Source organism: Eublepharis macularius, chromosome 1, assembly GCF_028583425.1.
Source record: "Eublepharis macularius isolate TG4126 chromosome 1, MPM_Emac_v1.0, whole genome shotgun sequence".
NCBI lineage: Eukaryota > Metazoa > Chordata > Lepidosauria > Squamata > Eublepharidae > Eublepharis > Eublepharis macularius.
In genome coordinates, this window is record NC_072790.1 from 122,562,000 (window position 1) to 122,706,178 (window position 144,179).

The following is a 144,179-nucleotide window of genomic DNA, read 5'->3' on the forward strand; positions in this document are numbered from 1 at the left end:
GGCCGCTACAGAGGCCACCGCCCCCGCTCCCCTCACTGACCCCCCTAACTCACCAGGAGGTAATCCAGGTGAGTGGTCTCTTGCTGCTGCTACTACTGCTGCTGCCAGAATGAAAAGGAATCATGTGGGCATGTGGGTGGGGCCGCCCCCCATGTGGTGGCTACCACCCACATGATTTCTTTTCAGAGCTACCGGAATGGCATTCCGGTGCGTTCCACCCCAAACGGAGCCCTGGAGAAAGGTAACATGCTACTCAGAGGAAAAAGAGGGAGTGAGGGTGTCATATACCCACCCACCCCCAGGGCTGGATTTAGATGAAGAGAGGCCCTAGGCTACTCCACTTGTGAGGCCCCTCCCAATCCCCCACCCTCACGAATAGAAGAAAATGGAAGAGTGTTATAAACAAAATTGAGTGAAGCCAAATCTGCAATTCACAATTTCTCCTCTAAAGGACATAAGATGTTGTTGTTAAATACCATAGTGATTGTAAAAAAAAATGCATAAATGTTAAAATTAACACTGAAAAACTTTTGCAATAACTGAACTTTGTAAACCTTTTGTGGAATAAGCATTAATTTTTAGGAAAATGAAGTTGTAATGTTATTATTTTAAAAAAAACCCTTGACTTTACAAATTATATTGCCTGGGAAGTGTAAATAATATTATCATGATTACCTGACAGTGTGGCACTTTTAGAATCAACTTTATGTTGTCATTAAACAGTTTTAAAATACATATTAAGAAGTAAACTACAACCATCAAATACAGTAAGACTAAAAATGATTTTTTCTAGCCTTCCTCATAGCAAAATCATCCAAAACGTCATCAAAATTTGTTTGTCTAAGTTTGTCACTTTCAATGTACAGACTGCTCAGTGCGGACAACCTCTCTTGAGACATCGTGGCCCTTAATTCATTTTTAATTCTTTTGAGTCTTGAAAAACTCCTCTCCCAAACAGTTAGTAACCATAAAGCTAAGAAATAGCCGCAAGATTGCTTCCACATTAGGAAAGGCCATCTGAATTTTTTCCTTGTATATAATTTGATAAAGGTCTGTATGAGACAGAGTGCTCTTCTGCAAGTCTATGGCTTTGTCTCACGTGCAGGTGAAAGTGCAAAAGTTTCAGGTCAATATCTTCTGGGTATGCTTTCATCAACAGTTCAACACCTTGCTGCATTTCTTGCTTAGATGCTGTCAGATTAGCAAGAATGGAAAACAATTGTGCAACATCACTGTACACAGCACTTCTTCTTTTTAAATTGGCTTCAAGTGCATCTAATATAGGAATAAAGGATTTTATCCTAAACTTATCTCTTGAAGAAAGTGCATCTAAGGCATCAGGTGCACTTACGTCATTTCTTTGCTGTTCCCTTACTCTTTGTCTCCTTGTTTTGTAGTTAACATTTGGCAAGGTGGCTTTTGCTTGTTTCTCAAGCTCATCAAAATCTTCTCTAATTTTCTTTTAAAAATCCAGAAGTGAACTGTACAAACTTGCACAAGAACTCAATAACAGGTCTGATTTCTGAAGGGCTTTGCTGACCTTGTGAAAATGACCTAGCACATGGGTCCAAAAATGCTGCATAAACACAAATTCCAGTTCTTCCATTTTCTGCAAAAGATTGTTAGCTTGAAGCCTGGTCTCCCCCTTCCCATTAATGTCAGAGTGCAAATGACTGAGGGCATCAGTGATAGCACTAACTTTCCAAAACAGCTTCTGTGGCTTTTGCATGTGCGTCCCACCTAGTGTCTGACAAATATTTAGGCACTTTAGACTGAGGTGGCAAAAATAATTTTAGAACTGCCCATCTCTTTGTGGAGGATGAAAAGAAGGTATAAATTTCATTGATAATGCCAAAACAGTTCACTGCATCAAGGTAGCAATCCACAGCTGAACGGCCCACCAGATTTAAAGAGTGACCTGTGCATGGAATAAATCTTGCAAATTGGTTTTTTTTGATGATTTTTTGCTGCATACCGTTGTACTTACCAGCCATGTTGGCAGCGTTGTCATAAGACTGCCCACGGCATTTTCTAAAGTTAATTTCAAGCTCAGTAGTGAAATAGTTGAACAATAAACCAGCCATGCTTTCTCCTGAGTGGTCTTTTAGCTCAAAGAAAGTTAAAAATCTCGCAGTTGGCAAACCATCTTCAGGTGATACATATCTGATAATTAAAGTCAACTGATCAGTATGTGAAATGTCAGGAGTGGACTCTACTGAAAAGCTGAAACATCCAGCCTTTCTCACATCAGCCAGAATTGCATCCTTAACTTTTTTTGCCATGAGTTGAATAATTTCCTCACATATAGTTTTTGACAAATAAGAGGGATTGCCTGATCCAGAATGTCCATACCAATTGATATGAGCAAGTAAAAATGGATCAAATTTTGCCACTAGTTCTAAAAGACCAAGATAATTGCCATTATTTGGAGATCCAAAGTGTTCATTGTCCCCTCTGAATGGTAAGCCTCATTCTACAAGAGTGTATATTACAGTAATAATTCTCTCCATGACATGCCACCAGTACTGCTGTTCTGCTTTTATTTGTTCCTCTAGCTTGGAAGTTAACGTTTTCCCTCGCTTCCTTGTTAGGTAGGCCAACATGGCATTCCTATGCTTCTCTGCATTTTCATGAGTTTGGGTAAGATGGGGGGTTTGCCAGTCACCAAACCCTTCAGTAGTTAAAGCTGTGGAAGAAGATGCAAGGTTTGGAAAGAGTTTACAAACAAAGCAATAAATCCGGCCTTTTGAGGGAGAATATACAAGCCACTCTCAGCTATATGTTTCCCCATTTGCTTTTGTTGAATAAAAAAGAGCTTTTGTGCAAAACCTGGGCTGCTTTTTGTACACTCGCTTGGAATTTGAAAATGGCCCACAATGATGCAGAACTTGAGAGGGACCCCTCTCTACCCAATAGGATACTTCCTCATGTGATAATTCTGACCACAAACCAATATCTGTTACAGTAGATCTATGTTTGGCATTATCTTTATCTGCATCTGGAACACCTTGGCCTATCTTACCAGGTGTGAACTGCAAAATCTGACTATTTACATTATTTTCTTGTGGTTCTTTTGCCTCTCCCTGTCCAGTAAGTGACTCTTGAATTAGTTCTATATTTTCAGTTTGAGCCAGCATCATGGCTGCTTCCTCATAATCAGCTTGCTGTTCCACATCCTGCTTCGCTGTTTCTCTTTCAGGGAGGTTTTTGTCTGGTTGCATGCTAATAGTTGGCTCAGGCTGGATAGCTTCACTGCTGGCTCTTGTTGCTTCAATGAGTGGTTGATGCACGAAAGCAGTGATTGGTCTTAACTTCATTACCATAGCATTTTCAAGTCTCTGTCTCTTGCGCTTGCTAGCACCACTTTCAAATCTTTTACTAATGCTCAGATTATAATCTAAAAATTAAAATGAATCTTCAACTGGATAAACACATGGATCCATCAGTGGCTATTGGCACAAGGTATAGATGGTTGCTGCTGAAGGTTGACAGAATTCAGTTTGGCACCTGCACATTTTGGGGCTTTTTCCCTCCCAGGACCCTTCTTAAGGCACTGGTAGTGGGCAGAGCGGGGGAGACTCTGTGGTCAGAGCACCAGACAGGGGTTTTAAACAAAGAACAAAGATTTTATCGACTATTTACAAGTAACAGGATTTTAAACACAAAAAGGCACTTTAAATCAAACACAGAAAGGAAAACACCACTGGGCACAAATAAAATAAGATAAAACACAGTTTCTCTGTCAGAGTGCCAGTTTGCTAGTCAGTTCTCAAGCCATAGCTACACCATGTTCTCATGTTATAATCTGTAGCTGTTTAGTTCTCTCCCTCCAGGCCCAGGTGTTGTCCAGGCCGCATATATCCATGGGAGCGAAGAATTCTTATCAACCCGTTCCGGCTGACCTTGACGTCCTCACCTTCCCAGGCCTTCTAGACAGGACTGAGGGGGGAGGCTGGGAATGGGTGTTTGAAGTGTTGTTACTTTCATTTTGTGTGTCATTCTCAACAAACCTTTCGTTCAGCCAAGGCTTTCCTAGTCGTTGGAATATGGCTACTTGTATCCTGAGCATTGTCTTTCATTAAACCTTTTGGAATCAAGAAACTTTGTGCTTCTTGCAGAACGGGGGAGACGAACTCTAGATAACTGGGATTCCATAGTCTGACATTCTCTTTCCCTGAACTGATCCCTATACTTATTTTCCCTCGGGATGAGGTTCAGTTACCAACCTGCAGTCTGGCCTCCTGCCTTCTACAGGTAGTTCTGGATCCCTCTGAGAATCCCTTCCCATTGCTGCCTTCCCTGATCCCCAAGGCCTCTCTCTGCCTGTAGGCAATCTGCAGCCAGAGCTTCCTGGCCTCTCTGAGGGTTGCAGGATGACTTCCCCCTCCCAGGCTGGCTGGAGCATTTATATCTTCTGATGTATTGTCGAAGGCTTTCACGGCCGGAGAACGATGGTTGTTGTGGGTTTTCCGGGCTGTATTGCCGTGGTCTTGGCATTGTAGTTCCTGACGTTTCGCCAGCAGCTGTGGCTGGCATCTTCAGAGGTGTAGCACCAAAAGACAGAGATCTCTCAGTGTCACAGTGTGGAAAAGATGTAGGTCATTCAGTTCTCTGAAACTCAATCCACAAGACATACTTGTCAGTTTTGATGTTGTATCCCTGTTTACCAAGGTTCCAGTAAAAGACACCATTGCACTTATTAATCAGATTTTCCCAGAGGATGTAACAGCCTTATTCCACCATTGCCTGACAACCAGTTACTTCCAATGGGACAACGAATTCTATGAACAGATGGATGGGGTGGCCATGGGGAGCCCACTCAGCCCAGTTATAGCAAACTTCTACATGGAACATTTTGAAAAAACAGCTCTAGAATCAGCACCCCACAAACCTAGTGTATGGTTCCGGTTTGTGGATGATACATTTATCATTTGGAGCCATGGGGAGGAAGAATTGGTGGGGTTTTTGAATCATCTCAACAACATCCACCTGAACATACAATTCACCATGGAGAAAGAAATCGAGGGAAAACTCCCATTCCTGGATACCTGGGTCATCCGCAAAGCAAACTTTCAGTTAGGTCACAAGGTCTACAGGAAACCAACTCACACTGATCGGTACCTACACAAAAACTCCAATCACCATCCCCGACAGAAAAGAGGCATAATGAAAACATTAGTGGATCGTGCAAGACGGATATGTGAGCCGCACTTGCTAAATGAGGAAATTAATCATCTAAACCACGCACTTCAGGCAAATGGCTACTCCAGAAATGAAATCCGAAGAGCAATCAAACCCAGGATGAAGCAAACAACCAAAGAAAAACAGTCTCCCACAGGAAAAGTGTTTTTGCCATATATCAAAGGAATTACTGATCAGATGGGAAAGCTTATGAAAAAGCATAACCTTCAAGCAGTATTCAGACCCACCCGAAAAATACAACAGTTGCTACGATCAGCAAAAGACAGCAGAGACCCCCTCACCTCTGCAGGAGTATACCGTATACCCTGCAGCTGTGGACAAGTTTACATCGGGACCACAAAGCGTAGCATCCAGACAAGAATAAAAGAACATGAAAGACACTGCAGACTTGGACAACCTGAAAAATCAGCAGTGGCTGAACATAGCCTAACTCAAACAGGGCACAGTATCTTATTCCAGGACACCAAAATACTGGACAACACTTCCAACTACTTTGTCAGACGGCACAGGGAAGCCATTGAAATTCACAAGCACAAGCAAAACTTCAACAGGAAAGAAGAAACCTTAAGAATGAACCGAGCATGGTTGCCAGTTCTGAAAAACACCAGGCTAACAAAACATTCTATCCTTGACAATAGCCCTGCAGAGAAGATTAGCACATCAAGTACCAATCCATATGCAAAAGAACCTCCTCAGGATACAGTGAAGCCTCCCGCCATTAGCATTCCACACCCTGGGAAACTCTTACAGGATGACTCAGCTCAACCCCACCCCTCCTGAGTAGATACAAATGACCTACATCTTTTCCACACTGTGACACTGAGAGATCTCTGTCTTTTGGTGCTACACCTCTGAAGATGCCAGCCACAGCTGCTGGCGAAACGTCAGGAACTACAATGCCAAGACCACGGCAATACAGCCCGGAAAACCCACAACAACCATATATCTTCTGACTCTGCCCCCTGGCTTTCCCACACTTTTTGGCCATAGAGGCATCTGGGATTTGTAGGCCTACCCTGGAGTTTTGCCCAACTTCCCAGGGTGGGTGGCCATTTTAACTTAACTAAACAACCTAAATTAAAGCATATACCAGATCGAGTCTATTCTGTCACATCCAACAAGCCAACCCTATAGCACAACATCATTTTCCATTCTAAACATTTTCAAAAGTTTATAAACTCCCAAAATTGCCAAAAGGATTCAAAATAATTTTCTCCATGACACATGCATTTAGGAGGCTTGAAAATGATGCAAAAACATAGGTTAATAATTAACTACAATTTCTCATCTAATAATTCCAGCAGCAGCAAACACCAGGCTCCCATCCAACAATCAATACTAGCCATTTAAAAGAGCCAACTGCCAAAAAATGTTATATAAAATATAAGTATGTAAAACTTTGATTAGATTCTGCAATGGCTTTAGAACAATTTATCTACTATTAATGTATGAAGCAGTATTGTTTGGATTTATTGGCATGACAATTAACACCATCAATATTTCTTTTCATATCCAAGAAGTTCTGAAAAAGGGGTTGCAAGTGCATGCTGCAGGCAGGGCTCTGTGAAGTGTGAAAGATAGATTTCCCTGCCTGGGAGGGGTGAGGCCAGTGCTGGTCACATGTGCTTGTCTTGCTCTGTTCAAGCCAAGGAGGAGGGAAGAAATGGAAGGGACTTGGGAGAGCTTGCTTGCCTGGTCTATCTGCCCCAGCTGGCCCCCCACTCGCACTCTCCCACTGATTAAAGTGCAGCACGTACCACTACTGACGTGACCTTTTTGCTGAGGAAGGCTGTGCTGCTGGTTGTTGACTCTGGGCTGCTGGCTCTGGAGTCCTGGAGTCTGTACTCTGGATAGTGGTACCAGGGACCTAGAGGGGGCAGGGCTTGTCAGTCCAACCCCTGCACAGTCTCATCAGGGCTGGCCTTAAGGCAATTGGAGCAATTTGGCCAAATTGGGCCCCGCGGGCCGCTCCTAAGGGGGGCCCTGCACCAGGGCAATCTAGATGGATTTTATTTATATCTCTAAGATTCTGCAGACTTTGGCTGTGAACTAGGCCCCACAAATATTTTTCAAGTTGGGCCCCAGAGTTTCAAATTGGGCCCCATTGGCTGGCCCTGAGTCTCATAGTTGCTGGGCCTGAGTTGCCGGCCCCTGCCCTCGCATGAAGTCTTGGGTTTGCAATTTTGGGAGAGGGGAGACTGCCCACTTGGGGGGGGCAGGACTGTGGAGGCCCCCTAGATTTAGAGGACCTAGGCTTCAGCCTACTTAGCCTATACATAAATCCGGCACTGCCCCCTCCTCTCCATTTTTGAAGCATGCTCAGCAGATGAACGGGCCATCCTGGAGGGTAAGCACCGCAAGGTCATACCCCCTCAGAAGAGCCTAACAACTATTCAGCACCTGTTGTATTTCAGATTGGAGTGTGAGGGACCATTTCCAATCGAATATCTGCTGTGATTTCATTTTGAGGTATTGACAGGATACCAGTTATCCTGCCATTCAAAATAATTTCAGAAATACAGATATGAAACATATGAGTGGCTGATGGTCACTTTCTGGGCAATATCCCACTGAAAACTGTGAGATATCATCCAAAACAGCCAGTGATACTAGTAAGTAATCAATCACCCTTGCACCCCTCTGGCTAAAATAAATGAATTCAACATACTTATCTCCTTCCATATTGCCATTTTACTAAGTCAAATTTATTAATCAACTGATAAAAAATTTACCCAATATTTTGTTCTCCTTTCCTCATTATAAAGATCCATGGCACAATTATCACCCTTACCTCTTGAAGTGCTATCACTGATGTGGTCGTTAAAAGCTCCCAGCAACATAATCTTTGCCTTAGAAAATTTAGCCTCAAGTTCAAAGAGATAATCTTCCAAGTCAAGCCAACAGTGTTCATGGTAAAAAGGAGAGGAATAGGGAGGAATATAAACATTAATTCCTAAAATTGTCAGGTTTGTAAACATCAGAGGGCAGGCCATTGCCAAGGACCCTAGAGGCAGCAACCAAGTTACAGTACGTTTAACAGATGGGGATATCAGACATGCCAATCCACCAGCTAGGGTGTTCTCTATTATTTGAAGGATGGTATTAAGAGTATAAGATAGATATCCATTTGTGATGGACTACACTTTTTAAAAACCTGGAAGTGCTTACAAATAGGTGAAGGATTGTTAAGGGTTAATCCCTTATAGATGCAGAGAGCTTAGAGTGACAGGCTACTACAAGGAATCCGCTTGGGTAGCATGAGCTGGAAAGAAGAGGGTCTGTCTTTCAGTCCTGGCTGAGAGGAATCAAGTGTGAACAGTGGGGAGACAGAGTCCTAACTGAAAGTAGTTTAACACCAACAGGACAACTGGGGAAAAGTTGGGAATGAAGTTTGGAAGTAGGTACAGACTCCCATTAGGGCCAAAGAAAGGGGATAGATAGATGATCTATCCCCTTTCTTTGGCCCTTTCCCTACCCAGTTAAACAGGGACGTAACTCTGGAGAGTGAAGAGATCCCTGGTCAAGTGGGGTTGGAAACTGCCTTTTAGGGATCTTAAGATTCAGTCAAAAAATGAAGGAAAGCACCGATGTTTGAAGAGAAGGGGTTTGGGGAATTAAAAAGTGGGTACCAACATTCTTAAACTTAAAAGAGAAAGAGAATCCTAACCATTGACACAGTCTGTGAACTGGAGTCCCCTTGGCTGACCTCAGAGTTGATGTTAGATCAGACGACTCTCCCCGGATGAGGCAGACAGGATCCTATGTGTTGTGAAGCCTACCACATGTCTGTTGGACCCATGCCCATCATGGCTGATGGACTACTGATGCCAGGATACAGGCCCCTTCAGCTGACATCATTAATCTGTCTTTGAGCTCTGGGATTTTCCTGGGCTCATTTAGGGAGGCAGTGGTGTGGTCCTTATTGAAGAAACCATTCCTGGATCCTACTGATCCAGCCAATTACTGCCCAGTTTTGAACCTTCCATTTCTGCGTAAGGTACTTGAGAGGGTCGTGGCAGAACAATTCCAGGTACTCTTGGAGTATTCCTCTATCCTGGACCCATTTCAGTCCAGCTTCCAACCGGGCCATGGGATAGAAACAGCATTGATCGCCCTCACAGATGATCTACATCAACACCTGGATCAGGGTGGCTCGGTGTTGCTCTTCTTTTTAGATCTTTTAGATCTTACAGCAGAGTGGGCTGGGTTGCCACCAGTATGCAGATGACACCCAATTCTACCTGATGATGGATGGCCAACTGGATGTTGCACCGGATATCTTGGCCAAAAGTTTGGATGCCATGGCAGGATGGTTGAGACAGAGTCACCTTAAGTTGAATCCATTGAAGACGGAGATCCTGCACCTCAGTCATGAGACATTGGATTTGGGGATCCGACTTCTAACCCTAGACAGAGTATAGTTGGTGCCTGCATCAACGGTGAAGAGCCTGTGTGTGGTCTTGGATGCCACACTTTCAATGGAGGCCCAGGTCACGACTGTTGCCCGATCTGCCATTTTTCATCTTTGGCCAGTCAGGCAATTGATGTCCTATCCCTCGTCCCAGGACCTGGCTTCAGTGATCCATGCAATCATCAACTTCAGGCTAAACTACTGTAACTACACAGGGTTGCCCTTGGGCTTGACCTGTAAATTGCAGCTGGTCCAGAATGCAGTGGCACATCCTTACAGGTACTCCAATTAGGGCACATATTCATCCAGTGCTGTTCCAGCTGCATTGGCTCCCAGTTGAGTTCTGGATATAGTTCAAGATGTTGTTTTTGGTATTTAAAGCCCTCAATGGACTAGGATCAGCATACCTGAGGGACCACCTCTCCCATTATGTCCCCTGCAGGCCTTGTGTTCTGCAGATAAGCAGTTACTGATGGTCCCTGGCCTGAGGGACATTTGCCTGGCCTTGACCTGGGCCAGGGCCTTTTCTACCCTGGCCCCAGCCTGGTGGAACATACTCCCATTGGAGATCCAGGCTCTGCGGGACTTGTTACAGTTCTGCTGGGCCTGTAACATGGAGCTGTTCCGCCAAGCCTTTGATTGAGGGGCCAGCAATCTGTCCCTTCTGACTGCCATGCTCTGTACCCTGCCACCCTGGATGCAGCATCATGGCCGCACCTGTAGTTTTATTGCAGTCTTATAGTACCCAATGATGGACACCTTTGCACTGTAGGTTTTGTAATTTTTAATCTTTAATTTTACTGTATCTTAACTTTGTATTTTTTATTGATATGAGCTGCCCTGAGCTTGTTCACAGGGAGAGTCGGATAAAAATTTGGTAAAAGAAAAGAAAAAGTGTATTATAGTGTTTGGGGAAAACATGGAAACAAATGCCTTTAAACATAAGTATCTGTGAAGAGCATAGAAACAAAAGTCTGTGCATGTACTGATTTTACCTCAGAAATTTCTATGTTGAATTACCTCAGAAAGTTTCAACCCCTGATTTCACTTGACCTTTCCCCTCTAAATAAATAAAATAGTTGCTTCTGAATTTTTAAAATGCTTACGATGCCATTTTTGCTGCTTAAGGACAAAGAAGAGGGGAAGAAGAAGAGGGAATGTCATACCATTTGACACCAAATCTGTTGTTAGCCAAGATTCCTGAATACAAGATTCCTGAATACAAATTATGCCTTAACATCTAATGATGAGTTGTATAAATGAGATATCCTGAATTTTATTTAGCCAACCAGTCACATTCCAAGCGATACATTTTAGGTGGTGGGTCCCTGTCAGTCAATCTGAAATGGAAACTTGAGATATATTCTGTAGAGATTCATAACATGTTGCCTCCATACTCCTCTCTTTTCCAGAGTTATGAATAATATTAATAACATCAGTTGTTACAGAAGGAGAGCATTCTTGGCCAAACTGTAAAACAAAGTTTGCTCTCATATCTGTTTCATTCGTATAAAGGGTTGATGTATCTCAGCATGAACCACTATATTTGATTTACCAGCAGTTAATTTAACAGGGGTAGTTACCTGGTTCAAAATGATCAGGTAAATTAAGTAAATCCTCAAGTTGAAGTAGGCTGTGACAATGTAGGGTTGTTAGTAAATTCAGAACAATCTGAATTTATAGTTGTTCTATCTACACAATTCTTTGTTCAGAGGCAACATCTACATTGTTCATTATCATTAAATCAGTACTCAACTCCTCCCCAGTTTGCTCATCAACCTGGTACTGTGTCCTATTCTTACCATGTACTATCTTACATTATTATCTACCTGTTTATCATTAAAGCTTTTGCTTTTTACACCAAACTTAAATGTGTGTAACCCATACATTATGTCTTGGCAATGAATTCCTGTATTTCAAAATAACTGAGGGCAATTCTGCTGAAACAAAAGTTACTAAATGTCTCATATTCAGTCTTGAAGCTAGTAGCACATTTATGTCAATGATTCTGACTGGCAAATTGATCAAGTGTTCTAAGTTGGCTCTAATTTGAAATGTTGATTTTCATCTAGGAGTTTAACCACTAGACAACGGGAATACTGAAAATGCTAAGGAGTTCTTAAGATTTTATCTATGGTATATCTTTGTAGTGCTTTCTGTTTTGAAGCAGTTGTAAGAATATACTTGTATATCAGCCATTCAAGATTTAATCTCATCCAAAATTACATTAATCTCTGATAGACTCCAAAATAACTTTGCAGCCAATTTACTAGTCAGCAAACACTGAGTAGCCACAAAATCAAGATCAAATAAGGTTTCCTCCTCAATACATCCAGGCAATCCAAAAGAGGAGTTTTGACCACTTTTACCAATGAGGAGTTCCTTTACAAAAGATGTTGCTGCTGCTTTGTTGTGGTGATTTTAAATTATCTTCCTCAATAAGAGGTGCATAATGGTTTGAAGTTACAAAGCCCTGTTAATTTATCCACTTTGTATGAAACATGCCAATGCAGGTAATTTTCCAACTTAGATTGCTTTAGAGGAGGAGGGGTGCCATTAGGGAGCTCTTTAAATGGTCTAGATATTTTTCTCTGTTTGTGAGGCATACTGTCACCAATTACACAAACATAAATGAATTACTAGATATCTTGTTAACAGAGTTTTATCTCGCACAACTCTCCAATCAGCTTCTTCTTTTCTACATAATGTTCAAGTATTGAATTCAGATATTCCAGTATGCGTCAGTTGCAATTTCAAAAACTCCTCAAAGATACTCTTGGGTTCATAAACAGCAAGACCAGCCCAAGAAATTTCTCCCTTATGAAGCTCCTGTCTACTTTCTCTTTTGAGTAAAGGAGTTAAGGACATAGCAAGTCATATACAGTTCAGTCAATACAACAATCCTTCAGAATGGAGCAAACTGCTAAACTTACTCTGTCCGGCTAAACCAACAGTTCTTTTCAATCGCTAACACTGAAGGGAGCTTCATAGTTTGACAACATTCCAACAGAGCAGATAAGATAAAGTCACTTTTTCAGCTGAGGCACCTCCAGCTGACACTTATCTTTTAGTTGATATCTCTTCCTCATCCAGCAACAGCAGCAGTAATGCTCTTCAGTTTATTCTGCAAAAATTCAGTAAAGGCTTCCTCACAGCAAGCAGGCTTGTAAAGTTCAGGCAAGTATCTTTATGCATTACCAGAGATATCCAAGCCATAACTCTCAGTTTAATTAAATTTCCACAGAAACTCCAGAGATAAGTTAAAAACAGAACATAACAGAGCATAACAAAGCAGAGCATGTTAAAAACAGAGCATAACAAAGCATAAAAACCCTCCTGACTCCCAGACACGTACTTGTTCAGGGAAGAAACCCATTGTTGAAACAGATTAAAGAGGAATAAATTAAAACAAATAAAAGGAACAAGGTTACAAAGCGTCTGCAGCAGTCACAATCTTGGACTCCTCCCCATCTACCCATCCATTTTAATCAAAACTCCACAGATATTCACTTACAATACACTTACTGCAATACAAAATTTAAAGCTGTAAGTTAAATGGCATCAAGCATACAAAACAAGCCCCATAGAAATTAAGTGGCAAAGTACAATGGTCAAGAACAGGAAGCATGTGTAATATGAGGTAATGATTAATGGTCACTCAGTTCATTGTGGGCTAACAGGTGATCAAGTCATTTTAACAAAATTAATGCCTGATTCACTTGTTGGCTACTGCAAGACCTTTTAGGCATGCCCATCATCTCAAAGGGAATTGACTTTTAACACATCAAATGCACACTGACATCAGCTTAGATCCTAAGCAGCCAGAGTTGAGCCATGCTAGTAGAAAGCAACTTCCTTACTTCTCCCCTCTTACTACAGCCTTCTGTGCTCCCTGAAATCATGCTCCTGAGAGTCAGTAGACCCAGCTGAACAGTGCAGGGAACAAATTGGGAGTCTGCAACAAGAGGAAGGAATTGGCAAAAATTGTTGTCTCATCATCCACAAATGGTAAATCCATTCTAAGGAGCTGCTGTTGCTGCACTAATGGAATGGCACCTTAGGACCCAAGCCAAATTTATGACAAAAAATCCTGATTTATGTTCCTAATTTGTCATTATACATGTTACAAGATACGTTGTTGTGTTGTTTGCATTTAGTGCCCCTGGATGGAAATGTGCATCCCCAGATACATCCATTAATTTCAATGCAGGCTGAGTAAGCACAGCTGTTTGAATGTATAATCAGATACACATGAATATTAGCAGCTTATATGGTTGTCATTTGCTGTATAGTCTTCAAATATTATAGAGTAACAACTTTTTAAAAACAAACAAAGACCACTGGCAAACTGTTAAATAAATCAGTATTTTCCTTCCTTAAATAGCAACAAACTATGTATTGTAAACCTCTTTTCATATGTATTTTTGTTATATGTTCATCAGTACCAACCAAAAGCAATAAACTGTATAGCTGCTAAATGCAGGAGGAAATAAAACCAATGTGAAAGTACACTAAAAGGAGTACATCTATGAGTTAAGGATGTTAGTACATTTTTAAGAAATTTGGATAAAGTATCCATATGGCAAATGAATAATTGTTGCATCTCATTCCAAGCTCAAACATTACACTGATTAAATCACAGAGATATTTCTTGTTTGGGGTGATGCCCATTAAGCAGAGTCGTCATGGTGACAGTGTTCCTGGCATGGCTTTCCAGAGAAGTCATTCGAATGGCTGAGGAGCCATTCAGGTAACTGGTAGATCTCTGTTGATGAGGCATTATACTACAGCAAAGCTGGCTGTTGAAATGCCTCCGGAAGCTTTCACTGAGGAAATAGAGTGCAAATGGATTGACACAAGAATTGCAAAAGCTGAGTACACGGGCTACCAAAGTAATGACCATATGGCCAAGTGATGGATCAATCTTACTGTAGTTAAAGGACCGGTACATGTACAGCACATGGGTGGGCAACCAGCATACAGCAAAGAGCCCGACAAAGACTAGGACGATTTTGGCCAGGCGCTTTCGTGTTTCCATCTGAAATTATAAAATGAGCAGAGCCATCAGTCACAGTAAATGGAGCTGGACCATGGTGAAGACTTACTCCAAACATATAACATTAGTTTTCACAACATATTTAAATACAGTCCAGAAAAATTAGCAGTGTTAGAAGCCAAGACTATGTTTCCAAGAAACCTCAGTCACTTTTGACAGTATTCACTATTTTCAGAAACAGATCCTTGCAGGCAGCACTAAATGATATAGTGCATGTCAGAATCATAGTTTGTGTGTTTAGTAAATAGTGAAGGTCATCATTATCATCTTTGAACACATCTATCACCTGTTGAAGAGGGAATAGGGGAAACTTTGATTAATTTTCCCAGTCATACCAAAGTAAATGATTGGCACTGTTAGAGTTCACCCCACCTGCCAACTATTAGGGAATGCATGCCAAGGCATAATCTAATAAGAACTAGTGCATCTGTGGCACCAGAAAATCCAGAAACTAATCTTATTAGCAAATGACTGAAGGAAATTCAGTTCAAAGATAGTGAAGAAATATCCCTCTTCTGGAGTCCTGCATCTCTTGCCAATGGCAGAACGGCTTCCCATTGGTCTGAGTGGCTCCTAAACCTCACAGGATCAATCATTTTTTCACACAGAAGCGATATTATTTTACAAGAATGTATTGTACTCTGGTGCAACACTTTCTAATGACTATAGCCTGATAGCCACTATATTTGTGAATATGAAAAGCAAATACTTTTGATCAGGAATGTACAGTTGCAACTTTACTAATCAAGATCCAACACAAACCGCCATTCTTAAATGTAGTAAATTTTCTGAATCCAAAAAGAAAATGTTTTGATTTTGAAGAGAGGTCAGAGACCATCTAATCTGTCAACTATTCTAGTACACTGTGATTTGATTTCATTTCCCCTGGCAATGGGCGACAGGGAACAGGGAATAGAGAGAATTATCCAGAGGACAGGGATGTCATCCAAGTAGAATGCATAACCCAAATTTCCATCAAACAGGATCATTCTGATTGGCATTTCTATGCATAACATTTCTATTTTCCAACAATTATTCTGTCTCATTGTTTTGGAAGGGGCCAGTTGATTCTCTAAAAGCATGATTTCTATGTATGCAAGAGCTACCTTGTTCTTTGATGCTGCACATGTTACACACAGGCAAATTATTTGCTTGCACATGCTGGCAGGCAAGGGGGCTGCTGAGACTGGGAGAGGAATAGACATAGGATTTGATCCTCAGTAGATTCTGTTCTGGATGGAACGGAATCAGAGGTTTAAGGCGACATGTATACCCATAATAGAAAAGAGAGAAAGAGATCAGTAATTATGAAGAATCATACCATCTTTTTTATGTTAGAGAGAATTGCTCCTTCAAGATCTGAGAACTCTTGGATGCCTTTATTGTATTTTAAAGCATTATTGTTGTTGTTGTTGTTGCTGTTGCTGCTGTTGTTTATTCAATTTACAGTCCACTCTCCCCGCAAGCAGGGTCAGAGCAGATAACAAGTAAAGCTATAGAGGAATCCACTAGACATAATTTCACCCACTCATGTGTAAAACAGAGAAAGTTGATTTTTATATACAGAACTGGAGTGAGTAGGTGATGACAGTTGACTCTGTTCTCCCCATCCCATGAATTATATCACTGTACTCCACTACTTGGAGCATATTTTCTCTTGGCCAGGTTCCAGTACAAGAAGTCATCTGGCTTGAAACAAAAACACTGTTTTAGTGTGTTTGAGTGTTGTGAACAGAAGGCCCATCACCTGCACATTTCATTTTCACAGCAATAGCCAAAATACAGGAGTGATAAATATGGAAACCTAACTCAGACCAGAAGTTTAACAATTCAGATGGCCTTCTGACACCTGGAGACCCATCTTAGACTTCACAGAGGGATCAGTTAGCACAGACCAATTATGTTACTAGCGTAAACCAGACCTCAGAGCCTTCTATAATGGCTTGCTGAAGCTTCTTTGTGCTATGGAAGCATCTAAAACTAGGCAGAATGTACAGTAGATTCTGGGAGACCCAAAGGAAAATATACAATTGGTTCAGCTCTAATTGCAAAATCCAGCCAAGTTCCTATCTTACACGCTATAGTTCTTTTTCTTCCTTGATGTGTTTCAAACATTTAGTATGTTGAATGCTGACTAAGTTGATTGGTAGTTGTTGGAAGAAAGGATTGATTTAACTTTTAATTCATTTATTTATTAAAATATCTATACCCTACCTTTTCTTGTGGTTTATAGTGGTTTATAATTCCAAATAAAGTGGTTTATAATTCCAAATGAAAAACATACAATGTATGATAAAATTCTTAGTAATTCCCTTCCCACTGCAAACTACCAGCAGCCTACACCCCATTAAAAACCCTGGTAACTAAAATGCAGTGACTCCTAAAAATTTATAAAAAATATGGCACCCCTTCACTTCCTCAGTGAGTGCATTCCACAGGCTGGGAGCCCCTATAGGAAAAGCATGGACTCCGGCAACCTGAAGAGAATAGTTGGTTGTTAGAGATGATCAGAAAATTTCTGATAATATAACTTTCAACAAAGATTTGAGTAGGTATAGTTTAGTAAAAATAGAGGCAGTAGCATATTATTTTTTTGAAATAACATCTGATCTAGATGAATGAGACATTTAAAACTCTTTTAAAGGAAAACTGTTAGAATATTTACCTGTTTTTTAGAATGTTCACTGTGTTCTCCAGGTAGGTTATGTGCACTCTTAATTAAACTCCTGGCAATGTGGTAGTAGTAAATACTAATAACAGTAAGAGGGATAAGGAGATATACCAAGAGAATCATCACCGAATGAATCCTGGGGTGCAAATCATCTTTTGGAGGATATCGTATGCATTCTGTGAAACTGACATTATCTGCATCATTGATATGGACCACTTCAGAGAAAACAGCTTCAGGAACTGCTAACAAGATGGAAATTATCCAGATGGCAATAGCTTTTATACAAGTCCACAGGACGGCATTGGGTGCTTGAATATCCATTGGATTTACAATTGCCTTGTACCTAAAATTGGAAGGGGAAAATGAACATTATTTTTCAGAGAATACATGATTTCCTTTATTGAAAAGAGACCATATCAGGGTACTTTGAGCAGGACAATATATATCAGCTAAGAGGCCATGCACTTCTGTTCCCCAAAATCCCTGCAGATACAGTGCCTGTATTTCTCTCTCCCCACTACCTCTCTCTCACAGACACAGACACAGACACAGACACAGACACAGACACAGACACAGACACAGACACAGACACAGACACAGACACAGACACAGACACACACACACACACACACACACACACACACACACACACACACACACACAGAGAGAGAGAGAGAGAGAGAGAGAGAGAGAGAGAGAGAGAGATTCTGTTCTATGAGTACAGATTTAATCCTTGCTATTGAATGTGTGAAATATTCTTCAGCTGGGACACAGTGCTACAGTACTATATATATCTCCTTTTGATGATAATGATGATTGATGATGAAAGTGCTGTCAATCACAATTGACTTACAGCAACCCCTCGTCGGGTTTTCAAGGTAAAAGATAAGACGGCCAATTCCCTTTCTCTGCATAGCAACCCTGGTCTTTCTTGGTTGTCTCCCATCCAAATACTAAGCATAGCCAACATTGCTCAGTTTACACACTGAGAAGTTCTTGCTAATCTGAGCTATTCAGGCTCCTGGAAAGGTCCATAGGCCAGAGTATCTGATGATGATCTAAGCATGCTGGTATATGTATATGGACATGGGGGCCTTTAAGACACTCAAGACCCAAAATAGTTAGATTAAAAACAGCTCATTACTGAAATGAATTGAAAACAGGTTGCTTTAAATTCATTCTTAGTAGTGTGCTGTTTTTAATCTAAATGGTTTAGGGTCCTGAATCTCTTAAAGACCACCATAGCCATATAAATCTACCCACATGCTTAGATTATCATCAGAGGCTCTAGTCTATGGACCTTCTCCATTATGTCAACCTGCCTTTAGAAATCCTTGCCCCAGGAAGTCTGAAAGAGGCCCTTTCCACACAGCACACTTTAAGCCGATGCCTCTGCATAGTCATGCCAATCAGCACTGAATCGGCTTGGGCTTCTGGCATTCTGCACTGCATGACCTCGAGGCGATTTGGTGTCTGCTGATAAGCTGAGATGTGTCTGTTTGAAACCACTGTTTATGGGGACTGAAGCTGACATCACTTTTTAAAAAAATTGCACATGCATCTTAATGTTGCAATGTTGGAGCCCATTTCCCCCCTCCCCCCTCCCAGTCCCTGTATTTGCTGAGTGGGCCCATGCCCACTGGAAAGGCAACTGGTGGCAGAGTTCTGGGGGAAAGCATGCACTTTTCATGCTTGTTCCACTCAGATTTTTTTTTTAAAGCCAGGAAAGAGTTGTAATGTTGCTACTTCATTCGTTTCCTACTTCCTGAAACACATCAGCATATGCATAGTCGGGAGGGAGGAAGTGAACACAGCATCAGCCTTTTAACCCTTTCTTGGCTTTTAAAGCCAGGAGGGAGGAAGTGAATGAAGCAGCAACGTTATGACTTTTTTCAGGATGTTAAAAAAATGAGAATGCGTAGCTGGGAGGAAGGAAGCAAATGGAGCATCGGCCTTATGAATCTTCCCTCACTTTTAAAGCCAGGGGTGGGAGGAAGCAAACGAAGCAGCGGCATTATGAATCTTACCTCACTTTAATGATAAAAATGGCAGAAAAGGAGTTCAGAGACCTGAGGAGGGTGGGAGTGGTTACCAGAGGGCAGTCAACCAATTAGTGCACAACCAATCAGAAAAGGAAGGGGAGGAGACGCAGTTAGGGACTAAGACTTTTGCATACACATAGGATGCATCAGCGGTGTCTCAAGAGGCAGCTTCAAGAAAAAGTCACAGTATGTCTGCAGGGGGAAAACTCGGGGGAAAGACAGGAAATATTTGATTCTGCATCCTATAACTCCCTTGCACATGCGGAACTCTGGAGATCATGGAAAGCAGAATGGAAACTGAATCACTGCAAAATGACCATGCAGAAAAGGCTATAGTCTCCTGAACTATAATCTGAAGTATGAATTTCCATATCTAAAACATGGCACAGATTCTTATTTCAATGCTCAGGTTGTATTTCTGTGCAATACAATTTGCAAAGGAAACATTAAGGCACAACCTCAGTACTTAATTTAAGACAATATTTACCAGGACTTAGACCCAGAGGTAAGGATTCAGACCTTGTGCAGGTAGAGATACTTACAAGCACGGGTAGAGTGCCACATCTACCATTATTTCTAAAATTTTCTTAATTCCACTTTAATTTCTCCTTGAAGCAATACAACAATCCCATTTATTTTCTTTCTTTTCTTTTTTTTGGAGTTTAGAGTCTGTCTCTAATCAAAACTATTTTGATCAAAGAGAAATTTGAAAAGAAGAGAAGCAAGAGAGGAAGTTCTGTAACATTTCAGAATTCTACTCTGTAGATGCTCAGAAGTAGCCAGGCACTGACTCCCTAAACCTTCCTATCCTCCTGCTGTGATGTGTAACATTAAAAAGATGCAAGGGCTGAAATTACAAAATGGTGGAATGATTTCTCTATAAAGAGAAGCAAAAAAGAAATGAAACCGAAATCCCTCTTTTTTAAAGAGGGATTTTCTTTCATAATAAATATAAGAAGAATCAATGCCTGTATCTAAATAAGCAAATTTTGGAAAAAGAAATTCTCCTCCCTGTAACAATGCCAGCCACATCCTCACCACTACTTCTGCCAGCCCTTCCACATCTGGGATGAAAGTAAATGACTTCCACACCATGAATATAATTTTCAAGCCCTTGCACTTAAAGTTTTAGACATTAATTCCCTTTTAAAGAGATTTAGATGCAAAAACTGTACTGCTTTAAAGTACAGCCAGTGTTATGCCTGTTGTCATTTGTCATGTATCAAGATCTTGAAAAGATGTCATGTACTCTATAGAAAAAATTTACTGCATGGTGGGCTAAACCCAGATGATACTTAAATTAGTCCCCAAGGATATCTATTTCAGCTTCACATCACTGAGACAAGCTCTGAGCACACAAATTCTTTCAACATCATCCTAGCAAGTATAATGAAAACTATCTGTCTTCAGACTTCAAGTGCCTTGCAGCTTTCTACAAACAGCCATGATTAACGATGTCCAGGGATTTGGAGATGGAGCTTTGTTCCTTTTATTAACAACCATGTTAAGCAATAACCATGCTGATTAGATTAGGAAATCCCCTTAATAAATTGAAATCCTCTAGTAAATCCAGACAGCTCTTTGCAAGGCAGTATGGAAGAGGGAATGCAGGCTCCAGAATTTCAGATAATGCTAGCAGGGCAGTTCTTTAGCTGCTACACAATCAAAATTGCTGACATTGGTGCAGGTGCCTGGGTACATCTCCTGAGATTATGGCCTGGTTTAAACATGATGCTGGCAAAGCAAAAGAATTTACCCAGCAAAAGGTCACGACACAAGCCTCTTCCTTACACTGCTTTGCTGCCAATGCTTATGCACAGTCAGATCTCCAGCTCCAAATAACCTGTATCTGCTTTATTAGTATGCCTTGCAACACCTGCTATGGATCTCTGGCATCCTAACTCAAGCATTAGCTGCCTTGCACAGGTAGAAACACTATTTAAACAAGATGCTGAGTGCATATAAAGTCATATGAGCATGTTATTTTGCCTCACCACACCAGTATCATGTTTAAATTAGGACTAAAACTGAGATTAACACAATGAATAGTAGATCCCAGGTAATTAATATGTTGGGGCTCATTAGAAATATGAAGTCTAATGGGCTAAAGTGCTTTTGGTTGGATATGGCAGTAGAATTCAATTGGGAGAAATCTGTATCCAGGAGCACCATTTGGATACATCTTGGGAACCGCCACACATACATGCCTGTTTCAGATCATAAGGATGCATCTTATCCAAACAATCAGTAATTACAAGGTACCTAAAAGTAACCACAATAAATATTGCACAGTTTTGCTTTTCAGTTTCAACATATCTTATGTTGCAAAGATATATGCCTCGATCACCTGAAAAGTTGTTTAAACTCCAAGAACCAGAAAAATCAAATAACAAATGATCCCTAGAATTAGAGTTCTTTTGATGTGACATAAACTAATTGAATGGCATGAAAAGCATCCAATTTTCTTTACGCTGCTGCAATAGCACACAGCAATGTGGTAATGATTCACCTAATCCAAAGGATAAATTACCTATACATGAAACGCTACCCCATAGAGTGATATGATGTGACTTCAACATAATTGCCTCAAGATGTTCATTCGTACTTAGCACGTCTAGGTGTGCAGAGTTTGGTCCAATCAGCATTTCCAATATAGTGCGGTGCATGCAAGCCAATACCCTTCAGACAGGGAAGGAAAGTATAATCAGGAAGTAAAGGTTTGACAGTGGTGATGTTTCTCCAAATATCATTAAAATCTCTCAATCGGATAGAATTGACTGAGAAATATATCAAGAAATTGTGTCTTGATGTAGTCATGCCAGCATCATAGGGCTGAATCAAAGAACAAATCAGAGATCGCAGAATGGATTTTTCCCACTTCCCTGTCTTCTACAGTCATCTCCCTCTATGTTCTTGAGAGATGAAATCTATGGAGATTGGAGTGTCACTGCTTCTTATTCTTAGATTTAATGATAGCTGGTACTTTGGGTCCAACCCAAAGCAGGCTCCTGTTCTCCCCAGTGCCATGGAGGCAATCTCATATTTCCTCCAAGAAACTCAAAGAAAAACTTGTGGTTCTGTGCATTTATCGATGGAGAATCCAATGAACATGATACATGCATCAAAATAAATATTATATCAAAATACTTATTATAGTATCTAAAAATAAACTGACCAGATGCATTTTGGTTGGAACCAGCCTTCCTCAGTGGTCATTAAAATGCTATGTACAACTACACACACCCAGGAATTAATTATTCCAATAATAATTACAATCCAATTAAAATGAATTTAAAACCAGGTGTTGCTGTTAAAATAGCTAAAAAATAAAACCAGAATTATTATATATGCATTATTGACACTTGTCAAAGTTTAACGTTCCAAATTTAACACTATTATTACCTTGCATAATGTGTAGTTGTTAAAATTTACACATAATACCATGGAAAGACTCTCATGGTTGTTTTCACTACACATCTGACAATGCCTTCGATGTTATTCTGAAAATAAATATATGTCAATTTAAATAGAGAGAGAGAGATTAATACAAAGAAATTTAAGTAAAATATTCAAATTGCAAACTACCTGGTATAAAATAATACCTATCCCTGGAGGTGTGAAATCTCCATCAAAGATAGTAATGAAATGGCACATTCCCCAAGCTGAATCATTAAATGGAAAAACTAGGGGGTGATGTAATCAATCCCCTACTTAGCTATTTTTGTTGTTCCACAAGGAAAGGATGTAATCACACCTGAATCCCATATACCTGAACAAGAAAGAAAGAGGAAGAGGTGGTATATTCCATCACAGACAACAGGTACAATATGCCTCTTCACTGAGTCCCAGAGGAGTGTTTGCAGATGATGTATCCAAAAAAGTTCTCTTTTAAACAGGTTGGAAGATGTATTCTGCACTGTTTCAATAACCCAGAACTTTAACTGTGTATCAGTATGTCCAGAAGCCAAATGGTGGTTTACAAGTGGAGCACACAATTTCTTTAATCTGATGCAGTTTTTATGTTCACAGATTCTCACTTTAACCAGTCTTGTAGTCATTCCCACATATAATAAATCGCAAGGGCATTTAACACAATAAATTACTCCTCTAGAGTTACAGTTACAAAATGAATCTATGGAGAAAGTTCTAGTATTGGCTGAGTTTTGAAAGGATCTCTTAGTCCCAGCCAAAGCACAGACAGCACAGTGGCCACATGCAAAAAAACCTTTAGGTATTCTATTTTTCTTATTCTCCCTTATCTCAGGTAGCCTACTCCTTATCAGGATATCTCTGAGGTTTTTGGCTCTTTTAACTGTGAATAAAGGGGGGTTATGGTATCTAGGAATGTTAGCTAAGAGGTACCAATATTTCTTTATAATGGCTTTAACTGGTCCATATGTGCTTAAAAGTTAAAGGTAAAATCATCCTATCCATTCCTTTTTCTTTAACTCTAGGGGTAAGAAGAGTTGCCCTGGATCTATTATAAGCCCTGTGAAAGGCTCTTTTTAGGATTCTAGAGGAATAACCTCTATTAGCAAGTTGGCTCATTAAAATGCCGGCGTGTCTCTTGAAATCATTATCTACACTGCAATTTCTCCTCAATCTTATTAACTGGGAATATGGTAAATTTCTCTTAATATGACCTGGATGGAAACTATTGTTAGGTAAGTGTTGGCATCTGTAGGTTTCCTGTATACCTCTTTGTATAGTATTGCCAACCCTTCTAATTTCAACATCCAGGAAATATACGTTATGGTGATCATACAAGCAGGGTATACGGTACACTCCTGCAGAGGTGAAGGGGTCTCTACTGTCTTTTGCTGAACATAGCATCTGTTGTATTTTTCTGGTGGGTCTGAATACTGTTTGTAAGCTGTACTTTTTCATAAGCTTTCCCATCTGATCAGTGATTCCTTTGATATATGGCAAAAACACTTTTCCTTTGGGAGACTGTTTTTCCTTAGTTGTTTGATTTATTCTATGTCTACAGCATTCCCGATCCAGAAAAGTAGTAACTTTCTCAAAAAAAGAGATAAGGTTGGTCTCACATGGTTCTTAGTAATCACAGCCATCCTTTCTAAATACTCAAGGACTATTTTAAAAAAAATATTTATTTTATTTTATCAAAATAAGAAAGGATACAGAAAGGAAAAAGGGGGAGGAGAGAAAATAATAAGATCAAGACAGTTTTACAACTGTTCGCTACAATAATTGTTAGAATACAGAGTGCACAAAAACTTAATCTTTTTCAATGTTTGTCAATATAGCAATGGAGATTACAACCTTTATTAAATCCAATTATTTTATTTTATCCCTCTATACTCCACATGCTTGATGCATACCCCTTCCTTCTCCACACTAAGTAGTAAAAATTAATGATCGAAAAGGAAGGACTCTTCATTTCATTATTACTACAATATTTCATCTTATCTCTTAACATAACTGATTAACATATCTATTAGTATAAAAATCATCTCTTCTTAAGTTTATACCAATATTTCCATATCCTACAAACTATTTCAGCAATTATATATCCAAACATTTCCCCCCTTGTCAAACTATGACCTCTTATGAGCTATGTACAATAAATCAGTATACAATCTTATTCGGATTTGTAAGACTACAACATCTTGTATATTCTATTCTTTATGAGCAAAATAATTTCCCCATTTTTCTCTTATTGGTCTTTTATTTATATAACTCGTCAATTTTGCCATCACTGCATATTCTGCCATCTTGTCTTTCCAGATTTCCCTGGCTGGGCAATCTTCTTTCCATTTACTTGCAAATGCCACTCTTGCCGCCATCAGCAGGTATCTGAATAATTCATGTAATGTTTTATCAATATTCTCTGGTATTATTCCCAGCAGCATAGTCTGGGGTTTCATAGCAAAACTGAATTTTAAGATTTTTTGCATCTCAGCATGTATGTCTTTCCAAATTTTTTTTACTTTTTTTGCATGTCCACCACATATGATAAAAGGAGCCATCTGCTTCTTTACATACTCAAGGACTATTTGATGTTTTGTTCTAAAACTTTTCCAGGTATAGACATCAAGCTGACAAGTTAATAGTTACCCAGATCCTCCTTTTTCCCCTTCTTGAAGATGAGAACAACGCCTGCCTCCAATCTTCTGGCACCCCGCCTGTTCTCCAAGAATTCTCAAAAATAATGGACAGAGGCTCAGAAATTATATCCATGAGTTCCTTTAGTACCCTTGGATACAGTTCATCTGGCCCTGAGGACTTAGTTTCATTTAAAGGAACTAAGTGTTTATGTACTGCCCCTATGCCAATTCTAGGCTGTAACTCCCTTCCCTCATCATGTGTTCTGTTTTTTGCCGTATTGAGCACCATTTCCTTCACAGGAAAAGACTGAGGAAAAGTAGGAATTGAGTAGTCTGGCCATCTCTTCATTACCTGTTACTATTTCACTTTCCTGTCCCTGCAATGGGCCTACCATGTCCTTGCTCTTTTTCTTACTTTGAACATAAGCATAGAACCCTTTTTTCTTGTTTTTAGCATCTCTAGCTAGCCTAAGCTTATACCGAGCTTTAGCTTTTCTAACACTCTCCTTACAAGCACTTGTTATTTGTTTACATTCTTCGTTGCTTATAAGACATTCCTTTCATTCCTAAATGAATCTTTTTATTTCCCAAATCTCTAGAAAGCTGTTTATGGAGCTATCTTTTTTTTATATATAAAAATTTTATTGGATTAGATATCATTAAATTGTACATTACAATCAGTTTCCTTTAATTTTTCCAATTCTAACCCCCTCCCTTTCCCCCCCTTTTGTTGACTTCCAACAGTTTTCCAACCCCTTGTCCCTTTTCCCTTACTCATTTTAAATTTATTCTATCTGTCAAACATAATCTTTCACTTTCTTCTAAGCTTTATCTATATAACACAGTGCTCCTTCTGTCTTCCTACTTACTTTAACAACTAAATAATACATAACTAAATAATACATTCTTGGCATATTTTCTTTTGATAATAATCATTTAGCTAATTTTGGTACTCTATACTCTATCTTATAATCTCATCTTCAATATGGGGCAAACAATTTATCCCTCATTTAGCATATTTTAAGTACTTCTATAAACAGTACATTCAATATAAGTCAACCAATTTAACTTATACTCTATATATTTCTTTTTCTACATATCTCATCTTCATACTGTTTTAATTATATAATTATATTATTCTTTCATTATGCATCTATCCACCAAAAACAGTCAACCAATTTGACCCATATATACCTCCAAACCAATTCAATCAATTTAATACATAATCTATACATTCATATATATTTTCCCACCTTACTTAAATTTCTTCATTGCAATTATAAAATCATCTCCATTATACAATTATTGCCAGAAATGAAATTAATTAGTTTCTATCCTTATAATTAGTTAATTTCTATCATTATATTTCTTGTAATAACACCTATGATACTTAATGCTATATATAATAGTCTAATAAAATAGTTGCTTAGAAATTCTCATTTACCTCTCCACCCCCCGGTAAAGTCACCTCCCTCTACTTCTATTGTATTTCAATAATTTTCAAACTGCCACAGTTCTCCTCCCACCTCCCATTTCTTCACTAAATATTGTTTCAGCTTCTCCCAATCCGTGTTGAACTGTCCTGGATCAAGGTCTCTCAGTTTCCTTGTCATTTTGTCCATTTCCGCCATGTACAGCAATTTATATATCCAGTCCTCAATAGTTGGCACTTCTTGCACTTTCCACTTTTGCGCATACAAAAGTCTAGCTGCTGCTGTCATGTAAAATAGCAATGTCCTATATTGTGCTGGAATATCCTCCATTCCCAAGTTCAGTAGCAGGAGTTCTGGGTTCTTATTAATTTGAAATTGTAAAATCTCACTTATTACTCTTATTATTTCCCCCCAGTACTGCCTAGCTACCTCACAAGTCCACCACATGTGATACAAAGATCCCTCATGCTTTTTACATTTCCAGCATTTGTTAGACATATTCAAATTCCCTAGCGCAATTTTCTTTGGTGTCAAATACCAACGATAAATCATTTTATAGACATTCTCTTTAATATTGGTGCATGTCGTGATCTTCAACGTATTTTTCCACAAGTGTTCCCACGCCGCCATTGTTATTTCTTTATTAAAGTTTATAGCCCACTTCACCATTTGCACTTTAACTGTTTCATCTTCAGTATACCATTTCAGCAGCACTTTATATACCTTAGAGATTTCCTTTTTATCCTCTTGTAAAAGTGCCTGTTCTAATTCCGAATTCTCCATTCTTATCCCTCCCTTCAAACAGTCCGAATTATAAAGATCTCTGATCTGTCTGTACTGAAACCAATCGTAACTTGGAGACAACTCGTCCTGCGTCTTTATTTTGGGTTTAGAAAATTCCATTCGGGTTATCTCCTTGTATGTTAAACACTGTTGTTTATTATTGACAGTTCTTGGATCTATTACTTCATATGGAACCACCCATGAGGGGATTCCATCTTGTAGGTAATTTCTGTACTTCTTCCAAGTTGTGAATAGGCTTCTCCGAATATAATGATGTAAGAACATAGAGTCCGCTTTTACTTTATCATACCATAAATATGCATGCCATCCGAATATTTTTTTATATCCTTCTAAGGCCAGTAATTTCCGGTTTTTCAGCATCATCCAGTCTTTCAACCACACTAAACAAATTGTGTCATAATAAAGTCTTAGGTTGGGCAGTTGCATTCCGCCTCTTTCGTTTGCATCTTGTAACACTTTCATTTTCACTCGAGGCTTTTTGCCTGCCCAAACAAAATCTGATATTTTCCTCTGCCATTTTTCAAACTGCTTAGAGTCTCGGATAATTGGTATTGTCTGTAACAGAAACATCACTCTTGGCAGCACATTCATCTTAATTACTGCAATTCTTCCCAACCATGACAAGTTCAGTCTGTTCCATTTAATCAAGTCTTGCTCTATCTGAGTCCATAGTTTCTCATAGTTGTTTTTAAATAAATCTATATTCTTTGCAGTCAGTTCAATTCCCAGATATTTCACCTTACTTGTTACTTCGCAGTCTGTTATTTCCATTAATAATTGTTGTTTTTGTTTAGTCATATTTTTACATAATATCTTTGACTTCTTTTTGTTTACATAAAATCCTGCCAAATCTCCAAACTCCTTAATCTTCTCTATTACTTTTGGCATATTCTCCGTTGGATCTTCCACAATTAGCATTATATCGTCCGCAAATGCTCTGACCTTATAGGAAAAGTCCGTTATTTTTATTCCACGGATTGCATTGTCTTCTCGTATCTGTATCATCAGTATTTCCAAAACCAAAATAAACAACAGTGGAGACAACGGGCAACCTTGTCTTGTTCCTTTACCTATAATCAATTTCTTGGTCACCTCGTCATTCACCACAATTGCTGCACTCTGGTCTCTGTAAATTTCCTTTACTGCTCTTATGAATCTTTCTCCCATTTGTAGCTTTTCCATGGTGGCAAACATAAAGTCCCAGTTCAAATTGTCAAACGCTTTTTCAGCGTCCACAAAGAAGAAGCCAACCTCCTTGTCACAACGTTTGTCATAGTATTCAATAGCATTTATAACTGTCCTTAAATTGTCTTTAATTTGTCTATTTGGCAAAAAACCAGCTTGCTCCTCCTCAATAACTTCAGAAAGCCATCCCTTCACTCTTTCCGCCAGTATCTTCGCAAAAATTTTATAGTCATTATTAAGTAACGATATAGGTCTATAATTTTTCACGTTAGTCAGATCTTGCCCCTCTTTGGGGATCAGTGATATATTAGCTTCACTCCAAGTGTCTGGGATCCATTGATCCTTTAAAACACCATTAATCACATCTTTTAGGAATGGTGCCAGTTCATTAGCCATTACCTTATAAAATTTAGCTGTAAGTCCATCCGGTCCTGGCGCCTTTCCCAAGTTTGTTGACTGTATTGCCTTTCTTATTTCTTCCTCCGTTACTTCATTGTTCAGTTTGTCTCTCCAAGCTTCCGAAATTACTGGGAGCTTCATTTTCTCCAAGTATGTCGCTATTGAATCTTTATTCACCTCTTTTTTATTATACAATTTGGCATAAAATTTATAAAAAGCTCTGCTAATAGCTGTCTGTTCCAGGTACACTTTATTGTCCTCACAGATTTTATTTATTATTTTCTTCTCCTTTCTCTTCTTCAATTGCCATGCCAAATATTTTCCAGGTTTATTTGCGCCTTCAAACGCCTTTTGATTCAGTCTCTTAAGATTCCATTCCAATTCTTTGTTGTTCATTGCTGTCAGCTGTTCTTGAAGAATTTTAATATCCTGATAGATTTTCTTTTTCCCTGGTCTTTTCTTTAACTGTATTTCTTTGGCTTTTATTTTCTCCGTGATCTCCTGTCTCTTCTCCTCTTTTTTTTTCCTGGCTCTTCCATTTAAGTCCATTAATATGCCCCTAATTACTGCCTTGTAGGTGTCCCATACCTTGTTGGTTGGTACTTCTCTATTCATGTTATATTGTATGAAAAACTTTGTTTCTCTTCTCAACATCTCCATATTTTCTCCCTCTTGCAGCAAATCCTCATTTATTCTCCATCCTTTCCTTTTACTCCTTTTCCCCAACTTCCACATAATTGGATTATGATCTGAGCCTACCATAGGCATTATTTCCACATCCTTAGTCCAAAGCGCTAAGTCTTTTGAGGCCCAGATCATATCGATTCTTGATAGCGTAGAGTGTCTCGCGGAGAAAAACGTATATTGTCTGCATTTGGGATTTTGTCTTCTCCATACATCTTCTAAAGTTTCCTGTTGCGTCAATACAAAAAACGTCTTTGGTAATAGTCCTCTTTTCTTTTGTGCAGTTGCTGACTTTTTATCTAGTTCCAAGTTTGTCACTCCATTGAAGTCTCCTGCAAGAATTATCTGGTCATAAGAAAGTTCATCTAATTGCTTCCTCAGGTCCTCAAAGAAGCTTTCTTTTGCTCCGTTAGGTGCATAGATTCCAATCACCAATACTCTCTTTAAATTCCATATACATTCCACTGCTAAAAATCTGGCTTCCGCATCTTTCATCCCTAACTTTGGCTGTAGCTCCTCTTTTATATACAATACCACTCCCCTTTTTTTCTTATTAGAGGCCGCTACAAAATCACTGCCCAATTTATTCAATTTTAAATACTTTGCATCCTGTTTTCTAATATGAGTCTCTTGCAAACATACAATATCACATTTTTGTTTTAATAGCCAGTGGAAAATACCTTTTCTCTTATTCGGTGAATTAAGTCCATTTACATTCCAAGATAAAACCTTGCACTCCATATTCATAATCTTGTTGCTGGTAAGTCCTTTTCATTGTCCCTTATAAACTGCTCCATCTCTGAATCAGATCTAATGCGCTTTTTCGCTCCTCCAAATTCAAAGGACACTCCTTCTGGTAGTTCCCATCTGTACCTTATTTTCATGTCCTTCAGAATCTGAATTAGAGCTTTATATTTTTTTCGATCTATCAACACCGATCTGGGTAATTCCTTCATGATAATAATCGTCTTGCCATCAATCTCCAATGGATCTTGTGACTGTTTAGTCACAATCTTCTCTTTTATATTTCTGGTCGTGAATTGCACAATCACATCTGGGTTTCCTCTGGGTCGCGATTCTTGAATTTACATGATATACCACATCTAGGATAGCCACAACTTCCTCCTCCTCCTTCCCCAGGTATTCAGCTAACACCTCAGTGATCTGTTCTTGAGCTGTCTTTCCTTCCACTTCCAGCAAGCCGCGAAACCTCAGCTGCTTCTCCATATGTTTACTTTCCGCAACCGCCATTCTCCCCCTCATCACCCTCATCTCTGTTCGTTGCGTATGCTAAGTTCTCCACCGCGCTTTCCACTACCTTGACTCTTTGCTGTGTTCCCTGCAGGTCATTTTGCATTGTTTCCATACCTTTCTTCACTTCTGCCAGCTCATTTTTCACTGTCTCTTTAACCTCTTTAACCTCTTTCACCAACTCCGGTTTCATGTCCTTGAGCTCTTTAATCACTTCTAAAAGTTTTTTATCCAAATTCTCTATCGCCGATTGCCACTCTTTTTTCGACATCGTGGGGCTTGCTTTGGCTCGCTCCCACGAGTCCGCTCTCTTGTTTATGGAGCTATCTTGGCTTCTTTAGGCTCCCCTCATTTTTCCATAGCAATTGTTTGTGATTGTGCCTTCAATATTTTGCTTTTAAGAAACTCCCTCCCCTCTTGAACTCCCTCCTCCTTAAGTATTTCTGACCATGTGATTCTACCCAACATAACATTAAGTTTGTTAAAATTTGCTTGCCTGAAGTGCAACCTATATGTCTGACTACGTACAGCTTTTCCCTTCCCCAAGACTGTAAATTCCAATGCTACACGGTCACTACTACCCAGGGTGCCCACTACTTTCACCTCATCAACCAGCTCTTCCCTGTTGGTGAGAATCAAGTCCAAGATAGCAGATGCCCTTGTTTTCTGCTGCACTTTCTGAAAATGAAGTTGTCAACAAGATAAGTCAGGATGGAACTTATTTGACCTTTCATTTTAGCAGAGTTAGACTTCTAACAAATATCCCGGTAACTGAAATCTCCGAGGACCACTGTGTCCCGTCTCTTTGAGAACTTTGTAATTTGTTCTAGGAGTGTCTCATCCAAGTCCTCTGCCTGACTTGGTGGTCTATAGCAGACCCCACCATAATATCACTATTATGTCTTACTCCTTTTATTTTTACCCAGAGACTCTCAACTGAACTTCCATCCTCAGATACATGTATTTCATCACAGGTATATATATACCTCCTTTACATGCAATGCCACTCCTCCCCCTTCCTTCTTTGTCTGTCTCTTTAAAACAAGCAGTATCCCTCAATCCTAGCATTCCCACTAAGTTTCAGAAATGCCTATTATGTCATAGTTCCCTTCCTGTATTAGGACTTCAATTTCCTCCTGCTTTTTTCCCATGGTCTCAGATGTGATGTTGAGGAATACACCTGCTTAGTGACTTAGAATTCCTTGATTACTATGCTTTGACAGGAGTTGCTCATTACTTCATGGGTACCATGAATAGATGAATACATGAACCTACCATATCCTGAGTCAGATCATTGCTCTACCAGGACCTAATATGATTGGCAGCAGCATTCCAGAGTCTTGAGGAGAAATCATTCAACCCACCTGATGCTTTAAACTGGAGATGCTGGGAACTGAACTTGGGATCTTCTACATAGAATTCTGGGGCTGCCTCAGAATATCTTAATCTCTATGATGTAGCTGATCTTACTTTGAGTGTGTTTTTTCTCTGTGAATAAAGTGTGTGGTCTAATAATTGGAGGGAAAGCAGAATTTCAACATCATCCTTGTCCATTACATAGACACTTGGGACTTCTGCAGGAGTGCAGGATTTTCAATATGCTTGCTTGACCCTTAAAGCTCCAAATAGCTAATGGTTGTCATGTATGCCAGCATCCATGCCATTGTTGTGTTATATGCCATCGCTGTGTTTTGACTTTTATACTAAGAATGATATAGACATTGCTACCATTGTGGTCTGCTGCATTTTACACTGCATTTTATATTTGTAATGCCAAAGTTAAATACAGTACCTTATACACTTCATGTAGGGTGTCCACTTCTCCTGAGGGTGTCCAAACTGCTAATATTAATTGCCAAAGGAGCTAGCAAGCTCTTCCTTATCTCTAAAAAATATGTGCTTTCATTTCCATGTGGCCTTGGCTGAGAGCTTGCAGCTGAGTGCAGAAATGTATCTGCTTCACAGGAGAGAAGATTCCACTGTGTACCTTATCTCAGACTAAACTGCTTTTTGTTCCCATGTAACTTTTTAGGCTTTCGCGCCTAAATGCAAAGGGGGGAGCTGGAGAATGTCTCTCTATATCAGTAGTCCTATTGTTTGACTAGTTACTTCTGTCACCTTCTACCTATGAATGAACACCTGAACTGTATGGATCACTGAATAAAGTTTCTTCAACCAATGCACCTGCCTGCTTGCTGTGAGGGACTTCGGGATCTAACTGCCAGGGATTGACACCCTAGGATTGACAATGGTCTTCTTCCATATCAACCTACCTACCCGTTAAGATTTGCTTCTCTGGCCTTACTCTGTGTGCTGCCTACCAATGGAGCTAAGTAGGGGGGGCAGCTTGACATAAGGCCTTGTTCTCCCCCGAGAAGTTCATCCTATTTTTGCAACAATTTGAAAGCTATTTTTTCTGTTTAGGTTTTCAGTTGATCCTTGTGTGTGTGTGTGTGTGTGTGTGTGTGTGTGTCCTGACCATGTAAATCTTATTGATTTGTTTTCACTTGGAGTATATCTGCCCTATTGCTTTTATCAGTAGCTACTTATTTAATTGGGCCCATTATTTTGATTTTATGTTTTCTGATGCTCTTATGTATAGTTTTTATCATTTTGTGCTGGTTTTGTTGGTCAATTGCTATTGTTTAGATGTGTTTTAATCATTTGGTGGTATGTGTTTTGTGCTTTTTATTGAATGTTTTGTGCTTTTTATTTTTAAGTCTGATTTCATTGTTTTTATTCTGAAATTTGTAAACTGCCTCAGTCAATTTTCTGGAGAAGGAGCTTAGAAATAAACTTTTTAAAAACCTAATAAGTATATAAGAATAGCACAGCTGTGGGAAAAAATGGCCCAACAGGTGTTCAGCATTTTCCAGAGATAATTTTGCACAGCAATTAGTTTCACTTGAGTCACTGCATGGAGCTGATGTGTTTCTCATCATATTGGCAAGCGACAATCAAATCATGTTCTAAACAGAAGGGAGTCTAAAATGCCTCTGTGGTTTGGTTAACTTTCAATTCAATTACATACGTAATTATTCCCCAATTAGTTTTTCCACAAGTTTTTTAACAATGAATTGGTACAAGCCTATGTTGTAGATTTTTGAGGGAAACATTCCTACTCTTTTAGTATGTTATTTAAAGTCTATAATCATAACCCACCAGAAGTGTGTCTGGAACTGAATGCATTTTTGAGCCAAAATGATTCCATAGAGACATCGCTTTGGCTCATTCTTAGAATCTTGCCACCCATTGCACCCAACTTGTTCTATCTGCACAGACTCTCAAATTTGTTTCTGGGCTCAATTCAAGGTGCTGGTATTGACCTTTAAAGCCATATATGGCTTGAGGCCAGCATACCTTAAGGACAATCTAGTCCCATATGAACTTGCCTGATCATCTTTGGAGGCCTGCTTTGGGTGCTAGACAGGTAACCCAAGAAACAGTTTTCTTAGTCATGGCACCAAAACTTTGGAACTTCCTCTCCAGGAAGATCATTAGTCTCCCTCCATTGGGAGTTGCTGTAGGATAGTGGTTAAGTGGCTGGGCTCTAAATCAGCACTCTGCTAGTTCAACGCCCACTATTGCCACAAAGTCTGCAGATGACCTTGGGTAAGCCACTCCTCTCAATCCCAACTCCTCAGCTATATTGTGGGGATAATAATAACACTGACTTTGTTTACTACTCTGAGCATGGCACTAATTTGTCCAGAAGGGCAGTATATAAGCATACTGTTATTAATTTTGTTTTCTGCCAGCAGATACTTTTTTGTTTCATTTGGCATATATAATTGTTATTGGCCCTCCTCCCTGATTTAGGTGTTGTGTGTTTGTGTGTTTATATGTTTTTATTGAATTATTTTATAAATTATTTGAAATGCCATTTTAATGTTAAAATGTTTACATGTTTTCATGTTCACTGCCTTGGAAATCCTACTTGAAATGTTGTACTCCGTCCTGAGGCCTGCCTGGCGGGGAGGGTGGACTAAAAATCTAATATAATAAATAATAATACTTTAGTGAACAGATGGCATAAAAATATTTTAAATTTTAAAAATTGTTTGGTGTGGCATTTCTTTTCCTTCTTCCATTGTCTCAGTATTGGAAAGGAAGGTATGTTATTGTGAGCTAAGAAAGGTAGACATAATAAATGAAAGAGAATATGCATCTTCCTTTGTGAAACTACTCACACAATAACACTAAGAGCCAGTTTGCCAGAGGTTTGGTACAAAAACTGGAGTACAGTATACCAGAGGTATCACATCAGTTAGGAAGGGAGCAGGAGTACAAATAATATGTTTATATATAAAATGCATATGAATTGAGAGACTATTGCTGCTTCTGAGATTTTTAATGGGAAGGTTGTGACATCTATATATCCCATCTTCATATCTGACGCTATAAATTTTTGAACTAGAAAACTGAAACACAAAGACAAAATATGATAAAAGAAACAGCCCCTTCCAAACAGCTGTTTCAAATCTGTCTGTACATTTCTGAGTACACATACAAGTTGCTAATGTACCTGGCAACTTCCATGTACCTGGAAAATTTCCAAGCTTATTTGCTAAACTAGAAGGTCGAGCATCCAGGAGAGCAGAGAGTCCAGGAAAGTGTATAATAGGTTTCAGTTACTGCAACCCAATTCTTGCCATGAAGACTGCAGGCTTTATGCTCAACTCTGGCTCTCTGCTGTGTTGATATAAGTGAGGATACATGAGGACTGGTTGGAATTTTACATGGGTCACAGTAGTTGCCATATGTATCCCTGAGTGAAAGACAGATGTGCACTGAGATACACATTTGTTTCCTTTTAGTCGCCAGCCAGATGGATCTTCCAAATGCCTGGGGGGAGGGTTTCACAAACAGCAACTTGTCCAAATTTCCCATCACACTGTAGCCTCTTTTGGTTAGACTTCAAGGCCAGTGCCTGTCAGAACGCAACTCTTATCTTCTTCAGGCAAAGAAATGATTTAGATAAATTAGATAATAGTTTTCAATGGCCTCAATGGCCTTTTTAATATATGTACCTGCTCAGCATCTTCTTCACCTCACTCAGTGCTGTTATTGTCCCTGAGAGCCCGCATAGTGTTTTTAAAGCATGAAAAGGGGCAACAGTTTCTCAGCTAACTTTTCTGCAGATTGCAAATAAAAACTATTAGCATCTGTACAGTACCTCTGAGAAAACTAGTTAAAGTGTAATAGTTAGAGTGTTGCACTAGGATCTGGGAAACCCTCTGTTTGTGTGTGTGTGTGTGTGTAGGAGAGAGGCAGCAAGGAAGAGGCAACCGGTCTTCCCACGCTTTTCCTCAAGAGGGGGTGCCTTACCTGTCGGCGCTGAGGGCGGTGAGGGTGAAGACAGACACCCCCACCGAGGTGAGCTGGATGGCAGGAAGGAGCTTGCAGCCCACCGCGCCAAAGAGCCAGTCCTCCAGGAAGAAGCGCGAGGCGTCGACGGGCACGCAGGTGAGCAGCAGCAGCAGGTCGCCGGCGGCCAGGCTGGAGATGAAGATGTTGGGCACGCTGCGCCCGGCGCTCCGGCCCGCGAAGATGCGCAGCAGGGTGACGTTGCCCAGCACGCCCACCGCCATGATCAACAGGTACAGCGAAGGGACCACGCAGCGGATGGTGAAGAGCGCGCGCGCCTGCGAGGACCACCCGTCTGCCGACGGCTCTGGCAACGATCCGCTGCCGTTGCCCGCCGCCGACAGGTTGCCCGGCGTCCAGCTCAGCGGCATGGCCCGCCCCCCGGCCTGGTCCGCCAAAAGGAAACTCTGCTCTTTCGCCTAAGCCCTCGGCCCGAAGGCGAAGCTGCCTTTTCCCGTCACCGAGACCTCGACATCTTGCCCGCGGGCAACTTGGCGGTTTCCTGCGGCGCTTTAGTGGAAATGAGCCCGACGCACGGCGGGGGGCAAAACCGCGCTCCCTGCCAGCCTGGCGCCAGAGAAGACGGGGAGCCCCTTGGCCAAGCTGGCTCCTGCCCGGGCTTTCCCGCGACGTGCCTTTCCTTTATACCCGCGGCGAGGTCCGCCTCCGCAAGGAGGAGTCGCGCAGAGGCGAGGAACTTGGGCTCCCTCCTGGGCGCCGAGGGAGAAGGGAGGGCGGAAGGGAGGGGCGCTTCACGTCGGCGAAAAGCCTTTTCGGACAACAAAGAGGGGGGTGGCATGGAAAGAACAACTCGCCCCGGTCCCCGAGGTGGTTGACTCGGGGGGCTGGCGAAGGGGTGTGAGAAGAAGCCCTCAGCGGACAGACGAAAGCAGTTCCCAGAACAGCGGAGCTCTGATCCTCGAGAGCCGGCGTGGTTGGGGGTGAGGTGGGTGAAGAGGAACTGTCCATCCTTTGGTTCTGAAAGCTTTCGGCAAGTCTATACCCTTTCAGCTGCAAGACAAACGCTGTAATCCCAAATATAGTCAAACGAAAATTAATCCGTTACAGCGGTTGTTACTCGAAAGTGAACTTGGCTACGAACAGGCGAAGTGACTCTTGCCAGCTCTGGGGGAATACTGTGGTGTTTCTGTCAATTTCTAAATCGCAGTCTTTGCAGCTCGGGTTGTTTGCGCCCATATTGGCAAGACGGTGAAGCAGGTGACCATTCCCCTGTAGACCTAATAGAGGCAGGGTGCTGAGGAGCAAGTCCTACTGAACTCAGGGAGACTGAATTCCGAGTAAAGTCTAGGAGTCCTGCCAGGAATACACCTCCAGTCTACTAGGATGGTTTCATTTCCTTGAACAGAAGCAAGTCTCATTGAAATCAAGAAGGGTTACTTCTGCCAAGTAAAATGCAAGATAATTTGAAAACTGTTTGAGAACATATGCAGGGGCCATGGCACCCCCTTCCTCCAGTCCTCTAAGGGCTGAGCCCCAACGAATTCAGCGGACTTCCGTGGATGGGATCTCCGTTGCAAACCTCCCGGACTGGTCCGAGTCTCTAGCTGCAGGACAACTCCGTACGAAGCTTAAAACCAATGCGCACAACCTCCTATAAAACTGGTAATGGAGGGAAAGACCTTTATTCAGTTGTACTGTGCACAAAGGACATCGTTCTACCTACTAGCTGACTTAGTGATATTATTCTTTCAAACAGCCATCTCGACTATCCTTTTTATTTTGGGAATAAAAAGGATAGTCGAGATAGCTGTTTGAAAGAAAGCTGTTTGAATGTCACCATCCGGCAGTGAATGGGGATTCGGGGAAGAATTTCATGTGTGAGTATTGAGGTTTGGGTGTCAGACTCCTCGGTCTTCTCTGTACTTAATGCACTGCGTGTAAGCTGCTTCAAGTGGGCAGTCGCGTTTGTTATTAAAACTTCCAGATATACGTTCGTTAGATAGATGGTGTGTGTGTGTAATCAGTACGTCTGTCATAAAATACATACGCATCATTTCTTTGTCTATCGGTCCCATCCATTCATCCATCGGGGGAAATCGCGACAGCGAAATTGCTTAGATCGCATCTCAATTCCAGCGCTCTTAAACTGATTTACTGTTTGATGGTTTTAAAATAGTAACTTCTGTGCGCTTTGGAACAATTGCTCTCAGAATGTTGGAACACCGAAAGGTTGTCCCGGGGTGGGGCTCCTTGTCCAGGGCAAACACAGACTGGACACCTGCGCGCTGTTTGGAAACAAGCTGCTTTGTGCAAAGACTTTACTGTGACCTAAACCTCTCAGGTGTCACAAGACCCTTTGTTGTTTGGTTTTACTGTAACAGACTGCCACCGTTTCCCCTCTAGATGCTATTTGAAAGCCTGCTTTCTGTTTTGGTCAGTGAAGAAAATGAACTGACGGAAGAAAAAAAATTAATTCAAATTGCCTCATCACCTCCGGGGTGAATCACAAATTTGACTTAGTGCAATTCACCCTCCTCCCACCCCGTGAGGTTAGATTCATAGGCAGAGAAGTAGCTACCCTCTCGCGCGCAACACCTGGTATTTTTCATTGAAATGCGCTTTACTATCCTTATCTGTGACCATCCACTGCAACAATATCCCGTGAAATCGTGCATTATTAATTTAAAAGAAATTAAGTCTGAATGCTTTCCCCAGTCTTCTCGTGTCCGAACCGGGTCTTTAGCAATCCCTCCTCTGCTCTTTATTTAGAAGAAGCACCCATTGACGTGACAGTGTTATTTGTTTATTACATTCATGAGGACCAAATATTTTTCTATCGCCAAGGAATTCCCGATAGCATTTTCCTATTTCATTCTTACAACAATCCTGTAAAGTAGGATTGGCTGATGGAGAGTGACTGGGTCAAAGGAACCCAGTGAGCTTCAGGGATGTGTATCGGGTTCAAGTTTAACACACTACCCTTATCACACCTAAATGGCTTCAGGTTAAGATGTGAGACAGGGTTTAGACCGATCTGAATTTCACCCTCTTTTACTTGGAATTCAATAGGTGTGTAGGTTGGCTGTGGTTGCACAGTGGGAAGGGAAAGCTACTCTGTGTCACTCTTTGTTTTTACTAAGGAGTATGTCTTCAGAGCTGAACCCTAACACGCGGATACTGCCTCTGGTACCAGGATCCAAGTGAAGCCTTATTTGAAAGCTTTCCAGTTCTTTAAACCCAACCATGTTGGTTAGTGGCCAAAACAGGTTGTCTCCTCATCAGAGTGCAGAATTTTTTTCTTGGTATTTCCTTAAAAGCTTTGCAAATGGAAAAGCCTTGGGAAAGAAGCCAAATCTGAAACAAGAATGATGCAGATTACACTGGCCACTGGGCAGTATGTTTATTACTCCCCTCCCCCCTCTCCCTTGTTTGGAGGAACATAGATTGCCTATAGGAGATCACCTGTCCTGTTCATCTGAGCAAAATAAAATAAAATAGGCAGTAAATGCTATATCATCTTTCTCAAATCTAAACACTTATCCCTGAACCCCCACCATCACATTTGAAGGTGAAGCAGGAGGTAGGCAGGATAACCTTTCAGTGTTCAGACTGGCTATTGAGGCTTTGTTCAACAACACTTCTTTTTTCTGCCATCTTATTGTCCTTCCTTTCTCCTTGAGGTCTTATATACCCATCCCCTCTACCAGGTATCCTTACCATATCTCTGGCCATGTGTTTTTCTTAACAAAAGACAGAGATTCCCCTACATAATATGTGGTTATTCTCTTGTTACCTAATGGACAATTACAGGGGCCTAGAAAATTCTATACCCCTCCAATGCTTACATGCACCTTTTGGTGTATCTGGACAGACACTTTTGTCTTTTTAGCCAGCACTATGGACATCCTACTGCTTTTCATAGACTGAAAGCAAGTAGAAAAAAATGGTATCTGCAACCTTTTGAGAACATGGCAAGCTGGTTTTATGTTTGCCTTTGAATGTTTATGGAGGGTAAATCCAGCGTTCCCTTGAAAAGTGGCAAATTTTCACACAGATATGTGGGGAGAAGTGTCATCTTGCTACACACGGTTCCCCTACTCATTATCACAATAACCCTGTGAGTTAGTTTAGGCTGATAACTAACCATCCTAAGGCAGGTCATGCCTGAGTGGAGATCTGAATCTGTATCTCTCCAGTTCTGCTCCTGTGTTCTAACTATTGCCTCACTGTAGCTTTCTAAACAGGATTGACCATGGTATCATTTATTAATGCACCTGAGAGACTACTTTCATCTCTGTGTTTCAGAACCATTTTCAGAAGGATCCAAAGCATGATCTTGAGCATTGATGGGAGAGTGGATGACGTGAAGTTCCTTTTCAGCATTCCTGTTTGTATACTGCAGCACTCAAGCATTCTGCTTTCTGGTCCAATGCTTGTAAGAGGGTCTTATATGTTATTATTGGAGCCATGGATAGATAAGACAGATCTTTCTACAAACCTGAGGAAGAAAATACATGGGGAGGGGGGAGAGATTAATTTAAGCAGATGCTGTAGCTTTAAGAAGCAAATTTTCTCTAACTTTAGTGGACCTTGCTAGGCAACCACAACAGTATTGCTAGACTTCAAGCCTTTGTTTCTGTTAGGAAAAGGCAGGGGGGGAGCGCTCTTTCCAGGCTGTTTTGGTCTTCAGTGGAGGACAGGTCTGGCAGCAACCACTGGGTGACTTGCTACTATGGGACTTGCCGAAGTCAGCCAGAATTGGTGAGTTTCAGATTAGGATCTGGGTGTCACAGATTGGGCCAATCACAAACTCTCAACCTAACCCTCCTCACAAGGCAGTTGTGAAGATGAAACAGACCAGAATAAGGAAGATGCTTTGGATCCCCATTATAGCAAAAGGTGAAATGAAATAAATGAAATGAAATAAAGAAATAAATATAGCTGAAAACAGGAAACCAAGAAAAGGTTGGTTGGAGAGACGGAAGCAGGGAAAGATGAGGATGCCAGGAGGAGGAAAAGAGGAACAAGGAGGGAAGGGGGTTACAGGGGGAAATGAGGTACTCCTCTCCCTCTAGTTTTTGCAGGTTCCTCGCCACACAGCTGGGCTTGGTGGCCAGCACTGTGCAACTGGGCCAGAATTTTCTCAGGATGAGGCTGCCAGGGGGGTGGAGGGAAGAGGGAACACTGAAGACAGGAGAGCAGATAAAGATAGGTTGGCTGATGAGTGGGAAGGAAAGTAGAAAGTAGGAAAAAGGGATAGACTGCGGGGCCTTTCAAGAAAGAGGAAAACGAGTTGACCCCTTCAAGTCTTTGTGGGTCCCCTGCTTGTATATAATAAAATCAGTTCTGTGAAGTATACCATGTTCAGACACCTTTTTGGAGATGGTATCCCAGTTGTGGCAGTTTCTGTACAAGGACATTTTCCTTTCCACCTCCTCACTCTCCCTAGAAGAGAGGCAAAATAGTTCTTTGCCTTGCTGCAAATCAGTGTGTACAGCTGCTCTTGTTTCTAGCTGGAGAACAGCTGTTTTAATTCTTGCCTTGATTTTACTGGTATTTTATAGCTGTTGTTATAGTGTTACATTACCATTTTATTAATGTCATCAAATTTGAAAGCAGATATACATTTGGGATATCAAAGTACATATGCATCTAACATTTTCATTTTTGCAGAGTGCTTGTCAGCCTTCTAACAATAGTGCTGCTGTGAGGCTTGCTGTGCTTTGCTGTTTTATTTTTATTTTATTACATTCATTTGTACCCTGCTTTTCTTCCCAATAGGGACCCAAAGTGGCTTATATTGCTCTTTTCTCACCCATTTTATCCTCACAACAATCCTCTGAGGTAGGTTTGCCTGATTGTAACTGGCCCAAGGTCACCCAATGAGATTCCATGGCACTCTAGATTCAAACCTGGGTGTTCCACACTCTAACCAAATTGATGTGACGGGAGGGGGGAGCTGAGCCAGTAAAGGGGTGACCAGGTCAAGACCTCACAATGAGTTTGTGGGACAGCAGGGAAGGAGAGAAGCAGCCAGTTGTTCATCCAAGGTTCTAACTAGCATGGCGCACTGGCTCATCTACTCTCCCCCTTTTTATTTCACCATTATTTCTTGTCACAAATATCCATAATAGTGTATAGGCAATTACTGAATCAATATTATGCTTTAAAAAGTGATAAAGGGGGACTTTGTTTCCTATATCTGCTTAAGCAACGAATGGTGTTAGTGACTGTGGGCAAGGCACTAGGCACGAGATGGAACCTGGGTTCCGTACGCCTCAGTTCCCAGAACTGGGTTGTCAGCGCTCAGCCCTGGAACCTGTCATGCAGGGTCCTTCCAGGATGTATCTCGCAGGCACTTAGCTAGAATCAGGGTGCTCATTTTCCAGGTCAGAAAGCTGACATCTAGGCAAGGTTTGATTTCCAGCAGCTTAGCTGGTCTAGGAAGGGAACAGGGAGTCCGGAGGTGCAATGCTCGATTTTAAAGGGGAGGCAGACACAGACGGACGGGAGAGCAAAAGCCACGTGTTGGGACCAGGAGTGGACTGCTGCCAGGGCTGTCTCTCCCGCCCCTTCGTGCCTGTGTGTGAGGGAGCGAGAGAGCGGTTTCTGGGCGGGGGATAGCAGCGAGTGATGCTCTTCAGCCTGGTCGGACAGCGCGGTCCCCTTCCAGGATGGTTGCAACTCCTCTCCCTAGACGGTGTCAGAGGCACGCTAGGCAGGCGGCTGAATGGGGCGCCCCAACAACGCGACGCCAGGGCTGCGGCTGGTACGTATCTTTGCTCTCCTGGGGGGCTTCCTCCGCTCTTTGCTTCCATGGGTAAGAAGCGAGGGTTCCTGGGAGGAAGGCAAGCCCGGGATGCCGCTGCGGATTACAGCACGAAGGCGGCTTTGGGTCCTTCGTTCCCTAGCGAGTTTTGCAAGGCGTGAGTGGGTCAGGTTAGGAGGAGGGAAGGAGAAAACCCAGTTGGACAATGTGGGAAAGTCTCAGAAAATAAGACAGGAGAGAAGAGGCTTGTGCTGCAAACGAAGTTGCTTAGGCAGCTTGAGAAAGGGTTGCTATGGATGGAGCTCAAGATCTTGAACAAGTTCAAATCAGGAGGAGTCAATGGACCGGTTGCTGAAAATGTTGAAAATGATGGCCGATTAGTCGATTTTTAGAGTAAACCTCTTAAAATCGGTTGTCTCTTGGCTGAAATCCATTGTCCTGGCTTCACTTGACTGTACATTAGAAATATTGCTGGACTTTGAACGAAGTGCTCCCTCAAAGATAGTTTTTATCTTTTTAGTTCATTTTATACCCTGCCTTTCTCCCCAGTGGGGACCCAAAGCAGCTTACATCATTCTCCTCTTCTCCATTTTTTTCTTCACAACAAACCCTGCGAGGTAGATTAGGCTGAGCATTTGTGACTGGTCCAAGGTTACCCAGTAAGCTTCCATGTAAGAGTGAGGAATCAATCCTGGGTTGCTCAGATCCTAGTTTGTCACTCTATCCACTACACTGTACTGTCTTTCTTCCAATTTTGCTTTGTCACAGAACTGACAGCTGATGAGTTCTGCCTCAGGAAAGTTTCTGTTGTATATTTTGTTAAATCTTTAAAGTTCTGTTAAGATGATGTTTTATTCCAAGGAATAGAATCTTAGGGAGGATGATCTGGGTTTTTCCCATTGATTCTATCTCACCCTGTGCAATAGCTGTAAACCACACAAGGTCTGTGCAGATCCCTGCTGGTCCCAGTGGAACTCTTTGGTATCTGTGCAGGTGACACAGGCCAAAAGACTCCCTTGCACCCAGCTCTCCTCTTTCCCATGCCAGTGGGTGCTTCTTGCTTGCACTACTGCTCCTCATCCCTCTGTTGCCGGTCCAAAGGGAAGCAGCCATCTAGACCAGCCCTAGGAGTGAAGCCAGAAGTGTCATGTGGTTGTAGCTGTTCAAGCACAACAAGGATATGGTGACTCCATAGGCAGTTGCAGGTTTGCCCTTCTATTGTGTTACTGGCTGCAGGGTGATAGGGTTGGGGTTTTTTGCTGACGATGTCCATTGGGGATTATTAGGCAGGCCACATGCATACAGCTTTTGTTTGGGCTTTTTTCCCTCTCCTCCCTGAAAGTGTAAGGTTAATTGGGGCCCCAGAGATAAAAAGCAAAATTGTGCAGTGACAAGAGTTTTCCCTAGCAAAGGTCAGGAGAGAGAGGAATAGCATTGGAATGAGCCTGATGACAGCAAATTGGCAATGAGGGTGAGGAATTATTCCACGATTGCGCTAGGAGAACATCTTACAAGACATGTCTTTAAATTACATCAAGAACTTCTATGAAGGATGTGTAAGTATTAACTAGAGGAGAAATGTTGGAAAAAAGAAGTATGCTCTACTTAGTGGGACAGATTGGCAGGGCTAAGGATGGTGATAGTCTGTAAATGATGGAATCTTTCTATTTCTATGCATGCTTGCATTTGCAGTGCAATCCTAAACAGAGTTGTACTCTTACATCCTTCTGAGCCCATTGACTTAAAGTTGCACTGCAAATTTTTAGGGGTGAGCATTTATTATTATATTGCCAGTGATTTAGCTGCATCAGTAGTCTGGAGAGTGATTGAAGATTTATTTGAATCATTATGTATATATGGAAAAAATAAGTTCAAAAGAAATTTTCAGTAACCTCTGGATCCTATTTCATAGCCTTTTCCTAAACTCACACTGGCTTGGACCCAAAAAGGCCTTCCACTGTAATATCTGATAACAGTCTAAGCAGCTGCAACTGGGAGAGAGAAATCATCAAGAATCCCTTAGTAGACATAGAAATGTGTTGTGCACATACATGGGACATTTAGATCTTGACCGTTGTTTGGAAATTTCTCACAGAAATCAAGATTGGTCTCAAGCAAGTAACTTGAGACAAGATATCATTATAGCAAACAGTCTTTAAATACTGTCTCCATTGTCCACTGCACAAGAAGCTACCATGTGACCATTTGGGGAAAAGGGTACAGAAAGTGTCTACCTAAATATTTTATAGAATTAAGAAAAACAGATCTTGAAGAATAATGTTTTTGTTTTTCAAATTCTTTCCAACTGAGCATTCCCATGATTCTTACAGCTTAGGCCTCCAACTGTGATTGGTCAATTCCACACGCTCTTCTTTGGTTCTGTACGGATGTTCTTCCTCGGTGTTTTGGGCTTTGCAGTTTATGGAAATGAAGCCTTACACTTCAGCTGTGAACCAGACAAGAGGGAGGTGAATCTGTTCTGTTACAATCAATTCAGGCCCATAACCCCACAGGTAAACCTTTTCGTTTGTTGTAAAAGAAATTCATCAGCCTATTTCAGTTATCGAGACATCTTCAAAAATTTAGAGCTGATCTTTATATTACACAGAAATAAGTAATAGACTATAGTGGTAGAATTTTGGTCCAAACCACTTCAGAATTCAGGTTCAGGTTTCATTTTTAAAGGTTCCCCATGCAAAGACAGCCCCACCCCCTGGCCCATCCCACATTTAGAAAACTAACACACCATGGAGAGTTAACATGGCCTTAAAGCCAATGTTCTACTTTACTATATGCACAAAACAGTTTGTATCAGCAAAATTTAAAAAGGAAGCCTCCTCACCCACAACTATAAGAGCTACTGTCTAGAATATTATCCCTGGGTCTCACCAAATGAGACAAAATACACTTGAATTGCATGGGTAATTAGAGTGTATTTTGTAATTCGAGTGAATTTGAGTGTAATTTGAGTGTATTTTGTCATGTGTGGTTTGACCCTCAGTCCACTCCGTCATCCAGAGTTTTTCTACATCACATAAAGAGAAGCCTCGAAACAGCCTGCAGGGTTGTTATGTTGATAGGACAGTCTTTGTTACAATTTATCAGATTAAAGAATGTAACTACAAAGTAACTACAATGTAATTGTAGAATGTAACAAAGTAACTACAAACTAAACAAAATTCAACTGAAAAATGATTAAATGTTCCTCAGAATGTAACACAATTATTTTGGAGTAAATCTCCATTTATACCTGATTACTGATTACCTTTTTTACCTATTGATTGGGTACAATCATCCATTACTGACCAATAGAGGGGCATTGCATCTCGTTTTCTTGGCAGACTTTTTCTTATGGGGTGGTTTGCCATTTCCTTCCCCAGTCATCTACAATTTAATCTATATAAATAAAAATAATCTTATTTTATGAAGCCAAATTCTTGCTTTTTCCTGCAGATTAAATACACAGGAGCCATTTGCTCTACAAATGTCTTTCTGCAGCACATCTTCTCATAAGGGGTGCACTTTACTTCTCCTGATATATGAGCCACTGCATTTTATTTTAGGGATATTTTAAACCCCTTAAAAGAATACCACTATCAATTCAAATCGCATTGGGTAATAGGTCAGAGATTTCCATGCAAAATCCTTCCAGCCTATAGGCTTGCGCCCCCAGGTTTTTTTGCCTGCATTGTATCGATTTATTATCCACAGTTGCAGTATACAGTTTCTGCATATAAGCAGAACAAATATCACCATTTGATTATGTCCAATTGATAAACTAAGAACAAGGTCTCTTAGTTCCTTCAAATGGGGGGGGGTATCTCCCTCTTTTTCTGAACTTAGTTTGATAGGGCAAACACCCCAATGCACATTTTGAGCACAAAAATTGCTTTCTCAGTCTATGGGGATATGAGTTGCAAATAGAACTTGGTTGGATGGGGATGGATTATACAACTATAGTACTCCAGGCTGTAAAGGTGGAAAAATAGAAAGGAGCACTCCTGTGTTATATCTGGAAGTATAATTATCCCAAAATATTGTTTTAATTATGCCCCTTTATTTATTTATTTCATTTATACACCGTATTTCTCCTGAACAGGGCCAAAGTTGCTTTCATAATTCTCCTTTCCTCCATTTAATCCATACAATAGCTCTGTAAGGTAAATTAGGCTGAAAGCGTGTGAATGGCCCAAGGTCATCAAGTTAGCTTCCACAGCAGATAATTAGAACCTGGGTCTCCCAGATCCTAGTCTGACATTCTAAACATTATATGACTAGCTCATTTATCAGATTTTTTATCAGTTGCTCACATATATTGTGCGTCCTAGAGATACATTGTTGTGCACAGGCATTCACAACGAAGACAATATACATATTAGAGGTTAGAGACAGTAAGATACCCACAGGTCTGAAGCAGTTCTAGACTTTCTGGGCCATATTTTTGGTAACTTCAACAGTGACTAGCTATAGTAATAAAAAAAATTAATTTACAATTAATCCATTGGATTTTTCAGATAAATGCTATTTTATATGACTATATAGTAAATAAACAGAAACGTGTCACAAGATGCTCAGATGGTTGTCTGTTATCAGGAGTGCAGTACCATCGCTTATGATCTGACAGCCAAGTTTCTGCTACACTTTAGGTATTCTGGGCTTTACAGCTAGTGACCGTACTGGTACCTGGAGCCATTTTCCATCTTTATGCTGCATGTAAAAGCATCGCTCAGGAAGATATCCTGCAAAGGCCTGCCTACACCGTTTTTTATATTCTCTCTGTTCTGTTAAGGATCATCCTTGAAGTTGTGGCTTTTTGGCTTCAGAGTCAGCTCTTTGGTTTCCAAGTGAACCCTCTCTACAGATGTGATGCAGGAGCTCTTGATAAAAAGTTTAATATTACCAGATGCATGGTACCAGAACATTTTGAAAAGACTATCTTCCTTATTGCTATGTACACATTTACGGTGATTACAATTATGTTGTGTATTGCAGAGATTTTTGAGATCTTGAGTAGAAGATTGGGTTTCTTGAACAATCAGTAACTTTACTGTCATAATGAATTGCTCCTATTCAACTAATCTTCATCCTGCATTTTTATACAATGGGTTTCTCTGTTTTGAACAGAGATAACTTCCTAAAATATCTGCAGATTTCTAAAGACAGTTCTCTTCTATTGTCTTGTTCTATGTTCTACAGTAAGAATCTGATCTATGTTCCGCAATAAGAACATAGTTCAGGCAACTTTATCTGAAACATGTTTACACCAAAGTCCCATAAGTTCAATGGGGCTTACCCTCTAGTAAGTTACTATAGGTTGTCATAATAAGAATGCTTATTTAGGATTAAGATCCAATGAACTCATTGGTATTTCCAAGTAAATGTGCATAGGATTAGTTATTAATATCATTGAATTCAGCAGAACTTAATTCTGAATGAAATAATAAAAAATAAACTATGTAACTTGATATAAGGCAAACAACAATCTAATCTTAAATAATTAAGGCAAGTTGGTTAGGAAAATCTATCACAAATGTATGCCTTAAGAACATAACGTAAGAGCCAAGGGCCCATCAAGGCCAGAGTTTTGTTCATACTGGCTGACCTTTTGTTCATGCTGGCCTTTAGGAAGTCCACAAGCAGGATGAGTGTATTAGCATCCTCCCACCCGTGCTCCCCAGCAACTGATATAAAAAGGCATACTGCCTTTGGTACTAGAGAGAGTTGATATCTATCATCATGACTAGTAACCATTGATAGCCTCATCCTCCATGAACTTGTCTACTTCCCTTTGTCTTCCAAGTTGGTGGCCATCACCACATCCTTTGGCAGCAACTTCTGTAAGTTCTATAATTTAGCTAAGCTTATCTTTAAAATCTGTGAATTCTGTTATCAAGGGGAAATCCAACATTTTCTCATAATTAGATAAATTAATTTTAATACTCAAATGAATAGAATGAGTGCTCAAATATTTCGCACCACAGAATAGTCAGACTAATAATAAGTAAGTACTGAGATTCTACATTATAATATTTATTTATTTATTCTATTTAACAAAATGTATATCCCACCCACCTACCCCTTTTTTGCTCCCATAAGGGACACCAGGCTGCTAACAAAATAAAACATGCATAATAAAATCACATTTTAAAACCACTGAAACAACAACAACAGCTACACATCATTGAAACACTTAAAGACCTGGGCCGATTCCAGACGACTAACCTTAAGCCGTTTCATGCCGCCCTCTTCCGGATCGCGACGGGGAAAATGCGAAATATCGCGTTTCCTCGCGCGAGTTTTGCGCGTCGTCGCGCAAAACTCGCGAGAGGAAACGCGATATTTCGCATTTTCCCCGTCGCGATCCGGAAGAGGGCGGCATGAAACGGCTTAAGGTTAGTCGTCTGGAATCGGCCCTTAACAAAAAAACATACAAAGGCATAAAAAACAAGTCACACATTTACAACAGTGACACTGGGCATGAAGGAGGGATATAGCTTTAAATTATGCAAAGAAGCTTCTGTTTAAAGACAAACCTCATTTTTACCACATGTAAAGTCAATTTAAAACAAAGGTGCTAAAAAAGTATTCAATTTTCCTTTGCTATCCTAATCATCTTTAATAAGAAAATTATAAATTATCTTCTCTCACTGTACTATTTTTTACTTGTTATGTAATTTGCCAGGGATATTGCATTTATAATATGCATTATCTATGGTAGGAAGAAAGAGATCTTCAACAGTATTTTCAATAACTTTTAGCACAATAATGACATATTTCCAGTTTCATAGTAACAAGATATAATCTGCAGTATATTCCAAGTTTGTAATAGTCTCGTTTCCTAAATAAGAGGAGCAGTTAAGGTCAAACTCCTCTGCCAGTCTTCTGATATCTGACCTTGGACAAATCTCACATTAATCTTTTATACTACTGAATTCTGTAAAGTCCTTCCATTAGTATCTGCCCTTCACAATAGTAAAGGTGTCCTGGCCATTATGCAGAATTTAGGCCTTACTTGAATACAGATGATTAATCATTAAGTACAATTTTAAATCTCATACATAGCATGTATAGCATAGACTCCTGTATGGCTACATTTTGAATATTCTTTAAATTTAAAGAACTTAAAGCACAATTCTCATGTCTGGGTGAAGTTGTGTCACTCATTACTAATAGTCTCTTAGGACTAATTTTATCACAATCATACCACAGACAAGAACAATAGCAATGGATACACTACCTAGGGACCAGTATCATGTTTAAGTAGGCTCAAAATGTTGCCCTTCAAGTGCCCAGCAAATATCTGCAAAAGAAGTGCAATTTCAAGATAAAGTGAATACTATGTGCAGGAAATGAGTAACGTGTGCACTTGTATCAAAAAAAAAACCCTGCAGAAAGGCCCTCAATGAATACAGAATACATTCTCTTGTACTCTTATTTCTATCATGTCTTGTCACTAAAAATTGTAACTGTTAATTGTTTAACATTTAGATGTAGTCTTAAGACACTGGAGCTATCCTGGTAAAAGGATACTAAACCTGTCACTGTATGCACTTACACCAGAAAGTAAGCCCCATTGGAGCTTACTTCACACACACACACATGCACGCATGCACACACACCTCTACAATGTTGAGGTCACTCACAGTGCCTTCCTAAACAGAATTTGGGGTTGCCAGCCTCCAGGTGGTGGCTGGTGATCTGAAACTGTAACAGATCTTCAGGCCATAGAGATCGGTTCCCCTGAAAAAAAATGGCTGCTTTGGAGGGTGGACTATATGGCATTATACCCTGATGAGGTCCCTCTCTTCCCCAAACCCTGCCCTGTCCAGGCTCAACCTCCAAAATCTCTAGAAATTTCCCAACCAAGAGCTGGCAATCCTACGTCCACTGAAATGGGCTTAGAAGGGGAACTCTACTTAGAATAGTTTCAGGTGGGTAGCCATGATGAAGGGAGCTTTGACTCTCGAAAGCTCACACCCTGGAAATCTAGTTGGTCTCTAAGGTGCTACCGAACCCAAATCTTGCACTGCTGAGGATGGCACTGCTATTATGGAGAAGTACACAGTAAATGGGCTGCATAGTTACAATTCTATATACCCTTACAATGGAGCTTGCTCTCAAACAGACAGTGGAACTTATTGCTAAGGCCACATAAATAAAAAAGGGCTAAACTGCTTCAGTCCTATGTACATTTATATGACAGTAAGTCTACTGGACAAAGTGGGACTTCTCAATAAACATGCACAGGTTTGAAGTGTGCATCACAGAAGAAATATTTACTCAGTAGGTATAAGATTTTGCTATCATCTCTTAAATTTACAAAAATTAGATGGAATTCCATTATCATGATTAACTACAGTTGCCAACCTCCAGGTAGGGCCAGAAGATGTCCTGAAACTACAACTGATTTCCAGACTACAAAGATTAGCTCCCCTGAAGAAAATGACTGCTTTGGAGGGTAAACTCTATGGCTCTTGGGGTCTCCCTTCCCCCAAACCCTGCCTTACCCAGAATCCACCCCAAATCAACACAGAGTAGGCATGGCAACCCTATGATGAATACATATTTGATTTTAATATTCCTGCTTATGGTGGAAAATAATTTATTTAATTGAAAACTTTACAATAAAGCCAACACTGAAAAATTATATAAGACTCAACAAAATTATCAATCAAGCCATTTAGAATATACCCATCAACAACTAGACTGGGAGGTCAGTAGTGATTTCAACGTGATCCCCAGCATCCAAACAATGTAATTTGATATCTTTGTGCTTAAATTAATTTAGGCCACAATCATATACACAATCAATATGAGAGCAATCCTCATATAACTCAGTAGGACATTTCTGAGTTTAATTCGATTCATAGTCACTTTATATTGATATAAACCACAACCTTAAATAGCAAACCTTATTTAATGACTCACAAATAATCACACTGTACAATATAACCTATAATTTTTTTCTTAACAACAAATAGTACATCATGGGAGAAATCTCAGGTTACAAAGCAATTGTTAGCTGAAACTACATGTCTGCAGCCTAGATACTGCAGGCTAGCTGTGCATCAGCTAGTCACTAACAATGATCAATTAACACACAGCATAACTTTGATCTCACAGATCTGATATGAAACTAATGCATAGCCTTCTGTAGGACTTTTGCATCCATGCTACAAGTATATAATTTTTGTCTTCCAGGCTCTGCTGCCCAGCCGCTTATACTGTTGATCAGAGGTGGGCACGGAACGAAAAAAACCTGAACCTCTCAGTTCATGGTTCATTAATTTCCAAGGAACATGAACTTAATGAACTCACCCAATTTCCCAACCAGTTCAAGGTTCGGGGGGGTGGTCCCCTTCATGCTTAGAGAGCCCAAACTTGCAGGGAGTTTTCAGTAGGGTCTCCTCCAGCCACCCTCCAAGTTTCATGAAGACTGCAATACGGATCTCCGAGTTATAGAGCCCCAAAGCTGGTGCCCCCAGGAAAGTCGGGGGAGGGGTGAAAAGCTAAGACTAGGATGGGGGGGGAGGAAAAAAGCACCCTTTCCCCAAACACCTCCCCAGTCCCCAGTCAATAAGAAAAACAAGAAAGCAAGAGGAAAAGGCTTTTCAGCCCCTTTTCCAGCAGCCAGAAGTGCAGGCCAAAGATCCAAGTTCCAATCCCAATCCCAACACCACAGCCAGCCACCATGCTCTCCTCCCTTCCCCATTCAAGAGAAACTGAAACCAGGAATCACATGGCTTCCCCTATTTATGGAAAAAGCCAAGAGACTGAACAACACAGGAGCACTCTGGTTGGAAGAAAAACCTGCCTAACATGGGGGATTCTGCATGATCGACTTTGATCAGACTTTCTGAGCAGTTGTGCTGCAGTGGAGTCGTATGAATCCACCACTCTCCGATTCCACATTAAGGCTTTTATTTCGCATTGACATTTCATTTCATCATGCTCAAAGTCCATCGTGCGGAATTTGCCAGTATAAAAATCGATTCCTCATCGCTTTTTCTGGGGGAAGTGTCGACAGACATGTGTCATCTTCATTTTTAATTTTTTTTTCAAAAAAACATTGCTACATATAAACGTTGCATCAAACAAACACTTCCGATAGGTCAGAGCATTTCCCACCGATATCGTGGAATGAGTATTGGTTATTGACATTTGGAGGGGAAATTGTTACGATGACCTCGCTTTCCCTCTGTCTCAGAAGCTCAGCGAGAAACAAGTAACAAATTTGGCCCGTTGAAAAATGGACCCATTATTGGGCAGCTGTTGTCACATGACACAGGATATGTTTCTGCATAGACATGTAGAAACGTTGCAACATTTTTTATAATTTTTTTTTTTAAAAGAGAAAGAGGAGAAGGGAAAGGGTAGTGGGTATGGCTTGGGAAACGTGATCAACCAACCAAATTTAGCTGATTCAAAGGGCAGGAGAAAAGGGCAAGGGTGGGGAGAACATCAGATAAAAAATTTTGCACGATTAAAATCCCTAATCTGCAGTGAATGGACAAATAATCCGGGGAAAAGCAGGAAGGAAAAAAAACAGACAAAACCTGCAGTGACTTCGAAGCGACTGCTAGGATTGCCTTCCCACATGTGGAAACACAAAAAAAAATCAAGGTCATTTGGAAGCTGAACCGCAGAAAACCATTAGTGGGGACTCACCCATGGTTTTGGAAGAGATTGGTGTTACCATGACTGCTGAATGCCCATCTCCTCAGTTGCCTTGGAGATTCTAACCCTCCCCCCCCCATTTTTCTGGCTGGATAGGCCAGAGTGGGAGCTCTCTAGTTGGCAGGGACAACTGCCAATCAAGCCTGGAGGCCTCAAATTGGGGGCAAGCTAAAGACTGCCACCGTTGCCTGGGCGAGGGAGTATTTGGCACTAAAAGTGTCCAAAACCAAAAGAGCACGCAGGCTCAAGGAAGTTCCAAAGCACACACGATAACTATGGTGTAATTATAATAATGATTCTCATGCAGTCCCAAATTCACTACACCACAACGCCCAATTTACGGACTAGTGAAATACAAAATCAAATGTTTTTCCGGTTCAAGTTAACATTCATTAGTACAATTTCGATCACCCAATGTCCAATAATAGTCAGGAGCAGCAATGCCACGATATAGTAATAGTGGCTGTTAACTTCACTGAAAGCAGTATCCATGGCACAGTATCCAGGGACAACTGCCAATCAAGCCTGGAGGCCTCAAATTGGGGGCAAGCTAAAGACTGCCACCGTTGCCTGGGCGAGGGAGTATTTGGCACTAAAAGTGTCCAAACCAGCAATGGAACAGTAAGAAAAGTTCGTTTGGTTCAGAAAAACACGGTCCAACAGAACGCATGGTTCTTTGACTATGAACCGGCCATTTCGTACAGAATTTTGTTCCGTAGTTCATTTTGTGCCCATCTCTACTGTTGATTCTATGTTCTCCATGTATAAATCTGTCTTTAACTGTAGTCCTTTACAGAACCCATGGACCCAGGAGACACAAACATACACTCTGAGCTTTTCCCACAATTTTTCAATCAGCATCTTCTACCATAATGTCTTCTCACAAGCCACAGATATGCTATTCTAAAATATATTTGGGGATCAAAAAGGGGTTATTGATTCATGGAAGCAAACCACGTGGAGAACTGTTGCCAAGGAGACAATGAAGCAAGATGCATTTAGCTGTGCAGCCAACTCCATTCTATATCTTGTAGTGGGCTCTGCTATCCACTTTATGATGCTATATGCATCATTTTTACATAAAAAGACACATCTGTAAAAATAGATCCCTGACTGCTATGTGATTTTTCAAAACCTTTGGAGAAATTCCAGTCCAGTTTTAACATGCAATTGGGATTATATTATTTAACACACTTGATCTTAGCCAAAAGGTTGAGAAACCAAAACAATCAGTTTATTAATTATTGTGAAATGGAGCAACTTAGCATAAGTCAAAATAAATCCAAAATACTGAGCATCTATTTTGCCGCTCTAATGACATGGAAAAGTCATCTAAAACGTATCATAGCAGCTTTCAGCTTCTGTCCAATTCCACGAAGAAATTTTATTTTACAAAAGGTAGAGTCTTTTCCAGCATTGCTCAAAATATGTAATTCTAAGATCTTGCGTGCAACCCTATATGGGGCACTATTATGGCAGTATGTAATTACTAAAGATCTTAAGACGCTACAAGCTAGCTTCTTCCAAACCATCTTGAGAATTCCCAGTTGTGTCTTCAACTCAGCAATTAGATTAGAAATTGGACTGCGCTCCTTACAATCAAACGCATGGAAATATGGCATTAATATGTAGTTAAAAATATTCTTATTAGAACCTACAAGTCAACTAATACCTCTAATGAGGCAAGACTTATTTTTATCAAGTGCAAATGCCTTCTTTGACAAATTGTGTGAACTAGAATTTTTGTTAGATGATAACCAATTTAATTACTATTCAGATCACCTATTGAAAATTATAACAGAAGCAATTTTATTACGTGACTGGTCTGGGTTACTTGCTGATTCACACAGAAGTGTTCTTCTTTGTATTATAGCTCTATTCCTACAACTTCCTTTACAGTTGCTAACTATTTGGTTACTATAAAAAATCCCAAACACAGACATTTAATTATTTTGGCAAGATGTAATTCCCAACAGCCAAATATACAGGAATGCTTAAAGATTTCTCCTAGATAGAAATTGTTTTTGTACGTCTTGAGCAATAGAGACCATCTCACCTGTGCTGTTACATTGTCCTCTGTTTATTGAAGGTAAATGTGGTATATTGGGATCTCTTGTCAACTCTGATGTTAAATGCTCTAGTTGTTTTCAAATGATGTGGGCTGGCTGGAAGCTGACATGGTTCATCTAAAGAACTTGGAGTGGTGCTTCATCTTCACAGTAATGTTAAGGTGGCTTAAATTTAAAAAAATGATTTGCTTAAAACCACCCAGTGAGCTTTAACTGGTGACTCAGAACTTGAACTGTTCCACACTGGCTTCCATTTGACATGTAGATAATCAACATTGGAGTGTCTGTATCAATTAACAAAAGCAGCTCCACTGTACTTGGTGGGTGAATAAAGTGTACAGGATTGGCCAATACTGCTCCCCATATCAGTTCAAGAGATGCATTCATGATTCTAAGTTCTAATCGTTTATTCTGACTTGAACATTTTTATATTTCTACATGGGCATGCATCACATTTTATGTGAATCTTTCAAGTACCAAATGCATGTGCACACATAAACCCCTGCTCTAAATTAGGCTTGTCATTGCATTTTGCAAAAGCCCTCCTTTTGTGTTCTTAACAGCAGGGTGTTCCACAGATATTAGCAAGTGAAAATGCTTATTTCTATGCAGATCAGTTGGCAACCCTGGTAGAGTGTTTAATGTCTTTTGTTGAGTTGATAAATTACAAATGTTCATGTTTTATCAAATATCCATCCATGTTTCTACTTATATTCAGGAGCTGTTTTTTAAAAAAAATGTAATGCATGATCTCAGGTACAATAAATTTTTATGCACAACTATCTGGCGTGTGTCTGAATATACTATGCAAAATGTACTCTTAAATTGCATATTACAGGGATGGAAATGCTTCCCAGAAATGGGAGTGTAAAATAAAGTTCTATCTACACTCATCCTGATTTCTGTGAATGATAGACAGAATCTCATGAGTATCACTATGTGTGCTCCCACAGAAACACAAACGGGATAGTTGTGACAGTACTCTGACAGGGAAAGGAGAAACTAAACGCTTGGAAGCAGTATTCTGACCAACTTATATAGGCCTATCATTTATTTTTTTTCTGGCAGTCCACGTGCCAGAAACAATTGCATGATAGACAGTATTCAACAAGTGTAACACTCATCATCAGTGTAGGCAAAAACCCCAAACAAACCATAACCTGTTGAATTACTGCGTGCTGCACAACTATGGTCATAAAGTAATTGGGAGCCGACGCAGAAGGAACTCAACCGTAAACGAAGCCAGTGCACCGACATTCTGTACCAACTGCAGTTTTGGGGCACTCTTGATACGCAGTCTCCAGTACAGCAAAATACAGCGATTGAATAGGGCTGTCATTAGGGCTGTGGGGCGCGTTCATACGCGGGATTTTGTGAGCCCGCAGAGTCCGCTGCAGCAAGGATGAGCAGTATTCCCCTCGCAGATTCTGGAGGCCTCTTTAGAGTACAACCGAGAGTCAAACTACGCCACGGTAGGCCAGCTGGTACTGGAGTCTATCCCTCCCACCATTCGATCACAAGATGGCGCTGCGACCGCGTTCTTCCCCAGACACAATCGCATTCCCAACCCGCATGCGCACGAAAGCTGAGCTGGACCGGGAGGCCGGAAGCGGAACTGTCGTGCTGACAACTCTGGCAAGAGAATCGTGGGGGGTGTTTGTTGTTCTTCCGCAGCTTTGGTTGAGTCTGTAGCATTATGGCGGCCTCGGGCCTTCCGCCGCTTCCCGCACAGTTCAAGGCTGTTCAGCATGTCCTGAGAACCGCGCAGGAGCTCGACAAGCGGGAGCCTGTGGTGGCCTATTATTGTAAGTGAGAGGCGTTAATAGCGCGGAGCCACGCGCTGCTCAGACTTCACAGTGCCCCCCATTTTCGAATGAGGAACTGGGCGGGGCCTCCTCTCCCCATTCAGCTACCCCCTTTCTTGACCCTTGTCAGTGCGCATGTTCAGGATCGCCTACTCCTGGCGATCTGTTGCTCAGCATGTGGTCCCGGGGAACGGGTGTTTTCAGTCAAGTTGCCTTAGGAGCCTTTAGGTCAGTCTCTCCGTAACCGGTCTCACAAGATTGTTGTGAGAATAAAATACAACAAAGCAGCCCCGAGCTACTTCGAGGAAGACTAAGATAAAAATAAGGGCCTGGAGAGCTGATGTGTGTGGTGCCCTCAAGTCATAGCTGACTTATGGCGACCCCTGCTGGGGTTTTCAAGGCAAGAGACTATCAGAGGTGGTTTGCCATTGCCTGCCTCTGCAGTCCTGGTCTTCGCTTAAGGTCTCCCACCCAGATATTAACCAAGGTCAGCCCTGCTTAGCTTCTGAGATCTGACGAGCTCAAGCTCACATGGGCTGTCCGGGTCAGAACTGTAATGTAGATAGCTATGTTAAATTCCTTGTTCGGATTTAGTCATCGTCACAGATTTGCAAGGTGGCTTTTAGCAAGTCAGTCTCTGTCACACCTATTCTCTTGGACCTCATCTGCATAAAGTTGCTCTAAGGATTATTGGGTGTGTGTGTGTGAAGTACTTTCAGCCCACTAAAGAACAGTAAATAAAAGCACAGTATAAATGAATTTTGTATTTCCAGTACATACACACTTGTTAGCAAAACTGGAGTCCAGAGTGTGGACAGATATATTTGTTATGTAAAAAGCATAATGTGATCTATATCCAGTGTAAGAGTTTTGATCCTTTTGCCCTGTTCTCTTGTACTTAAGCCATTCTGTTTGCTGAGTTTTATCAATTGTACTCTTAACCTCTGTGCTCTGTATAACACCACTTCTACTAGTTGAACATTAAATCTGATAATTTGCTTTTACCTTCTTCTATGCTGCTCCTGTTTGCTAATCATAAAACAAGTAAGAGTCGCATGTTAAATTACTTGCTGTAGGGAATGCCTTGCAACATGTGAAAGAAATAATCCATAACACTTATTTCCATCCATCAGTGTTTTTTATTTTCATGAGACAGATTTTACAATCATAGTACTACGGATGGTACCTCATACCACTAATCTTTCTCCTTTTGTGTATGAGTAAAGCCCCATCATTCTTATCCCTGTTACTCATAGTATTGTCTCATAGCTTCTGGTATCAGTTTTCTCCTCTTCTCCCTTCCCATGTTCTAATTTCACAAGATACTCTATAAGTTGCTCCATGCTGAGCAATGTGAAGGCCTAAGGTAAAAAAGGGGATCCATTTAGGCAATATTGGGGAGAAATACTTTTTTAAAGCCATGATTTAAAGTCATATTATTACAGCCAGTTCAGCTTGTTGCAGATCTTGTAGATTAACAGGTTTAGGACAATTTATGGAAAATGTATGTTGTTTTTGCTTTTGAATAGACACTAAAGTCTGCATAATTTGATTAGTAAAAAGTTGATGGCTTCTATTTTCAGCCTTTATTTTTCTTTTTACATGTTTTCCTGTTTCTTCAACCGACCAGCTGAGCTGTATATACTCACAATTCTTATGTGAACGCACAAAGCTGCATTATAAGGAGTCAGGTCATTGGTCCATCTAGCCCAGTACTGGTGGCTACATAGGTTCTCCTGTACAGAATGGTTTTTTTCCCACACTTGCTACCTGTGATCCATTAACTGAAAATGCAGGGACTTAAGCTGAAACTTTCTGCATAGAAAACCATATATATGAATGCATTTTTATCCTTATTTTCTCCTCATTGTGGACCCAAAGTGGGTTATAAAAATTGCAGTATGATTTAAACAAGTCAGGAAAACAATACTTATTTTTTTTAAAAAACTGTACACAGCACAACCTGCTGGTGTCTACTGCATTAGTCCATCAGACCAAAGTCAAAGGCCAAGGTCTTGAATCTCTTGACCTTCAGCTCACGTTTAAATAGCTATACCAAGAGAGAGAGAGAGAGAGCCTGTAAGTTACAAACCAGCAGAAAAATTCCCACAATTACCCCTTCAGGCTATACCCCTGAACTGGGGCCTCTCATGTTCTTAAAACAGTAAAGTAAGTTTAAGTTTCATAAGGAAGCAAGTCTTGCATATTTGGAAAAAAAATTCCCATTCCCCCCTCCATGAACATTATAAGCATCTGTGAGTTTTTCCATGGTTTAAATATTTCTTTAAACTGTATGACTGACCTGTGTTTCACTACCGTTTCTATGACTTGTATGTTCTTTATTCATTTTCTGTGCCACATTGATAACAAGGACTGGATATTTAAACTTAGCTTTAGTATCTTACAGAATATATATTTAGTGGTTGGGCTCAAAAAGAAGGGTGGGTTGCAGATGTTTTGTGATCTCATACTTTTTTCTTTTCTTTTTTCTGTTGCCAGGTAGTAATGTCAGCTCTCTGTACCAGGAGCTGTACAATTGTTTGTGAACTTTGATCAGCCTGAGAGATCAGATGATCTGCAAACTGGAAAGAAATCTATTAAATTAAATCAAACCCCATAATTTTCACAGCATTAAATGAACAAGATTGATTTATACATACACCCACACTCACAAGTATTGTCTGGAATTTATGAAGAGCCCTTCAAGATGATGAGCCAGGGGAGAAAGGAAGGTCCCTAACATGACATACCAACTGTAGCTAGAGTAAGAGCGAAGTGGGGCTAAGCCAGGAGAACCAAGCCCTTCACATTCATTCCATGGCATTACCGGCTTGGATAATTGTCTGAGAGAGGGAAAGCGGGACCATTGCAAGATGAGTAAGGGTTGGGGCAGGCCTGAGAAACTTGGCCCATACCACCATGTCTACAAAAGCCAACAACTGTTTTAGGAAAATTAAAGCCGCACTAGTTCTGGCAGAATAAAATAAAAACAATAAGGCAAATGAAACAAAAAAAATGTGAAGAGCATCACTAAAACATGTTTTAATCTTTAAATAAATGTAGAAAACTATTTAGCAAAAGTGTGAAAGGGTTACAGACTGACAGTAGTAACTGTGGAGAACCTGAATTTATTCTTTGCATAAGGCTTCTCTGCAGAAAATGGTCAGGTAGCTAAGCTGTTTAGGCCAGAAGACATCTGAAGAATCATGTTGAAACAAATTGCACGATAAAGTTCTGTGGCTAATAGATAAATTATAAAACAGATACATACTGGGACTTGCTGATATTTGCCTGAATGCTCAGCTTTGATAGGAATCTGCTTATCTTTCAACAAAAAACCATGCACTAAAATAGGTTTCCGTACCATGTTAGGTGATAGTACCATTTTTTAAAAAATGCAATCTAGGGGAATCCAGAAAACTAGAGGCTTGTGATCTATCTTGGATAAATTACTGGAAAGCTAGCATGATTAAGCCTTGCTAAGTATTAAAGGTTGAATTATTGGCTTCTGATAAAAAAACCCCATCTCACCAATATTTGGAATTCTTTGAGAGTGTCAACTAGCATATAGAGAAGCCTAATCCAGTAAACATGATGTGTTAAATTGCATATAACACCAGCAGCACAAGTGCTGATGTAAATAGATTCTCCTCCTGTCAGCAGCCATTTGTGATCCTCAAAAAGACAGTGATGTGGGTTGGCACACCTGTGTGAATAAAAGCCATGCAGTATGGGTAGCCACACTAAAGGGAATGTATAAAATTGGCTGTCCTGCCTTTTCCACCAGCGCAAGATGCTGTGCTAATAGAAGAGTCACAGAGGGGCACTTTTCCTTACTTCCTTGTTTTCAGTGCAGCCTCCAGTGTTCTGTGGCTTTCGTTTCACATAAGTATTCCAACCCTTAGCATCACCCTTTTCCAGTACACTGGAGGAAGGACCAGGCGAAAGTTGTCTGAACCAGCACCGCCTTCTGGTGCTGCATAGAAGCAGAGGCATGATGATACAGTTTTGTGCAAAAGATGGAAGAAGTCAATCTTTCACCTTCATGTCTGAAGGAAGGTTAAAGTCACAGGCACTAGAACTTTGTAAAGCACAGTGAAACACTATAGCTGATGCATCAGTGCTCATAGCTTTCTCACAGCCATGTGTTAAGTTACTCTTAATCTGGAAGTAATTTTTACCTGCTACAAATGATCAGGCAAGTATTTGGAAGCAGGACTTCAGAACTTCTGCCAGGGCTTGAGCATTGTCACTTTTGGAATAATTCCACTACTCATCTATGTCATATCAGTAAATCAGTTTTTTCTTTGTGTATTCTTTGTGCATGATAAACAGAGAAGTGATATGGAGACAGGACTGTTGCATTTTGAAATGTAATTGGATTCTATCATTCTAACCAATTACATGTTCAGAGTTGCATTTTGAAATAAGTGGGGCTTTTCCATATCGTGTGTCTGCAAAACAAGCAGTTTTTAAAAAAAGAGAACAGTGTGTTCTTCTGTAGTTCTTAATTCTCAAAGTAGGCCATTGGGCACAGGTTCCTTCTCTCTCAACAATAAGGTATTAATTGGGACAGTACAACAGGTAGTAGACTTGCATCTACAGCCATAGAATGTAAGGAATGAAAACTTGAGAACATTGTAGTCACTTGAAGAACCTTTTAGTAAGTGGACTGTAGTATAAAAATCCCAGTTTTACTCTGAGATCCTTACAATTCATGCCATTTCTGAATTGTGCCACTTTTCCTCTATATTCTTTACTATACATGTAGAGACAGAATTCAAAACAACTGTTTTGTGCTTAACTGCTAGATAAAGAAGATTGGAACCAGGATCTGGAAAAGACCATGCATATGAGGTAGAGGACATAAGGAGGTTTCTCCTTTCACCTTCCAGATGTAGGGTGTTACATATATGGAACATCACTCCAGAATGTTTTCTGATTCTTGGGAAGCTTATAGGAGGCTCTTGCTGCAGATGAGATTTGAAAAGCCCTTGTGCATAGTAGAACACTACCTGTGGTGGTTTGGATTGCAATATAAGTTGACGTTTTCACTTTGTTTTCCTACTTCTGTCAGCAGCTGCCAGGGATGTGGATCTGAGATGGGGGGATTAACATAATGATAGGATACTGGTAATGTATGTTATGAGCGAGTTGAGGGGAAACTCTGCGATACTGTCATTTTTTAAACAGGCCCATGTTCTTTGTAATGTGTAGTTCTGTTGTAAGTTAGTACAGAGGAGATAATGAGAAGATCTCAATAGGAATGTAGTTTGTTTAAATGCACACCTCAGACAAAGTGTCTTGTTTCTTCTTCCTGGAAGAATTGGAAATTTTCCAGGACAAACTGGTGTGGATCATATTTTAGACCTTGTGAATATTGATCAAACTCAGTTGAGATCATCACTTTTTTTCATTGTCCACTTATTCAGCATTCTTTCTAGAAGAACTTTGGTGTAGGTAAATAAATTGTTTAAAAATTGATGATTGCCATGAAATCTGCTCTAATTGTTGAAGTTTTTATTTCTCCATTTCACTGTGGTTGTTTGCTATTATGTATAAAATGTTTCATTTGCAACTGAACAGTCTTCCACATGTAGGCAGTATTAGAGCACTGCTAAAATAGTGAGCTAGAAAAAGGGGGCAGTATAATACATTCTTAAAAATCACTGTTAAACCGCATACATTTTCAGCTGTTACACCACTTGTTCTGAGGTACTTCCAGTTTGGAGATTTTGTTGGAGAATACTTTTGGGAAGAAACAAATGGCTGTAACAAAGAATCTGTGGATAACACCTAGTAAAACAAAATGCACAAACATTAGCGAATTCATTAAAATACTTTTGCAGGAGCAAATAGAAAAGTTTGACAGTGCTTATTGTGTGTTTATTTCAACAAATCAGTGCTCAGCCCTAATTTCTGATGCAGGGTGTACTAGCTCAAATGTTTAATCTTGCCCCTTAAGTGCACACTGAGATATATTTTGTTTGTTTTTTGGAGCAACCTTTTTCTGCTGACATGCTTGCCAACTATTTGTGGTTTTGACAGTATTGGAACATAGTCAAATGAAACACAGCTGAATGACTAGATTTATAAACCTAGCAAAATATTTATTTTTAAAGTACTGAATGAAGCTGAGAATGACCTGATGGCCAGCAGTGTGATAAATACTCGCTATCTGCTGGCATTTTGATATAGGAAGTGGTACCTGTTCAGGCACACTGGAGTTTCAGTTTAGACAGTGTTTCTCAAACTTTTGGTACATGGTTCACAGACTTTCCTCCATTGAAACTGGAGACATGTTCCATTCATATACTCATCATATACTCCTGAAGCATAACCCAGTGGATGCTTCCTCCTATGTTTTTTCTCTGCTTAGTCTACAGAGTTTAGGGATGGGAGCATGTTTTCTGAGCAGTGGTGATATTTCGAGAATTCTGTGGATTTAGTGTGAACTATATCAGGAAATGCTAGTGTATCTTTTCTATCTTGGAATGATATTTCTTCCCAAACATTGGATGGGGAAGAAATATATAGGACTCCCTACTGTGGGCTTAGAATGATGGTTGCATTCAATATGGTGGCTTAGTTTTCCAAGACACACTTCAACTCCACTTGGGCTGAATATGCCTTGGGAGTTTTACCCAGACTTAAATATTGTTGTTTATTTATCCTGCTTTTCTCCCTGATCAGGAACCCAGAGCAGCTTTTCACATTGTTTCCCCCTCCTCCTTTTAATCCTTAAATCAACAACATTGTGAGGGTAGGTTAGACTGAGAGATTGTGATAGTCCCAACATCAGCTGGTGGGCTTCCGTGGTTGAGTGAGGGATTTGAACCTGGTCGTCCTAGTCCTCCATCTAACCACTGTGTGATATCAGCACTCTTACCCACTTGATAAGGAGGAGGAACAGAAATGCTTACAGCCTTCCAGCTGCAACAGTTTAAAAAACATTTTGTCTTAAATTATTAAATGTATTTAAATTTTTGTTTTCACACTTTCATAACAGTTTCATAGTACTGCATTACTTTCAGACTAATTTTTAAATGTATTCAATATATGTGAGAGTTAGGAGTTTCTGTTGCAAAGAAATATTGCTGTATTTTAAAAGAGCTTGTTTTAAGTTGGCAAAAACATTTTTTCCCCCAGAAAACATGGTTATTATGAAACATTGGCTTGAAATAGGGTTTTCCAGTGTGGTATATGCAAAAGACAATAAATGGAAAGTGGAATGATTTGTGAAGCTGGGATGTCTGAAGTTTTAGCCTAAGTATTCCAAAATACAGTTAAGTTTAGAAAATTAACCTATAATTTAATTATTTATTTATTTTTATTTTTTCAATTTATATACCGCCTATCCCCAGGGGCTCTGGGCGGTGAACAGTTAAAATCGATAAAAACAAGAACTAAAATCAATATACAAATAATAAAACAAATTAACAAGTGCAGTGGTGGGGAGAACCCTCCCCCACCCCAAAGGTGGGAGGCCGACATGGCACCGCCCCCTTCAATCACCGAATGCCTGGTGGAACAGCTCTGTCTTACAGGCCCGGCGGAACGATAATATGTCCCGCTGGGCCCGGGTTTCCATTGACAGAGCGTTCCACCAGGCTGGGGCCAGGACTGAAAAGGCCCTGGCCCTGGTTGAAGTGAGGCAGGCTTCCTTAGGGCTGGGGACCACAAGTAAATATTTATTCGCTGATTGAAGCGATCTCCGGGGAACGTACAGGGAGAGGCGGTCCCGAAGATATGCAACCCGCTCAACCCGCTCAGGGCTTTAAAGGTAAGAACCAACACTTTGAACCTGATTCGGATTTCAACCGGAAGCCAGTGCAGCTGGCGCAGGACAGGTGTTATGTGTGACTGGTAAGGTATACCAGTCAGGACCCGTGCCGCCGCATTCTGGACCAGTTGTAGTTTCCAGATCAGGCCCAGGGGTAGCCCAGCGTAGAGTGAGTTACAGTAATCTAGCCTGGAGGTGACCGTTGCATGGATCACTGTAGCCAGGTCCTGGGGCGTCAGGTAGGGGGCAAGTTGCCTGATCTGACGAAGATGGAAAAATGCAGACTTGGCAACCGCCATGACCTGGGCCTCCATCGATAGGGAGGCATCCAGGAGCACACCCAGACTCTTTACCACTGCCAAAGTCCCATCCAGGGCAGGGAGCTGGATCCCAACATCTGGCAGCCCCCGTCCCAGCTGCAGGACTTCCGTCTTCACTGGGTTCAATTTCAGCCTGCTCTGTTTCAACCATGCCGTCACAGCCTCCAAAGCTCTGGCCAGATTGTCTGGGGCCGTGTCTGGCCGGCCGGCCATCAACAGAAAAAGTTGGGTGTCATCCGCGTATTGATGACAACCCAGCCCAAACCTCCACACCAACTGGGCGAGGGGGCGCATATAGATGTTAAATAACATCGGGGAGAGTATCGCCCCTTGGGGAACCCGCACACCAAAGGGTGACGGGGCGATAGATCTCCCCTGAGCGCCACCCTCTGTCCCCGACCCTGGAGAAAGGAGACCAGCCACTGTAAGGCTGTCCCCCTAATCCCCACATCGGCAAGGTGGCTGGCCAACAAATCATAGTCAACCGTGTCAAACGCTGCTGTGAGATCAAGTAACACAAGAAGCGCTGACCCACCTCGATCCAGATGCCTGCGAAGGTCGTCTGTGAGGGCAACCAAGGCTGTCTCTGTCCCATGGCCAGGACGGAAGCCAGACTGGAATGGGTCCAGGACTAGAGCATCATTCAGGAATTCCTGCAGTTGTACTGCCACCGCCCGCTCAATCACCTTGCCCAGGAACGGGAGGTTCGACACTGGGCAGTAACTGGACAGGTTGGTGGGGTCCAAAGATGTTTTTTTCAGGAGGGGCCGCACTACTGCCTCCTTTAACACTCCTGGAAAAAACCCAGAGCTCAGGGAGATGTTAACAATGGCCTCCAAATGGTCCTGTAGCCCCTCCGAGCTGGCCTTCACCAGCCAGGATGGGCAGGGGTCCAGAGGACAGGTGGTTGGCCTCATCCCCTGCAGGATCCTGTCAACATCGTCCTGAGAGAGCAGCCTGAAATGGTCTAATACGGACCCAGAAGACGGCCAAGGGGTCTCCAGTTCCCTTACTGTATCAACAGTGGGTGGCAGGCCACGGCGAAGGGACAAGATTTTACCCGCAAAATAGCTCGCAAAAGCCTCGCAGCCAATAGTTGAATTAAGAATTTGGTGGTCTCCCTGAGAGAGGGAGACCAAGGACCGAACTGTTCGAAATAATTGAGCCGGGCGTGAGCTAGCGGATGCAATGGAAGCAGCAAAGAAATCCCTCTTTGCTGCTTTCACTGCCACCTCATAGGCTTTCATAAACGTCCTATAAGATGTTCTTGCCTCTTGGTTGCGCCCCCGCCTCCACACTCGCTCTAGTCATCTCAGAGACTGCTTCATCTGGCAAAGCTCCTCGGTAAACCAAGGAGCTACCCGTTTGCGGGCTCGGAGAGGACGGCAGGGGGCAATAGCGTCGATGGCTTCGGAAAGACGGCCATGCCAATCATCCACCAGCTCATCTAATGTACTGCCAGGGGGCATCGGATCCCGCAGAGCCACCTGGAAACCAATTGGATCCATAAGCCTCCGCGGGCGAGCGTAAATCCGCTCACCGCCCACCCGGGAATGGAGCGGCATGCTCAGATGAGCCTTCAGAACAAAGTGATCTGACCATGGCACTGCATCATAGGCATCCAGGACCACCATCATCCCTGCCCCAAAAATCAAATCCAGCATGTGACCTGCTTGATGCGTGGGAGCCGAAACAAACTGGGAGTGTCCTAGGGCCGCCATGGAGGACACCAGATCAATGGCCTGCATGGAGGCATCGTCCTCAACATGGACGTTGAAATCCCCGAGAACCAAAAGTTTCGGGAATTCCAAGGCCCAGCTGGCCACCGCCTCCAAGAGACCAGACAGGGAAGATGCAGGTGCAGTAGGCAGTGGGTACACCACGCATATTGCCAACTTCTCCTTGGCGTCCAACGCTAGGCCCACACAATCAATGCGAGTAATTTTTGGGGTGGGGAGTGGTCTGAAGGAGAAAGACTCCCGAATGAGCAAAGCCACGCCTCCCCCCCCGACCACTTGTCCGGGACTGGTGGAGGACTGTAGTTCTTTCAAAGCGACCGTCTCGCCCTCCTTCACCCATGTCTCGGTCACGCAATGAGACTGAGCTTCCTTCATTTCTCATTCCTTCATTTTTGTTTAAAATGATGCCACCCAAAGCAGCTGCTCCAAACACATCCTGTCACTTCCTCCTCAGCAGTGGAATGAAGGAATATCAGTGACAACAGTGCAGCTCATTCTGGTGGTGCACAGTGCCTCAGTGAGTATATGGCTGGGATTAAAAGACTTTCCCCTGACTTGCATAAGGCCTTAGAGGTTCCTAGTGGGATTTTTGATCCCATTCCTTTTGAACAACAAAAGCATGTTGAATTACCTGCTGTTTTGGGAAGTCCCATCAGTTTTAAAAGTATGCTGTGTGTCATGATGAAGGGCAGACACACAGCTTCAAAGCAAAACTAGAGGCTTGATTCTTTGAATCTCTGCCCCTGTTTTCATAGGCCTTTGTTTCTAGAATTGTAATGCTGAATAGTATTAAATTTTAATCTCTGCTTTTAAGAGGCTGTGGTAAGATGCAGGAAATTTATATGAACAGACACCTTATAGAGCATTGTCTTTTACAGGCCGTTTATATGCAATGCAGACGGGCATGAAGATTGATAGTAAAACCCCAGAGTGTCGCAAATTTTTATGCAAGCTCATGGATCAGCTTGAAGCTGTAAGTAGATACATTGTTGATAAAATAGAGATACTTGTTTTTATTTTCCTTCTTCACTTTCTGTTCAGGAAAGATGCAATGTGTGTAATGGCCCTAAGATTTATCCTTTATTTGAACTTGTTTAAACCTGAACTAACCTTGTTTTTGAATGAAAAGGGTGTGGGTCTGGTTTACAATGAGCTCGAGTTTCATAGCTCTTTGAAAGCTATAATAATTTTAAAATCCATAAAATCTATTCTAGCTTCTAGCAACACCATCCAGTTTTTCAGGTACACATTCTGGTTAAATCATAATGCTGTTCATATGGGTAAGGGAAGGGGAAAGTATTAACCTTCTTTATTAGGGAGAATTATTTGCCATACATGCTGTACAAAATACACTATACAGAAGTAGTTTTTATAAAACATAAGTGTTCAAAGGATTTGGATCTTTAGTCAAGAGTTCAGAAGATGGACAATAAAAAGGGGGAAAGCATCAATGAAGGGCCAAAAATCCAAAGATACAACTTTTACCTGAGATTGCAGAATTTGTGTTTTCTTTGGTTCAAAATTGTCAAGGCTTTCAATCTTTGGCTGTATTATTGTGAATCCTATATATTTTCCCAAATGAATGTGATTCTCTAGTCAATGGTAAAGCCATGTCACCTCTGAATATCTGTTGGCAAACTTAAGAGTAAAGAAGAGACCAGCAGCTTTGAATGAGTTATTGTTTACTTAGTCTCCAGCTTAGTGTATGGTCTAGTTCAGTCATTTTGTGGGGCAGTGATTCAAGTCCTGTGGTAATGGAGCTATCGAGCATCACACCACCATGCACATGTGCACAGGTATTTTATGAAGTGGCTGGTCTGCACAGTGGTATGGTTCATATGAAACATCCCACTCAGAAAAGCAGAACCTACATTAGGTCACTGAGTGCATGGGTCTCTAAGAAATGCCTGTAATGTGTATTGAGGAATAGTGGAAGAGAAGAGTACCTACCAGCTTTCTACCATGGCAGTTGGATCTTGTCTGTTTGGATTGAGCCTGTCATTGTTTAATACTGCTTTTAACTGGCAATTCAGACGTTTCTGTTTCTTGGCTCCATTGGTACCTTTTTTAATCTGTATGCCTAATAACGTAATATGTGCACTTTGTGATTTCAGTTGTACATCATATTGCACAAGGAGATAGGATTGGCCACAGTTCTTACCACTTTTATATGAATGAAAATGTTCACATACCAATTGATATGAAAATTCCTTGAAATTGAAAGAAACTACCTCAGTCTCACATAACTGTATATGAAATGGATGAAGAATTCAGTTTTTCTTGGGGAAGAATGTAGATTACTTAAGTGGAATTTTTTCGCTAGTATCGAAAAAATTCGATACTGGATATTCATGCCCATAGCCAAGAGAGCTCTGTGCTAAAGAAATTAAAATTCTGTGCCTGTACCATCCTAATTCTGCACCATTTCAAGGTGGATTCTTTGTTGAATTCTAGTTTTGGAAATAACAAAAAAGGCAAAAACACCAAAACCCTGCCATAATCTTCTAAAAATCTCATTCAGCTGTATCTCTGGATCCTGAGATTTCTGCAGGCAGCGCGTACCCCCTTACACCCTTTCAAGTATCATAAAAAAACCCAGAGCTGCTTGGGAAACTGAATTCTACAGGAGGAGATGTTCTAGAAACAGAGGGAAGGAAATGCATCCAAAGAAGAGTATATAGGGGTAGCTAGGCACTCTAGGGAAGCTGTCAGAAAGTCCAGAGCTCAGAATGAGCTGAAACTAGCCAGGGGGGGGGCTCACCTTAACAAAAAGATGCTCTTCAGACACATGAGGAGCAAATGCAAGGTGAAGGGGGAGATACAGTCATTGCTGGGTGAAATTGGAGAAACTCTGACAGAGGTCAGAGATAAGGCAGATAGTTTCAATGCCTACTGTACGTCAGTTTACTCCCTGAAGGAGAGAACAGGCCCACCTAGAGATGGTTGTGGGCAAAGTATGGTTTTGGGGCTGCTGGCTGACATGAGCAGAGAAGTTATGGAGAAGCACCTTGCTATAATCGATGTGTACTAATCCCCTGAGCCAGATGGGATAGACCCAAGAGCACTTAAAGATCTTGCAGACCCTTTGTCGGTCATCTTCCAGGCCTCTTGGAGGGCAGGAGATGTGCCAGAAGACTGGAGGAGGGCAAATGTCATCCAAGTTTTCAAGAAAGGGATGATCATGGGAACTACAGGCCAGTCAACCTGACCTCTGTCCCAGGGAAGATACTGGAATACATATTAAAACTGTCAGTCTTCAAGCATCTGTTGGACAATATGGTGATACGGGGAAGTCAGCATTGATTTGTCCCCAACAGTTCCTGCCAGACCAACCTCATCTCCTCCTATGACAGGCTTACTGGATTGTGGGAATGCTGTCAGTGTAGTTTATCTGGATTTCAGTAAAGCTTTTGACAAGCTTCTTCATGGTGTTCTGATGGGTAAACTGGTGGACTGTGGATTGGACACTAGGATGGTTAGATGGATAGGAAACTGGCTGGATTACTGCACCCAAAGAGTGTTGTCAGTGGCATCACATTTGATTGGAGGGAGGTGTTCAGTGGAGTGCCGCAGGGCTTGGTTCTGGGCCTAGTGCTTTTCAGTATTTTTATAAATTATCTGGAAGAAGATGTGAAGGGATTACTCGTTACATTTGCAGATGACACCAAACTGGGAGGAGTAGCAAACACTCTTGAAGACAGAGATAGAATTTAACATGACCTGAACGCACTGGGAAAGTGGGCAGATTTGAATAAGGTGCAATTTAACATGGATAAGTGCCAGGTTCTCCACCTGGGTAACAAAAATACAAAGCGTGCATACTGGATGAAGGATATATTTCTGGGTAGCAGTGTGTGTGAACAAGATACTGGGATATGAGTAGATGGGAAGCTAAAACAACAGTTACAGTTAAGAGCAACCCTGTTTTTATTTACTCACGGCATTGTTATGGAAATGACCTTGATACTGACTGTACTAATCTCACACCATGTACTCTGCCTTGAGTCTCAGTGAGAAAGGCAGACTATAAATGACACAAATAAATAAATATTAGCAGTCAGTGTGATGCAGCAGCAAAAAAGGAGAACACAATCTTAGAGTGTATCAGCAAAGGCATAACATCCAAATAACAGGATGTAATTGTCCCACTATAAACTGTGTCCACCTGGAGTATGGTGTGTAGTTCTGGAGGCCTCACTTCAAAAATGATGTGGACAAACTAAAATGGGTGCAGAGAGCAACCAAGATAATCAGGGGCCTGGAGAACAAGCCCTATGTGGAAAAAGCCCTATGTGGAAAGATTGATGGATTTGGAAATGTTGAGGAGATTCAGGGGAGACAGGATTGCTCTCTTTAAGTATTTAAAAGGCTGTCACTTAGAGGAGGGAAGGGAGCTGTTACTGTTGGCAACAGATGATAGGCCTCACAATAATGGGTTTAAACTACAGGAGGGAAGATGCTGGCTGGACATTAGGAAAATCTTCACATTTAATTCAACAGTGGAAGCAGCTGCCTAGGGATGTAGTGGGTTCTCCCTCATTGGCAGTCTTCAAGGATTGCCTAGACCAATACTTGTAGGAACAGCCTAAAGCATCCCCAACAGGATTGGGCAGGGTGTTGGACTAGATAGTCTGTAAGGCCCCTTCACACTCTATGATTCTATAACTATTTCCATATTCTGTACTGTGGAATTGCAGCATATTGCAGATCCCTACCATACGTCATGGCCCAGTCTGGACTCAGTGAGGGTGAGGTCTCCTCTGGAGGAGAGGAGCCTCATGTAGCCAGCCAGGACTCCTCAGGAGAAGAGGAGTTCTGTGTAGCCAGCCCTAGCCCTGACTCGGCACTCCTTTGGCTTCATGTTAGTGCTTGGACTATCAGTTTGGGTGGGCCAGGCCCAGCCGATGACACCATATTTCTCAACTATGTCTGTGTATTGAATCTACGCAGAAAGATCTGAAAGGCTACAAAACTGAGCAAGTTTCCTTTCAATTTCAAGGTATCTTTATGGTGTGTTTTCACACAGAATCACAGAGTTGGAAGGGGCCATACAGACCTTCAAGTCCAACCCCCTGCCCAGTGCAGGATGAGCCTAAAGCATCCCTGACAAATATTCATCCAGCCTCTTCTTGAAAACTGCCAGTGAAGGGGAGTTCACCACCTCCCTAGGCAGCTGATTCCACCTTTGAACTACTCTGACTGTGAAAAGGTTTTTCCTAATATCCAGCCAGTACCTTTCTGCATGTAATTTAAGCCCCTTGCTTCGGGTCCTATCCTCTGCTGCCAACTGGAACAGCTCCTTGTCCTCCAAATGACAGCCTTTCAAATATTTAAAGAGAGCAATCATGTCCCCCCTCAATCTCCTCTTCTCCAAACTAAATATTCCCAAGGCCCTCAGCCTTTCCTCGTTTGGCTCAGTCTCTAGACCCCTGATCATCCTCATCGCTCTCTTCTGCACCCTCTTGATGTTGTCCACATCCTTTTTGAAGTGAGGCCTCCAGAACTGCACACAGTACTCCAGTATAGAGAGGGGCTATGACCTGCGATTTCAATGCGATGGCCCTTTTGATACAACCCAAGACTGAGTTTGCCTTTTTTTGCCACCACATCACACTGACTGCTCATATTTAGTTTACAGTCCACTCTTACTCCAAGATTTCTTTTGCATACACTACTACGCAGAAGTGTATCCCCCATCCAGTATTTGTGTGTCACATTTTTGTGGTCCAGATGTAATACTGTGCACTTATTTGTGTTGAATTGCATCCTGTTCACAACCGCCCACTTCTCCAGAGTATTCAGGTCTTGTTGAATTTTAACTCTTATCTTCTTGGGTGTTTGCCACTCCTCCCAATTTGGTATCATCATTTAATGAGTAGCCCATTTGCCCCTTCATCCAGATTGATAAAAATATTGAAAAGTACCAGGCCCAAAACCGAGCCCTGCAGCACTCCACTGGACAGTTCCCTCCAATCTGATGAAATGCCATTGACCACCACTCTTTGGGTGCGGTCCTCTAACCAGTTCCCTATCCACCAAACTGTCCTATAGTACAGTCCACAGTCTTCCAGTTTACCCATTACAATGTCATGGAGAACTTTATTAAAAGCTTTGCTGAAATCCAGGTAAATCATGTCGACAGAGTTCCCATGATCCAGTAAGTTCATCACTTGATCAAAGAAGGAAACCAGGTTGCTCTGACAAGATCTGTTGGGGACAAAACCATATTGACTTCCCCGGATCACTAAGCGGTCCTTCAGATGCTTACAGATCGATCCATTTAAAATCTGCTCTATTATCTTCCCAGCAACAGAAGTCAGACTGACCGGCCTGTAATTTCCCAGGTCATCCTTCTTCCCTTCTTAAAGATTGGGATAACATTCGCTCTTCTCCAAACTTGTGGCACATCCCCAGTCCTCCAGGAGGCCTTGAAGATGATGGACAGAAAGTTCTTTGAGCACTCTTGGGTGCACACCATCCGGCCCCGGAGATTTGTATTCGTTCAGTGCAGCCAGGTGCCTCTCCACAACCTCTCTATCAATGTCAACTAGTCACCCAGGTGTCCTGCCATGTCTTCTGCCATCTCTAGATGGGCTCAAGTTCTTCAAGGAGAAAACAGAGGCAAAAAAGTCATTAAGCCTGTCTGCTTTTTCTCTGTCCTCCATCAGAGTTTCTCTTTCTACTTCCAACAGCAGTCCAATTGCCTCTTTTTCTTGTGTTTGCTTCTCACATATCTGTAGAAGTTTTTCTTATTGTAGTGAGCTCCCCTGGCCAGACCCAGCTGATACTGAGCTTTGGCTTCTCTGATGGCTGATCTGCAGTACCTAGTAACCCTCATATATTCCTCTTTAGAGGTCTGTCATTCTCTCCATTTCCTGAACATTTCCTTTTTCTCCCTTAGCTTATTCTGGAGCACTCTGTTCATCCACATCTGTTTCTTGTAGCCCTTGCCATGTTTCCATCTTGCTGGAATAGTGAGGGCTTGAGCTTGCAAAAGCTCATGTTTGAGAAGAGCCCACCCTTCACTCGCTCCTTTCCCTTCCAGCACACTCCGCCACGGAATGACTCTCATCAAGCCTCTGAGTTCATTGAAGTTGGCCCTATGAAAATCTAACCTACAAGTCTGGCTACAAACTTCCTTGGCCCCCCACAGAAACTGGAATTCAAGGAGGACATGGTCACTTCCCCCTGTCCCCACCACCACCCCATCTACCAACTCTTCCCTGTCGGTTAATATTAAGTCTAGTATGGCCAAGCCCCTTGTAGCTTCCTCCACCATTTGAAAAAGGACGTTACCGGCCAGGCAGGTCAGGAAGTTGCATGATTATTGTTGCTTTGCTGAGCTTGTCTCCCAGCACACATTGGGGAAGTTGAAATCACCCATAATTATAAGGTTCTGATGTCTGGATACTCTACCAATCTGTTCATGGAGGGCGGCATCCATTTCCTCTCCCTGGTCAGGCGGTCCGTAGCAGACTCCAACAACAATACCCTTATTTCCACCCCTATACTTTCCACCGGGCTGTCAACCACATTCTCCAGAACTTGCTGACAATCAAGCCCTCTCCTCACATTCAATGCCACTCCACCTCCTCTTCTACCCTTCCGGTTTTTCTTGAACAACTCACACCCATCCACTACCACATTCCAGTCATGGGAATCATCCTACCAAGTCTCAGTAATTCCTACTATATCGTAGCCCTCTGTTTGCAAGAGAAGCTCAAGCTCTTCCTTCTTATTACCCGTACTTTGGGCATTGGTATATAGGCACTTTTAGCCTTGTACCTTTGTTTGATCTGCCCTACTCAGGTGGGCCCTCACTGTTATCACTTCTTCATTGAAATCCCCTTCCCCTTGCGGCATCAGTTTAAAGCTCTCCTGATGAAGCTCTCCAGGTTCTTTCCAAACATTTTCTTCCCTGACCTTGAGAGGTGAAGCCCATCATGCGCTAGAAGGCCTTCTCTGAGAAAACTTATCTCATGGTCCCAGAACCCAAAGTGCTCCTGCCAGCACCACCACTCCTTTTCCCCACACCCTGATCTTATTTCCACTCCTTTTCCCCACACCCTAAACTTGGAGGATCAGAATGTGATTTCTACATTTTATGTCTATGTACCTTTAGGTATTAGTAGCCCCATGGTGCAGAGTGGTAAGATGCAGTACTGCAGCCCAAGCTCTGCTCACGACCTGAGTTCAATCCCGGCGGAAGCTGGGTTCAGGTAGCCGGCTCAAGGTTGACTCATCCTTCCATCCTTCCAAGATCGGTAAAACGAGCACCCAGTTTCCTGGGGGTAAAGTGTAGATGACTGGGGAAGGCAATGGCAAACCACCCCGTAAAAAGTCTGCCAAGAAAACGTCGTGGTGTGACGTCCCCCCATGGGTCAGTAATGACTCGGTGCTTGCACAGGGGACTCCCTTTACCTTTACCTACCCTTAGGTATTAGATATCTACCAGCTTCTTCAGTGTAATAGATGTCCGAATCCTAAATTTTGGTGATAATTCTTCTTCTTTAAAAAAATTAGGCTGCTATTAGCATGTCTTATTTACAGTCATTTGACAACATAGGAAATATAAAGGTAGGATTTTGTTTTGTAAGAATAAAATGAGGTTTATCTAAATGTCAACAGTAAGTCTATTCAGGTGCCCTAAATCCACCTGTTGTAACTATAACAGTATTATTTACTTTGCTGATTTTATTAGGAAATCTGAGGCTTCTTGTGCTCTGTAACATCTTTGAAAAGAGGTCTTTGAATTGCAATGCACTGCTTGACTAAGCATTCCAGTAAATCTTCAGGTCACTGGAGCAGTTAGTTTGAACCAGGGACTCTCATTTCATTAGCTCTTTATTTATATTAAATACTGTGAACTGCTTTACAGGAGGAAACTATACGGTCCTATTGACTTTCTCTGACTATAAAACTGACTATGAATAGGATAGTGTTGAGTCTTTATACAGAGTTTAATGCAGGGTGGGCAGACAAAGTCTTGCAGAACTATTAGCAGTCTGGCAAGTTAGCCACAGTTCTGGCTCTGTAGCTCAGAATCTTCTTAGTGTTTGGCAATCCTGCATACTTGGGTTCACATTTTAAACTGAAGAATCTAGCTCAGATGTTTATTTATCAATAAATAAAATTGATGTTTATTTATGAATTTAAAAAATTGAAAATGTTTAGGTAGTTAGAAACCACACAAGAGTGGCCGTAAATAGAAAGTGATGGGATTAGAAGTCTCTCATTCCATTTCACAGAGTTGCTCATTTCAAACTTTCCGCCCACGTTGCACATTCCCCATTCCTCCTTTTGCTCTCACCTGTCAAATCATTTTAAAAAAAATTGTTGCCCCCCAACACCCTCCATTTATTTTTTAATGAGAGTAAAATATCAATAAAAACATGCTCATTTTTCAGGCAATCACTTATTATACTACTAGATTCTGCTGAACACTCTTGTTTACAGTATTCCAAATGGTAGGATTTAATTGTTGCATGAAGGACCAAAACCAAAGAGAAACTTCTTGATTACATCTCCATGGCAGGTGTAGGCAAACAGTTCACATGATGACATGGGAAAAATCAGATCAGATGAGAGGCAAGAGGCCTCTTTGAGGTCCTTAGTATACAGGCCATGGTGAAAAAATACATAGGCCAGCATCTGCCCTGTCAAGAGACATGAAATATCTGCACTGAATCGGAAAGGTACTTGTGACTCCTTCATGCTGCACTTTAAAAATGATGGCTCTAGAATATGCTGTTGAAATTTCATTTCTACGAACTAGTAAATAACCCTGCACATTTCTGAATTTTTCTCAGATGAAGAAACATTTGGGTGATAATGAAGCTATTACTCAAGAAGTCGTTGGCTGTGCTCATGTGGAGAATTATGCACTGAAAATGTTTCTCTATGCAGATAATGAAGATCGAGCTGGGCAATTTCACAAGTAAGTGAGAGGCAATGCAATCCTAAGCAGAGTTACACCCTTCTGAGTACATTGAAGTCTGTATAAAATTGCACTAAAAATAAAGGTAGTTTATACAATAGCTAATTATAGTTGGAAAGTGGCCTTACAGATCAGGGTTTTGGTTTGGTTTTACTAGCCTGCATTCATGCATTTATGTGTCATAAACAATGGTTCTGTCAAACTACTTGTCTTGTGAATGGCTAACCACAAGGTTGCAGTGAAGATACAAGTAAAGCTACACTATCATTCTCTCATATCAACACAGAACTTCAACAGACTCAGTTTTTCAAAATTGTTTGCAACTGAATTGTATGTTCTAGATTGAGCTCATCAGGTCTATGTCTCGTCAGGGCCTGAATGGGAGACTTAACTTGTAACCCTATGCACACTTCTTGTGGAAGAAAGGAGGCATGTAAATACAATAATTAAAATAATTTTTAAAATTTCCTGTTGAGACATTTAATCTTCTGTTTTTTTCCAGAAATATGATTAAGTCTTTTTATACGGCAAGTCTTCTAATAGATGTCCTGACTGTATTTGGAGAATTAACAGATGAAGTAAGTTACATAATTAAGTAGTGTATATTATTGAATGCAGGAGACCAAGAACCAGGATTTGTCTCCAGTCCAGTAAAGTTAATTGTAACTGAGTCCTACTGAAGGCAGTACGGTTTTAGTCCTAAGTGATGAACCTATTCCTGTTTTATATTGAACTTAGTCATGACTAAAGTTAGGTGGCTCAGTTACCTTCCTGAGTTATGAATTGAGATCCAAAGAGCTTCCCTAGGCATCACCAGGTTTTGAGGATTCCTAGTGCAGTTGCTGATTTTACGCAGCAGATCCTCCAGTCACAAATTGCTTTTGGAAGATCTCTGTTACTACAAATTGCCTTCCTATTTGAGACTCTGCCATTTAAAAACAGAAGCTTCAGAGGTTCACTGACTGGGCTGAACTAGTTGCATGATATTTTTTGATCTGAGCCATAGTATTTTCTTCACAGCATGTTTGAGCCACATTTTGGTGCTGTGTATTGGCAAACTAATATCACAATAGCTCTGAAATATAGCAGTGTTTTTCTGTACTAGTTTCTGGGCCAAATTCCAGATGCTGGCTTCAGCTTTATAATCCTGTAGTTTGGATCTTGCATACCTCAAGGCCTGTCTGCTACCATATGAACCTCTCCAGAGGTGCTGCTTCTCATTCCCAATGTATATTGTTTAGATTGTACAAGCATTTCAGTTCATATGCTGATGATTTTACTTGAGTTATGGTTGAAGATTTGCAGCAGGATTTGCCAAGCCCTGGGACACAAAGATCTAGAAATACAAATCCCTGGACCACACAATCCTCCACATAGGGAGCATTGCAGATGTAATGGAGCACTACAAATTTAACGATCAATTGTGGGATCTTGCTCCTTTTGCATCAGGAGCAAGGGCAAGTGAGGGGTAAGCATGTTGTATGTATGTAGTGGGAAGCTAGGATAGAAAGAGACAGGGAGGGGACAAGCAGAAGTGGTGTGATTTTGCAATCATTCTCTTTGGCATATCTGTGTTGTCCCAGGCAGCAAACTATAAACTCACTCTGGAGTGAGAGGAGTAGTTGTTGTGAGGGTATTAAGATATGAAAGTTAGATACATTTTTGTACTACCAGATTTTTTTCGTTCATCATCGTGTCTTCTGTGCAATCCCACGTGGGAACTGCTCATGCGCAAACCAGCCACAGACATTTCAAAGCTCCTAGAGGTGCGAGGCGCTCACCTAGCCTTTTCATGCACCTTTCCCACAGGCACAGCTATAAAAGGCAGGGCAAGTGGCTCCCTCCCTCGGTTCTTTTTTCGCTGTCACTGAAGAAGGATGTGTCTTCTCTCTGCTCCTTGGTTCCATCACGGTAGCTGCGAGTTGGCGCCTTCAATTCCATGGCATCGAAGGCTCTCTTCAAGAAGTGTTCCCATTGTGGAACGAAGATGGTCCAATCAGATGGGCACAAGAAATGCATTCTTTGACTGGGAGAGGGCCATGACGTCTTGCGGTGTGCAGTCTGCAAGCAATTTATACCCAAAGCGTGCCATGAAAGGGTGTTGCGGTTTAACATGGCTCTTTTTCAGTCAGCCCTGAAGAGCTCTACCAACTCTGATCAAAATGCCGCAGATAACAGACCACAGCACCCAGAACAAGCCTCCTTGGTTTCTCCATCATGTTCAGCACCTATCACCACTCTGAAGGACCAGTTGGTTCCAGCTTCCCTTTTGTCAGTTCCACCTCAGTGCCAGTCAGAGCCGCCTACAAAAAAAGCGAAAGTCAAGACATGCTGATAAGCAATCAACTTATAATTCAGAAAAGAGGAAAAAAACCCTCTTCTTTGGCTCCCACCACTTCAGTTGCATCAAGTTCACCCGGAGTTCTGAGAACTCCATCTCCAACCCCAGAAGGGAATCCCTATCCCAGCACACGTCTGGCTCTTACCATCCTGAGGACCTGAGGATCAATGTGAAGAAGTCAACCCTGGTTCCTCGACAAAAGGTGATATTTATGGGGGCAGTCTACCCTTGCTTTGCCTATCCCAGAAAAGATAGGGAAATTTCTCCTTACTCTAAACAAGGTCCTTTCATACAGGCACCAAAGTGCAAAACAAATTTAAAGATTGTTAGGTTTTATGGCCTCTCTGGCTCTGATAGTTCCGTTTGCCAGGCAGAGGTGTCCCCAGCAGAACTGGTTCATCGGAGTGTTCCATCCGCACCATCAGAACCCGTACAAGTAGTTCTCTATCCCGAGGCTCCTCCACAGGTCCTTGAGTTGGTAGAACAACACACATAACCTCTTAGTGGGGACTCCGTTCAACTCCTCCCCAGTTCACAGTTTGGTCTACACAGATGCCTCCCTGTCCAGATGGGGGGACTTGTTCTGGGACCACTAAGGTAAAGGGAACATGGTCCCTTCAAGAATTGTCTATGCACATCAATCTCTTTAAACTCAGGACAATATGGTATGCTCTGAGGGCTCTGGTAACAGAAGGCAAGAATGTTCAGATATGCACGGACAATATATCTGCCATGTAGTACTTGGACAGGGAGGCACAGCTTCCTTGGCTTTCCATTGAGAATCCTCACTGATATGGAAATGCGTTATCCAGCATCAAGTTACTCTCATTGCCATACGCATAGCTGGCAAGAACAGGGTTCTTGCAGATGCACTCAGTTGGTCAAAATCCCAGAACTATGTATGGTCCGTCTGCATGGAGTTCCCCTGTCCTGTTTTTGCAGTGGGGGATATCCTACTATAGATCTGTTTGCCACAGACCTCAACAAGAGAAGAGTTCGGTATTGTTTACAGGCAGGAAAGGACAAGGCCTTGGGGACTCCTTTCCGATACTTTGGTTGGGCACCCTCCTGTATGCATAAAGGGTCCTTTACCCTTTATGAGGTTAACACCCAGAAAATGATAAGGCAAGGTTCCTCGACAATCATAATAGCCCCTTACCTGCCGAGACAAGCCTGGTTCACCACTCTGTTGCAAATTGCACAGGGCAGAATTTACCATTTCCCCATAAACACCACACCTGCTCCAGGACAACATGGCTCTCCACCATGACCTAGGCACTCTGAAGCTGACAGCCTGGTTCATATTTCTCCTCCCCAGTCCAGAAGGTCCTGTTGGAAGCTAAGAAACCACACACCAGAAAATCATACGAGGCCAAATGGAAAAGAGCGGCCATTTTGGCCTATCATGATAATAAACAGGACATCTCTCTTTGCTCAGCCACAATGCAAGTCCTTCCTCAGAAGTTTAGTAAACCTCTATCCTCCAGCATTCAGGTCAGTTCCCCAGTGGAGTCTACTTGTTTCTCACTTCACTCATGCATAAACCTTTCAAGCCCCTAGCTACCTGCTCCCTTAAGGTTCTGACAGCTAAAACAGCCTTTCTAGTGACTATAACTTTGGCTAGGAGGGCAAGTGAATTACAAGCCCTGAGACATGGCCCTTCTTTCATTAAGATATTCACAGATAAGGTTGTCCTCCATCCAAGCCTCACCTTTCTACCAAAGGTCATCTCTGCTTTTCACTTAAATCAGGACATTGTCTTACCGATATTTTCCCCTACTCCTATGACTGACATGGAGAGACTTTTGCACACCCTTGTTGTTGAACGTGCTTTGTGCTTCTACTGGGACAGGACAGCTCCTTTCCAAAAGGATCCTAATCTCTTTGCCTCGTTTAAAGGGTCCAAAAAGGATCTAAAGGTCACTGCATAGACCATTTCAAATTGGATAGTTTGGCTCATTAAAGACTGTTATAATCAATCTTTAACGAGCCAAACAACTATGCCCATTGCACGTAAGAGCGCACTCTACAAGGGCTCAGTCCACCTTGTCATCCTTCAGTTTGGGCATTCCTCTAGTGGAATTGTGTAAGGCGACCACCTGGTCTACACTGTCCACATTCATCAAGCATTATCCCATTTATGTAGACTCCAGAAGGGAGCTGTGGACAAGGCCGTCCTGAAGAGTCTCTTCCATTAATGAGTTTCACGCCCACCTCCTGGGTAAATTAGCTCGCTAATCTCCCATGTGGGACTGCACAGAAGACATGGCAATGAAAACAGGGTTGCACTTAACTGTGACTGTTGTTCATCAAGCGGTCTTCTGTGTATGCACACATCCCTCCCATCTTCCCCTGTGTGCTCTTTTTCTTACATTCCTTCTGCACCAGCAGGTTAGAGAACTGAGGGAGAGAGCCACTTGCCCTACCTTTTATAGCCATGCCTGGGGGAAAGTGAGCAAAAAGGCTAGGTGAGCGACTTGTGCCTCTAGGAGCTTTGGAACATCCGTGGCTGGCCTACACATGTGCCTGCACAGAAGACGACTTGATGAACAATAGTTACAGGTAAGTGCAATCTTGTTTTCCTCCACTAAAAAAACAAGCCCACCAGTATTTGCTGCTTTCAGAAGCAGAACTATAAATACTTAATTATACATTAAATATACATGATGTGTATTGTCGAAGGCTTTCACGGCTGGAGAACGATGGTTGTTGTGGGTTTTCCGGGCTGTATTGCCGTGGTCTTGGCATTGTAGTTCCTGACGTTTCGCCAGCAGCTGTGGCTGGCATCTTCAGAGGAGTAGCACCAAAAGACAGAGATCTCTCAGTGTCACAGCAGCTGTGACACTGAGAGATCTCTGTCTTTTGGTGCTACACCTCTGAAGATGCCAGCCACAGCTGCTGGCGAAACGTCAGGAACTACAATGCCAAGACCACGGCAATACAGCCCGGAAAACCCACAACAACCATACATGATACGTATATTTAAAAATAAAAATTTTGATACATAAGCAGGGTAAGTTTCTAATTTTATTGCTTATGTCAGAAATTGGCTCATGTCATGCCTGTTTGTTTTTACCAGGGTAGTCTTCCAGAAGTAAAATTTGAGACAGGAAGTTTCAAAGCAATCTCCTAGGCTACTTTTGGTAGTGGTAATTTTTGTGAGTGCCTTAAATGGGAAGCTCCAGCCACTCTTTGTGCCATAATGACACCATAGTGCAAAAAGGAACGACATGGCTTGTTGGCCCGTTGTTAAATGTAGCAAGAGTATGTGATGAGCAACATGGAGGGGTTGCCTTTAAAAAAACCCTAAGCTGCTGGAAGATACCAGTAATTGCAAAGAAGGGCTTGGTGGCCAATATGCAACTTGTGCCTATGGAGCAAACTGCCTCAAATCTCAAGCCAAATTTCATATTTAAATAAATTCTCTTTATTTTGGCTGAACAGGATTAGCATTAAGTATGTCTAATAAGGTGTGAGGGAGGGGAGAATGAACATAAATACTACTTGAAAATAAATATATATACAAGATGTCCAGTCAGTTTCTTTTGCTTACACATGTTCTGCAGTAGGTTTAATCGGGTAATGCTGGAACAGATAAATTCTAAGCAAGATGCTCCATTTTCTGGCATTTCCCTTTTGGAAAATAAATTTGGAAGAATTGTGCAAAGTGGGTAAAATGAAAGGCTGGGATGGAAAAGAATGCCAGAAATGTTGAAAGCCTTGTGCAGAAATGTAAAATTTATAGTGTAGGCGAATTTCAAAGCTAGTCAAAGGGAGTTCTGGAATAACTGAAAAATTAGTTACACTTACATTAAACTATATCCTAAAAGCAGGAAACACAGATTGACTGTAATTTATAATAATGGCTTGCAGCTCTGAGATCAGTATTTTCAGTGAATACGTTTAACAATGTCTTGACTAAAACTTCGTGAAAGTGAAGTGGTTTGCACTACTACACTTTGAAAAAGAGAAAGAATCAGTGCAGTGCAGTTGTTAAAGTGTTTAAATAGGATTTGTGAGACCTGCATTCAAATTTCTGCTCAGCCCTGGAACTCATTGTGTGACCTTGGGCCAATCACTTAGCCTGACTTGTCTCAGAGGGTGGTTGTGAAGATAATATGGATGAAAGGAAAACCATGTGCACTACCCTGAGCAAACAGGCAGGATATAAATTAATAAATAAATAGTTAATAGCTTGTTGACAAAAAATGTCATTGGTAAAGAGTAGCGAGAGAAAACAAAAGGAAGAAATTAGTTTTTCAAATGTCCTTCAGAGGCCATTGATGCTTGCAACATAGAAGGAACTGATGTTCTTCACCTGTGCATGCTTCTAACTGCAACATCAAACTTACTTTATAAGTAAACATCATGAAACTTAGTACTTAAATAGTAATAGGCAAATTTTAGTATAGTCTCCTACAACATGCATTGCGTTCCCCTAATTTCTGGATTATAGAGGTGGCAGTCTCTCTTTTGCACTGGCCTGGATAGCCTAGGCAAGCCCAAGCTCATTAGATCCTGGAAGCTAAGCAGGGTTGGCCTTAGTTAGTAATTGGATGGGAGACCGCCAACCAAGACCACAGTTGTAGAGCCAGGCAGTGGCAAACCACCTCTATTAGTTTCTTGCCATGAAAACCCCACCAGAGGATGCTGTAAGTCAACTATGACTTGAAAGCACTCTGCACCACCACTCATCTTTCTTTTAAGCAACATAAAATGTTTTACAATGTAATCCTAAATACTGCTACACCCTTTCAAGAACATTAACTGCATGGACTTAGAAGGGTACAAAAGGGACCCCACAAGGACTTGCAGAGGAACATCTCATTTCCCCCTTTTGAATTATTTCCCTGGAAGCCCCCAATATCCTCTCCCATTTTTCTGTCTTCTCTCTTTCCCACTCATCAGGCAATGCACCTTTATCTTCCCCCACATCTTCAGTTTTCCCTTCTTCCCTGCCCCTGGCAGCCTCTATCAAGGAAAATGATTGCTCATTTGCACAGTGCCAGTCACTGGGCAGGGCCCAGTTGCACAATGGGGAACCTTCAAGAATTTGCAAGGGACAGCTCATTTCCCCCTGTATCCTCCTGCCCCCACTATTCCTTTTCTTCTTCTCTTGGCAACCACTTGGCTCCCCTTTCCCTGCCTCCTTCTCGACCATCCATCAATCTACCTTTTATCCACCCCCCATCTTCAGCCGTATTGATTATCTATTTTGTTTATACCCCAACCTTCCTCTACAATGAGCACCTAAAGCAACTTACATCATTCTCCTCTCCTCCATTTTATCCTCACAACAACCCTGTGAGAAGGTACAAACTAGGAGTGAAGAACGCCAGAAAAGGGCACTCTGTCTGCTCACCTTGTTCCCTACAAGAGGGAGGGAGAGAGGAAAAGACAATCTGGTTGACCATGTCCCATCCTATCTCGTGCAGGGCTTGGGTGGGCTGAGGTGGACACAGCCTTGTGAGCTGAGCCAGGCACTGCCCTCATCTCACTGGGGTGGCTTGGACAAGCCAGTCACTGCCTTGGTTGGGGAGGGCTGATCACCACCTCCTCACTTGTCTCAGCTGGGCCTCACCTTACACGGGGTGGGCCAGGCACCACTGCCTCCTTGCTTTGCACAGGATGGGCACTCCTGCCTTCCTCATCTTCTGGCTACAGGCTTTCCTTTCATTGTTTGGGATTTTTTTTCAACCACCCCTCCCCACTCATTTAATTTTTAAGAATTCAGTTTGGGAGGGGGGCGGGTTTGCAAATCTGGGATGTTTTTCAGGTTTGTAAAAAAGTATGTCTTCTCTGTTCACTGTTCCGTTCTCCAAATTTTTAAGCATCCTCAGATTTGGCCAGGTTGCAAATTAGATATATTGATAACTTTGTTTAGGAGCAAACTGTTAAGGAGCAATCTTAAGCAATTATACTCAGAAATAAGTCTTACAGTGTTTAATGGAGTTTGCTCCCAGAAAAGTATTCTTAGGTTTGCAGTCTTACAGTGAAATTCTAAGCAGAGTTATTTCAGTCTAAGCCCATTGATTTCAGTGGGCTTAGACTGGAGTAATTCTGCTTTGGATTTCACTGTTTGTCTACCTTTTTCATAAATTAAGCTCTTAACTGCTTTAGGATTTTGGAAACATCTAGAAGATACACACATATAATTAAGAAGCATGGGGAAAATTTTTACAAGGCTGGCTGTTTGAAACCTGTTTTGAAATTGATGTTTCAATATGACATTCCTTCCTCACTTCTATTTTCTGCCTTTGCAAGTTGCTGAAATCTGGTGGAAACCAGACCTTAAGAAACCAGTATCACTTCATCAAGCCCATCCATCACATTAAGAATTTACTGAACAGTGAAGTATTTACAAAATGTAGTGTCTAAGACTCTTGCCAAATAACTTATCAGACTTTGAAAAGCTGGTATCACTGGATCAAGTTCATCAATTTTCTTGAATTAATTGAACTAAGTTTTAATGGGATTTTGAATAAATGTGCAATTAATTGTTACTGTTCTGAATGTTATTTTTATCTTCCTTAATAGGTCATTCAAACCGCTGTTCTGAATAATGCTTTTTATAGGGTAGAGTAGGGTAGGGGCACTGCGGGTGAGTTTATGGAACCAAGGGGCTAGTGGCCCGAAAAACGTTGGGAACTGCTGGTGTAAATAAGTTTAGGTGGGTAGCCATGTTGATCTGTAATAGAACAGTAGGATTAGAGATCAGTGGCACCTGAGAGACCAACAAAATTTTCAAAGTGTAAGCTTTCTAGAGTCGGAGGGCTCTGACTTTCAAAAGCTTACACTCTGAAATTCTTGCTGGTCTCTAAGGCGCCACTGGATTCTAATCCTGCTGTTCTACTAGTCTAAATAATTGTATGTTTTGTCCTTAAACACAGTATGTGCTAACCATCAATTTATCTTGTCATGTTTGGGTTTCAGTTGCCCATAACATTCTGTAGTCTGTTTCTAGATGTTAGGTATCACTATTTAGATAAAAATATAATTTGGGAACAATCCAGGAAGACTTAGGTGCAATGAAATCCCATTGGGAAAAATAGAATAGGACATAGCAATGAGTACATTTCGCTGGATTGTGATTGTTTTTATTCTGTCTAAATAAATGACACAAAGCCAGGTAAACTTCTCCAAGTTACTCTGCAAAGAATTCAAATACAAAAAATAATAACAAAGCAATTTAGTATTAGTTGGCATCATTGTAACATTAAACTACATGTGTTTCTTATTTCATAATTTGTTTTTTAGATTGTAGTCCAGCACATTAATGATGTACTGAGAATAAAATATAATTGAAATAATGTTTTAACATGTGCAACCCATTATGCTTTGGACATCATGCATTTCTACTTTGTACCTTCCATCTCAGTAACTAATAGTTGGGTTGCGGAGATCAGCATGGACTGGAATACCTCTTTTCCTTCAGATATAATGCAAGGGAAGGATTTTTGGACTTGTTTTTCTCAAACAGCATTTTCCCAAGCTATATGGCAGGCTGGTACAGGACTGAACGGTATAATGAATGCAGAAATTGGTAATTTTACAGTGCAGTCCCAAACAGAGTTACACCCCTTCTAAGACCATTATCTTCACTTTACTTAGAAAGGAATAACTCTTGTTAGGATAGCACTGTTATCTTTGACACAGGAAAAGAGACTTAATTTTCATCATCATGTCTTCTGTGCAATTCCACATGGGGACCTGTGCATGCACAGGCCAGTTGTGGAAATTCTAAAGCTCCTAAAGGCATGAGACGTTCACCTCGCCTTTTCTCGTGCTTTTATCCCTGGTATGGCTATAAATAGCAGGGTGAGCGGCTTCCTCCCTCAGTTCTTCTTTAGCCGCCACTGGAGAACGTCTCCTCTCTAGCTTCTCGATTCTAATATGGATAATGTGAATACGAGTCTTCAGATCCATGGCGACGAAGGCTCTATTCAAGAAGTGTTCATGTTGTGGAACCAAGGTGGCCCAATCCGATGGGCACTAAAAATGCCTTCTTTGTCTGGGCGATGGCCGTGACACCGCTTCACATCATAGACAGCATCGGTACCACTACTCTCCTTACAGCCTGAAGGGTGCATCTGACTCAGACAATGCAAATGCCGCAGCGAAAGGACTGCAACACTTAGAACAGGTCTCCTCAGTACCTCCTACAGCCTAGGCTCCAAGTGTCGATAAAATGGGCCAGTTGGACTTCTGTGATTCCATCTATGATTCCGCCTTGATGTCAATCAAAACCACCTTTTAAAAAGGCAAAGCTTAAATCTAAGCATGCCAAGAAACAGCCAACTTCCAAGTCGCATAAGAAAAAGAAGTCTTCCTCTGTGGCTCCTGCCATGTGAGTGGCTTCGAGTCCTCCTGTGGTTCCGAGAACTCCACCTCTGAACCCTAGAAGACATTCCGCCTTAGTTCCATCTCTGTGAGAGGGCAAGATCCTAGAAAATGTTGGAATGTCAACAGATGTCTCTCCTCTTCCTCCTTCCACTGCACTATCAGCGGAACGACACAAGGCTTCTTTGGAACCATCTGAAGCAGATAATTTGCTTGACCTTGCTTCACATCATAGACAGCATCGGTACCACTACTCTTCTTACAGTTGCCCACACCATTACTGTACCTGTGGGTTTGAGGGATCTCCTCTTCCACCTCATTATTACTTTCACAAGGAAGATGTCTATGGGCCTGCTTTTATAGGGACTACCCTGGCAGAGTGCTCTCCCCTCCCCCAGGCTCTGACCCATAGCTTCCCACCACCCTTGCTGTAGGGGCATCTAGCCCAACCAGTGGCCTCTGCATCATCCCACCTCCTCCAGACCTCCCACCTTCCAGTGGGACACTTGCTGCAGGGTAGGGCTGGTGAGGCCATACCAGGCCCAGTAGGGCCAAGCATGCTCCGCAGGAGCTTTCCCCACCCCTTTTCCCTTGGCCGCCTTGGCAATGTTTCCTCAGACCAGGGCTGTGCCCGCCGCACTGCTGATCTCGGAGCCCTTTCAGGGGGCTGGCTAGCACAGCGAGGGAGCTCCATACAGCCTTGTGGGCTGGGCCACACCTGCTGAGGGCTGGAGCTGTGGTCACCAGCAAAGTCTTCTTAGAGGCACTGTCATGTCTCGGTGCAGCCAGAGGGCTTGCAGCTGCTGTGTTGACCAACCAACATCCCTGCAGCGCCATGGGGCTGCTGCAGCCTTACCCATCCTTCTCTTCTGCTCTGCTGGGCCCTCCCAGCTCTCCTACAGGCCTGTCTATTCCCACGGCTCTGCTGGGCCCACGTGTCTCCTCTGTGGGCCAGCCAGCTCTCACGGCCATCCTCTTTGGCCCTGTCGCTCTATGCCAAATGGCTCAAGGCAGAGTCTATCATTTCCTCCTAGTGCCTCACCTTCTACCAGACAATGTGATTCTTCATCACAGCCTGGATACTCTAAAATTGACAGCTTGGCTCATTTCCCCACTGCACTGAATTTCTCCTCCCCAGTCCAGAGGGTTATGTTGGAAGCTAGGAAACCATCCACCAGGAAATTGTACTTTTCCAAATGGAAGAGATTTTTGTTATGGGCTGCGGAGAATAGTTTAGACCCGGTCATGGTCCTGTTACCAGCAATGTTGCACTAATTGGTCCAGCTTAAAGACTAAGGTTTTAGCTAACTCCTCTATTAAAGTGCACCTAAGGGCCATTTCAGCCTACAATTATAGTATTGATGGGGAATCTCTTTTTGTTCAACCACAGTGCAAATCCTTTTTAAGAGGCTTAGATAATCTTTACCCTCCAGTATCCAGGCTGATCCCACAATGGCGCTTTTCTCTGATTCTCATGCACAAACCTTTTGATCCCCTAGTTACCTGTCCTTTCATGGTTCTGATAGCCAAAACAGCTTTTCTGGTGGCAATAATCTTAGTTAGGAGGGTGAGTGAACTGTGGGCCTTGATGCATGACCCTTCTTTCATCAAGATGTCTGCAGATAAGGTCGTTCTCCGTCCAAGCCTTCCCTTTCTGCCAAAGGTGGTCGCAGCATTCCACCTGAATCAGGGCATTATCTTACCTGTCTTCTGCCCTTTGCTTAGCACATACACTGAGAGACTCTTTCACACCCTTGTTGTCAAACAGGTCTTGTGTTTCTACTTGGACAGAACAGCTCCTTTCCACAAGGACCCTTATCTATTTATCTCTTTTAAAGGGCCTAAGAAAGGTCTGAAAGTCAGCGCTCAGACCATTTCCAGTTGGATAGTTTGGTTCATTAGGGAGTGTTACAAACAGTCCAAACAGCTATGTCCACTGAACGTAAGAGTGCAGTCCACAAGAGCACAGGCAACATCTTCAGCTTTCAACTTGGGCATTCCCCTAGCGAACTTATGTAAGGAGCCATCTGGTCTACATTCATCAAACACTATGCCATTGATGTAGTCTCCAGAAGGGACACAGCTTTGGGCAAGGCAGTCCTGAAGAGTCTTTTCCCCTGAAGAACTACACATCCACCTCCTGGGTAAGTTAGCTCGCTAATCTCCCATGTGGGACTGCACAGAAAACACGATGATGAAAACAAAGTTGCATCTACCTGTAACCATTTTTCATTGAGTGTTGTTTTGTGCAATCCCTCCTTCCTTCCCTGTTGTGTGCTTTTTATTGCTATATGTATTTTTTCCTTCTTCACCAGCAGCTTAGAGAACTGATGGGGCCGCTCACCCTGCCTTTTATAGCTGCGCCGGGGAGAAAAGTGCATGAAAAGGCAAAGCAAGCATGTCGTGCCTTTAGGGGCTTTAGAATGTCTATGGCTGGCCTGCGCGTGCGGAGTTCCCCATGTGTGCCTACACAGAAGAACATTTGATGAACAACAGTTAAAGGTAGGTGCAACCCTGTTTAATTTAAGTAGAGTCTTTGTATTTCTTGAAAAACTCTGCCTTCAAGTTATTTTACAATATTTTTAAAAAATCCCTAAGTGCTGCAAATATTAATGCTAATCTTGTGAGGGAAAGTCGGAAAGATAAATTAATTTCTGTGTAAAACAAAATGTTGACTGATGAGCTTTTCCCTTCAGAATGATAAATCAATTTTAATACTTGTGAGTGTATTGCTTATTTTCTAGAATGTTCAACACAGAAAATACGCAAGGTGGAAGGCAGCATATATTCATAATTGTCTAAAAAATGGAGAAACTCCACAATCTGGACCTATTGGAATGGAAGGGGAATACTGTGAGTAGCCATTTTGTTATTTTTAATATTGTCTAAAGATAGGATTAACTGAATAAAAAAATGATTCTGCATTTCTTAAAAAGGACACTGTTGCTTATATTTCCATGTTTCATTATTAATATAAATTCTTGCAAATTTTTTCTCCCCTACCTGTACTTCCCTGTCAGTTCCTTCAGAAGTATAACAGAATTGAAACAAATGTCTGTCAGTTCTATTTGTATTTGAAGTATGATTATACAAACTTTTTCAGCCGTTACTCTTTGAAGTAGTTTGTCTTCTTGAGTGAAAATAATTGTATTTCCAACTTGAAGCTAACACAGAGTTTTTGATACAGGCTTTAAAATGTTGCCTACATTCATGCATACGTTGATCTTGGAGCAATGTCAGAAGTTAGGAAGTATGACGTTGGTATTTCCTCAGTTGCAAGTGCATTGTCTATCCACACAGTTCATTGTTTATATTTCTCAATGGTGAGCTTATTGACGATTTGCAGCATTAACCAAAAAAAACCTGGCCTTGCATTCTTTTAAAGGCAAGATATAGATTTTCCAGATTCCCATACCTCTCAGCAGGAGTGGGGGGACTTGCACTTGCCTTGCCCTTCCCAGGAGTAGGGGGACCTGCACTTACTTTGTGCTCCTGGCACTTGCGTGATGATGTCACTTCCAGAAAATGACATCATCACACTGGCCATGGGCATGTGCCCACGCTTTGCATGAGGCAAATTCAGCCTGTTTGGGCATTCCCATGGCCAGCACGATGACATCAGTTCAGGAAGTGATGTTGCATCTGTTGCACACTTTCCATGGTTGCCTGTCAAGGGCAGATGATCGCTGGGGGTTTGCCACCTCCCGCCAATCACCAGCGATCGATGAGCAATGGGGCAAACCCCTGGGAGATTGCCTGCCACTGGCAGACAACTAGGAAGCCTAAAGAGCAATACTGTGAGTTTCCTTCAGCCATTACTGTTGAGTCCACAGCAGTACTATGAGCAGCAACTGATATATCAACTCATTGGCAGTAGCTGCCAATGTTTTTATGCTGATGATAATTGATTCATTCTGCCCTGGCTATAGTTGTAAAGGCTGAAACCAGGGCCACTAGGGAAAGGAGGGCTGAGGCAACAAAATATCCTAGGCCTAGGTTGCTCTGGGAGTCCTGAGAAAAGCAGGCAATAGCTAAAAGCCCTTCCATAAGATTTCATTTTAACCCTGTCCTTGGCTTCAAAACATACTGCCCTCACCATTTTAGTGAAAGGTACAGTGGCCATCTGTAGATTCATAGAGAGGTTCTTCTCTCCTTCTGTAAATTCATCTTTCAGATACATAAGTTGGAAGTATAGAAAGAATCTTTTTTTTTCTAGCTTTCTGTGATAGTTCTTGGCAGCCCTGGACAAATCAGACGGGACATGGGTAATGGGCAGTGTTTATCCTTGTAAGCATTCCACCACATTCAAATGCACACCACCTAGAATAAAGCTTTTGCTCTCATACTTACTGTGCAGTCCTTGTGCAGTTACTCCACTGTAACGCCATTGAAGCCCGATAGGCTTAGACTGCAGTAACTCTGCATAGGATTGCACTGATGAGAAGTAAAAAAAAAAACCAAAACAGGCAGGATTCTGTCCAGGGTGTCTTTCCTGTGTTCTGCCTAGTAGATTTAAAGGTGCTGATATAATTTACAAGCAATGGAAATATCCTTTGCTTCATTTTATTCCATTACCTACACTGAGTGAGGAAGGAGGAAAGATTTCTGTATTTTCTCCCTTGTTAATCATAGCAGCAGTTTTATTTCTGGATTGTTTTCCTTTTAGTTTGCCATGATTATGCTATCTTCCTGGCTGGGAGCACTGTTTTTCCTGTCTTGAAAGTAAAATGTTGAGTTTCACCATTTAGAATTGAATGTTAATAAAATTAAAGATTTTAATAAAGTCATTAGACGATTGTCTTGCATTCCAACTTTTGAGTCTGTTTCAGAATTGCAGTTCCTTAAAAATTATTAATATTTAGAATATTATTTACTTATTACTTTGTTTTCTGCTAATGTGCTATTTCTGTAAGATGAAATCGGATGGAATCAATTGCAGTGAATGTTCTTAAAGTTATATTTTATGAAGCACATAACATACAAAATTTAGGGCCTTACAGTGTCAAAGTTCATATGGAAATGCATCTGTTCTCTGGAGTACCCAAAGAACTTTCATAATTCTTGCTTTGTGCATATGGGAAAGAAAAGCAGCATTGTTTAAGTATACTGGAGGACTTCCCCCATTCCTTTCTGCTTGCTCACTTTCTTCCTTCTCCTGCAAATGGAAAAAGACAGTATTGAAATGGAATGAAAGTAACTTTATGAAACAGGACAAAATTCCATATTTTTAAAGGGTTGTTCTTGCTATGATCCTTGAAAACCATAATGTAAATCTTAGAAATGTTTGTACAGTAATATATATTTAAGTCTGCAATTCTGTTTTTGATGTATTGAAGCCTTTTGCTATAAAGTCTAAAACCCCATAGTAATTTAAAATGACACATTTGATCTATTAATGTGGTACGAATACAAATCTTGTAGTATATATGAAGGCCACTCATTATCGTAGAGACATCTAATAAACTTCCTTGCAAATAAAAGCAAATTCATTATAAATGCTTTATTAGGAAATGTATCAGATAAAGTGTATTCATGCCATTTTATAATGACCTCATTTGATGAAAACCATCTAATAAATCCATATGGATTTCTCAGAAAATAGGTTACAGAGCTTCTAGACCAGCTCTTGTCGGGGGGCGGGGGGGAATGCCTTGAGAGTTACAGAGTACTCATAGGTAGCTACCTTCTCATGATACACATATAGACAACATTGGTAGGTCTAATGAGTTGGGTAAAACTTATAAAGGGACAGTTTCACATCAGTAATATTGACAAAGAAGGGCTTAATACCTAGTGCCATTATAGCTTCTCACTTTCTCACAGAGTTTAAATATTTCACCCCAAAAGAAGATCAAGAAATCTTGCATAACTTTCTCTGTTTTCACTGCTCACCTCCAATTCTGCATAATAATATCTTCTTAAGATTATATTAAGTGGTGAATGCATTATGGCCAGGATCAAAGAATTGTGCAGCTTGTTCCATGAGCACAAAGGATTCTCCCCCCCTCCCCTCAAATTAGCAGCCATTCCGTAAATGCTGCATGGCAAATAGCTTTTGAAACTGAGTGCAGTTTTAAAGCAATTCGTTTTGCATGGAGGTCACATACTGAAAGGAAAAAAGCACAAGAGCTCATGTACTGCTATGACACTTTCCATGTCAGTCCAAACACCTCTTTGGATCTTGGTTGACTCTGTTTGAAGCCAAGGAACTCATTTCCAGAATTGATTTCTTACAAGCAGGGGACAAGCTTCTAATCCCTGCCCCCACACAATGTTTCTTCTTTTCACTTCCCTGGCAGCTTCCATAGCTTTCCCCCTTTTCCTGCTTCATTTTTGTCTTCTCACCCACTGGCCATCATACCTTTGTTTGCCCCCTCCATCTTCACCTTTCCTTTTGTCCCTCCCTCAGGGAGCCTCTCCCTGGGAAAACCTTGGGCAAGCTGCTTGGTGCCAGTCACTGGTCTGGGCCCAGTTGCACAGTGCTGGCTGAACTGGGCCCAGTTATGTGGTGCCATCCAGACCAGGCCTAATTGCACAGTGGGGAACCTGCACAGCACAGCTTCTAGGATGGGAGGGCCGTTTTTCCGCACTCTGGGTTCCACAGGTGTGAGACTCTCTTCCCCTGGGAAGCTAGCTGAGTGAGTTACTTGGTCTCAAGGTTGGGGGGCCCGGCAGCAAAGTTGTACGTGACCCTATGTGGGGCCTGCACCCCAGAACTAAGGAGCTTGGAGGTGTTCGTCCGAGCTTATCCAGATCCTCAGGCTCCTTTTTTGTCAAACCAGCATCATCTCCTCCTTGTCTCGTCGTCTCCTGCGCTTCCTCCGGCACGTTAGTGGGGTTGCTCACGCTCAGTTCAAACAGCTTGCCCCGCCACCTCACTTTCTCCTCTCGGCTTCGGCAGCCATTGAGCCTCACAGGTGCCCATTCCCAGGGGTAGTAGTCAGCCAATTGAGGTAGTTGGCCCCCGAGTTGGGGCGTGCCCCTAATCCTTTTGGCACTTCACGTCCAGCGCCCCACAGTTGCACAGGGCTGTATGGTAGTCCCTCTGGCATCTGAGATCCCTTGTCCGCCTTGTCTGGCATGGCACAAGTAGCGAAGTTCAGGACTCTGGTTCCAGGGGTACTTTGGGACTTCAGCCAAAATGTCAGGTCTTGTCAGGTATTTTCCCCAAGCACTTCACTGCATCAATCAGGTGTATGAGTTAAAGTTACTTTATTAAAGAACACCAGTATCAAGATGGTCAGACAGGATCATTGGCTAAAGTGACGCAAGGTAGCAAAGCAAGGTTAATTATAGGGCAAATTTCCCGCCACCCCCCCCCCCCATGAGGAAGAAAGTCCGTTAGGATTTTGGTGCACTGAGTCAAGGAGCCAGGAGAGAGGGGAGGAGGGAAAGGATGAGCTCTGCTCAGTCTTTTAGTTGGTGCGGTCTTAGCTGGAACTTCAAGGCCACGTTCACAGGCCGGCCAGGAAATGGTAACCAAAACACCTGCAAGATAAGCAGCTAGCAACCCATCAGCAAAACAGGTTCCCTCTGCATGTTCTCAGAGGTACACTACACACTGCAGCAAGAAATTCATAACACATGGCAGATATGCTGGAGGCATTTCTGACATGTATCCCCCTTCCTACACTATTTGTTTCCCCCACTATCTCTTGTATCCCCCATCCTCAGCTGTCTCTGATTCCTTCTCGCTTTCCCACCCATCAACCAACCTACCTTTTATGTGCCCACCCATCTTCAGCTACATTTATTATTTGTTTACTTCGTTTATATCAATAATGAGGACTCAAAACCAGTTTACATCATTCTCCAGTCTCCATTTTATCATTACAACATCTCTATAAGTTAGGTTAGGGTTAGAGTGTGTGACTGGCCCAAAGTCATCCAGTTACCTTCCACAGCAAGGTGGGGATTTGAACCCGAGTCGCCCAGATCCTCACCTGAAACTCTAGCCACTGCACCACATTGGATATTGTGAGGTAACTGCTGTTGAACAGTACCAAGCAGCCAAGCCTGGGGGAGTCATGCAAGTCATGTGGCAGTACATTACCTGATGATTCTCATGGCCTTGGCTGTGATGAGGATGACGATGATTTATTCAATTTATAGCCCGCCCTCCCCGTGAGCGGGCTCAGGGCGGGTTACAGCAGTGAATAAAATTACAGTAAGTAGACAATAAAATCACAACCCTTTCCTTGCACACCATACACATAAAAAGAGGGTGGAGGTGTGAGTTTAAAACTCAACCCTAGTTCATCATACGGGGATGGGAAGATGATCATATAGCCCCTCCGCTGGTAGGAGACCGGCAGGGAGGCTGATTAGATGGATCCTTTCCTGACCTCAACCATATGCCTGGTGGAACATCTCTATCTTACAGGCCTACCGAAAAGATACAAGATCTTGGCAGGCCTGAGTGTCTTCCGACAGAGTTCCACCAGATAGGGGCCCGGAGAGAAAAAGCCCTGGCCCTGGTTGAGGCCAGTTGAGCCTCTCTGGGGCTAGGGATCACCAGTAGGTGTTTATCTGCAGATCTAAGCGCTCTACGGGGTACACACGGGGAGAGGCGGTCCCTAAGGTATGTTGGTCCCAGTCCATTTAGGGCTTTATAGGTCAAGACCAAAACCTTGAACCTGATCCAGAACTCCATGGGGAGCCAGTGTAGCTGCTGCAGAGTTGGAGTCACATGTGCCCTGAATGGGATTCCCATCAGGACCCATGTGGCAGCATTCTGGACCCACTGCAATTTCTGGGTCCGGCCCAGGGAAAGCCCTGCATAGAGCGAGTTGCAGTAATCTAATCTGGAGGTGACCGTTCCATGGATCACTGTCGCTAGGTCATGGGCAGCAAGTTGGGGGCAAGCTGCCTGGTCTGCCAAAGATGGAAAAAGGCAGGCTGGGCAACTGCCATGACCTGGGCCTCCATTGATAAAGAGGAGTCCAATGTCATGTCAAGGCTCCTGACCGATGGAATGGGAACAAGCAGTGCCCCATCAAAGACCGGGAGCTGGATTCCCACATCTGCCATCCCACAACCCAAGTAGAGGACCTCCATCTTCGTGGGGTTCAACTTCAGTCTGCTTTGCTTCACCCATCCAGACACGGCTTCCAGAGTTCTAATTAGGGCTTCGGGAGCAGAGCCAGGCTGGCTGTCCATTAACAGATACAACTGGGTGTCATCCACATACTGAATGAAAAAGAGGGCTACACGGGAACCAAACCTACCAAAAAGGAACCCAAAATCCCCATGTACACATATTATGAAACCTGTAACTTTTAAATTTTTATATACATAATAAAGTGTAAAGTGCTCAATATAAAACTAATCTAATAATACCAAATATATTGCCAAGCTCCAGTAATAACTGTTCCTACATATATAAATATACACTTAACATCATGGACCACAAATAAATATTCATAAATAGCAATAAACAATCGATGCATCATTCCATAAGTATCATAATCAATATTAATATTATCAGCTGTTGTTAAAGTCTCTATTGTGCAACGAAAAAGAAGTCCAAGCTCTCATTCCTTTTTGGTAGATCCGCATACTGATGGCAACCCAGTCCAAAACTCCTTCCCACCTTCGTTGTCACCTGCTCCCCATACCTGGCTGCTCCCATGGCTCAGGCTGCTCATCCTCCCCCTGCCCACCTCCAGTACTGCTGTCTTGGTGCTACAGCAGCAACTACTCCCATGCCTTCTTCTTCATCCACCTCCAGCATTGCCACCTCAGAATCTTGGGGGAGCAACAAATCTCCCCTAACACACACTCCTCTACTCACCTTCTGGTACTGTTGTCTCAGCACCTTGCAGCAACACCTCTCATGCCCCCTCTTCCACCTGCTTCCAGAGACGCTGCTTTGGCAGGACACAGAGGAAGAGCATCACTGCCCCAGCAGCAAAGACAGCTGTTCCACTTGCTTGCCTACCTACATTCCTGCCACCTCCGCAGTTAGCATGGTGATGGTGGTTTCAACCCCTCCCAACCATCTGTCTGCCTCCATTGCTTCTGTCACTCACAAAGGAGGCAGCAGTGGCAGCTCCCTTCATCCAACACCCACTAGACAGTTCATGGTGGAGGAACCACTTCTGATTTCCCCCCACACACCCCTTCCTCTGGCCACTAACCAGACATAGCTGAAGCTAGACGAATAGAGGTGCATTGTGTACACAGACACACATGTTCCTCCATTTGGGGGGAGGTTAAACCCTCCTCCTTTTTTTAACTCTTCAGATTTTTCTGCATACCTTGGGGAGGGGGTTCCCACAGTTTTGCAGGAAAAAATTTCTGTCTCCTTGGCCCCAGTCCTCAGATTTACATATCCACAGATTGGGCCACAGTTGACTATCAGAATATAAAATATTGTGGCAGCTTTCAGTAATTGGAGAAGAGAAGTTTGCTCACCTCAGTATATTTCCTAAGGTGAATTTAAGCAACCTCTTTGAATGGTGAGTGGAATCTCTGGAATCTTCTTATAATTGTTTATTGGTTAGTTTGTATCCTACCTTTTTTTCAAGGATTAACAATAACTGTGTAAGACATGTTAGGCACTTGCACTGGCTGTCAGAAAATAACAGTGGAGAACACTTCAGTCTACCAGGACATTCCATCAAAGACTTAAAGGTCACTGTAGTTCAACAGAAACCTTTCATAAACAAAATCCAACGGGAAGCTGCTGAATTGGAATTCATATGTAAATTTGACTCTGTCAAGCTGGGACTAAATAGGGACTATGAATGGTTATCTCATTATCAAAAGTAACTGATTTCCTTTACAGAAGCAAACTGATCTCCATATCAGAAGGAGCTGTTTGCATCTACTCCTCCCTCCCCTCTCCTCCTCTATATCTGACCAGTTTCTTCTTGCCCTCCATGCATCTGACGAAGAGAACTATGATTCTCGAAAGCTTATGCTACAATAAAGTTGGTTAGTCTTAAAGGTGCTACTGGACTCTTTTTGATTTTGCTACTACAGACTAACACGGCTAACTCCTCCAGAAAATAACACTGGCTCTTCACTATATGATGAAAGTCCTCTCCCCTTTCCCCCCCCCCAAAGAAATAAAGGAAGATCATTGCAATGTGTACTGTTAAGGAAAAATTTCTTGAAAGGTACTCTCCGTTCGGATTACATTTCGCCACAGCCATCACCCACAAATAGCTAAGACATGAAAAGTGATCCATAAAGAATTAATGAGCTTTATTTACAATAAAACCCAGATGCAGTGCCATGTTCTGACACATGCATAAAGATCAGCCATAGTAGAGAATCTTATATACTTTCCAAAGTTAATTGTTTACAGAAAAGAGAGAATTGTTATACAAAACTAGATACAAACAATTCTTCGGGATCAAATTCTTCAGGAGACATGACACAAAACAAGTCTGATTGACAAGACAGTAAATGCTCTCTGTAATCTAAACATATTCCATGTCTGATGCCACAAAGGAATTTTAGGTGTCTTCCTGAGAGAGTGTTTATCCGAGCGAAATCCTTGAGTACAAAGTCAAAACAAGAGAGAAACTGTCCTTGCAATAGGGCTTTCTAACCCTACTCAACCACAGCACTAGGAAGGAATCTGCTTACAAATAATAACTTTTGCCTTCTGTGCAACAGGTCAACTCCAATAAATGGTCATACATAGGTCTTTTAGAATAGGGGTCATAGAAATTCCCTAACATGGACAGTAGGCAAAAGTGGGAGAGTGACATAGAGTTGTTGGGTGTCAGATACCATTTAACAGAGAGAGATCTATGTTGTTTAACTCTTCTCTAAATACAACAAAAAGTACAGTTTTGCCTATGTATTTAGCATACTTGGTAATGCTTAAGTTGCTTTTAATCCTTGATTCTGATCAAATAGAAAGGGATAGAAAATTAACAAAATTTGGATGTAATAACAAATGATGACTTGCTGTGAAAGCAGAGATAACTTATTAGCTGGTAGTATACCAAGGGAGAGGAGAGACAAGAGCCCCCTGCCCTAGTTAGCTTACATAGCAGCAGCAAACTATGGTTTGTTGTTACTTCTGAATTATGCTATTCCATTGCATTTGTACCAAAAGTTGGAAGACAGTACATAAAAAGTTGAAAGTGGTTGTATGTAGCTGCATTGGTTCTGCAGAACTTGAAAGCTAGAATACTGTTTTGTGTTATTTTGGTTGGTCCTAATAATGGCTGTTTTCGGGTAGTAGGTAACTCAGTAAATGAGAAGTGAAACTCAATTAGCCACAAAATGAATGCCCTAATAACTAGTTTATTCTGTGACCTGTGCCTTAAAAATCAGTCAATAATTGCATGGGCAGCTGCTGGGGAGCAAATAAATCCCCAAATGGCACTTACAGATTGGGACAGAGGATGAGCTACAATGCATGCTGGTTCTGGGGGTGAGGTCTCATTAACAACATAATTTAACTCCTAAGCCCCAAACTTTGAGCTGTTTTGCCATCCTAGCAGCTCTTCAGTCTGGGTTATATTTTCTGTTAATGGTAGTTACAATATTAGAAGGGCTTTGATGCACTGCTGCTGGTGGATATTGATTTGCTGTATCTGATGTTGCTTTTAATCTACATTTATAATGGGGGAGGGGTGAAAGGTTCTGTTATATGCAGTGGAAAATAACCTTTGAAATGCATTACAACATGAGAACTGTGTTCTTGTGAAATAGGTTAAACTGAAAAAATTTGGTTTACAGTTGCTGCTGGTGATGTTACTAAATATACAAATAATCTTATTACAATTTAATAGGAAATCAAATTTGCCTCTGTTCTGCCCTTTAAATAGATGATGAAAATGAAGAATTTGGCTCCCCTGCTCTTCCTGGCCAAGAATCTCAGGCGTCATCATCTACCTACGAGCCAAGCAATGTGCCCACAAGCAATTACACTGGCATACATATCCCACCAGGAGCTCATGCTCCAGCTAACACTCCTGCTGAAGTTCCTCACACTACAGGTATGCTATTTTGTGTCTGTTCAATAATATAAGCTTCATCTCATTTCTTAGGTACATCAAATGTATAATACTGTACAGACTGAGTGAAAAAACTGTTGGCAACTGCTGCTTGGAACCACTGAAATGACTGGATGTAGTACAATAATGCGGCTGTTGGATGGTGGTGGATTAAAAGTGCAAATTAAGTTAAAATACCGCAGTGCATATATCTTCTTGTAATCATTCTCTTTCTGGATAGCATTATCTGTAAATGTCCTTCAGAGAAGATTTCTGTTGGTATATCCGTACGTATATATCCGTAAAATTATTAGAAAGTTACCTCTGAATTTCTTCAAAATTTAAAAAAAGAAGAAAAGAATGGGGGGGGGGGGGGAATCAGAGGTAAGAATCTAAGCCTGTACTCAGTGAAGGTCCACATATGCTTAAAAAATATGGCCAGGAGCCACAACTACACAAAGGAACTTTCCCCCCCCCCCTTGAATGGTGGCTCTTAATACCACATAGAAAACTGCTTTTTGAAACTGAACAGACTTTAAGAAATGGTTTATGACATAATTTATTGTTCAAAGAAGAATACTGGCCATGTATAGCTTGTCCTTTGAACATACAAAAGGGAAAGTTTGGTAGCAGAGCTGTGGGTTTTCTGCAAAAAATATGTTCCAATATTTTCCGCTAATCAACACATTTAAGGTAGAAAATATAAAATATTACTGTATAAGAATGCTATTATAGGCTGCAATCATATACACACTAGGAAGAAAGCCCATTTCAAATATATTACATAGACACACACACCTCTTCTCCCTGTTATTATTTTTCCATAACATTTTAATAGGTTCTAACAAAGGGAGATTCCAATTATTTCCTTTCCATCTCCATTGTAGTAAAATGGTTATAGGTTGGATTCTTAACTTTTTTGAAGAAGAGGAGATGGCTACCTGTGTATAGGGGTGTGCATGGGGAAAAAATTCAGAAAATTCAAATCCCGAAGCAGCAAGCCGCTTCAGGTTCAGGTATTTAAACATTTTCAGGGTTTATTAGGGAAGATTTGGCCATTGTTTCCAATGGGAAATGCCACTCCCGGCTATCTGAGAACCTGGAGGGCCATTTTCTTTCCTTATAACCCCAAAGTTGCGGGGAACCTTCTAACTCTCGTCTCACAAACCCCCAAGTTTCAAAAAGATTGGACTTCAAGGGGCCATATTATGGCCCCTCAAAGAAGGTGCCCCTATCCACTTCCAATCTCCATTATCCCCTAAGGGCTTTCTAGGTGGCTGGGGGTGACATTTTGCAAGCAAAATGCACCAAATTAGCAGGGGACTACTCCTACCTGTCCTCTCAAGAACCCCCAAGTATAGGGATATTGGACCCTGGTGGGCCATTTTATAGCCCCTCCAAAGAAGGTGACCCCAGCTACCCCATTTGTTTCTATTGTGGGAAAAACCAGACTCCCACAGCAGAAACACATGGATTGTGGCATGGCCACAGGCATACTCCCACTTACCATCTACACCCAAGACAGCCCAACAAAACCAAACTGAACCCCTCAAAAAGCCCAGTACCCCATTGTTCTCTATGATGAGAACTTTTAAAACGTCTTTCCGAGGGGTACTTACATACAGGGCAAGGATGCCACAGCTGAGACATGCTCTTGAATGCAAAATCATCCCTGGGAATGCCCAACAGAACCAAACACACATGCCCCAAAATCCTCCAGTGCCCCCAGAGCAGGCTGGCCAGCCACTCCCCATTTTTTCCTATGAAGACCAACCTTCACATCAGAGAATCACACTAACAAAAAATTAATTTAAACACATTTTATTTATTGGATTTCTTGCATGCTGTCCCCACAAGTGGGCTCAGGTTGGGTAACAGCATTAATGTTACAATTTACATTAATAAAATACAATGTACAGTCAAACATGGAATAGACAGCAATACAAAATACCCAAAACCATGAAGCAAGGGAACTCTTGCAACTAGGAGTAAACTGAACCCCCTACCCTCTGAAGTCCAATCTCTTTGAAATCTGGGGTGTCTTGAGCGGACAAGTAGGAGTAGGTCCCCTGCAAATTTGGTGTATTTTGCTTGCAAAATGCCACCCCCAGCCACCTAGAAAGCCCCTCTAGTTTTACCCTGCAGCATTTAAAAAAACACACTCCTCCCAGAGAATCCTATAGAAGGAGAGCTGCTACTGCAGGGATTGGCCCCTCTCACAGCCCCTCTCCCTTTCCTGATCCCTTCCCTCTCCTGCCTCTCACTCCAATCCCCTCATCCCCCCTCCCATCAGCCAAAAAAAGATGTGAATGCCAGCAGCACTCTCTCTTGCCATTCCTTAAGGAAAGGCAAGGGGGTAAAGTGCTGTTGTGCTATTCAAAGCTTAAGTTTTGCTTCAGCATTCCCAAATCAGTTTGGCAATGCTGAGGCTGATTCGGGAATGCCAAAACATCTCGAATCCAGCCCCATCCACATTAAAAACCCGTATCCGGAACCCAAAGCACATCCTTCCCTGTGTGTACTTTCTTTTTCCAACTCTCTACAGTTTTTCTTCATATATGGTGATATGCATTGTCCCTTTTGTTATTTTTATGATCCAATCTATCTGTATACAAATGCTTCTGTTTTTAGCAAATCTCCAGTAGACTCTTGAAATTGTTTGAAGTCTTGTAGTTGCATATGAAAATCTTACTTTGCAAATATTAAATTCTTCATAAATTGCTGGTTTAAAGTTTTCTAGAATTATTCTGAAAACGTAAGATTTTCAATACAATCCTAAGAAGAGTTACTCCAGTCTAAGCTCAGTTGGTTTAGATTGGAGTAATTCTGTTTAGGATTGTACTATTTGTCCCCCAGTTCCAGTTCAGATAGTTAATGCGTGTATGCAGAATGAATAAGCCAAGCATCAATTTCATGTTAATGTATAAATTTTTAAAAGAGTGGTAATGTTTGTTTCTGTAGTCCTTTGCATCATACAGTGTGCTCAATGCTTGTTTCATTTATCCTCATTACAGCCTTGTGAGAAAATTACAGTACAATCCTACTGAGAATCTTGTTGACATCTACTGATTGGGATTTGCTCCCAAGAAAGTGTTCTTTGGATTGTACTGTTAGGTTGAAAGACATTGATTTAAATCCACAGGAGAATTTCCATGTGTGGCGGGGGCGGCGGGGGGGGGGGGGAGGATCACTTATTCCCTCCTCCAGTGGCAGGCCTCTGACTCTGCCCTCCTCCATGCCGTTCCTTTGGATGCCTTGTCCCTGTGGAGTGGTATTTCAGGAGCAAGAGACAGTGAAATCTGTCTTTGGATAGAAATCTCTTTCTTCAAGAGGATCCAAGCCACTGATGTGCAGTTGGATGATATTTTTCTAAACTCACATACAATTTCTCTCTTGAATTACTTGCAGGTATGACAAGCACTTCAGTTCAACCTACTCCTCAAAATGTCCCCATCGTGGATCCTTCACTTTATAATGTTCAGCCAGGAGGTGCGTTTTTCCTTCTTCTGTTTTGCAGCCTTCTAACTGAATTGAGTCTAATCCACTGAGATCAGTCTGCATTAACATATGTGGAGCTGAATCTATGTATGTTTACTCAGAACCAAGATTTAGGGAATTCAATGAAGCTTACTCAAAAGCAACACGCTTAGTATTGCAGCGATGGTTGAAGCAAGCAAGGAAATCAGCAAAGTTTTGCTTACCTGCAGAGCATTCAGCAGTCCAGCAGTTATTACCATTATCCAGCCTCTTAACCATGCAATAGAACTTCGTATTCGATTTGTCAGGACCTTAATGGTTACACTCATTTTACTCTAGTGCTACATAACATGATGATACATTATAAATAATAATACATGAGAAACTAGTGTGGTACAGACTGCTACTCTCAGGCATTTGGTGCTGAAGTTATCCTGGACCATTTACTGAAAGAGTTTCTCATGGCCTTCATAATCCCCAGTAAACTACAAAACATTCAGACAATTAGCGTAATATAATTTAAGCCTATGGAGTCACTTGGATGAAACACATGAAGCTGACATAAGGACATCATTCTAAGGACATTTTCATCCTGCTACCTTATGCTGATTTTTCTCAGATGCTGTCTTGGATTTCTCAGGTGGGAAAATAGGTTTCAGACAATGTTTAAAAGGAGGACGATGGAAAGGTGGAATCAGGTCTTAAAAGGAATGCACTGCAAAAGTCCCATCTTAGCCTGCAGAGGCAAAGCAGCCCCTTTCACACAGCTAATTTGTTGCTAGAAAACAAGTCTGAAAAGAGAGCTCATGCTTGCAGAGGCAATGCTGTATAAGGGAACAGACTGGGCAATCAGTCTGCAGATATATTACATCAAAGGAAACATCAAATCAAAACCATGTAAAAACCAGAATGCACAAAAAGCAAACAATTAAACCAGAGAGCCAGTGTAGTTTGGTGTGGTTAAGAGCGCAGGACTCTAATTTGGAGAGTCGGGTTTGATTCCCCACTCCTCCACTTGAAGCCAGCTGGGTGACCTTGGGCTAGTCACAGTTCTCTGGAGCTCTCTCAGCTCCACCCACCTCACAGGGTGTTTGTTGTGGGGATAATAATGACATACTTTGTAAACCGCTCTGAGTGGGCATTAAGTTGTCCTAAAGGGCAGTATATAAATAGAATGTTATTATTATGTTATTATTATTATGTATACAAAAAAACAGCTGCACTTTGGCTGCCAACCCATGGTAAAAAGCCTGTTTGAAAGTGACCTAAGATGATACAAGGAGCTGTAACGGGAGAATATCAAGTATTTAAAATATTCATTTACACCAGAAATGTCTGCTTTATATTATTGAAAATTATTTATTACAAGCTACTTTGTCTGTGAAATTGCGCTGCTCCTGTAAGACTAACAAAATTTGTGGTAGTACATGAGCTTTCACGAATCATAGGTCACTTCTTCGGATACTTCAGTGGGTAATGTTCAGACTATTCCAGGAAACCTCGGTAAGATTGCTAGTAGTGGTGAACGACAGCTGTGCCATCATTACATTCTTATTATTTCAATGTGCAGATATAGGGGAGAATTGGATCAGATCTAGACCATGCTTTGAGTTCATGTGTGTCAACAAAGAGGCCTAATGAGCTTGACTAGAGTGTGGCATGAATTGAGTATGCGTCATGGAATATACTGCAAAACACACAAGGGGCACAGTGTCAGATGCTCAGAGATTTCTCAGCGGACATTAGATAGGTTAAGTATCTCCTAAAGGTAGAGTGTTTGAACAACTCTGCTCTAATCTTTAATACCGATCAAAATGTGTCCAGTTTGTAATAGTTCAAGGAAGGATAGTGGAAGATCAACATAATTTTTTCTGTTCTTTTGTGCAAAGGGTTTAGATCATCCCTAATCTTCTATTAACCAACAGCAAGTAGTGTGTGCATCTTATTCTGCAAGTTACCCATTAAGATACATAAATTTATAAGGGGGGGACCCATGGGGGAAATCTCATTTCCCCACTTCCTCATACTTTTTCTCTCCCTGGTAGTGTCTGCAGTGTGTCTCTTTTCCTCTTCTGTTGCTTCCTCTCTCCCTCACCTTCAGATTTCCATTTTTGCTTCTCTCGCATTCTTTTTTATCATGGAACTCTAAGCAGCTTGCATAAGCTATAAGTCTGCCCCTGGAGACTGCAGGAACTGTTTGTCCCTAGAGAGCTCACATCCAGACAGTGACCTGACCCAAGTGTTCATAGGTGCCCCAACATTGTTGCATTATGGGTCCTCTAGCCATACTAATTGTCCACTAAATGGAGAATATAAAGACATGGCGCTTAAATGTTTTAAGGTTCAAAGAAGATTTGAATTATTAGCGGCCCCTCAGGTGTACGTTTTAAAATATTTTTAAAAGCAGCTGCCAGTTGGTTGTTTCTACAGTACTGTGAAAGGTTCAGCTTTGAGTATATTTCTTACAAGAGCTTTTTATCTTGATCCAAGCAGTGGCTAAACATGCATGCAGAAACAGGTCTTCATGCACACCTTCTCTACAAAATCAGTATCTGCATCAGGATTTCTCAGTTTGGAACTGTGTATCCAGCACTTGAACTCTCATACACTTCTCATGCTTCATAGGCTGAACTCTAGAAACACATAGTACTGTATTTTATATGTATTTTTTCAAGGTACCATTTGACTCTGTATTTACAACCATAAAGTTATTGTTTTGATATTAAACTGTAGGTTTCTCAGCAAATGTCTGTAATCGCAAAGGAATCGGCATGAAGCAAGGTCTTTATCCGTGATCTACATGCATTTTTAGCTTCAGTATCAGTTCCTCACTACCTTGTTGAAAGATTCATCATTAGTAGAAGTTAATTCTAGACTGCTATATTTCAGTAATGAATATAACTACTCTACTAATATTATGTTTGGATGTGCAGAAGGTCTGGCTTCTTTCAGGCTACATAAGGCATGGCTTTTCCCATGTGTCAATATTTTTGGTATTTCAGAATTTAGCCATTTCAAATCCTGCAGATTGAAAGCAACTACTAACACTTTTCTAAATGTTGCTTTTCTTGAAATAATTACTCAAGTTTTCTCTCTTTCACATACGCATGCTGTAAGCCCTTTCCTGAAATGTTGCTATAATGGTATCTGAAGCAGCCTTCATAATAATAAATAAGACCTTTTGTCAACAGAACATGTAATAGAGTAGGTACTGTAAAAATAAGATTAGACTGGTTAATTTAGGCTTCGTTCCAGCAAATCTGTTGAATACTGGACTGATGCCTTGCTGTTTTCTAAAAGAATGATTTTCAAGTTGCTTTTGGCATCATAATATGAAAAACAAAATGTCCTTGAGTTGGCCTTTAGCTTAATTTGTTCATGCAATTTTTTTTTCAAAAGTAGCAGAGAATCACCTTTGACCAAACTTTAGAAGTTAAATGTGGATTTAATACAGTAATCAGGTACAGGTGCTAGTCTTCATATTGCAGGTTTAAACTTTTCATTATTTTAAGAAAGGTGAAACTAGCCTTTTCAACTTGGTTTCTTAATTGTACTGAACATATATGTTACTTAATGTCTTGTGGGAATGGCAATTGAGAGCCAGTATGGTGTATTGGTTAGAGGTTCATACCAAGATCTGGGATACCCAGATTCAAATCCCTTTTCTGCCATGAAGCGTCCTGGGTGACCTTGGGTTAGTCACATACTCTCAGCCTAACTGGGGTTGTGGGAATGAAATGGAGGAGAATTATGTAAGCCATCTTGGGTACGCATTGGGTAAATAGATGGGGTATAAATACATTAAATAAATAAATAAATAAATAAATAGTATTCAGTAAATACAGATGCATTTGACTCCTATTAAAATAAATGAGACTGAAGTATGTCTTATAAAATATACAACGTGCCTTTACTATAGATTCAACAGACTTGTTCTTACAGTTTTCCCTGTTCTGAGAGGTGGTTTCAAATTGAAAACTGATATATAAAACACACTTTCATATTTGAAGTAACTATATTTGCTACCAAAATATACTTATTCCCTGTGTTCCATCATCATCTCTTAAAATTGATCTTGAGCACTCTTCTTCACTGAAACTTGTGTTGCACAAAGAAAGTTATGGAGGTGTATTATTGGCAAAATGTCCCAATATTAGCAGAATACTTTCTCTACCGGAGATTTAACCAAGTATCTTCCAAAAACTTCATAATACTTTTCATTTCAGTTGTCTGTTACTGGTGAGAGCTAGTGTTCTATGATAACAAGAGTCCAGTATTTATAAATAGGTTTTACATCCTTTTATTTATTCCAAGCATTTGGAGGTAAGGGAAGCAACAAATCAAATTAAATAAAACTTTTTTAAAAAAATTGTTTATATCAGTATATAAAATATAACCCACCTTTACTTGCTGGGCTTTTGGGTCTCTTGGGCTACTAGTGAAGAAGAAAAGTACATATTTCTCTCTTTCACCCCATCCCCCCAATATGCAACTGTGCGTGCACCAAATATCCATAGAGCATCTCACTCTGATCTGGATATACAACCAAAGAAGCTTCCACATTTTGCTGCCTACGCATTTCCTATCAACAGTAAATACATTGCATCAGCTCAAACAGTGGCAGGATAGAGAAAGCCATAAAAAGCAAGGTCAGACTCTAATACAGGCCTGTTTTATACCACTAATTATTTATATCACCTTCCTCGGCGCATCCATCTGAATATAGTATTCAGATTCTGCCAAAATATCAGGATAGTTTACATGGGCTTTCTTTTTCTTTTACAAAGAAGATAATTGACCATCTGCTTTTAAAGCCAGTTTTATGTAGAAATATGTAAAATTATATCAGATCTTACCAGGCTGGCGGATAGTATGAAGTACAAACAGTGCAATCCTAAATAAAGTTGCCTAAGCAAATTGACTTCAGTGGGCTTATAAGGGTGTAATTCTAAGATTGTACTGCTATCCATTCTTACTAGTTTTATTGCAAATGAACACACTGCTATGTTAATACAAATAAGTAAAATATGTCACTGTTTATACTACAGTGCCGGGGTGTTAATAGTATCAGATATATGTTTGGCTCATTTTCACCTACAGGGAAAAGAAAATGTGGCAATGCCCATATCTTGCATTAGAGAATGAGAGTATCTTGTAACAGGGTACATTCCTTTATTTAGACAGATTATACAGAAACAGTATGAATAGTATTACTTGTATTTCAAGCTAGGGAAAAAGGAAATGTAAGGTTAACGCATGAGACATTGTTCTTGTTTTTGTGCAGATTGTAACATGATTACCCTTAACTGACTGGAGTTTTAAAAGCCTTCCTTAGTGCCTTCAGATAAAGGCCAGATCTTTCTCAAAAGTATTGGCTTACTCATAAAGGGTACCAGACGACTTTAGTATTCACTAGTGATATTAACAAACATTTCAAATGGTTAAGAATGTATGTATTTTGTGTAATTTGTAGTTACCCTGAAGCTTAGTCATCTATCTTTATTTTCACAGGGGAAATTCGTTTGACTCCTGAAGATTTTGCCAGGGCTCAGAAATATTGCAAATATGCTGGCAGTGCTTTGCAGTATGAAGATGTGAGTACTGCAGTTCAGAATCTACAGAAAGCCCTCAAGCTACTGACTACAGGCAGAGAATGATGCTTTTGTCTAGCAGATCCATGATTTGCACCTAAAGAACTTAACAGTCTGTTACCCCTACCTGTCAGGGAAACACAATTGTACAAAAGCTTTTGATTTCTGCAACAACAAAAGGAAATTTGTGAGTCTGTATCAGATTCTTTCTGTAGACTGCTGCAGAGCTACAGTCTCCATTCCCTTCTAATGTTTGGGTAGAGGAACAAAAGTGATCTGGCTACGGTAACTTATACTCTAGATGCCAGTTCTTGGCCCTTCTAGTCCACTGCTCCAAAATGCCCCAGCATCTGTCATGTTTGTGAAAACATATTTAATTTTCAAAAACTTGAAAGGAAAAAAAGAACCAGTTTTATTGGAGTGTGCCTAGAACTGGTCACAAGTCTTATATGAAAATGTTGAAAACAAAGTACGCTTTTTAATTGGATATTCATGTAATAAAATGATATGCTAAAAGAATAGCTGCAGATGGTTGGGGTTTTTTTTAAGAACCTGTCACGTCATCCATGAAAGCTTTAAAGATCCTCTAGGCAAACCACTGTGTTCCAGACCATAGCACTCATCAAAATCTTGTGATCTGCTTCTTTATATGGTAAATTTTATTTTGGAGTATGAAAGGTGATATGGCTAAAAATCTAGAACTGGACACCTGAATTTTGAGATAATTTGTGTTTAGCACTAATCTTGGAACAGAACATGACTATAATGCATTAATGAAATATTTGGACTTGAAGAAAGTTGAGAGTTCTTTATTCATGTCAGCTGTTCATCCACAGTAAGATATCTATACAGTCCAAGTTGCAGAATCCATTAACATGTTGGATCCTCTATAAGTGTTGTTAGGAATATGCTAAAAATGCATCTATGCTGTTTAACAATTAATAAAAATCTTTTAATATCAAAAGTGAACACACTAAACTTTTCCTGCTGAGCACCAGTTGAACTTCAAAAAAATTTCCTGCCAAATCTGGTGTAGTCATCTCTATCTTATATCTGGTGAAAGGAAGATTTATTTCATACTTAAAAAAACACTGATCTATTGCTCAAGGTTTGCACTGACTATAAAGGAGTAGTTGTTCATAATATCCCTGAGCATTTTAATTGAGTAAGATCTAATAGATAAAACAAGATTGTTGTGGTTTTGCCAGTTTTCCTTGTAGGTTTGATGCCTGGTTTTGGTGGTTCTGAGAATGATACCATTTCACAGCTTCAGGACAATTGTCCTTTGATAAGAATCACTAAAGTTTTCTTTCAGCTGAATAAAATGATAGATGCTCTTCCAAATACATCTTATATTCTCTTGTGTCAACATGCATCAATTAGAACAGCTATTGGCAGCTGTTCTAAAAAGTTTGTTGTTACAATATTTGTGTAGCATTTGAGTATTGCAAACACTTCTCATTTCATTGGCTATATTCAGCCACCATGGACAGACTTCATTTTATACTCTTAGAACACATACTCCATACCTCACTTCTTGTATGTGCCATACCAAGCTCAATTACTTCCTAATTTAAAATTGGATGCAGTTTGTTATACAGTCAGGTGCTTTAATAAACTGTGGTTTGTGTATTGCCTACAAAACAGGATTCTACACAGCTGCTTCATTGTCGTTTATATGCAAACAATATTGCAATCTGTTACAGTACTGTTTGGGGATTTTACATGAAATTGTAATTCCTCCTAAACCAGGAAGTCCTTAGTCTTGGCATAGGAAGTAGTTAAGCCATTTGGCTCACTCTTGTGAGGAAAACTATGGATTATTTTGTGAATTTGTGAAACTATGGAAAACTATGGATTATTTTGTGAATTTAACCATTACAATGATGTTGAAAAAGGTTATTTCTACCCCCAAATTGATTGATTGATTGATGATTGATTGATTGATTGTCTGTCTGTCTGTTTGTTTGTTTGCCATTTATAGTCTGCCTTTCTCACTGAGACTCAAGGCGGATTACATAGTGTGAGATTAGTACAATCAGTAGCAACAAGGGCAGACATTTCCATACAGTGTCAAGGACATTACCATAAACAATGTCATAGGGTAGATGAATACAAGTTTACAAAGACATAGCATTAGCAAGGATCCAATACGAGGTTGAAGAATTGCTGAAACAGAACATAATCAATTCTAGGACTGACATATTGGCAACATGAAGCACAAGTACATATTGTGTACAAGTACATAAGAGTACATATTTAAAGCAACAGATAATATGTAAGGCAACATGGTGAAGTCTATGGTTCCTAACTCATTAGTGAAGCATCTGAGACCCCCTCCCTACAATAACGTCCTCCTATCTGAGTAAAAAACCTTTTTGAATAATTGTTGATTGGGAGAATGGCTTAGGTGAGAGTGGATTGTCTAAAGATATCTAGAGAATGCAGTAAAAGTGAGATTATAACTCAGCTCGTTCTTAAAAGTCTTTACTGTACACTAGTTCTTCAAGGAGGGCGGGGGGAGGATTCAATGTAGTGCTGCAAAAAACACATTTGTAAAAAGCATGAGCCAAAGGTTTCCCTGATCTGAAGGGTCCAGGATCTCCCAGTCTCATCAGATCTCAGAAACTAAGCAGGGTCAGCCCTGATTAGTACTTGGATGGAAGACCATCAAGGAAGACCAGGGTCATAGAGGCAGGCAATGGCAAACCACCTCTGAACATCTCCTGCCTTGAAACCCCTCAGCCTTAGGTCAGCTGTAACTTGACGGCAAAAAAAAAGCCAACGGCACTTTTCTCAAATCACTTTGCCAAAGCAAGTCCAAAAGCCCAAGTATGGAAAGGCTGTTTAAATTTAAGATAAAGGAAGAGGGCTCCAACTTAGAGATTTGGAAACTTTGAGAAACAAGAATTGTAGTACTACTACTATTCATTTTTTTAAAATCAGCATGACAAAGGCTGGTGTCATGGGACTGGATTCCGCCTGCTGCATTCCCTATGTGAAGCATATATTAACATTTTTATTTGAATTACTCCATAAAAATTAAGTTGTGTTAAATTTAAATTATTTCTCAATCTTTAAAAAAATTGGCTTCAATTTTATAATTTGTTTTTGATCATGGCAGAGCACTACCAGTGAAAGATGATTTTCTGCTGATTTTCCTCCCGCAGCACTCCCTGACTTTGACCTCGGTGTTCTTCATAAGAAATATAATTGAGAATGAAATTACACTTAGTAAGCTGCAGGGAGGGCAGCAGGAAGCAGTAAAAGTTTTTTCAGTGACCTATGCTCCACTTCTGCTTTGATCCAGTGATCCTGCTGCAAGAGCAAAAAGCAGTTCTGCTTCGGTTGATCAGGTCCCTTATTTCTATTATCCCATGCCCCAAAATGTCTTCAAAGCACTGAAAGAATCTCCAGAGCATCTTTCAGGGAAGGCAGGGAGCTACAGATGGATAAAGTGATGATTGTATAAGTGGAAGGGCCTTCTACTTGTGTAGCAAGGGAATTTGGATCCAAGCCTTGCCTAAGACCTCATTAAGGCAGTAATGGTGCAATTGTTAAGAACCCTTTCCTGAGAATAAGACCCATTGAATAGACTTCGGTAGGATTCTGCCCGCTTAGAATGCAGCTGTTAATTTCATTTAAACCATATACCTTTCAAGGAGTATCATTTTGTTATTATAAATACTACTACTATGAAAGAGAGAGCAACTATTTAGTTTGTCTGAATTATATAACTTTAAAAAAAACTCAGAATTTTCTTCCATTTGAAGAGTATGTGTGGTGGAACAGCCCCACTGACCCATGAGCACTGTCCCTTCTTGCCCTCTGGGGTGCCTAGGGGTAACCAGTGACAGTCCAAGTCTCTGCCTGTCACGTATCACCCACATGGTGTCTCATCAACCCTCAGAGGGGCTTTCACTCCTCTCTTGCACCTGCCGCCACCACTTGGCCTTTGAAATAATTGCCTATGGAGAAGGCTTACTTCTCTGGGCAGGCATACCCTTCTGAGCCCTGCCTTCTGTCCACTCTCCTGCTACCCAGCACCTAGCTACTGCAGGGACTGTCTACTACATCTGGGGTATCAGCCAATTGTCAACAGACCACCCCCTTCTCGTGGCACGTGTTTTAGGTAGTGTGGTTGGGCAGTGGGAGTCTGTGGTACAGAGAACCACTACCAGTATTTAAGAATTCAAAAACATTTATTTTTTTAAAAAGTTCACTCTCGCACTTTTAGCACCAGAGCAAGCAAGGGAACTCAAAAAGAAATGAGTAAAAACACATTTCCTCTGTCCCTTCTGCTGTACATGCCTAACATAGATCTTCTGTTTAAGTAGGCTCTCTATGTTAGAGTTCCAGCTTATTGAGATGTCCTCATATCTTTCATGGTTCAGGCATCCAGCCTTCACATGGTCAATGGCCTCCATGCCTGCAAGGAGTCTCAGCTCCATCTCCCAGCTCAAATCAGCTAAAGAGACACTCCTTCTTTGCCCAGAGGTCTTAATCACTCCCTTTATCCACTCCCTGGGGAGGTCAAAGGTACAGGTTCCAGGAAGAAAGCTTTCTGGCATTTGAGTCCTCCAAGCCTCTGTTCCCCTCCACACACACACAACTGAGAGGGTAAGCTTCTAGCAAAAAGCCTTTTGGGCACATCTGTGTAACTAAAGTCCAAGGCTAGGTGTGGCTTAGAAGCATCTCGCTTTCCCCCCAGCTACCTCTTCTCAGCTACAAGACACTTTTTAAACGGGGGGTGAATGTTTTGACACACTCCAAACATACAAATAGAAAGCATTTCATTTAACAAAAATATATTATTCTATATAATACTTTTCATTCAAAAAATTTTAAAATTCCTCTCAACTCCATATATGAAAAATATTGTGATCTCCCAACCTTCTCCAGCATTAGTTGAATATGCAAACTCTGTACTCTCCAATTCTATACAACGGTTCTCTACAAGTCACATGTAGCCAATTAAAAATCCTGAGAGTGTACTGATGACTCTCTTATTGCTATTGTCATGGCTTTAAGAAGAATTAGATCTTTATCTACACTTGACTTGAAAAGTGCTGCCTTGCCCACACTCTGTGGAAAGTTGGTTGAATGTAGGCTCAGGGCAATACCATCTACAGATACATCTAACTTTCTAGAATGACTTTATTGGTGAATCTCCTACTATTTGAGCCCAGTCTTACACTTTTTAACAGTGCTGAACTCAAACACTGAAAATATAAGCATTGCCTCGTATCTCTGACACTTTTACTAGGCCATTAGATTCTCCACTATGTCTAGAATATTGATAGTCTTTAAGACCAATTCCCAGAGAATCTCTGGAAAGGAGACTTTGAGATGGATTGGAACAGCTGGAGTCTGGCTGTGCTCCATTCGGTTGGTTGTTACGTTCTAACACATACTGTTCTTTTACTGCTTCAGCCTCCGCTGCTGTGATTCCGAGCTTACTAGAAACATCTCAACCTACGATTTGAATCTTCATGCATAATCAGTAAAGAACTGGTACATATATCATGAGGACCTGGTGCTTTTTAGTCTTCGCCTCAGCCATGTGGGAGCAGCTGCTTCATGAGCGCCTCCTGAAGAACTGGGAGAATGCTGTAAATGACCCAGTCCTGGTGCAGGGGTGGGGACGGGCTCATAGAGTTGGCAATTGTGTCATTTAAATTTGCTTATAGTGTACAGGATCTGCTTATTGATAGGCAGCTGCTGCACAGCTGGAATAATATTTAGCTCAGTTATTTGATTATCAAAAATGTCCAATTTTTTAAATGGATGGAATGGTGTACATTCTAAGCTAATTTGATTTCTTTGTTGTCTTAGAGTTACTTGGTTTACAAATAGGGTAAAAGATTTTGAGTGTTGCTTTATTTTCATACCATTTTGCCTGTACTTCCTGATATTTGCAGTATTTTTGCCTTTCTTCATTCCACAGATCTTAAGGACACCATAATAAAACATGTTTGAGAAAGAATGGAGCTATTTTACTGTTTTTATATTTTATTCTTGTCATGTTTCTTATTTAAACATTGTTTCCTTGAAAATGGGTTTCGTCATTTTCAGGCAGAGTATTCATAGGGACGCCCTTGGATATAGAAAGCAAAAAAATAGGGTTTTCTGAGGATCCAGAGAAATTAAACTTACTTTTTGAGAACTTAGCCATTTCTGATAGAGCACCAGATCTATGCTATGTAAACAAGAAGCAAGGAAAAAGAGCTGAAATAAGAGTAGAGCAGAGCACTATAGGAGACAACATGGGAAACTTTGCTGGAGACATTAGCTGGTACAAGGTGAGCCAGGAGCTGCTTTGAGAAAGGAACTGGGTTGAGGTTAAAAATAATTATTTTCTCTCAGAAACAGCCAGAATAGAGAACAGTTAGGTTTCACTGGATCCAATTTCCCACATTATTTTTGTATCCCAAATTCTGTTTAACATTTTTCGCATATGCCTTTTTTGTGTGTACATTTAAAACTTCAGAAATCTTTAGTTTTAAAAAATTGTTGCATAAGCACTTAGTCTCTGATGCTTTGTGTCACACAACCCATCTTCCTTTATCTGATAGTTGTGAGTTGCTTGGGTCCTATAAGAAATTTCAAAAAGTTATAAAGGCTTACTGGATAGAGGCAGCCAGAAAAACCCAGACTTCCACTGGATGGAAGCAGGAAAGACCTCTGGAAGGAAGGAGTCAAAATGGGTCTATTGAAGTTGTTTTGATGTGTGCACATGTGTGAGCGTGAACACACACCATGCAGGTTACTGCCACGATTGTGGCAAGGACTATAAAGGGATTTGTTGGGAACAAGGATTTCTAAATGATTTTTTTCAAAAGACGCTCTACTGGAAAAATCACACGTCATCTGAAACGCAGGCAAGAAGAGGCATTGACCTTACTAAATGGTGCTCCTCCTTGCTGCTGTTCTTAGGAGTTCAAAGTTGTGTGGGATAACTTCCTTTTCCATATATGTATTGTTTTGTTATATCTTTTCCAGATGACTAGCTGTGAAGTGACAAGCAGCCCTTAGGCAACTCAGCTGGTACTTGTTGCCTAATGTGTACCTAAAATTTCTTGGATTCTATACAAGCAAACACAACATTTTCAAGTGTACATACAGCTTTGCTACCAACTGTGCTGTGCCATCCTTAGCTGTTACCAATATTAACAGTTCTATTTTTTTTAAATATGGTGTTGTTGTTTTAAAAAAATGACATTTGATCACAGTAGCTATTATACCTCTGCAAGAAAAAGCAAACAGAAGTCTTACAATATCTTGGAATACTCGTAAATGGAGGGAAATATAAATTTTTGTGGACTATAGCCAACTCATTTTTATTTATTGCCATTATACCCTACCTATCTCCTCTCCTCTATTTTGACCCCACAACAATTCTGTGGGGAAGGCTAGGCTGAGAGTGAATTGGGCCATTGTAGGCCATGAAAGCTTATGTTTCAACTAACTATGTCTTTAAGATGTCACAGATTTGTGGTTTTGCTGCAGCAGACTAATACAGGAATTTGTACCTTGGTCTTAGGGACATGAGCAAGCCAGTTCCCCAAGCGCCTTCTCTCCACACACACACCCTCGATACTCAATTGCCACCAGCATTCCATGTCTCCTAGGAGGCAATGAAGTTGGTTATTTTAAATTTACAAAGTCATATTTTATATATATATATATATATATATATATATATATATATATATATATATATATATATATATATATATATATATATATATATATATATATATATATATATATATTTAGAGTTCCCAAAGTACACAAAGTGCTATCTTGTATGAGGATTAAACAAGCAGGGAGCCTGCAACAACTTGCAGAGGGTATCTCATTTCTCCCTCCCCTACAATTTCTTTTTTCCCTTCCCCGAAAGCCCCCATAGCCTCTCCCCTTTTCCAGCTGCCTGCTCACCTGCCTCATCTTCAGCTTTCCTCCTTGCCTCCCTCAGTAGTCTCTCCCTGTGAAAACCCTGCACGGGCCATTTTAATTGCCCCTCTTGTGAATTGCTCTAAGACATTTGGCTCCAGACTAGGATTCTGGACCAGAGGGACCTTTGGAATCCTATGTAATATAATACTGCTATTACATTTGGTTGAACAAGTAGCAAACCTTTGCTTCCTTGCTTCCAAGAGTGGCTCCAGAATATTAATAGTTTTTTTTCTGCAAGTGGAATTGAGTTTTACCGCATTCCACTCAGAGTCTGTTAATAAAAAATTAATTGTAACCATAAATAATACAAGCCACTATAAGAAGCCCATCCAAAAAGCCCAAATACTGCACGAAAGGTTATTTAGATTTGTGAAAAGTCTCCTTACATTTATCTCTCAATGCCTGCCCTACAATTCACACACACACCCTCAGTTCATAGGGAGGCTCCATTTGCAAAATAGTGCAATAGATTTAAGTGTGATACAAAGAACTCTTCAGTTTGTAAGGCTCCCAAATTAGAGTTCTGTTTATCAAGTTTTCCACACTTGATCAGATCATTTTCTGTTAAGGTTGCATCAATATTACTTTTCTGATGACTGCTGCAGAATAAACATTTGTTTGGGGGAAACTAGGGTTGCCAGTCCCTTGGTGGGTGCAGGGGATCCCCACTCCTAGAGCCAAGCTACAAGTGACGCCTTACACAGGTTGGACACTTTTCAGCTTACCTCAAGTTTTGATGGGAAATGTAGGCATCCTGGTTTTACAGCTTGGCTCTCCATTACAGCTGCAAGACCAGGATGCCTACATTTCCCATCAAAACTTGAGGGAAGCTGACAAGTATCCAACCTGTGTCAGGCGTCACTTGTAGCTTGGCTCCTAGCCTCCACCCCCTTCCACCAATCACCTGGCCAGCAGGGGGAAAGTAGGGGAAACAGGCCTCCCAGCGCATGCTCCTGGAATGGCGTGACAACGTCACTTCTAGGAGTGACATCATTATGCAGGCCATGCAAGTGCTCCCACACTTCACACCAGGGCTGATTTCAGCCCCAAACAGCATGGGAGCACTCCCACATCCTGTGTGATGACATCACTCCAGAATGAAGTCATTGCATTGGTGCCAGGAGCATGCACACACAAAAGTTCCTGGATCCCCCCTCTCGCTGGGATGTTAAGAGGACCTGGCAATCCTAGGAGAAACACATGCATTCAAGCAACTGATCCTCATTCCTACATTAGAAGCCTATTACCTAGCCAACCCCCAAACATGATTTACTCCCTCATTTGACTCTCTTCGACCAGAAGAAAGGCTTTTATGGTTGTGGCTCTCTCTCTCTGGAATGCATTATTAGAAAAGAATCCCCTTGTAACTTGGTGAAATTCCACAGGGCTTGCAAAGCAGAGATGTTTTGTCTGTAATTTGGATGCTAATATTGATATTGCCATTAGCTTGACTGGATATTAATATTGGATGTTGATACTTTCATTGGCTTTACTGTACATGTCTGATCTATTGTGAACAATGGACATAAGTATAACATAGTAATGGAGCTCTTTTTATGATTTATGTGTTTTAATGTTTGAACTGGTATAATGTATTATCAGTTTTAATGTTTGTATTTATCCAATTTTGTTATTGTTTATTGTATCTTAGACTGCCTTGAGCAATAAACATGGTGGAGAGGTGACATAGAAGTCAATAAATAAATTGGTGATGGAGTAATAGCGATCATGGAGCAGGAGCCAATTGCTGCCGCCCCTTAACCCAGCTGGGATCAGTAGTGGAGCAGGTGGCAATACCCATCCCCGCTTCACCAATCGGGATCAGGAGTGGAGAAGGTGGCAATGTCTGCCCCTTACCTTCACCCGGCCAGGATCAGTCATGGAGGAGGAGGCAATGCCCATACTCCATTCACCCTTGAGCAATAAACATGGTGGAGAGGTGACATAGAAGTCAATAAATAAATTGGTGATGGAGTAATAGCGATCATGGAGCAGGAGCCAATTGCTGCCGCCCCTTAACCCAGCTGGAATCAGTAGTGGAGCAGGTGGCAATACCCATCCCCGCTTCACCAATCGGGATCAGGAGTGGAGAAGGTGGCAATGTCTGCCCCTTACCTTCACCCGGCCAGGATCAGTCATGGAGGAGGAGGCAATGCCCATACTCCATTCACCCTGCCAGAATCAGGCGTGGAGCAGGTTGCAATGCCTGCCCCGCCTTCACCTGGCTGGGATCAGGTGCGGAGCAGGCAGCAATGCCTGCTCCCCCTTCACCCAGCCAGAATCAGTTGTGGAGCAGGAGGCAATGCCATCTCCCCTTCACCCAACTGGGATCAGGAGCGGAGCAGGAGGCAATGCCCACCTCCTTCACCCAGCTGGGATCAGTAGCGGAGCAGGTGGCATTGTCTGCCTCCCACCTTCACCCAGCTGGGATCAGTCATGAAGGAGGAGGCAATGCCCACCTGCGTGCCCTCACCTTTCTAGAGCCCATTGTATTTTTCCCACAAGAGGCTTTGTTACTAGTAAATACATAAATTCAGAAGTATGCTGTTCATGGGATGCTGGGGGAACTATGATGAGTACAGTGAATTAGGAGTAGGATTGCCATGAACAGACAACAGCAAGGAAAATCTGCATGCATGGTTCACATAAATGTACATTACAATGTCTTCCCAATGTGATGGAAAGAAGGGTCACTAATAGTCTGCAGCTAAAGGCATCTGCTGCTGGATTTGGGTTTCTGATTTAACCGGTATGCTTTAAATGTGGAAGTCTTCTTCTTTTTTTTTTTAAGAAGCAGCAAGAGCATAAGGTATTCTTATAATTAATTTGTCTGGGCAAATTTTTATTTGGTGGCCCAAGCTTAACCTGCTAGGACCTATGAAAATAACTGGGGAAGTCATTCCATGGTTGTGATGCCATCACAAAGAAGGCCCTCTCTCCTCACATCCCTCAGAAAATGGAAATGCATGGAGGAGGGCCAAAAAATGCTTATCTTAACTGCCAGGCAAGATTATATAGAGAAACGAGCAGTCCTTCAAGCACCCTGGCAACAGACCTCTTAAGGTCAGAAAGGTAAGAATTATCCCTGGAAACAAATCAGAGCCCATTTAGTTACTTTAAGACTTACATGACTTGCTCTCTATATCCCACATCAAATAATTTTATTGCTTGATATTATACTATCTGTAGTTTCTCTACACAAAAGAATTTAACGGGATTATCAAAGCATGGTTTACTGTGGCCAGCTGGCCACAACTGATATATCACGTGAAATTGAGTAAAAGGCTTCAGAGAAGACCGTAGAAATAGGTGCTGATGCTTGTTCAGTGCCTCTTCTAAATATACTTTTCTTTTGAGCCACAAAGAAAGGCAGGATACAAATATGTAAATAAATGAATAACTTTATTCTGAGAAGATCTTCATAGGGATCAAAGGCTTGCATTTTCTTTCTTTTAGATTAAGCCAATCACAGCCATACATATTTGACATCACACCTAGTGGTTAGCAACTAACTCTTTTTAAGTAAAAAATGTTAAGTTGTCTCTGGATCATGATGTGGATGTGGTAGGCAAATAGATGTGAAATATTAGGAAGTCTGGCTGTACTGATTCCACAGAATCAACCATTATTTCCATGGAGACCATGTAGTTCCTATACGGCAATAATCATGCCAGCTTTGGTAAGAAACATGATGTATGTATATCTTGGACTGGAATGGATTGGGCAATGCTACCTGTCTTTTGTCTTCAAGCCTTGGAATCTGCAGGGAAGCAGGATGGGGAAAGCTACAAAAGTTAGCATTGTCCATTAATTTGCATTTTGATTTGACAGAAAGACCCATAGCCAAAGGTGGTTGAGTTCACACACAAAAACCCTTTATTAATAAGCAAAATGTGATGAACAGAGGTTGAGAAAGCAACGTAGTAGCTGATCATGGAAATGAATAGTACAGATAGAAAAGAAGCAACCTCAACAATATTGGTCACAGTATTAAAAGTACAACTGGAATAGGGTTGCCAGCCTCCAGATAGTAGCTGGAGATCTCCTGGAATTACAACTGGTCTCCAGGCCACAGAAATCAAGTCACCTGGAGAAAATGACTACTTTTGGGGGTGGACTCTATGGAATTATGCCATGCCAAGGCCCTTTCTATCCCCAAACCCCACTTTCTCTTGGTTTCTTCAGGTTTCACCCTCGAGATCTCCAGGAATTTCCCAACTTGGAGCTGGCAACCCTAAACTGGAATATGGACCTTGTTAGATAGGTGAAAATATCCTGTGAGGCTCCTCCCTCGCTGGCGCCCCCACCTGACGGCCTGCCATCCTACCAGCTCTCCAGGCAGATGTCCTCTTGCCTCAGACGGACAGGGAAGGGGGTTGCACCACCTTGTTCCTTCTCCTGCCCTGGCAGTAATGCTCCAGCCTCCCCTTGCCCCACCTCCCTGGCTCTGCTCCCAATCTCCACCCAGTCTCCCTGACTAGCCCTGCTCCCAGCCTATCTGATAGGCCAGTTTGGTGTAGTGGTTAAGAGCGGGAGTCTAATCTGGAGAACCGGGTTTTATTCCCCACTCCTCCACTTGAAGCCAGCTGGGTGACCTTGGGTCAATCACAACTTCCCAGAGCTCTCTCAGCCCCATCAACCTCACAGGGTGTTTGTTGTGGGGATAATAATAACATACTTTGTTAACCGCTCTGAGTGAGTGTTAAGTCATCCTGAAGGGCAGTATATAAATTGAATGGTATATTATTATTATTATTATTATTATTATTATTATTATTATTATTATTATTATTATTATTATTATTATTATTATTATTATAGGAGGGCTGTGTAGACTTTGCAATCTCCTGGCCTCACCCACTCCATCCCAGCCTAGAGCAGAGCATTTGGTCTGCTCTCTGCCTGGCTTGCCCCTGCTACTTCTGGACCGTCCCCAGTGGCTCCCCTGGCAGCTTGGGGCCTGGGCCTGCCTGGTCTGTGCTGATGGAAATCTCCTGTGAGCCTGGATGAAGTGGAGCTGTCTGGGCAACTTCAGGAGAAGGGTGAGTCTGCTGAGTGGCTGCAGGTTGTTCCCCAGAGTTGTGCCTGGGCGTCGGCTGCAACTGGCCTAAAGGTGGGGGAGGCTTGGGGGCCTGTAGAGGCTCCTGCAGCTGAGGTACTGCCAGAGGCTGCGCTGCAGGACCTAAAGGGGGTGCCTGCTGCTGCAGGGCTGGTGGGGTGGGCGGACAGAAGGATGGCATCGCTGGACATATCCATGTGGTTAAATACCAGCGTAGACTGGATTCCCACAAGAAAGAAATGAAATCACTGAGGCAGGGCCCAGTCATAACTTTTATGTGTTCAGTAGGCTGTCAGAACTGGCCCCACATATTTTCAATATGAACACACACACAGGATCTGTATGCATGACCCGTTACAAAGCAGGGCTCCCAGTCATATATGTGCAGATTTAATGCAGGAACAACCTGTACAGACAATGGGGCAAGACATATGAACTGAATACTGTAAAAAGAGAGGAACTAGGTGAGATTCCAGGAGCCCTAATCATCCTGGAAACCCAGCAAGTCATTTTGTTTGCTTTTATGACACCTGGTTTGGGTTTGGATTGTGCAATGAGAGGCCTAGAGGGAATCTTTGCCTAAGGGCACATGTTGGCACTTGGTACTCCTCATTAAACCTCCTCCCCCTCTAACACCTCATGAGTTTCAGCTGCACTGACTGGCTGTTTGTAAAGAGATAAGAGGAGTAACCTGAATAGACTGTAGGGGTCCAAATTGATCCTTTTTTCCCTTCCAAATGAGCAGATATGATAGCACTGACATGAATAAACATGACCTGTCAAGTGAAGGAATAAGTTTTGGGGGGGTGGGATTGACTAGCTTCTGAGGTTAGTAAACCTGCTTTTTAGTTTTTGCATTCTTTGATGCATTTGTGTTAATACTTAAGCTTTGCTTCAGCTCTGTTTCAGATTTCTAGTTGGTTCCCGACTTCTACAATCCAAATCCCATAGCATTATTGGATGCCCCATCCCATTGATTGTATAGACTGATTCTATATAACCCACCTTGAGTACCAATGGAAAAGGAAGATTGTAAATAAAATAATTTTTTTAAAAAAATTAATCTATTGCTTTTAACATCTCTTGGAAGCTTGAAGTATGTATGATGCTTAGAAATTTCATATATGTTGACTTCCGGCTTGGGATCCATGGAGGTCTAAAGCAGCTCTAAGAGCAGTTAAAGAACAGGCAGCAGCCAGACTCCAGGTTGACTAATTAGCAATCTTGATTGTGAATAAGAATAATGGATGGGATATAAATCACGCTCCTGATGAAGTGGGCACGAAATCTGTGATTTGCAGCCAGCCCCAGATGGAGCGTGGAGGAAAAAGGTCTTAGCTTCTTATATATCCCTGTTGGAAGAATATGGAATAAAGGACAGCAAGAACATCGTCATTAGGAGGGGTTTACCTCTGTAGTCTGTGCATACTTCTGGACACTTTCTGTCTATGCTGCTATAACTACTACTGTAGAGTTTATCTGAATGTTTACAACTACTACTGTAGAGTTTATCTGAATGTTTATGCTACTGTACATGAATGTAATTTGAATGAATTTGATACTTTTCATGTTAAGAGTTTGCACTGTATATTGCACTGGCACTTTAAGAACTTTCAAAGTTTATTAACTGATTGATGTTTTGTTTGGTTTCCGTGGGGGTTTCCCCTCTGTGCTGCTCAGCTAAGAGCAGAGCTGACTGGGCTGCCATTTCAGCGGCCGGCGGGGGCCAAAAAGCCTGCGGCCACCTATTCTCAGGCGGAGAATAGGCATAGAACACTCAAGCACCTCAGGGCGCGTTGATCTCGGGCGAGGGGGGGTCCTGCGCAACGGACTCTCTCCCGACTCTTGAGGTCCCACCCTACGACAGGTCGGCTTAAATCTCTGCGGCAGTCCTGGGGCCAGTGCGGCTGGCATAAGACCTACATGCCCAAGCTTCAACAGGGGGAAAGAAGGTGGAAGAGATCTTGAGATTGAAGCAGTGATTACAACCCAGAAAGACGTTTGAAAAGGTAAAGATCACTATCTCTTGAAACGGGACGAAATACTTAAAGTGATGAAGCATTAAAGTGGACTTTTAAACTGCAACAGATTGATTATAACTAGAGGAAGACTCGGCAAGAAACAGATTAGAAAAAGGACTATTTTAAATGAAGTTAATAGAGAAATCGGATAATTGTTTTTCATACCTGCAGCTGTGGGGAGATAATGGACTGTGAGAAAGTTTCTACCATCGCGTGAGCTGCAGTGAGGAGACGGGAAACAGGAAGTACGTAACAGGGATAGAGCTGCGGGAGAGAGACGGCCCTCACTGGCAGACAGGAAGAAGGGAATCGCCATTTTTGGAAAGGGAAGGGCATTGACTTCAGCAGAAGAGGAAGTAGGCCATATTGGATTACAAAAACTATTGAAAAACCATAGAGAAAAGACGTCCGACATTCTGGACTCTTTAAGCGTCTTTTTTTCTTCATGAAACCGGGACATTTAAATTAAATTAAAAGGACATTAAGCCAGGCACCACGGAGCTAAGGAAACGAGCAGATACGTGGGAGCGAGGCAAGTCAAGCCCCACGATGTCGAAGAAAGAGTGGCAAACGGCTATAGAAAATCTGGATAAAAGATTTTTGGAAATGTTAAAGGTCCAACAGGAGCTGGTAAAGAAAGTTAAAGAGGTTAAAGAGACAGTAAAAAATGAACTGGCAGAAGTGAAGAAGGGAATGGAAACAATACAAAGTGATGTGCAAGCAGCACAACAAAAAGTCAATGTAGTGGAGAAGGCGGTGGAGAACCTTTCAGATACGCAACGAACGGACATGAGGGTGATGAGCGGAAGAATGGCGGTTGCGGAGAGCAAGTATATGGAGAAGCAGCTGAGATTTCGCGGCTTGCTGGAGGTAGAGGGAAAGACAGCCCAAAAACAAATTGTTGAGGTGTTAGCTGAATACCTGGGGAAGGAGGAGGAGGCGGAAATTGTGGCTATTCTAGACGTGGTGTATCGCATAAATTCAAGATTTGCGACCCAGAGGAAACTACCAAGAGACGTAATTGTGCAATTTACGACCAGAAACATGAGAGAAATGATTGTGAGTAAGCAATTTCAAGACCCATTGGAGGTTGATGGCAAGACGGTTATTATTATGAAGGAGTTACCCAGATCGGTGTTGCTTGACCGGAAAAAATACAAAGCTTTAATCCAAATCTTGAAGGACATGAAAATAAGGTACAGATGGGAACTACCGGAAGGATTGTCATTTGAGTTTGGAGGAGTGAAAAAGCGCATCAGATCTGAATTTGAAATGGAAAAGTTTATGAGGGACAATGAAAAGGACTTTCCAGCAACAAGGCTATGAATATGGAGTGTAAAGTTATATCTTGGAATGTAAATGGACTTAATTCACCCAATAAGAGAAAAAGTATTTTCCACTGGCTATTAAAACAGAAATGTGATATTGTGTGCCTACAAGAGACTCATATTAGAAAACAGGATGTAAAATATCTTAAATTGAGCAAATTGGGCAATGATTTTGTAGCGGCCTCAAAAAAGAAAAAAAGGGGAGTGGCAGTATATATAAGAGAGGAGCTACAGCCAAAGTTAGTGATTAGAGATGTGGAAGCCAGATTTCTAGCAGTGGAATGTACATGGAATTTAAAGAAAGTGTTGGTGATTGGAATTTATGCACCTAATGGAGCAAAAGAGAGTTTTTTTGAGGATTTGAGGAAGCAATTAGATGAACTTTCTTATGACCAGATAATTCTTGCAGGAGACTTCAATGGAGTCACAAATTTGGAGCAGGATAAAAAATCAGCAATGGCACAAAAGAAAAGAGGATTATTACCAAAGACTTTTTTCGCATTAATGCAGCAGGAAACTTTGGAAGATTTATGGAGAATACAGAACCCCACAGGTAGACAATATACATTTTTCTCCGCAAGACATTCCACTCTATCATGAATTGATATGATCTGAGCCTCAAAAGATTTAGTGCTTTGGACTAAGGATGTAGAAATAATGCCTATGGTAGGCTCAGATCACAACCCAATCATGTGGAAGTTTGGAAAAAGAACTAAGAGGAAAGGATGGAGAATAAATGAGGACTTGTTACAAGAGGGAGAAAATATGGAGATGTTGAGAAGGGAAACTAAGTTCTTCATACAGTACAACATGAACTGAGAAGTACCAACCAACAAGGTATGGGATACATACAAAGCAGTAATTAGAGGTATACTGATGGACTTAAATGGAAGAGCTCGAAAGAAAAGAGAGGAGAAGAGACAGGAGATTATGGAAAAAATAAAAGCCAAAGAAATACAATTAAAGAAAAGACCAGGGAAAAAGAAAATTTACCAGGATATTAAAATCCTTCAAGAGCAGTTGACGGCAATTAATAATAAAGAACTGGAACGGAATCTTAAGAGATTGAACCAAAAGTCGTTTGAAGGTGCAAATAAACCTGGGAAATACCTGGCATGGCAACTGAAGAAGAGAAAGGAGAAAAAGACAATAAATAAAATATGTGAGGACAATAAAGTACATTTGGAACAGACTGCTATTAGTAGAGCTTTTTACAAATTTTATGCTAAATTGTATGACAAAAAAGAAGTGAATAAAGACTCAATAGCGGCATATTTGGGGAAAATGAAGCTTCCAGTAATTTCGGAAGATTGGAGAGACAAACTGAATAGTGAAGTAACAGAGGAGGAGATAAGAAAGGCAATTCAGACAACAAACCTGGGAAAGGCGCCAGGACCTGATGGACTTACAGCTAAATTCTATAAGGTAATGGTCAATGAACTGGTACCATTCCTAAAAGAAGTGATCAATGGTGTTTTGAGAGACCAAAGAACTCCAGATACTTGGAGTGAAGCTAATATATCATTGATCCCCAAAGAAGGACAAGACTTGACTAATGTTAAAAACTATAGGCCAATTTCCTTACTTAACAATGACTACAAGATCTTTGCGAAGATCCTGGCAGAAAGAGTAAAGGGATGGTGATCCGAAGTTATTGGAGAAGAACAAGCTGGTTTTTTACCGAATAGGCAAATCAGAGGCAATCTAAGGACAGTTATAAATGCTATTGAATATTATGACAAGCGTTGTGATAAGGAGGTTGGTTTCTTCTTTGTGGATGCTGAGAAAGCATTTGACAATTTGAACTGGGACTTTATGTTTGCCACCATGGAACAGCTACAAATGGGGGAAAGATTCATAAGAGCAGTGAAAGAAATTTACAGAGACCAGAGTGCAGCAATTGTGGTGAATGACGAGCTGACTAAAAAACTGACTATTGGCAAAGGTACAAGACAAGGTTGCCCGTTGTCTCCACTGTTGTTCATTTTAGTCTTGGAAATTTTGATGATACAGATTCGAGAAGACAATACGATCCGTGGAATAAAAATAAAAGACTTTTCCTATAAGGTCAGAGCATTTGCAGATGATATAATGTTAATTGTGGAAGATCCAATTGAAAACATGCCTAAGGTAATAGAAAAAATTAAAGAATTTGGAGATCTGGCAGGTTTCTATGTAAACAAAAAGAAATCAAAGATATTATGTAAAAATATGACTAAACAAAAACAACAGTTATTAACGGAAATTACAGACTGTGAAGTAACAAGTAAGGTGAAATATTTGGGAATTGAACTGACTGCAAAAAATATAGATCTATTCAAGAATAACTATGAGAAATTGTGGACTCAAATAGAGCAAGATTTGATTAAATGGAATAGATTGAATTTGTCATGGTTGGGAAGAATTGCAGTAGTTAAGATGAATGTGCTGCCAAAAGTGATGTTTTTGTTACAGACAATACCAATTATCCGGGACTTTAAACAATTCGAAAAATGGCAGAGGAAAATATCGGATTTTGTTTGGGCAGGCAGGAAGCCTAGGGTGAAAATGAAAGTATTACAGGATGCAAAAGAGAGAGGTGGAATGCAACTGCCCAATCTAAGACTTTACTATGATGCAATCTGCTTGGTGTGGCTGAAAGATTGGATGACTCTGAAAAATCGTAAACTACTGGCCTTAGAGGGATATAAAAAAATATTTGGATGGCATGCATATTTGTGGTATGAAAAAGTAAAAGCAGACTCTATGTTTTTGCACCATTATATCCGTAGAAGCCTCTTCACAATTTGGAAGAAGTACAGAAACTACCTGCAAGAAGGAACTCCCTCTTGGGTGGTTCCTTATGAAGTAATAGACCCGAGAACTGTTGACAATGAACAACGATGTTTAACATATAAGGAAATAACACGAACAGACCTTTCCAAGTTAAGAATAAAAACGCAAGAAGAGTTGTCTTCAAATTATGATTGATTTCAATATAGACAGATTAGAGACCTTTACAACTCGGATTGTGCAAAGGGAGGGATAAGAATAGAGAACTCAGAACTAGAGGAAGTAATTCTACAAGAAGATAAAAAGGAAATCTCTAAGGTCTATAAGGTGCTGTTAAAATGGTATACTGAAGATGAGACAGTTAAAGTGCAGATGGTGAAGTGGGCTATAAACTTTAATAAAGAAATAACAATGGAGGCGTGGGAATACTTGTGGAAAAATACGTTGAAGATTACGACATGCACTAATATTAAAGAGAATGTCTATAAAATGATTTATCGTTGGTATTTGACACCAAAGAAAATTGCGCTAGGGAACTTAAATATGTCTAACAAGTGCTGGAAATGTAAAAAACATGAGGGATCTTTGTATCACATGTGGTGGACTTGTGAGGTAGCTAGGCAGTACTGGGGGGAAATAATAAGAGTAATAAGTGAGATTTTACAATTTCAAGTTAATAAGAACCCAGAACTCCTGCTACTGAACTTGGGAATGGAGGATATTCCAGCACAATACAGGACATTGCTATTTTACATGACGGCAGCGGCTAGACTTTTGTACGCGCAGAAGTGGGAAGTACAAGAAGTGCCAACCATCGAGGACTGGATTTATAAATTGCTGTACATGGCGGAGATGGACAAAATGACAAGAAGATTGAGATACCTTGATCCAGGACAGTTTAACACGGACTGGGAGAAGCTGAAACAATACTTGGTGAAAAAATGGGAGGTGGGAGGAGAACTGTGGCAGTTTGAAAATTACTGAAATATAACAAAAGAAGAGAGAAGTGACTATACCGGGGGGGAGAGTTGAAAAATATCTAAGCAATTATTTTATTTGACTATTAGGGATAGAAACTGATTAATCTCATTGCTGGCAGATAATGGTATAATGGAGAAACTGTATAATCAAAATGAATGAATACAAGAAAGTAGGGGAAAATATATAGTAATATACAGAATATGGGTCAAATTGATTGACTTATGCTTAAAGTATAAAACAAAGAGTAATATATGGAGTATGGGTTAAATTGATTGACCTATATTGAAGGTATGCAATGTTTATAATGTACTTAAAGTTATGTATAATGAGGAATAAATTGTTTGTTCAATATAGAGGAGATCAGAATGAGTAAGATAGAGTACAGGTTACCAAAATGATTATTGAAGAATATATGCCAGAAATGTATTATCTAGTTGTTAAGTTAAATGGAAAGGGAAATGAGACAGCATTGTGATATAATAGGTAAGCTTAGAAGAGAGTGAAAGTATATGTTTAATAGGTAAAATAAGTTTGAAATGAGTAGGGGAAAATAGATAAGGGGTTGGAAAACTGTTGGAAGTCAACAAAAGGGGGGGGAAGGGAGGGGGTTAGAATTGGAATTTTTTTTAAAGGAAATTGATTGTAATGGACATTAAAATATTTCTAATCCAATAAAAAACTTTTTTTTAAAAAAAAAAAAGAAATTTCATATATGTTTAGTTTCTACCAAGCTTATTTTCACAACTATTTCTCATCTGGAGTAAAAATGTTGCACTCTGTAATGGGATTAATTATATTTTATGAATTCAAACTAAAGTGCAAGCTCATATCCATATGCTGCTATAATTAAGTCTGCTCCCGCTGAGAAGGGATGGAACTATATTTCTTTGAGTTCAAAGGGGAAGGATGTTACCCAAACTTTCCTTGCATTTGTTTCCCACAAGAATTCTGTTTTCCATTTGGACTAAGCGCAGTCCTTATTTAATAGTCTTGCTTAATGTTGTTAGATGCCTTGATACCATATGAAGAAAACCTGAATTAAAAGGATTTAAATAATAATAAGTAGCAATTACTCAGCGAGAGATGTCACCTTCCATTCTTCCTTGGAGAAAAATCTAGTCCTTGTACACACTTTTTTTACAGGACCCCCCGGGCCCCCCTGCTTGTCCTTGGAGTTCTTACTGTCTATTATGATGTGAGCACACAAAAACATACATTTCATATATTGCAACTGCACTTACATATTTGCCCTGAATTCAAGGTTTTGAGTATTTTGTGATTCCATGTAACTATAATGAGAGGAGGGGATGAAACACTTGATACTGGATACAAAACTTATTATCTTGATTTCAAATTTTTATGTTATTTAAAAGAAAGTTTCGAGCCCATATGATTTCATAGGTAGGTTTGATTGTGCAGGCAGTGTTTTAATGGAATCCCATAAGTCACCGTGCAACTCGGACCAAGTGATTACTAGCGGTGTGCGCTGAGATAATTTCCATTTGTTTCGAATCTGGGATTTCCAAATGAACTATTTATCATTATTGGTGTTTTCAGGATGGGACATTGCCGGTTCAGCTCAAATCCATTTGGCTTTTTTCCCATTATCATAAGTTTTGGGCTTTGCAATGAGGCCTTCAAGGCTCTTTGGGGCAGCTGTTTTTGCTCTTAATGGCACCAGGATTGTACAGAACCCAGTCCTTCCTCTAAACCATTGATCTGCCAAGTTTGATCACACACAGCAAAGGAGTTTGGTGTTTATAGGACCCTGAAAAATGCTTAGGGAAGGTGAGTGGCAGCTGCGCATGTGCACACTATTCTTTTCAGGGGTGTCGGGGGAATGAGGCTCTGGGACATGTTTTCGTACATAACAGCACCAAAATCACATGGACAATAATCCTCCCTCTAAAACACTGATCCACTGAGTTTTTCCTCAAGTACACTACACACAAAACAAAGACAAAACGAAGGTGAGCATTGGCATGTGCATGTTATGGCAGAAGACTGGTAAAGTGGTAGTGGGGCAGTAGCAGTGGGGTGGCACCCTAGCAGGAGAATGCTCAAACCAGTGTAGCATAGTGACATTTTAAAAAATCCTGCTTTTTGTTCACTTTTTTCTTTTTCTAAGTAATGATAGTGCCAATAAATTATTACCTTGCTGTCCTATTATTGACTGTTGCAATAGCAGCAGGGAGACAATGTCATTGCTCAGGAAGTGACACTAAAAAAAAGAGGAGAGATGCACATTTCCCCTTCCCCCCACAGAGTTAAACGCACATTTATGAAGCTGATAAGTGGGGACAGGTTAGTGCACCTCCCCTTGTGAGGACCCAATTGGCAGAGAAACAATACCATTGCCCAGGTAGTGTATTGTTCACATTTTCCCTTCCTGCTTATGTTATTAAGCAATATAAGATGGCTCCCTCCTTGGGATCCAATTGGTAGACGATGCCAATAAGGCAGGGCCTGCCTGCTGCTGCACTGAAATGAAACATGAACTTTTTGGTGGGTGAGGGTTGTTATACCTTGGTTTACCCAGATTTGGATCACCGTTTTGAAAGTCGCTTTGATGAAATGAAGTAGCGATTTGCATGTGTATTTCCTGTTTATTTGTTTTGTTTTGTGCACCTCCTTGCTTTTCTACATGACTAGAAAAATCATTATATAAAACCAACAAATAAATTCAAATTTCTCTTAGTCTCTTTACAGGAGACATCTTACACAGGGATGCTCAAGTGCAGGGAGATGCAATGTTGGCTGGGAAGCATAGTTTAAAAAGACAGAGCCAAAGGCTCTGTCAATTTCACCTTCCTACATGAGGGTAGTTTAAAAAGACAGAGTTGGTGAAGAGGGTTTGTTAATTTCTGGGAGGTAAAGATGAAATTAACAAACCTTGTGAGGAGTGATCTCCAGGGGCTCTGTCTTTTTAAACTAACATCATGTAGAGAGGTGAAATTGACAGAGCCTTTGGGGAGGTGAAGATGAAATGAACAAACACTGAGGAGTGATCTATGCAGGTTCTGACCTTTTAAGCTATCCTTGTGTAGAGAGGTTAAATTGAAAGAGCCTTTGGCTCTATCTTTTTCAACTATGCTTCCCGGCTGACATTGCGTCTCCCTATACTTGAGTGTCCCCATGTAAGATGTCTCCTGTAGAGAGACTCTCTTAGCATGCAGGTCATAGGGTTCCTTAGTAAAGAGTATGGGCTGCCTCCGTGCAGAATTTTCTGGATGTTCCCTCTCTATGGTTTTTGGTAAACAGAGATCTTTCTTGCCGTGGTCTTGGCATTGTAGTTCCTGACGTTTCGCCAGCAGCTGTGGCTGGCATCTTCAGAGGTGTAGCACCAAAAGACAGAGATCTCTCAGTGTCACACGTCTTTTGGTCTCTGTCTTTTGGTGCTACACCTCTGAAGATGCCAGCCACAGCTGCTGGCGAAACATCAGGAACTACAATGCCAAGACCACGGCAATACAGCCTGGAAAACCCACAACAACCATCGTTCTCCGGCCGTGAAAGCCTTCGGCAATACAGAGATCTTTCTGTTACAGCCCAGCAAAGAATGCATCTTATCTAGCCTTAAGAAACATTTGGCACATTTTGAACCCTGTTTAAAATTGGGGGTAATTTTATGCAACGTTTTGAATTCCACTCACCCAGAATCAACTCACCCCCAAGCTGTTTTTTTCTTTAAAAGAAAAGAAAAGAAAGAAACTGTATCAGAGCTACATTGAGTATATTAGCCATAACAGGTAGCCCTTGAGCTTTCCATCATAAATGAAAAATCAAATAAGTTATTCCTTTTCCTAGCCATTTTTACCAAATAAACTGAAAGTTCAGTCACCAATTTCTTTTCACTCTCAAATATTTTTCATACCCTTTCTGGGAAACTACACCAAGAAAAAACAGTTTATTTATTTTACTTTCTTGTACTTAGCTTTATGTGACATAGATTTTTATTCTATTCTTCCCCTGAGGCCTAAAAGATTGTAGAAATATTGTGCTTAACTGGTGTTACAGGAATTGGGATTTGTGGAATATAACATTTCGGGATAACAGCAGATGAGATCCCCCCCCCAAGTAGTTTAAAGGTTTTTACATGGCCACAATAATCTAATAGCATTCTACAAGCATAGTTTTCATTTTTAAATACATGGTGCTATTTTAAATTGGACTGCACAGAAATTAGTTTTGTGAACTGGACATCTATAGTAAGGAAGTTGCTTCCCCTTCTTTAAATTCAACAAACCAATAGGAAGGGCACTGCATGCTACTGAAGAAGTTACTGTTAGAGTATGGCCCACTACTGAAGCGTCATAGTCACAGTATTATACTCAGGGCAAAATGGCGTATGATGCTATAGGTCCTTCACTGGAAATCCAGATATCTATTGCCTCTAAAAAGTAAATGGGGGCCAATTTGAAGCAGGGCAATGGTGGAGAGACAGGTGGAGGATTAAAGCGTACCCATTTTTCCGTGATCAATCTTCTTTCTCTCTCCCCCTCCTATTTGGTCTAATTTTTCTTTTGTTCTTATCATCATTTCCCACCTCCAGCCCTTCTTTCAGTTAGAAGAAAGATCCACTGTGTGCTTGCAGATGATAGGATAAAGCTAAATGCTTCAATAATATGTGCACCAAAAAGGCTTAGGACATTGTATCAGTTCTTGGACAAGCATTATGTTTGATTTTTCTCATAGCGTAATTGTGAAGTAGTAATTAAAACAAGTGGGTGTGTGAGATTGCTGAAGCCAACATTTGGTTGCAAGGGCTTGTTTGGTGTTTAAAGGGCGGAAAGCTGTGTGGAAAGCTGTTTTGCAGCTTGGCTTTCAGAATGTACTTGGCTTTCTTGCTACCTGGGTTGTCAGCCCGAGCCTCCTTTCTGAATTAAAAACATGTTAATGCTCAAACTCACCTGGAGGATCTTGCCTCGAATTCCTAAAGTATATGTTCTGGCTTGAGTTGCTCAGTGAGGAGGAACACTCTGAACATGGACAAAAGCATAAATTATTTCAGAAGAATCCAAGCTCCAAAACTATACCATTGTGTTCCCTGGCTTGAATTAAATCCTTTTTCTACTGTTTCTAAATTTTTTCTTACCATACTAAATTACTGAATGACTGGCAAATTCTACATGCCATGGGCTGATTAGCAGAAGTTAATGCATTATGAGGAGCAGCAAATTAATTTCTCCACAAGACCAGTCTTGCCAGGCAGCAATCATGCAAGGCAGCAGGTTCTAGAACAGAACTATATCCTTGCCAATGTTTCATCTTTGGGTCATCTTGTTTAAAAACAGAGGTAACTGATACCTACCAGTTCTGTTCATATCATATGCACTGAGACTCCATTATTCACTAACCTATTTGAATGCATCTGATTTGCACTTACCCTGCTTTCTCACTTTATTAGGTCACTTGCTTGCAGCCACCCCTCCATCTTCTACCACTGCCTCTAATTTTTAAAAGGCTTATGGTAAAAAAATAGTTAAGACTTAGCTGAGACTTACTAGTTAGGTATCCCTGTTAGCTTTGGTATCTGCTCATGAACATAGCTAATCTTGCAATCAGTTTCCGGGATAAATGCTGCTCACTGTGCAAGTTCAAAAAAACTAGCAGGAAATGCATTCTCTACAGGGGTATTTAAAAGTATGCAACTGAGCAGGAGCAAAGAGGGAGTAAGCAGTGAATTATTCTGTGTTTGACTATAGGTCACTTTAATATTTATTGCACCATTGCAAAACTGCTTGGCACAATGGCAAGATGAATTTCTTCAGAAACCATTGAGGCAATCCAATCAGGAACTCTCCTCACATGTAAGCAAGGTATTTTGATCACTATAAATTTGCTTGGCAATTATATTTCTATCAAAATTCTCAGTATCCTTTTTCTTAAAAGTGGAAGATTTTGTGTCTCAATTCCATTATTCTCAACTATGTGAAAAAGGGTGGAGTTTAGATAGGCACTGTATATAAGCAAATTAAGGAGACATTTTGGTGTAAAATGGGAAGGTGTTAAGGATGCAGACTGAAGATAAGCATCTGGTTTTCTGTTTCCAAATCAACAAAGGGACAAAATCCAGCCAAAGTTATATCTGTAAAGTGCTGTCAAGTTGAAGGTGACAGAGGGTTTTCAAAGCAAGGGATGAACAGAGATGGTTTGTAATTGCCTGTCTCTTCATAGTGACCTCAGACTTCCTTGGTGGGTCCCTGATCCAGCCAATGTCAGGCACTTCTAAATCCAATTGATCTTACTTGGAGATGTTAATGTAGGTGCACTGTGTAACTCTGTAACAGAAATCAATGGGACTTGCAAGTCTACCCTAACCATGTTTACTGTCAAGTTTGTTTCATGGATTTTAATGATTTTTCCTCCCAGTATTAGAGGTGGGCATGGACCAAAAAATGGACCAAAATTTGACACGGACCAGCCCAGTTTGCAAACAGGCAGATTGTGGGACGCGTGTTTTTCACAGACGCAACAACTTTTGGGCCAGTTTGTTGGTCTGTGAAACCAGACATCCCAGCGCCGAGCAATTAATTCCCTAGACAAAGTAGGGGAGTTGCCTGCAGACCTTCTGCTGCCTTTGGAACACGCCAATCTCAGCCCTGAAAACCTTGATAGACAGCTCTGGCTGCCAACCAGAGAGCTCCCATTATTCTCTATGAGATCAACCAGTATATATAACACCCATCGCTGAGCCACAGTTTCCCTTTCCAGCTGATTACTGAGGGAAGAACTGCTTGTTGTGGGAAGAACTGCTTGTTGTGGGAGTGCGAGAAGGAGGCTTAGGGCTTATGCTGCAGCAAGGCTCTGTGAGCAAGCTTATTGGGTTTCCTCAGCTGAGGGCTTACTCTTCTGTTTAATATTTTTTATTTCAATTCTTATTTTATAAATACACAATTATTCTAGTGCATAAACATTAACTAGTGATTCACCAGATTTTGTATTCTTTTTAAGTATGAAACTTGATATTTGAGATGGATTGGAGGTAAAACACAAATGATATACAAATCCCCTATTTTCAGTCTTTCATATTGTTATGCTAGTTCACACCCAAAAACAAGAAAAAGAGAGGGATGTAAACTGCTTTAAGTCCCCACTGAGGGGAAAGGTGGAGTAAAAATGAAGTAAAAATAAAATTTAAAAATTGTTTATTTGAGCTAATGCTAATCTGGTTTTTCCAACCTGAAAGGGTTGATCTTAGCCAATCAGAGGCCACACAGTAAACATGATGACATTCTAACACCATGTAGCCTATAAAATTTAGCTTCATGATGATGTCACTGAAGGCATCATTATGGGTGTTCCTAATCCCCCATCCCCACTCCATTGCTACACAGGAAACAACATTGTTACCTTACAATGGGATATTCCTCCCCTCACTGCCTATCAGCTTTGGAAACATTTCAAATGGAAACTTAAATCAGGCTGCAAGTCAAAAGGTACTTTGCTCAGAGGAAGCACTATTGAATAACATGAGACTTACATCTGAATAGACTCGCTGAGGTGCATCTTGGTTTGTTTTGCAGTGCTACCCAGGCACTGGTCTATTTCCCCCACCCCCCAAAAATCAGGGCACTTTGGATCACTGTGAGGAAAAGTGCCACAGTGGAGAGAATGGTCTGTTCAATCAATCAAACTTGATAAAAGCCCTGGAAGACTTCAATCATGTGCTGCAATTCTAAAGACACTTTCCTGGGAGTAAGCACAAGAAAACATGGCACCAAAGGTAATAATTTATTGGCACTATGGAAAAAGAAAAAGTGAACAGAACGCAGGATTTTAATGTTGCCATCTCCCTCCCTTTCTTTAGCTAGCCAGTTACTCACCATGTGCACCTGCCAACACTCACCTTCCTCAGGGTCTGTTATTGTGTGTGTGTGTAGAGTACAACTGAGGGAAAACTTGGTAGGTTGATGGTTTAGAGGGAAGCCTGTGTTCTGTGCAATTTTGGTGCCATTCAGTGCAAAAACAGCTGGTCCAAAGAGCCTGAAAATCTGCATTGTAAAGAATGACACTAAAACTCATGATAATGAAAAAAACAAATGGATTAGATTCAAGCCCAGAATGCCAGGAAAAAAACAGTAATGGTGCATAGTTAGTTCAGAACCCCCAGATTGAAAAGAAAATATAATTTTTTTCAGTGCACACTCCTAGACCCCTTTCGCACTTATTATTTCTGAGCAGTCACAGTGATCACAATGGCTTAGGCTTGGCACCTGTTCCTTTCACACTGTTCCCAGAAGTTTTGATTTCACGTCTTGTGATTCCTTTCAGACCCACTTGGAAGCCTTGGTTCAGTTTCAGGCTTTCGGGGCTTCACAGTGCACATCACCATTTTTTTAAACTTTGAGCACGTGTAGTAATGTTTCAACGTTACTACATCTTCTGACCGACAATGCCCCCCATGCCCACCCTTATGTCAACCACCTACCCCAACCCCACTGTTCCTAGTGTTAAGACAGGACTTTCCCTTGCAGAAGTCCTTTTCACCCATTCTGTAAAGGGGGAGGCAGCAGGCAGATACACTTCCGCTCCCCTGCCATGCCTGACTGGTCCCCTGATCTGCATGGAAGGGGGTGAGCAGACGCATGCCCAGCCCCAGCTCAGCTGAGATGTGGGCTGAGCTGCTATTCAGCTGGGGCAGGTGCTCTCCTGCTCTGCAGCCCTCCCAAGCTAAGCAATGGAGGCAGGCTGGAACCCTGGCCCCAGTATCACAGCTTGGCTGCCGCACACCCATGCAAGATGACTCACTCAGCCTCCGACCACCAATCAGCTGTTGTTAAATGGTGCGATATTAGCATAAACGTTGCAGCACAGCAACATTACTGTTCTTTAGAAAACCAAAGGAAAAAACGGCAGAAAAAGCAGTCGAGGAGCTGTGGAGTATGGGTGTGGTTAGATCTGCACAGACCAATCAGCTCCTGAGAAGCAGAGGTAGAGAGAAGCAAAAAGGGGACTAAAGTGTTCATACTGGCATTAATCAGGCCAGCTGTGACTTGGCAGTGACTTCAAAATAAAATCACAGTATGTCCACAGGGGGGTGAAATTGGGGATAACACGGACAAAGAGCAGCACTGCATCCCATGACTAGCTTGCAAGTGTGAAACCCCTGCAAACATGGGACATGAAACAGGTACGGAAATGCTATGAAGTTCGAGTGTGAAAAGTACCTTAGACATGATTGCTCCCCTTTGTTCTTCCTCTGAATGGGAAAGGGAAGAGGAGACACAACCCCATTGCCCAAGCAATCAGGCCAGACCTCCTTGTCTTTGCTAGTGGTCTCAATGCCTGCCAGCTAGTGGTCTCCTGCCAGCAGTAAACATCAATATTTTTGTGCTGTGGATTTTTCATGCCTTGCACATCTGTGGTACAACTCATCTGACTGGGCCACAAATGTACCCTTTTTGACAGATCAGGTATGAAAATAAGGTAGTGAAAATCAGTACAGAATAATGCAGAAGAAAATCTTCTACACCGAAAACACAACCAGACTGTAGTTCTGAATTTGATCTGGATATTTGCAATTCAGTCCCAGTCATTCTTTACACCAGCATCATAATGCAGTTTCAGCCTGTTGGTTTTTCAAGGTTGTGTTCTGTAATGCACATACAAAGGCTGTATTTGCTTCCTGTCCTACAATGGAATTTATCTCCAGGGGTGGGGGTGGGATAGACATTGCCTTCTCCTTTGGAAAGTACAGATACTATAAGAAGTATTGTCTCAAAAGATGACCCAGCCACTGCGGAACTGTGATCTTTTTTAAAAAAGGAGAGAGAGAGAGAGAGAGAGAAGAACCAGAGGGATAGAAAAATAGAAGACATAGTGTATCTGTTTTGGAGCAGTGTGGAGTGAGTAAAGACCCTTCATTCAAACCTAAACAAAAGGGAAGAAACAGGGAATAGTAGGGAGACTCTGTTCACAATTGCTGTGCTGTTCTACAGACTGCTGTTGAAAAGCACTAGTACACTGAAATGTTTTTAAATTGCCAAATAAATATTGACTGCTTGCATGTGAGGGATCCAGAGGTTTCTTTTCCACATAAGGTCCTGATTGCTTTTCTTTTTGAAGCACCTCAAAATACAGGCTTTTTTGAAAACATATTCAGTACACTCCAACCAAAGTTGAATAGTTTTTAAAATGCCAGTGGCAAATTATTGAAGCATGTGCTTAACTCTCCCATTAAAATCAATAGGATTTTAAGTGCTTGACTTTGCCAGGTTTGTATGTATGCGAGAAATAGTCATCTGTAGAGGTGGGCATGAACTGAAATACAAAACAAAATTCATCACGAACTGGTTTGTGGTTTGCAAATCAGCAGTTCGTCACAGCCCATTTCTGATGAACCACCCCGAACTTTAGGCTGGTTCGTTTTTCAGTTCATCACTGCAGACAGCCTGGCACCAATTAATCAGTTTCCTAGGCAACGGGGGGATGGGCCCTGGAAGTGATCTCCTGCTGCCCCAGAAGTGACGTTTTCATGAACCAAACAAACCAGTTTGCGAACTGGGGCAAGTTCATGAAAGTTCATGGCTCATGGTTTGTGAAACACAACAAACCATGAATCACATGGTTCAGAATTTTCCTGGTTCGTGCCCACCTCTAGTCATCTGTTTAGGCTAAAAAACCCTCTCAACTCAACTTCTGTTGTGCATGTACCATGGACACATTTCTGGGATGGCAAGCATCCCAGAAATTTACTTCTCTTCCACTTTACTCCAACCCTCATGTTTTTATTATTTATTTCTAAGTTTTATATCTCACCTTTCCACCGTTTGGATATTCAAAATGGCTTACTTCTAGATAACATCTGGGATACAGATCCTGGGCTGCTCCAGGGACCTAGCTCTTTCACAGACAGCTGGCTTGGAAGTAGCTAGAATCTTCATAGCAGAGAGTTTGTTGGAATCACCCTCCTTGTTTGCTGATGAGCAAACATTCCCCAGAAGCATTGCCTCTGAGCAAAAGAAGAAGGCTACCACTGCAACACAATTCTCCCATAGATTACTAACCTGGTGGCAATTAGACTCTTCACAGACCAAAGTGCTTTTTGCTTTTCCTTAGACCCTTCTATTTCTGTTATTACAGGGTATTAAAATATCATTAATTGTTGTTAACATGAACTGTTTCTTTGAACATCAATATATCCAGGACTAGTCTTTTTACTCTTATTGTGGACTCTGACATACTGTTAAGAAAAATAGATTTGTCTTAAACCTTATTGATTTAACTAAACAAAACCCTCATAAAATTAGCTTCAGTTAAATCACAGTGGGGTTGAATAACATGTTTGTACAGGTTTCATAGCTCACTTGTTTTATAGGAGAGAAGGTCTGTAGGAGAAAAAGTCACAATGCTAATAAAATCATTAGCACAATCTTTTGAAGGAGAATTGAACACGATGGGAACAATCCATCCAGTGTGGAGCACTTAAAAATCCTATGTATTTCAATAAGAAAGAGTTAATTTTCTTTCACTGAAATCTGTTAGCTTTAAGGTGCTTAATATTAGTTGAATTGTGCCTTATGACTCTACTGTAGGGCAACAAACGGGTGCCCAAATGCCAGAACTCATATTAGAGAACCAATAACAGTTCTGTATTCACAGTGGTCCTTGGCTCTTGCTATGGCATCTCAGTGCTCTGCACTGGCAATTGCAGCCAGTAAGAGATGGAATGAGATAAGGTCCCCCAAAGCCCCTGGCATCTTCTATGCCTTTTTTGGCCAACAGAAGCCATGATGGGAACACTAATTAGGGTTGGGCAAACAGAGCCAGTAACTGCTTCATTTACTAGGAACAGGATATATGATAATGGCTTGTACTGATGCAAATAAAGCTGATAATAAGGCTGGGTGGGAAGTTCCTACATTTGTAATTCATTATTTTCCTCCTTCCTGTTTTCCTTTTCCCAGTTTGAAGTGGTTACAAACTTCAGTTGTGATGCTATGGTACAATTCAGCCAAACTCAAGCCTTCAGTGGGAGTGTCAACATGCTTAGAATTAATGGGAGTTTCAAGTGAAGACTTGCATTTGGCTAGATCATGTCTCTAAAATTTCTCAGGTATTTGACTTTCTGCAAGGAGGAAAAGAAGAAAAAACTGCCTGGGATTAAATTGTAATGATTTCCCTCTTTGCTCTGCAGTCTTATGGACATAACCAGAATGGCATCACAAAGTGCCAAAGGGAAAATCAATAGATGCCTGTCTAAATCCCCATTCCCCAAGTAATAGCTGAGTAGACTGAAAGATGCTGGATGTTGGCAAAAGTGACATTCATGGCAATAATGCTGTGGATTCAGTTTGCCCTGGGTGGCTGGGTAGGGCTGTGAAGGAGCACCCCAGGTGCAGAGTAGCATCTCTCGAACCTGGTAGGTGCTGCAAAGCCCATCAGGGCTGTGCAGAATGGCTGTGCAGACTAGGATAAACAAGGCCAGTGATAGCTACCAGATGAGTTTGTAGCCAGGTGGACTTGCCAGATGAGTACCCCAAGCAGTTGCCGAGCACAGACCACCCTCAAAATGGTTGGCTTATTTAAATAATCAGTGACGTAGATCAGCCATTTAAATGAATTTAAATAAATAAGCAAAACTATTTGAACCCACATTCAATTGTCTTTGTCTTTATTGTCTTGTGTCATATTTGAGAGTGCCAGGGCAAGAGCCATTTTACATTTCCTCTCACTGTTGTGGCTCTACCACGATAAATAGCATTCATCATTCTTAAGCCCCCCACCCCCTAACTTCTGTACTGGTGAGTGACACAACAAGGCTAGATGTGTCAAGTGAGTTCTGGGCATCAAGTAATTGGTTTTACTTCTCAGCCCTTGCAAAAAATGTTTTGGAGTGATGGAAAAGCAAGACTCCTGTGGCATCTTAAAGACCAATAAATTTATTGTAACATAAGATTTTATTGACCTGAGCCTACTTTGTCTGAGGAAGTGGACTCAAGCCCATGAAAGCTTAAACTACAGTCCATTTGTTTGCCTTTAAGGTACCACAGGACTCTTCTTTGGGTTTTGCTACAATAGACTAATGCATTGTCATTTTTGGAGTGAAAGAAAGAAAAGGAGAGCTGGGAAGGGGAGATGATAATTAATCTTAAGAGGCCACTTCTTTACCGATGAAGAACCAACAGGAAACACAAATATATGCCTCAGTCTTTTCTGCATCTGCAGGGCCCAGCATGTGAGAGTTCAACTACTGCTATGATAGGGATCCAAGACAAATAGCTTCAAGAGGATCAGCATTCTTACTTTAAAAAAGCACACTATTTCAAATATGATCTGCAAGCAAAACATTAGATTTATTATACATGCTGAAAGCAACTCGAAGAAAAACAACGTAAAATAAAGTGAAGTAATAGTAATAATCTCAGAAATTTGTTTTGGCCTTGGCATTGTTATCTAACTCTTCCAACCCCATCTGGGTTTTAATATTTTTTCAAAAGCAATTTTTCAGTATGTTGAGAAACAGCCTATGGGTCCTTTCAGTTCATTGAAGAACAGCAGTTGCATGGTAGAGAAGCCTCAAGGACTTCATGTGGCACTTCATTTCCCCTTGTAACCCCTTCCCAACTCTGTTTCCTCTTTCCCTCTGCCTTGCTGCCTCCATATCCTTATCTTTCCCTTTTTCCTTTTCTGCTTCCCATCCACCAACCAAACTTTTTATCTGCCTCTCCTTCTTCCACTATATTTATTATTTCATTTATACCACACCTTTT

The 144,179-nt window shown here is 41.3% G+C and overlaps 3 protein-coding genes across 4 annotated transcripts; 2 read left to right on the plus strand and 1 right to left on the minus strand.

The window, feature by feature from the left end:
* Window positions 1-14,249: 14,249 nt before the first annotated feature.
* NMBR (neuromedin B receptor) lies at window positions 14,250-36,944 on the minus strand. The gene is made up of 3 exons (XM_054971866.1): window positions 36,535-36,944; window positions 17,335-17,683; window positions 14,250-14,651 (listed from the first exon to the last, which is right to left on the minus strand). The coding sequence occupies exons 1-3, from the start codon at window positions 36,942-36,944 to the stop codon at window positions 14,250-14,252; spliced, it is 1,161 nt and encodes a 386-aa protein (XP_054827841.1).
* A 7,864-nt stretch (window positions 36,945-44,808) lies between these two features.
* Window positions 44,809-48,345, plus strand: GJE1 (gap junction protein epsilon 1). Its single transcript, XM_054992173.1, has 3 exons — window positions 44,809-44,859; window positions 45,634-45,816; window positions 47,950-48,345. Exons 1-3 carry the CDS (start codon window positions 44,821-44,823, stop codon window positions 48,343-48,345), a joined length of 618 nt encoding a protein of 205 aa, XP_054848148.1. The 5' UTR covers window positions 44,809-44,820.
* A 9,314-nt stretch (window positions 48,346-57,659) lies between these two features.
* VTA1 (vesicle trafficking 1) lies at window positions 57,660-116,322 on the plus strand. 2 transcript variants are annotated; one of them, XM_054976548.1, is made up of 9 exons: window positions 57,660-57,854; window positions 68,575-68,669; window positions 77,506-77,633; window positions 78,136-78,211; window positions 91,059-91,167; window positions 101,109-101,279; window positions 104,685-104,765; window positions 110,265-110,347; window positions 115,778-116,322. In XM_054976548.1, the coding sequence occupies exons 1-9, from the start codon at window positions 57,746-57,748 to the stop codon at window positions 115,790-115,792; spliced, it is 867 nt and encodes a 288-aa protein (XP_054832523.1). In that variant the 5' UTR covers window positions 57,660-57,745; the 3' UTR covers window positions 115,793-116,322. The 2 variants fall into 2 exon arrangements, with proteins under 2 accessions (XP_054832523.1, XP_054832516.1); XM_054976541.1 differs by lacking the exon at window positions 115,778-116,322 and having other exon boundaries at window positions 110,265-110,865.
* The last annotated feature ends 27,857 nt before the right edge of the window (window positions 116,323-144,179 follow it).

Bases quoted from the DNA above. Each gene is read 5' to 3' on its own strand.
- GJE1 (XM_054992173.1), top strand. From the start codon at position 44,821: ATGTCTTTAAATTACATCAAGAACTTCTATGAAGGATGT. The intron at 44,860-45,633 runs GTAAGTATTAAC...TGATTCTTACAG, and splicing joins AGAACTTCTATGAAGGATGT to CTTAGGCCTCCAACTGTGAT. The intron at 45,817-47,949 runs GTAAACCTTTTC...GCTACACTTTAG, and splicing joins TCAGGCCCATAACCCCACAG to GTATTCTGGGCTTTACAGCT.
- NMBR (XM_054971866.1), bottom strand. From the start codon at position 36,944: ATGCCGCTGAGCTGGACGCCGGGCAACCTGTCGGCGGCGGGCAACGGC. The intron at 17,684-36,534 runs GTAAGGCACCCC...TTCCAATTTTAG, and splicing joins ACCGCCCTCAGCGCCGACAG to GTACAAGGCAATTGTAAATC. The intron at 14,652-17,334 runs GTAAATATTCTA...TTATAATTTCAG, and splicing joins GTGAACATTCTAAAAAACAG to ATGGAAACACGAAAGCGCCT.
- VTA1 (XM_054976541.1), top strand. From the start codon at position 57,746: ATGGCGGCCTCGGGCCTTCCGCCGCTTCCCGCACAGTTCAAGGCTGTT. The intron at 57,855-68,574 runs GTAAGTGAGAGG...TGTCTTTTACAG, and splicing joins GCCTGTGGTGGCCTATTATT to GCCGTTTATATGCAATGCAG. The intron at 91,168-101,108 runs GTGAGTAGCCAT...CCCTTTAAATAG, and splicing joins TGGAATGGAAGGGGAATACT to ATGATGAAAATGAAGAATTT.